Consider the following 121,896-nt stretch of genomic DNA (forward strand, 5'->3'; position numbering starts at 1 on the left):
TTAGCATAGCCCTGGCTGTTGTGGCCCTCTGGGGAGTAAAAGGATAGATGGAAGATTTTTCTGTGTTTCTGCCTGTCTCATACAGTCTTTCAAATAAATAAAGCAAATGTTTTTTAAAAAAAAATAGGTAATGAAAGAAAAGAAGAGAAAAGACAAGAAAAATGCTGGGGCCAGCACTGTGATGTAGCAGTTACTTCTGCCGCTTGTGATGCTGTCATCCCTTGTGCGCACTGGTTCAAGTCCTGGCTGCTTCACTTCCATCTAGCTCCCTGCTGATGTGCTTGGGAAAACAGTGGAAAATGGTTCAACTTCTTGGACCCCCTCCACCACGGTGGCAGACCTAGAAGAAGATCCTGGCTCCTGACTTTGGTCTGTCCCAGTTCTGACTTCTGTGACCAAATGGGAAGTAAAGAATGGGTAGAATCTCTCTCTGTCTCTTCCTCTCTAACTCTTCCTTTCAAATAAAAAAGAAAAAATTTATTTATTTATTTATTTATTTATTTTTAAAGATTTATTTATTTTTATTACAAAGTCAGATATACAGAGAAGAGGAGAGACAGAGAGTGAGATCTTCTGTCTGATGAATCACTCCCCAAGTGAATGCAACTGCTGGTGCTGTGCCAATCCAAAGCCAGGAGCCAGGAACCTCTTCCAGGTCTCCCACGCGGGTGCAGGGTCCCAAAGTCTTGGACTGTCCTCAACTGCTTTCCCAGGCCACAAGCAGGGAGCTGGATGGGAAGTGGAGCTGCCAGGATTAGAACCGGCGCCCATATGGGATCCTGGCGCATTCAAGGCAAGGACTTTAGCCACTAGGCCACACTGCCAGGCCCAACATATATTTTTTTAAAGAAAAAAAAATACGTATTTGGGCCAAAGCATCACCAACAATGTAATGCTCCACAGGGGGGAGGTATGGTGGCATGGCAAATTAAGCTACTTTTTGTATACCTACATTCTATATCAGTCCTGGCTCAAGTCCTGGCTGCTCTGCTTCTGATCTCTCACTTCCTTTTGATGCATCCTGGGAGAAGGCCTATGATAGCTAAAGTGCTTGGACCCCTATGCCCACAGGCCACATGGAAGGGCAAGATGGGGTTCCTGATTCCTGATTTTAGCCTGACCCAGCCATGGCTAATGTAGAAATTAGAGGACTGAACCAGTAGATGAACCTCTCTCTCTTTCCCTGCCTTTCAAGTGGATGGAAGTAAACAAACATTAATAACAAAACATAACCAAAAACTGCCTACATTCTCAATATTCGTTAAAACCTTAACTGAAAACCCTGAGAGGGACCTGACACGGTAGCCTAGTGACTGAAGTCCTCGTCTTGCATGGACCAGGATCCCATATGGGCACCAGTTCTAATTCTAGTTGTTCTACTTCTCATCCAGCTCCCTGCTTGTGACCTGGGAAAGCAGTAGAGGATGGCCCAAAGCCTTGGGACCCTGCACCTGTGTGGGAGACCCAGAAGCTCCTGGCTCTTGGCTTTGGATCAGCTCAGCTCTGGCCAGTGCAGCCACTTAGGGAGTAGAACATGTGGAAGATCTTTCTCTGTGTTTCTCCTCCTCTCTATAAATGTGATTTTCCAATGAAAAATAAATAAATCTTTGGGGAAAAAAAACCTGAGAGGTTGATTGTCAAGGCACCCTGCCTCTTGCTTACCGCCTTAACCAGTCAAGAAACCACAAGTTCTTGTCCTTACAGGCTGTTCTCTTAACCTAAAACTGCCTTTTTCATGGTGTCCCACCCTGAATTCTGATATAGCCCATGTAGGTTCAGTGAAAGCAACTTAGGCTTTTTCTTCAAGTATCTTGTTCAAAATACATTGGGGTTTAGATCTGATGTACATTCTCCCAGCTGCCACCCAGTCTTTCTGATAGTGTCTCAGGAATCTTGTCCCAGAACCAATTGTTTCTTTGTGGCTAGCATTTGTAATGGCCCAATAAGTCCTTTTATTTCAGTGATCTACCCGGAGGGTTTTTTTTTTTTGTTTGTTTGTTTTTATAAAATTTATTTTTCTTGGAAGGTCAGATTTACAGAGAGGAGAGGAAGAAATAATCTTTCATCCCCTGGTTCACTCTTCAAGTGGCTGCAATGGCTGGAGCTGAGCCTATCCAAAGCCAGGAGCCAGGAGCTTCTTCTGGGTCTCCCACGTAGGCACAGGGTCCTGAGGCTTTGGGCTGTTCTCTGCTACCCTCCCAGGCCATATGTAGGGAGCTGGAAGGAAATTGGAGCAGCTGAGATGAGAACTAGCGCCCATATGGGATCCTGGTGCAAGATGAGGACTTTAGCCAATAGGCTACCATGCCAGGCTGTTTCCAGAGTTTTATAATAGCAAAGTGTGAGTTTACAGACACCTTCTAGCATTGGTGAGTAAAGCTGGGTCTCTCTCATGGTTCTCGTCAGCTATATGGCATAGACTTGTGTAAGTGGAGATTCATATATACACAGTTTATTTAACCATTTCTGTATGGACAATATCTGGTTGTCTTGCTGTTTTTCTGAGTCCAGATTTAAACCAGTAAGGGAGACCACCAAGGAAGGATATATGTATGAGCTTCCAGGAATGGTAGGTGGAGCAGGCCAGCCTCTCCCTGTAGCCTGCCAAGCCCCAGGAAGTGCTCAGTCAAGCTGACTCCCTGCAAACTCCACTGGTACACTGGGTTGACCTTCCTCCCTCCTCTCTCCCGCCCACCCAAAGATCTCTTGAGCAGTCAAGACCTTTCTATTTACTTTGGCTCCATTAAGCTGGGGTTGGGGGTGTGAATGATACAGACATTCCTTGCTAAGTGCTTGAATTAGACTAATAGGTCATCTGTGCTTTTCTCTGAAGAGGGTCCAAATCCCTGGTAAACAACCAGGCTACTCTCACAGCCCAGGGACCAGAGCCAAGACCTGAGGTGGGAGGCACAATGACTGGGCTGAAGCTCTTAATGGTGTTATGGCTGGCTGAAGATGGTTAACGCCACAGACTAGCTTCTGCGATGAAAAGGTGGAAAGAGCTGCAGCAGCGATGGTAAATGAATGCCAGATTACAGTCTGGGCTTAGACGTCTGTCTTTTAAACAATGGTCTCCAAACTTATTCATTCCGCTGGTCAACCTTTAACAATCATGTTCTCTGGTCCAGGATTTAGAGTTTTTTACAGAACAAAAATCTGTTCCTGCCCATCCACGAGCTACCATTTCAGTGAGGTAGTAACCCGGGGCTCTGGAAACTAGACAACTGGGAATCTTCCGTAACAATGGTTTATTTTATTTATTTATTTTTAGTTGCTTAAGCTTTTTTTTATTTTTAAAGATTTATTTATCTATTTGAAATATTCTGGTTGATTTTAACATTTAGCTCTTTGACCTTGGGAAACACTGCCTATCTTTCTGAGCTACTGTTTGTTCATCCATGCCTATGGTGTCCACAGAGCACATAAATAGGTTGCAGTTTTTGCTTCGCTATTTTTTTCTTAACAAATACAACATTACAGACACAAGGTAACTTAATCTAATTTCAGCCAAGTGTCTAATTGGCAACATCAAATACTATATCAATCTTAATACTTTTACTTAGCAATTTTTTAGATTCAAGTTTCTAGTTCATTTATTTACTTACTTAGTAACTGACAGACAATCAGAAAGATCTTCCTTCCACTGATTTATTCCCCTAGGTTACTGCAGGGATGGGCTGAGTTGAAATCAGGAACCTAGGGCTTGGTGTGGTAGCCTAGTGGCTAACATCCTCGCTTTGCATGCACCGGGGTCCCATCTGGGTGTCAGTTTGTGGCCCGGATGCTCCACTTACCTTCTAGCTCTCTGCTTTTGACCTGGGAAAGCATCTACAGCCAAAACCTTGGGACCCTGCACTCATGTTGGAGACCTGGAAGAAGCGCCTGGCTCTTGGCTTCGGATTGGCTCAGCTCCTTCCATTGTGGCCTCTTGGGGAGTGAACCAGTGGATAGAAGATCTTCTGTTTCTCTTATTCTCTTTAGGTCTGAGTTTCCAACAGTGATTCACTCCCTAAGCAGCTGCAACAGCTGGAGCTGAGCTGATCCAAAGCCAGGAGCCCAGAGCCTGTTATGGGTCTCCCACACTGGTGCAGGATCCCAAGACTTTGGGCTGTCCTCTACTGCCTTTTTTTTTTTAAGTTGGTTTTTTTTTTTTTAGGTGTTGAATTCAACTTTTTTTTTTTTAAGATTTATTTTTATTACAAAGTCAGATATACTGAGAGGAGGAGATAGAGAGGAAGTGAAGCTGCCGGGATTAGAACCAGCGGCCATATGGGATCAAGGCGAGGACCTTAGCCACTAGGCCACGCCGCCGAGCCCCTCTACTGCCTTTTCAGGCCACAAGCAGGGAGCTGGATGGGAAGTAGGGCTGCTGGGATTAGAACCAGCACCCAGATGGGATCCTGGAGCATGCAATGTGAGAACTTTAGCCACTAGGCTACAGCACTGGACCCAAAAATAAATAAATCTTTAAAAAAATCGTTTGAAATCAGGAACCTAGAACCTTTTTTGGTTTGTTTTGTTTTTTTATTCTTTTCTTCTTCCCCCCCACCAAAGATGTACTTAGTTTTATTTGAATGGCATATTTACAGAGAAAAGAGGCAGGGAAAGATCTTCCATCTGGTGGTTCACTCCCAAAGTGGCCACAACGGCTGGAGTTGAGCTGATCTGAAGCCAAGAGCCGAAGCTTCTTCCAGGTCTCGCACATGGTTGCAGTGTCTCAAATCTGTACCCATACAGGATCCTAGCAGTTGCAGGGTAAGGATTTAGCCACTGAGTCATTGCGCTAGGCCCACAGTAATTTTAAAACAGCTCAGTTGTTTTGTGGATTGGAACACTTAGCATGGTGCCTGGAACAGAACGAATTCTCTTTTGACAGCTGTCATTATTATTATTACATATTCTACTCTCTGCCTTAGAAGAGTGGTAAGATGATGGTGCTAACACTTCTTCAGCTGTGTACAGCATTCTGGGTGGAGATGTCTTTAGCAAGCAGGGGGTACTTGCTGTTCAAGATTTGAATAATAAGATGGAGCCTGGTGTGATGCCTCAGTGTAAATCCTCACCTTACAATTGCCAGGATCCCATATGGACAGCAAATTGTGTCCCAGCTGCTCTGTTTCCCATCCAGTTCCCTGCTTGTGGTCTGGAAGAACAGCAAAGGATGACCCAAAGCCTTGGGATCTTGCACCCATGTGGGAGACCCAGAAGAAGCTCCTGGCTCCTGATTTTGCTCAGCTCTGGCCATTGTGGCTACATGGGGAGTGAGCCAGTAGATCAAAGTTCTTTCTCTCTCTGTGTAAATCAGCCTTTCCAATAAAAATAAATAAATATTTTTTAAAATGGAAGCCGGAGCTCTGAGTTTATAATACAGGTTTTGAGGACCTTGAGTAGTTCATGCCATGAAAATAGATAAAGTTCATATCTTAGGCAATGGTCTTTAGAGTAAGAGGAATAGAAACATAGATGGTGTAGTGTAGGAGACAGAATAGGCATTTTGTGTAGGAGTTAGCTCATCACTTGGAACAGTTGCCCAGCATCAGAGTGCCTGGCTGAAAGGATGGCTAATCTGCCTCCACTCTAGTTTGCTGTTAATGCATACCCTGGAATGTAGTGGTCCTGGGATGTAGTGGTGGTAACTCAAGTATTCGGGTCTCTGCCTCCTATTTTGAAGACCTGGTTGAGTTCTTTCTTTCTTTTTTTTTTTTTTTAAGGTGTATTTATTTTTATTTTTTAAAGATTTATGTATTTTTATTTTTTTAAGATTTATTTACTTATATTTTATTTACTTTTATTGCAAAGTCAGATATATACAGAGAGAATGAAAAACAGAGAGGAAGATCTTGCATCCGTTGATTCACTCCCCAAGTGACTGCAATGGCCAGTGTTGCATCGATCCGAAGCCAGGAGCCCAGATCCTCTTCTGGGTCTACCATGCAGGTGCAGGGTCCCAAGGCTTTGGGCCATCCTTGACTGCTTTCTCAGACCACAAAAAGGGAGGTGGATGGGAAGTGGGTCTGCCGGGCTTAAAATCAGCGCCCATATGGGATCCTGGTGCATTCAAGGATAGGACTTTAGCTGCTAGGCCACTGTGCCGGGCCCTGAGTTGAGTTCTAATTACCTAATCTGAGCATGGCCTAGCTCTGGCTTTTGCAGGTATTTGGAGAATGAAAAAACTATTAGATTCCCCCTTCCCTTATCTCTCTGCTTTTCAAATAAAAGGGAAATAGAAACAACAATAATAAGTATTGGAATTGGTGAAAAGGGAGTGTCATGCAACCCAATTCAAGGAAGTTCAGCCAGCGCTTGGGAAAGTGAGAACCTGTTCTTGGGTCTTATCCCGTGAACCTGGACACCCTGGACCATATACTAGATTCTGTCTGCATACCTCCTGTCTTTGCATGACCTTTGATTCCAGAGTCTGCAGCTACCGAATCTCCTACCCCTATCCAAATTCCGAAATTCACAGAGAAGGAAAACCTGATGATTTGGGATGAGGCTTTTCTGGGTGAGAGGGTCAATCTCAGGCCTATTAGCTGGGTAAAGGAAACAGAGGGATACACACCAGTAAAGTAATTATAGGACTCCAGATCCCTTAGTGGAGAACGGCTTTTAGAGAAGACAGTGTGGTTCAGGAGGACCTCAAAAAATGTGGCCTTACATTGTCAGGTAATATGAGTATCTAGCCAACACCTGGGGTCTGATTTGGTTTCTTCTGTGACTTATTCCCTAGTCTAGGAGCATCTTCTCTGTGTCTCCTTCTTAGAGGGCTATTGCACCGAGGCCCAGTGCTGCAGCTCTTCCATGTCTGAGAGCCACCCTGGGAGCAGATGTTACTGGAAGTGGTTCATCACTGCCAAAGGGGGCTTTGCTACTGGGAGCATGCTTACTAGGCTTGTAAAACAGGCAGCTGAAGAGCCAGGCAAATGCAGGGGACCAGAATATGCCACCCCACACCTGCCTCTCTGTTAGGATTGCCTAGAGCTGAAGGCAGTTGGGAAGCCACCGAGGCAAGAAGAGTTCTCTCTTCAAATTTCCCTCAGAGAAAGATGCTTTCCCTGTACCACAGTGAGAAAAGTGACTTAGCATCAAAAACAGGGAATTGACAACAAAATGAGTTTTCCTATAGCAATTGATTTTCACTAGTTCACTCATATATTTCCTAGTCACTTTCTCAAATATTGTCCCTTGAAGTCCAAATCCTTTTTCTTAAGACCCCAAATTTGCTTGTTTGCATTTGACTTCTTTTCTGTGAACCCATGCTTTTCTATGTAGTACAAGTGCTATGCCTTCTTCCCTGTTGCGCTGTCATCTGTTTGATTCATGGGCCGCCAGGCCCTGGACACGAGAGGGTGAATGAAGGAAAAGCTTGTTTCCTCCTCCACAGAAGAATTATTACTTCCCTGGCTGATAACCTACCACCTTTCCCTCTGTAGCCCCTCTGGCCAACAGTGATGAGCTTTTGCTGTCTTTCCTCTCATGAAATCTCTGGTTCTTAGAAATTTCAGTCACTTTACAGCATTTCTATTCTCTGGAGGAGTTCTTTTCACATCTGAAACCTGAGAGATTTGATTTAAAAACTTCCTCCTTGAAATACTGAGCTGGCCAAAGCCTTATCTGAGAGCCTGTGGATGGATAGATGTGTGTGTGTGTGTGTGTGTGTGTGTGTGTGTGTGTGTAACAAAGACAGAGACAATGATGAGAGATTGCGTTTATTGAGCTGAATGTGTACCAGGCACTGTTAATAGCTTAATGAGCATCTCTCATTTAATTTTCATAACTCTTCTATGTCACTTTTCTGATTTTATAAGGAGGTTTAGCAAGGCCAACCAATTGTCCAAGGTTATAGTGCTAACTAGTGCCTGATCCAGAATCCAATCTCAAGAATTTGACTCATGTCACAATTGTCTCATATTTGGGGTAAGATCCCATGGTGCAACAAGAGGCCAGGATGGGTGTGGGGAGAATTGTGAAGTCAGAGAGCTCTTTCAGGCTGTGGGGATGGTTTCCTGTAACAGAAGCTGTTTGGGTCAAGCCTTGAAGAATAAGGAGGATTTTAATAGGCAGAAACAGGAAAAGGGCACCCCCAGAGATCAGAATAAGTAAACCCCAAGAAAGAAAAGGAGAGGGTGTGTTGGGAGAAGACAATGAGCCTGCTGTGACTGGAGTTCTGAAGCACATTTGCTCCCAGGTCTTCCTGTCAATCATTTCCCCAACACACTGTGCTAGGGGAAAGACAGCCCCTGCAGACACATCCCGCTGCAGGACTGCAGGTCTGTAAGCTTGGCCCCACAAGCAGACAGCGGTCCTGGGGAGCCAGTGTGCAGAACTCCATACTGGCATGCTTGGTGTCTCTGGCTGTGGGGCACTCTATAGCCTCTCAGCGCTTGGGTGATATCCCAGGGCAGAGGTCATTATGTGTGGGTGAGAGGATGAAGGAAGCCTGTGTTTGGCTTGGGAACTGTGACAAGCAGCATGCGAGAGCCCCCTCCCCCGAGAAGGGGGCCTGCAAATAATCTAGTGCTGACCCCGCCCCACGGTTGCTGTGAGCGGCTGAAGTGATAGAACATTTGCCTTCCGTGAACTTTGGTTGTCTTGGTTCTCTAAGCACCTGCTGTGGGCGAGGGAAGGCAGGTAGTGGGCTGGCAGAGAAAAATATGGGTTTTGTGGAAGAGACAACTTGACAAGTGTGACTTGTGCTTGGTGAAGTGTCTGTATAATATATCCGTGTTAGAGCTGAGCTGCCTCACGGTTTTGTATCTGTGTGGTACCAATCTGGGAAAAACAATTATGAGTGCACAGTCTTTTCAGAAGTATATTCAACAGGATTTAATTTATTTTATTTATATATTTAATTTACTTTATTTGTATTAATTTTATTAAATTTTATTTTTATTAAATGTTTAATATTTTATTAAATATTTATTTTTATTGGGAAGGCATATGTATATAGAGGATGAGAGATAAAGAGAGAGAACTTTAATCTGCTGGTTCACTCCCCAAGTGGTCAGAGCTGAGCTGATCCAAAGTCAGGAACTTCTGAGGACTTTGGCCATTCTCTGGTGCTTTCCTAGGCCATAAACAGAGTTGGATGGGAAGTGGGACAGCCAGGACATGAGCAGGTGCCCATTTGGGATGCTTGCACTTAGAAGTGGAGGATTAACCAATTGAGCTAACATGCCAGTCTTCATTTATGTGTTATTTGAAAGAAAGTCAGGGCCCAGCACGTTGGCTCATCTGGCTAATCCTCCACCTCCAAGCACTGGTCACACACATGGGTGCTGGTTTGTTTCCTGCTGCTCCACTTAGGATCCAGCTCCCTGCTTGTGGCCTGGGAAAGCAGTGGAGGATGACGCAAGGCATTACACCCTCATGAGAAATCTGGCATAAACTCCCTGCTTCTGCCTTCAAATCGGCTCTTCTCTCTGGAAAATCTGCCTTTGCAATAAAAATAAACAAATCTTAAAAAAAAAATAGAAGAGATCTTCCATCTGCTGGTTCATTCCCTAAATGCTCGTAACAACTGAGGCTGGGTCAGGCCAAAGCCAGAATGCAGAAATCAATTCAGTTTTCCCATGTGGGTGACAGGGGCCCCAGTTCTTGAGCCATCACCTGCTGCCTGCCAGGTATTACAGCAAGATTTAAAACCTCTGTGTTCATCTGTCCCTTAGTATTGCATGCACAAAGCAGCAACCCCAGACCAATGGCTCTCTTCCCCTCCAGATTCTCCCAGAAGAGATTCAGGCCATGAAAAAAAAAGTTTTATGTTAATATAATATAAAGCATATGTTAATACTTTAATTCACTTATATGGTCAAATTTAAACTTCACAGAGCTGTGAAGTCCAGCATTACAGGAATTATTTCTGTTTTACAGCTGGAGAAGCAGGTGTCCAGAGGTTAAATCTTGCCCAAAGTCACAAAGCTGATCCCTGACAAGTGGGTCTGCAGCAGATTCCATGCTTGCTGTGAAAGCACATGTGAGATGTCTGAGGAGGAGGCAGGTAACAGCTTGGGAGGACCGTAGGCTTTAGGGAGGAGGGAGCACAAAGGAAAGAGAAGCTGAGCAGGCAGTGTGGCTCAGTGTCTCCCAGGCCTGAGGAGAGAGCCTGGGGATGGGGGGATGTCAAGGGTGAGCCTGGCCTTAGGAGACTTATGGCAGCCTCCCAGCTTTGCCCCAGGCAGATCTGCTTGTATCCTTCAGACAGCCACCATCACAAAGCCTCCAGTGTCTTCTGAAGGAGACCTTCTGACTCAGATTGACTCCTCACCATCGGCAAGAAAGGGAGATCTGTGATGAATGGGGCCCAGAAATGAATTCCCACGTCAAAGGCACTCAGTTCCCCAGGAATTACACGCTGCTGACATCTTAGGGAATGCTGTCCGGGGCTGTTCAAAGACCGCATGATGTCGTCTGGTAGGTCCAAGGCAAAGTAGCTCCACTGGGGTTTGAGTCTGTGAAATCACACATGAGCTGGTGCATTCGGGCATGTTGATTGATCTTACTGAATCCGGAAACAGATGGGCCCTGTGGCTACAGGGTGCCCCATGGAATCTTTCTGGGAGCAAGTGAAAAGGTGACTGTCCAAGAATGTATTGATCCTTAAGCAGTTCACTTGGTATTGGATAGTAAGGACTTGTCCAGGTTTTTCCCACTGTGAGATCTAAGGAACTTAGGTGGGAAGGCAACTCCCAACAAGTTGGGAAAGGAAAGAGACAGTGCATAGATCGTGGGCAGGGTGTCTCTTTGCCATGCCAGAACAATGCCCTCATCCCCTCCGGGCTGTAGCTTCTTCACATTCCGGTGCCGTCTCAGAGCTAGGGGGTTAGTTAGCTCAGTGATAAGGACACCTGCATTGTGTGCCTTGCTCCAGCTGCCTTCTCCATCTTCCTACTAATGCAGATTCTGGGCTCAAGTGACTAGGTCTCTGTCATCCACATGGGAGCCGTGGGTTGAGTGCTTCCCTGCTTCTGCCTCAGCTTGGCCCCAGCCTGGTAGGCCTTTGGGGTGTCGTGAACCCAGAGTGGTAGCTTTCTGTTTGTGTCTGTGCATCCGGAACAACAACAACAAAAAAGTAAGTTTTTGAGTGTTCATAATCTACGGGCTGCTCTCCACATCTATTGCTTTTGGGAAGCCTTAATTATATAAACCTGCCCAGAGGTTATTAGCACAAACCTGCAGCCTAGCCAGCTCCTTGGGAGGGCTGGCACCGGGCTGCGTGGTGGTTGGCCACTGCAAATGCCTCTCACTTCTCCCAGCCTCAATTTCCCCTCATCCCCCGAAGTGCTTTGCCAGGAGACAACTTACATAAAGGCTAGTGTTTGTTGAATTGATGTGGATGGTGGGAGTGGAGAGTGTGTGTGTCGCGGGGGAGAGGGGGGCGGCACTCCAAATCCCAGCACTGTCCCGGCATCGCCCAGGCTGCCCTGGCCCGAGTGAGAGCGGCGCAGGAGGGTCGCGGTGAAATCCGCAGGGAGGCCACCGGAGGAGGCGCACAGCCTAATGCAGTTGTCAGTTAATTAGGGGAGAAGGTTATGTCATTAACGGCGCAATCAATACAAACGGAATTAAGAGACTCTGGCAGCGCCGCCGCCACGCTCTCTGGAGCGGGCCGCCGACCCTGGCAAGCAGAGATTCTATTCCCATTAGCCGACCCTCGGCGGCCGCGCGCGAAAGGAACGCGGGGATCACGCGGGGCACTGTTGGGAAGATCTGCGGCGCGCGAAGCCTGAGCAGGACTGCTCTCCACCGCGGTTCCTCTCCGACCTGTTTGGACCCCAGGCTTCAGGTCCAGCTGCAGTCACAGAGGCGCCGCCCAGACCTGCCCAGACGAAGCCGGGTCTCTGTGTAACTGGCTCATAGAGCCTGCTTCTCCGTGGCACCTGTCGCAATGCCTGAAGCGTGAACTGTCTGCCTTTGCACTCCTAGCCTTTGTGCCCGGACAGATTGGAAGCCCTGTTGGCCAGCATCCTCCGTAGCTGGAAATGGGCTCCCAGAAAGAAGCGAACCTGCCCAGGCTCATGCTGCTGATCTCCCTGGGCCCCCAGCCATTTCAAGGTTCTTTCCTTGAGCAAACCACTTAATCTGTCTGAATCTTCAATTTCCCGACTAGGTGCCAGGAACTATGCTTAGATTTTTACATATGTTTGCTCTTTCGATGTTCATAACAGCCTTGTGGGATGGAAGCCATTTTGTAAAGAAAGCCCTTGAGACCTTAAGAACTGGGCTCCTCCTTTGTTTGCCATCAGATCCATTGCTCCCCTTTGACACTCACCCAGGCCACACGAGCCTCTGCGTCCCCCCCCCCCCCCCCCCCCGCGCCCCAGGTATGAGCTGGGTATGGCCAATGGGATACACTGGTACAAGTTTGAACGAGAGGATGCCCTCCTTAGTGGAAGCCACTGCCTCCACCTAAGCAGTCATGGGATTAAATTTCATCTAATCTTGAAAGTGAGGTCATTTTCCCAGTTACTATGAGACTGGTTAGCTGAATCCCAGACCTCTGCCACCACAAAAGTCCACTTGAAGTTTCTCACAGAAGATGGCAGTAGGGCAAGGTGGTGGGGTAGTAGCAACTGTACCTTTTGCCCAGGGAACTCTTCTCACATTCTTCCTGCAAGAAACATGAGGTTTAAAGATAATGACCCATGGGGCCTGGTACAATAGTCTAGTGGCTAAAGTCCTTGCCTTGGACTCACTGTGATCCCATATGGGCACTGTATGCAACCATATCCTGGTTGTTCCACTTCCCTTCTAACTTCCTGCTTATGCCCTAGGAAAGCAGTCAAGGATGGCCTGAAACCTTTGGGAGACCCAGAAGAAACTCCTGGCTCCTGACTCCAGCTGTTGTGGCCACTTAGAGAGTAAACCAGCAGATGAAAGATTTTTCTCTCTGTTTCTCCTTCCTTCTGTAAATCTGACTTTTCAATGAAAAATAAATAAATCTTAAAAAAAAAAAGATAATGGCCCCACCTATAAAATTTACTCTTGACTTGTCATTATGTTTCAAAAATTCCATCTTACCTAATTAAAATACTGTTTTTACTTATCCAATAATATGAAGATAATTATAATATCTATCCGGTAAATTTTTTGTGAAGATTGTAAAAGATTAAATTAAGATTACATATGGCAGATCTTTGATGATTGTTCCTTCCCCAACTCCTTTAATATATATTAAACATTGGATTATAATGTTATATGTAAATATTAACATGTATTTAACATTGAGTTGTTTAACATTTAACATTGTTGTTGTTTTTTTTTTATCTGAAAGGCAGAGGACCTGTGACCGGGATCTTCTATTTGCTGGTTCACTCCCCAAATGCCTACAACAGCAGGAGGTTGAGTCTGACTGAAGCCCGGTGGCTGGAACTCTGTTGGGGTCTCCCACATGGGTAGGGAAAGTAATGAGAGAGAGACAAAAGACTGAGACCTTACGGACTGGAAACTACACTTTATTGGCAAAGCAAAGGGGCTCCCAGTAGACTCAAAGAGGCTGGCTGCAAGCAGTGGTTATATATGTGGGTTTTGTAACAGTTTTTGTTTTTTAGGATTCAGGGAATGAGATTGGCCAAGGGCAGGGGAGCAGGCTATCTTCTGAGAATGGTGGAGGTGTTGCCCTTGAGATGCTAGTGGTCAGTCTAATGGAGACATCCATTTCATTGAGGAGGTGCAGGTGTTCTGCAGGCAGGAGGGCCCATGTTCTAGAGTTGGAGGGAGTCCAACAAGTGGCAGGGTCTCTACTGCTTAAGGTGCTTTATGCTGCCCTCTAGCATGCACACTCTGCAGGATGGAAAGTAAGCCAGGACTCGAATACAGGCCCTCTGATAAGGAATGTATGCCCCTCCAGCAGCGTCCTAATCACAGAGCCAGGTGCCTCTGCTCAGAATGCCTTTAAAACTCCAAGAATTTTTAGTGCCTTCAGCCTTCTGAGCCCAACAGTTCTGGAATGTAGACAGAGGACTGCAGCTCTGTCTTTGCTTCCCTAGAATTCTCCTTACCACACCGAAGTTTCAATTTGTGCCTTGGATCAGTAGACACGAAACTGTAATCTGAAGGCAGCTACAATGCACAGAGGATGCATGCAGTGAACGTTAGCTCTGACTGAAGGCTTCCAAATCAACTGGACCGTCCCCAGAGGCTCAGCTGGCAATGGACATGAGTGTGAGGTGCTTTTGACACACACGTTCCTGGCCTGATTTCAGCAAAGATGTCTGCTCAGCAATCCCGAGGGTAATTTTCTCCTGATTGATTTGTAACTTTCAATCTTAATGGAAAGAAAATCAAGTATAAAGGAGGTAGTTTTCCCCACAAACTAGAAATTCTTGCAGTGAGCTTCTATCTGAACTTGATAGATACTGTCTTTTATTATTTGCAAAGGGGCTACAGAGACCAAAGTTTGCTGGGGGAGGTTACACAGGTTGGAGTGGGAGTTGAGTAGAACTTAACAAATCGCACACAATCTTCAATGGTTTGGGACAAACAGCAGACTGGAGATGTCTGTAAAGGTGCAGAAACTGCTCCTGACAACAGAATAACTACGGACAGCAGATCAAGTCTTCACCCACCGAACCAAGCACCCACGTTTGTGGCTGCACAAGGCACCTCATTTGAATCTGCCCTATATCACATGTTACTGGGGACTCAGATAAGTCATTGAAGTAAATACAGTTTAAGGGAATTTATAGACCTTACACATATATTGGAGGCTATGGTTTCAAGCTAACCCAGAAGCTGAAAAATTGCTTTTAACCACAACAGAAATTTCCTGCCTAGTGGTTAAGAACACATGATTTGGGGCCTGGCACTGTGGTACAGCAAACTAAGCTGCCACCCAAGATGCCAACATCCCAATAGGAGTTCCAGTTGGAGTCCCAGCTGCTCTACTTCCTGCCCAGCTCCCTGCTGATGCCCCTGGGAAAGCAGTAGAAGATGGTTTGAGTACTTAGGCATCTGCTCCCCACCACCATGTAGGAGACTTAGATGGAGTTCCAAGCTCCTTGCTTCAACCTAGCCATTGCGTCATTTTGGGGAGTGAACCAGTGGACAGAAGATGTCTTTCTCTCTTGTCTCTTCTTCTCTGTGTAACTCTGTATTTCAAATAAATAAATAAATCCTTAAAAAAAAAAAAGCACAAGATTTGGGGCATACAGACCCCAATTCAAATCCCAGCTCACTGCTGGTCAAAGGCCACCAAGGAAACATTTGTGGATATGTTTATTTTGAGTGTTAGCTTTCTAGGGCTGTCCTCCCAAGCCCACAGAGTCACACTTGCATCTCCTCACCTTGAACCATTTCTACTAGAACTACTCCCGCCAAGTGTGTTAAGTAAAACCAAGCAGAAAGCTCTGGACCTCTCAGCCACAACCAGCACAGTAACTTCAAATCCACTCAACGACAACTACACAATTAAAATGTATGGTAACAATTGCTATTTGGGCCTGGAGAGCTTTAAAAAGAAGGTTGAAATTATTTAGCTAATTCACCTTCAGACTAATTTAGTAAGTAATAATAATTATCATGCATTGATTATTATAGACCAGTGGAATTAGCTAAGCACTGCTTGACACGTGTCACTTCTTTCCTCAACCCTGTGAGATAAGAGTCGGTATGATTTCAATTTCACAGGTGAAGAACCAGGCTCAGAGAATAAGCTTGTCTATAAACGTATCATATGTCAGGAATGGAGCTGACCTCAGACCTGAGTTGGCCTGATCTCCAAATCTACCTTCTTCTGGCTACCAAGAGATTCCTGGGCAGCAAACAAACAACAAAACTCAAGGAGAATTAGATCCTGCTCTTGTCTGATTCACTCTCATTGCAAAGCACATACAAGCCCTTGTTGATTTTGCCTGCACTTTTCAAGTCAAGATGAAAAAACATGGTGATGGACGCGTATTACGTGCTCGGTAAGCTGAGGCGCTATGATTAACCTTGAATTGTCTGTTTCTGTCTAGAGAGGGAAATGGATCTCCAGTTCATTGGGGACTGTGGGTACTTAGACGTGTTTTTCCTTAAATTTATTTTAAAGATTTATTTATTGGAAAGGCAGATTTACAGAAAGAAAGAGATTCAGAGAGAAAGATCTTGCATCTACTGGTTTACTCCTCAAGTGGCCGCAATGGCAAGAACTGAGCCCCTCTGAAGTCAGGAGCCAGGAGCTTCTTCCAGGTTTTCCATGTGGATGCAGGGTCCCAAGGCTTTGGGCTATCCTTGACTGCTTTCCCAGACCACAAACAGGGTGGTGGGTGGAAAGTGGAGCAGCTGGAGCATGAACTGATGCCCAAATGGGATCCCGGTGACTTCAAGGTGAGGATTTTAGCTGCTAGGCCACTGCGCCGGGCCCTGGGTTGAGTTCTAATTACCTAACTTGAGCATTGGCCTAGCTCTGGCTTTTGCAGGTATTTGGAGAGTGAAAAAGCAACTAGATCTTCCCTTCCCTTTAGCCACTAGGCTGCTGCTCTGGACCTCCCTGGATGTATTCTTGCATTTACAAGCCCAGCAAGGTAGCAGCCTGGAAAGCCAAGTTAAATTGGGAAAAAATGAGAAGGAAGAGGGTGGGGAGTCTGGGGGCGGGGAAGGGGAAAAGGAACAGAGCAAGCAGTTGGCAGAGTGCCAGAATCCACTTTGCCTTTGGTGTGGCTGCCCCTGGGAGGTGGGGGGTGGGGCGTGATGGCCCCTCGACTCCTGATTGGTCAGTTGATCTTGCTTTCTCCTTTATTTCCTCCCTTTTGGGGGTGATGGGGAGGCTGAAGCTTGTGGTTACATAAAGCTTCCTGGAATTCTCTTAGGAAGGGAGAAAGTGTATGAGGTCTTGGCAAACAAAGATACAGGGGGTGAAGCATAGAATGCGTGTGGTCATGTACTGGGCAGTCAGCACCACTGTGAGGCTGGAAGGTACTGGAACCATGCAGGTTTAGGTGTAAATCCTCACTTCAGTTTTTGAAGTGATTTTTTTTTTCATAGCTCTATTTTATTTATTTATTTATTACTTTTTTAAAAGATTTATTTTATATTTATTGCAGTCAGATATACAGAGAGGAGGAGAGACAGAGGGAAAGATCTTCTGTCTGATACTCCCCGAGTGACCGCAACGGCCGGCGCTGCGCCGATCCGAAGCCAGGAGCCAAGAACTTCCTCTGCGTCTCCTACGTGGGTGCAGGGTCCCAAGGCTTTGGGCCATCCTCGACTGCTTTCCCAGGCCACAAGCAGGGAGCTGGTTGGGAAGTGGGGCTGCAGGGATTAGAACCAGCACCCATATGGGATCCTGGCGCGTTCAAGGTGAGGACTTTAGTCACTAGGCCACCACACTGGATCCTATTTTATTTATTTTAAGGGTACATAGGCAAAGACAAGCAGAGAGAGAGAGAGATATCTTATATCTGTTCACTCACTCCCTAAATTCCCTTAACAGTTATGGTTGGCCAGGCCCCAGAATCCAATCTAAGTCTCTTATGTGGGTAACCAAGATCCAAGTACTTGAGCGATTACCTGTTATCTCATTAACAGGAAGCTAGCGTTGGGAGCAGATCTGAGATTTGAACTCAGGTATTCCAATACAGGATATGACACCCTAACTGGCATCTTAGCCACTGCACCAATGTCTTCTCCCCAGCTATCACACCCTAACAGCTGCATGATTAGACAAATGATTTTACCTGCCTAAGTCTGAGTAAGGGTGATTAAGTGTACCTACTGAATAAGGGTTTTGTGAGACAAACCACTTGAATAGTTAACATAGTGCCTGATAAATTATAGCTGTTATTGTCAATAAATGTTCTCTTGGCATTTCATGTCTTCTCTACCTGAATGTGTGGATTCCCTAGCCTGGTCCTTTTACTCCTGTTTCCTTACTCCTGAAAATCAGGGACAAACACTCCTTGCTACCTCCACTGTCTTCTGGACCTTCCTCAAGGAGTCAGGCTTTCTGGGACTTCTGGGTAATCCCAGGAGAGTACAAAGTGTCTCGCCATGACCTGAGGATGGTCATTCTGTTCCACAGCCCAGAAGCCCTGATCTTAAAAGCCTTATCTGAGTCACATTCCATTATGGGATTAAATCAGTCTTTCTCTGAGGCCTTCTGGCTGCTCCCTCAGGCTGGATGCCCGGCAGCTCCCGGTTATTGCCTTTGGCCCAATCTGAGGACATCACACTTCTGTGGGCCCAAGGGACCTTTCGAAGCCAGGGCCAAGGAGAGGCCCTGGCAGTCATCAGGTTTTTGTTTCAGTCAGCAAGTACTGGCTGACTACATGAAGAGGCCTCAGGCAGACACATGCTGGGCTCAAGAGGGGAACTTGAAACCTTGCTCGACCAGCTCTTTTCTGACACAGCACAGCACATGGGCTGGCTCCATGGGACCAGGTAACAAGGAATGTTGGAAAGCAGCAGAAACTCAAAGGGGCAAAGGAATAGTTGTGGGATAGATTGCAGAGTAGCTGTTTCTCTGAGCCTCAGTTTTTTCCTCTTTGAGCTGGGAACATTCACGTTTGCTACAGAAGATTCTTTTAAACAGAAATGGGGCTTTTGGTTCAATGGTTCTAGAAGGTCCTAGGTGTCCCGTGGAACATATGCTTCCCATAGGGGAGGGCCTGGTTCAAGTCCCAGCTTCTCTGCTTGTGATTCCAGCTCTTTGTTAATGGGTACCCTGGGAGGCAAGAGATAGATGATGGAACAAGTTCTTTGTGTTCTTGCTTGGGAGACTCTGGATGGAAGTCCAACCTTTTCACGTTGGCCTGGCCCAGCCTGGGATATAGGGGGAATTTGAGGAGTGATGAGTGACGCAGATGGAAATTCTTTCTGTGTTTGTCTTTCAAATATAATGAAAAGAAATAAAGCCCCAGTGTGGTAGTCTAGTGGCTAAAGTCCTTGCCTTGCATGTGCCCATATGGGCACCAGTTTATATCCTGGCTGCTCCACTTCCCTTACAGCTCTCTGTTTATTACCTGGGAAAGCAGTCAAGGATGGCTGAAAGCCTTGGGACCCTGTACCTATGTGGGAGACTTAGAAGAAGCTCTTGGCTCCTGGATTTGGATTGGCTCAGCTCCAGGTGTTGTGGCCACTTGGGGAGTGAATCAGTGGATGCAAGATCTTTCTGTACTTCTCTGTAAATCTGGTTTTCAAAAAAAATCAATAAATCTTAAAAAAAAGAAAGAAGTAAAAGTAAAAAAATAAAATGAATAGAAGTCACATACTTTTAAAATAAATAAATGGAAATGTACTGATTAGAATAATCAGGTTTTGAGATTAACTTGAGTACATATCTTGGCTTGGCCATATACCTGCTTTGTCTGTTTTCTATTAACTTCTCACAGCCTCCATTTCCTCCTATATGAAAAGAAGGAATTTGGGGCTGGTACTGTGACTTAGTAAGTTAAACCTCCACCTACGGTGCTGGCGTTCCATGTGGGCTGCTTCGCTTCCAATTCAACTCCCTACTAATATGCCTGGGAAAGCAGAGGAAAATGATCCAAGTGCTTGGATCCCTGCACTCAAAAGGAGACCTGAAACAAAGTCCAGGCTCTTGACTTTGGACTGGCCTAACTCCAGTCACTGTGGCCATTTGAGAAGTAAACCAGTGGATGGAAGATCTCTCTGCCTGCCTGTCTGTCTGTCTGTCTTCATCTCTTCTGTCTGTGACTTTCCCTTATAGATCTATAAAGACATCTTTTTAAAAATGGAGCTGATATCTCCCAGAGTTGTTAAGGGTTGGGAAAACGAATTGTTTAAGGTCACTAGTGCTTACATGCCATGTACCCACATACCTAATGTTGCTTAGTAAACAGAAACTCCCAATTTTCTCCTCCGGGAAGGATAGATAGGAGTGGACATCTGCTGTTTACTGGCTCCAGAAGGTCCTGAAGCCATCTCTGGTATGTTACACCTGTGGAGATGGTATGTGGGATCTGCCTAGCTTGGAGTGCAGAGCAGCAGGAAGGGAGAGAGTTCAGCCTCTGCCATCCAAGTGCAGCTCAGAGTAGGTAGGTGTGAGCCATGTGTCATCTAGAGGCCATTTTTGTACTTAAAGAGACATAAGGGTGGATATTTGACATAAAGGTGAGGTTGATACTTGGGATGTCCACATCTCTTAAGGGAGAACTTGGTTGCTCTGCTTCCCTCTCCACTTCCTGCTTTGTACTCCCTGTAGAGGATAACAATGAAGGCTCAACTGCTTGGGTCCCTGTTACATTTGTGGGAGATCTGGATGGAGTTTCAGACTCCAGGTTTAGGCCTGGCCCAACCTCAACCATTTTGCAGGCATTTGGGAAGTGAATCATCAGAGGGAAGCTCTCTGTCTCCCAGCCTTTCAAATAAAGTGAAGATACATAAGCCTAACACAATGTAAACACCCATCTCTTTGACATGGGCCAGTAGTATGGGACCTTCTTCCCGACAGGATAAGGCTGCAGCAAAAGCAATCAGTGCAGAGATGGGCCTAGCTTGCCTCCTCCCTCAGCCTGGTGGAACCCCTGAATTGCCTGGGTGTGGGTTTGTGAGTGTCTCCCAGCCTATCTGATGGGAAGCCTGCTGCAATCAGGCTCAGCCTGTTGCCCTGAAGTGGAGTTCCTGCTGGATCACTTTCTCTAGGCAGATGGAGAAGCTGAACAACATGGTGACATCAGCCTAATCAATTCTCCCTGTTTTCACTAGCACTCCACAGTGACCTTGGAGGTGAGACATCCTTGGGGGGAACTTCGTTGAGTAATAGAAATGAAGGATGCTGGGAAGGGAGGGTACCCAGGCTAGACCAACAGGGCAGGAGCCCCCAACACGCAGTGCTAGCAACGAAATATCCCATTACATTCTGGGGTCATTACCTTAGGGAGATGCAATTGGACAAGCCTGCCTTCCCATTATGCAAAGAAAGGGCTTTTCAAGTGAATTTCCTTTTAAGTATGAGCTTAGAACAGTGAAGATGGGGCCATAATAGCTTTGACGGTCATCACAGCTATTAAAAATACATTTTTCCCTTGTGCTCAGTCTGCCTTGTCATCTTTATATCATTCATCCCCAGATGGCTGTGGCTCAACTGTCACCAAGTTTCTGGGAGGCAGGTTAATCATGGTCTGTATTTTCAATGGTTTGGTCATTTAAAATTTTTTATTTATTGTTATTAGAAAGGCAGATTTACAGAAAGAAGGAGAGCCAGAGAGAAAAATCTTCTGTCTGCTGGTTCACTCCCAAGTGGCAACAATGGCTGGAGCTGAGCAGATCTGAAGCCAGGAACCAAGAGCTTTCTCCCAGGTGGGTGCTGGGTCTTAAGGTTTTAGGCCATCCTCTACTGCTTTCCCAGGCCACAAGCAGAGACATGGTTGGAAAAGGAGCAGCCAGGACAGCAACCGGTGCCCATATAGGGTCGTGGTGCTTAAAGGTGGAGGATTAGCCAACCTAGCCATGGCACCAAGCCCAGTTGTTTGGTTCTTCAACTTATAAGCTTAACACAGCCTATGGAGCTACCTAGACTGGGATCCAACCTGAAAGTCACCTCAGGGATGGAAGCGGGTGCTGAGTGGTAAGCAAAGCACCCTGTTCATTGGTTAGTGTCCACAATGCAGAGTGCCTCTCTTCAGACCATCATGTGCTGCTCATTGCCTGCTCAAGTCACCAAACAGATGTAGTTCTAAGCACAAAGCCCTCAAGTTGTTGTCTCTGCTGCCTGGGTATTAGCTTCCATGGTTTTTAGGCCTCACCTTTAACCTGATCCCTTCAAAGAAGCCTTCCCTAATCCCCAACCATACTTCAAGCCAGGTTAGGGCCTTGCATTGATTTTCTATCGCTGTTTAGCAAACAGTTCCCAATTGCATATTCACTTTTGCTTTCACAATTCTGGCTGGGCTAGATATTTTTAAATTTATAATTAATTAATTTGGGCCCGGCGGCGTGGCCTAACGGCTTAAGTCCTCGCCTTGAACATGCCAGGATCCCATATGGGCGCCGGTTCTAGTCCCGGCAGCTCCACTTCCCATCCAGCTCCCTGCTTGTGGCCTGGGAAAGCAGTCGAGGACGGCCCAAGGCTTTGGGATCCTGCACCCGCGTGGGAGACCTGGAGGAAGTTCCTGGCTCCTGGCTTCGGATCGGCACAGCACCAGCCGTTGCGGTCACTTGGAGAGTGAATCATCGGATGGAAGATCTTCCTCTCTGTCTCTGCTCCTCTCTGTATATCTGAGTTTCCAATAAAAATAAATAAATCTTTTTTTAAATTTTATAATTAATTAATTTACCTGAGAGGCAGAGTTACAGTAAGGGGGAGACACAGGGATCTTCCATCCATTGGTTTACTCCCCAAATTGCTATAATGGCCTGGGCTGGGACTGGAATTTCATCCAGGCTTCCCATCTAGGTGTAGGAACCCAAGGATTTGGACCATCTTCCGCTGTATTCCTTGATGTATTAGCAGGGAGCTGGATCAGAGGTGGAACAGCCAGGACTCATACTGGTATTCAGATGGGATACCAGGGTTGCAATCAGTGGCTTAAGTCACTGTGCTGCAACACCAGCCTCCTGGGCCAGGTCTTGCTGGCGTTACCTCTGCTGGTACAGTCCATTGTCAGACTGACTTGGTGCTGGCTGGTCCTGCACAGCCCTGGGCACAGGTCTGGAACCTTTGGTAAACTTATGGGACAGCAGGAAGTGCCAGAAGGACAAGACAGCTAAAAGGCCAATCTGGGACTTCCTTATGTGCTGGCTTCTGCACAGCAAGAGGACCAAAGTTAAAGTTGCAAGGTCACTTGAGGTCAAGACTCATAATGCATTCTTTTGGCTAAAATAAGCCACAGGGCTGATGCAGATCCACATGTGAGATACAGATTCAACTCTGGATGCAGAATTGCAGCCAACTCTGATCACAGCCTAGCACAGGCTTTTGATGTAGTTCTAAAAATGTAATTCTTGGATCTGGTTTATTGGCATGGTAGATTAAGCCACCACTTTCAATCTCATACTGGAACACAGATTTGAGTTCCAGCTGCTCTACTTCTGATTCAGCTCCTGCCACCATGCCCAGGAGAGCAGTGCAAGATGAGCTCAAGTAATTTTGGCCTCAGCCATCACCTGAGGAAACAGAATGGAGTTCTTAGCTTCTAGTTTCAATCTGGCCCAGCACCAGCCATTGTGGTCTTTTAGGTGGTGAACTCCTGGATGAAAGGTATATTTCTGTCTCTCCCTCTCTCTCTGTCATTCTGCAATTTGAATAAATAAAATCTAAAAGAAAGAAAGGAAGGGGCCCCGGCACAGTAGCCTAGTGGCTGAAGTCCTCGCCTTGCACGTGCCAGGATCTCATATGGGTACCGATTCTACTCTCAGCGCCCTGCTTCCCATCCAGCTCTCTGCTTGTGGCCTGGAAACCAGTTGAAGACGGCCCAAAGCTTTGGGACCCTGCACCTGTGTGGGAGACTCGGAAGAGGCTGCTGGCTCCTGGCTTCGGATCACTCAACTCTGGCCATTGCGACCATCTGGGGAGTGAATCATCGAACAGAAGATCTTCCTCTCTGTGTATCCACCATTCCAATAAAAATAAATAACTCTTAAAAAAAAAAAGGAAGAAATGAAACCAGTTATTTTCACAATTGTCCACGAGGAGTGGAAGTCTGGTGCAGCAGTTCCATTGTCTGGTTTGAGTCCCGACTCCTGTGCTCCAGTCCGGCTTGCTGTTAATGTGCACCCTGAAGGCAACAGGTGATGGCTCCATACCTGCACCCCTGCCAGTCATGTGGGAAGCCCTGTGAGTTCCAGGCTCCTGGCCTAGGTGGGGCCCAGCTCTGGCTCCTGCAGGCATTTGGAGAAGAAATCAGCAGATAGATCTTTTTGTCTTGATGTCCCTCTGCCTTTCAAATTAACAAACACAAAATGTGTATGAGTAAAGATTGATTGCCTTTGTTTATCAGTCTGTTTCCGTACTTGGCACCTAACAGGGACTAAATTTAGAAGTGGTAATGTGAAAGCGCAGCTCATTCCCCAAACTCCCCAAATCCCAAAAATTTCCCCAAATGTCAATCACACTGGAGTTTAGAAACCTTACTGGATGCCTTTCTAGGTGTGTATTTAGTAAGGTAGCAGCCAGCCCTCGCCTTGCGTTGGTCTCTGGTATGTGGTCCCACACAGCTTTCAGCATCAACAGCCTTTTCAATCAAGCTCTTTCAAGAGTTGGGGAAAGGAGGAAACGGCTCCACCTGTTGGCCAGTGTCCTTACCGCAGGAGGGGAAAACAGCAGTTTTCCCGGAAGGGCCTCAAGTCTTGATCTGACTGCATTGCCCAGGGCAGTGGGAGAAAAATTCACTGGGGCAGCATGTAACTGAATACATTTTGTTACAGAAGCTAGTATGGGTGACTACAAGTGTGGAGTTATGGCCTGCAGTAACGTTTAGAGTTTGAAATGGACTCTTACATTTTTCTCATTAAAAAAATTGTGAGACATGATACAGTTGTGTCATCTGCAGCATATATATATATATATATATATATATATATATATATATATATATATATATAACACATAGCATATAAGTACAATTTAAAGGATGACATTAAGGAAATCAGACACAGGACCCAGCACAGTGGCTCAATGGCCTTGCTGCTTGTGGCCTGGGAAAGCAGTAGGGGATGGCCCAAAGCCTGTACCCCCTGTACCTGTGTAGAAGATCTGCAAGAGGATCCTGGTTCCTGACTTCAGATCGACTCAGCTCCAGCTACTGTGGCTACTTGGAGAGTGAACCAGAAGGTGAAAGAGATTTCTCTCTGTCTCTTTCCTTCTATAAATCTGTCTTTCCAATAAAAATAAGCTAATTAAAAAAAAAAAAAGAATCAGGAGCAGCCTATGACTTGGAATGAGAGAGACCACGACCGGTTCTCTCTGTCTCTCTCTTTTTTTTTTTATTATAAAGTCAGATATACAGAGAGAAGGAGAGATAAAGAGAAAGATGTTCCGTCTGATGATTCACTCCCCAAGTGAGCGCAACGGCCAGTGCTGTGCCGATCCAGAGCCAGGAGCCAGGAACTTCCTCCAGGTCTCCCATGTGGGTGCAAGGTCCCAAGGCTTTGGGCCATCCTCAACTGCTTTCCCAGGCCACAAGCAGGGAGCTGGATGGGAAATGGAGCTTCCGGGATTAGAACCGGCGCCCATATGGGATCCTGGCATGTTCAAGGAGAGGACTTTAGCCACTAGGCCACGCTGCCGGGCCCCAATGCCCAATTCTTTAGAAATCCCCATGTCACAAAGTCATGAGTCAGTCCTGTTTCCTTCTTTTCCTACTGTATCTTTGATTTTTTTCCTCCTTTCCTTTTTTTTCCATATGTATTCTGTTTCTTCCATCCTGGAAAAGAATTCCTTCTTTTTTTCCTTTTTCAAGATTTGTCTACTATTTATTTGAAAGGTGGGGCGGGGGGAAGAGAGAGAGATCCAGTCCCACACGGCCACAGCATCCAGGGCTGGGACTGGCCAACCATGGAGCCTGGGTGGTAGAGGCCCAGTACTTGTGTCATCCTCTGCTGCTTTGGCACATTAGCAGGGAGCTGGAGCAGAATCGCAGCAGCTCAAACTAGAATCAGCACGTCCATCTGCAATGCCTGCAGATGTGCCACAGTGTGGCCCCCTTCTCTACATCACCCTTTTCTACATTCTGTCACTTGATAGTTATAAAATCTAGAACAAGACAGCTAACTCTTAAGGACTTTGATATCTTTTTTTCCCACATCTCCTTTTCATATCATCTTTTCACATCTCTTTTTTCATATTTTTTCACATCTTTTCCTGTATCTTTCTCTTTTTTTCCACTTAGCATCCTTTTCAGTAAAATGGGAATAACAATACCTACCTTACCATTTCATTGTGGCATACAGTGACATAATGTCTGTGCAAGAGTTAGAAGGATCCTCTGTGTAGAACCTTAGCACAGATATTGACACACTACTGACATTCAGTAAGTGGACTCTGCTTCTCAAGTTATTTCTTAGTTTAATTTTTTTAAATTTTATTCACATATCTGACAAGAATGCAGGCCCATGAGGACCACCAAATAGGGTGAGGAGGGCCCAGCATAGTAGCCTAGTGGCTTAAGTCTTTGCCTTATACACTCTGGGATCTCATATGGGTGCCAGTTCATATCCCAGTGCTCCATTTCCTTTCAGCTCCCTGCTTTTGGCCTGGGAAAGCAGAAGAGGATGGCTGAAAACCTTGGGACCCTGCACCCATGTGCAAGACCCAGAAGAAGCTCCTGGCTCCTGGCTGCAGATCTGCTCAGCTCTGACCATTGGCCTCATATATCAGCCCATGAACATATTACTGATTGTAGTTGCCTGGTAAGTTCCATTCCTAGCCCCATATCCCATGCAAACTGACAGATTTTTTTTTTTAAAGATTTATTTTTATTACAAAGTCAGATATACAGAGAGGAGGAGAGACAGAGAGGAAGATCTTCCATCCGATGTTTCACTCCCCAAGTGAGCCGCAACGGCTGGTACGCGCCGATCCGAAGCTGGGAACCAGGAACCTCTTCCAGGTCTCCCACGCAGGTGCAGGGTCCCAAAGCCTTGGGCCGTCCTCAACTGCTTTCCCAGGCCACAAGCAGAGAGCTGGATGGGAAGTGGAGCTGCCGGGGTTAGAACCGACGCCCGTATGGGATCCCGGGCGTTCAAGGCGAGGACTTTAGCCGCTAGGCCACGCCGCCGGGCCCAAACTGACAGATGTTGTGACCCAGCCCATCCCAGTGTGTCACAGACCTTGCCCTTGAGCACACCAGTGGAAACTGCAGCCTAGTTGGGGTGACCTTGAGTTACTGTTATTATAAAACATATCCTCAGATGGAACTTTGAGCTCTAACAGAGCTGAGCAGCAACTTGGGAGTCAGATGCTATGTCTCTAGGATACTGCAGTGGCGTGGCTTGATTCAAGTCCTTAAACTTCTCCATTTAAAAATGAGGATGATGCTACTCATGGGTGGGAGCAGACTATGCAGTCAACATAAAAACTAATTTTTTTTTCTCTTCTTTCATCTCACTTCCTCTTCCTTTCTCTTCTGTTAAGTTTTCCTGCCAACACTGTGCTTGGGTCAGCTTTTCTAAAGCTCTCAATTCAGCTTGCTTACATTTAGCAAATGCCCACCAGGTGGCTGCCACCATCTTCCTAGTGTGTGCCGTGAAGCCTAGCACACACCTAACCACTTGCAAGAAAATGAAGCTTTAAGTCTGAGCCCTGGGTCTGGGTGCCTGCCTGGACCCATGGTGTGTCAGGGTGTGGGGCATCTCTGCTGTTACGGAGCAGTGCTCTCCACTTGGGGGAAGTGTGTAAGAGTTACAGAGAGTGGGAGAGACAGACTTTCTAGCTGTAGGTTTACTCTTCAGATGGCTCAGCTGGTATCTGGGCCAGGCCAAAGCTAGGGGATTCATCCAGGTCCCCATGGGGTGCAGGGACCATCTTCTATCGCTTTCCTAGGCCATCAGGAGGACCTCAAACCAGCAGCCATATGGGATGCTTGTGTCACAGACAGTGGCTTTACTTGCTCTGCCACAACACTGGCCCCTTGCTAAACACTCCTGTGCAGGACTGAGAGACAACCTCCTGACCAAAGAATAGACAGCAGGGGACTCATTCCTGAGGGAAAATACAACTGGGACGGGGACTATAGTACAAAGACCTGTAGGGAGCCAGGGGACTGGACCTCTCTTCTACCCTGCCCCCTCCACCTCATCCGGCGAGGGGTTTTCCAGTTGTAAAGCAAGTAAGGGGACAGACAGGACTGAGGTCTCCCAAGCTCCCACTGAGCCAGGAGCTAGGCATTCTAAACACAGCAATGTCTGCTTCATTCCTCCTATCACATCAATACCTGTGACTTTTTTTTTTTTTTGCTACTTTTTTAAAGATTTATTTATTTTTATTACAAAGTCAGATATACACAGAGGAGGAGAGACAGAGAGGAAGGTCTTCCGTCCAATGATTCACTCCCCAAGTGAGCTGCAATGGCCGGCGCCCGATCTGAAGCTGGGAACCTGGAACCTCTTCCAGGTCTCCCATGCGGGTGCGGTGTCCCAAAGCCTTGGGCCATCCTCAACTGCTTTCCCAGGCCACAAGCAGGAAGCTGGATGGGAAGTGGGGCTGCCGGGATTAGAACCGGTGCCCATATGGGATCCTGGCGCGTTCAAGGCGAGGACTTTAGCCGCTAGGCCACGCCGCTGAGCCCATACCTGTGAGTTTCTTAAAAATTTAATTTGTTTTTTAAAAATTATTTATTGTCATTTTATTTGAAAGGCAGAGAGAAAGATTGTTCCATGCATTGGGTCACTCCCCAAAGCCTACAACATCCAGGGCTGAGCCATGTTGAGGGCAGGGGCCCAGAACTCCATCAAAAAACTGTTTCCTCAAGAAAAACGGTTTCAGAAAGCAATGTAACTGGGGCAGGCCGCAGGTGATGGCCCAAATCCATGGATCCCTACCTACTCACATGGGAGACTTGGACTGGGTTTCAGGCTTTGGTGTGGCCCAACTCAGCCCCTGCCATTGAGGTCACTTGGGGATGAACTAGCCAGTTGGAGGAGTCGTGTTTCTGCCTTTTAAAAAATTAAATAGATTAAAAAAACAATAAAAACAACAGAAGTTGAAAATATTCATGTCACGTAACAGCACTAAGCCATGGAGCCAGATCTGAGCACTAACCTCTGCCATTGACACCAATAGCCTCGTGCTGTTTTTAGGACTGCGATTACCCGTCACAGCGTAAAGTCTCAGCTGTCTTCCTCCCATGGGGGGTTAAAACAACAAAAATGACACATAAAGAGGAAGGGTGCTCCTTCGGGAGCGCAACACCCTCTGAGAGCCGACTGCGCACCTTTCTAACACCACGTTGCTTGGTCGTTGCCCCGCGGAGCACAATCTCCCCTGAAGCCAGACCCTTTCAGAAGGCCTCTCTCCCTCCTGCACGCCTCACTCTGCTTCCCTCCTGTCGTTCACTTACTCTAACTTTCCCGCCTCCGGCTCCCGTGGCCAATCAGAGCCCTGACTGCCCGTCTCCTCCAGCCTTTCCCAGAGGAATTTGTGGTTGGTCCTTGCGGGAGCAAGAGCCGGCTAATGAAAGGCAGCCTTTTTGGAGGCAGGCGACCCGATAGTATCCTCTCCGGTGATTGGCTGGAGTGGCCCAAGCCTGGAAAATGGCCGCGAGTACGTCTGTGGTGGCCGTGGCCCCGGTGGCGGCGGCCGCGGTGCCTGTTCTGTCCACAAACGCCGATTTCTCGGACTTGCGGGAAATTAAAAAGCAGCTGCTGCTCATCGCAGGCCTGACGCGGGAGCGGGGCCTACTGCACAGCAGCAAATGGTGAGCGGCGTGGGGGCTGGCGGGGCCGGGCTGGGCTACGTGGCTCGGGGCTGGCGGAGCTGACGCGCTGTGTATGGCTTCCAGGTCCGCCGAGCTGGCCTTCTCGCTCCCGGCCTTGGCGCTGGCCGACCTGCAGCCGCCGCCGCCGCTCACCGAGGTAAGGCCCTTCTATGCGGTGCAAGGCGAACCGACGTGAGAGCTCAGGCACAGTTGGTGTTCGCTGCTACATCACACGCATTTCCATGGCTTTTGCTGGGAGGGAGGTCCTTAAAGCTGAGTTCTCTGACGGAGCAGAGCGCACTGCTCTGATTAGCGTGTGCAGAACTGGGTGTGTTAGAAGCGATTTTTAAAAACTCATTTTGCAACCTTTGTGTGAATGACCTTAAAGCTGCAAGAGTTGGACCACTGGAAATGTTAGTCGTTGCTGAAAACTTCAACATTTGAGTTCTGTAGGCCAGGTTAAGAGACAATACTCCAAAAAGACAGGCAGCAGCTTGTCACGGTTGCTATGGTGTTGTGGGACAGGCGCGGCAGGTTGGTTCAGACTGAGTTCGGATCTCAGTTTCGCAGCTTCACCCTCCTCCGGAGCCAGTCTCCTCTTGTGTGACGGAGCGGTGGTGAGTATCTATCTGACGGGGAGATTGAGGGAAGTCAGGAAATCGCATTGGTGATTTTGAAGTGTATTTGGCCACACAGAACTCAGTAAGGCTAGCTGGTTTCTTCGTAAACTGTAAGGAGTGGCGGTGCACTGGGAGGTGGATGTGCATCTGTGTTCTAGTTAGGTTCTACGAGGCGGCTATCTCGTCTGTAGATACTGTTGACTGTTAATTTGCTTCTCAGCTGAAGCAAAACCATAAGAGGGAAAAATAATCCACGTTCATTGTTTTGAGTCATCGTGATTTATCTCTGTCTGATTCTTTTCTGTTTTCCTGTGCCTGCTTTTGTAGTGTCTGGGTACCTTCTCTGTCCTGAATAGGATAAATAACTGTTTAGTGAGTAAATAAAGCACAGTGACAGGGGAAAGCCCCAGTTAATGCCCTCTCTCCCAGGAAGGAGATTGTGTAATATGTGGGGATGTAACAGACTGCAGAAACCGAACCATAATTGAATTACTGGGATGGGTTAGTTACTGATTGACTTAGTAACTTTCCTCTCACTGTGGGGGGTATTAATTCTGTAAGCTCCTTGCTGATTTGTTGCATTTAGTGTTTTCTCTCTCCTCTAAGGAATATGTCTGAGAAATCCCCAGAGAAACATTTTGATCTAATTATGATTTGATCCAAAGTTGAAATTACACCAAGCTTCTTTGATCACTAAAGAGTGGTTGAAATTGAGGATTATTATGCTGTGCTCAAATCTGTATGGTAGATGCTTGTTGCAGCTTACTGTTGCAATATTATGTAAGCACAGCCAAAGAAGTGTTTCATGTGTTTAAACTTGTTACCCTCTGGCTTTGACTCTAAACTTAGGTTAGGGTTTCTGAATGCAAAGTTTGACTGGGACCACGTGTGGTGACTTTGATATGTGTGTGTGTGTGTGTGTGTGTGTGTATATATATATATATTTTTAACATTTACTTACTTTATTTGAAAGACAGATTTGTTTAGAGGAGAGACAGAGAAAGAGCTTCTGCTTGCTGGTTCACTTCCCAAATGGCTGCAGTGGCCAGAGCTGAGCTGATATGAAGCCAGGTGCCGGGTGCCTCTTCAATGTCTCCTGTGTGGGTGCAGGGTCCCAAGAACCTGGGCCATTCTCCATTGCTTTCCCAGGCCACAAGCAGGGAGCTGGGAAGTGGAGCTGCCAGACTGGGGTGCATATGGGATGCCAATGCTCGCAGGTGGAAGATTAGCCTGTTAAGCCCCTAAACTGGTGATTTTTTTTTAACCTTAAATGCTTCTTAAGGATATTATATGTAATTTTCAGTGGTGCATTTTAGGGATTTCCTGTGTGCAGTGGTGGTAAGGGCCTTATAACTCAAACAGTAAAACTTCGCTAACTTATAAAGTTATATGGAGGGCCCAGCACGGTAGCCTACTGACTGAAGTCCTTGCCTTTCATGCGCTGGCATCCCATATAGACACTGGTTCATATCCTGGCTGCTCCACTTGCTTTCCTGCTCCCTGCTTGTAGCTTGGGAAAGCAGTAAAGGATGGCCCAAAACCTTGGGACCCTGCGTCTGTGTGGGAAACCCAGAAAAAGCTCCTGGCTTTGGATCTGGCAGCTGCTTGGGAAGTGAGCCAGCAAATGGAGGATCTTTCTCTCTGTCTCTCGTTCTCTTTGTAAATCTGACTTTCCAATAAAAATAGGTAAATCTTTTTTAAAATGGTATATGTAGAGTTATGAATACATTTTAGTGTATGGTCTATAGTGTTGATTACATAGTCTTGAGTAATCTGATTGATTTTCATTATAATTCATCTGTTTTTCCTGAAGATGCCATTTCATTTTTTTCCTTCCACTCAAGACCAACAAATAATCTCTTACACAAAAAAGTTTCAGTGTTAGCGAAGATGGAGGACAAAGAAATAAACAGTTAGTGAGTGGTTATCTAGAGGGTTTCCAATCTTCAACTGAATGGTTACATTTATCAACAACAAAACAATGAATATATTTTTGTTGCAGTTTCGTGCTGGTTAATGAGGAGAATGAGGAAAATGAAGGTATTCAAGTTTTAATCAACTCATCTGTAGAATTTGGGGAATGGTAGTTTTAATTATGTTATCTTTTTTTAATGTAGATGATTATAGTTGTGTTCTGTGACCTCTGCAGTACTAACTTTTGACAAAACTTTAATGAAGTATAAAACCAATTGGACAGTATATTGCATTTATGAAGGAATTTGAGAGAAAGTATACTTAAATTCCTGTCTGCTGGATTGTTGATTAAAGGCATATGCTAAAAGCAGATTGCGGCTGGACCAGGCTGAAGCTGATATTTGGAAACTGAGTTTCCATGTAGGTAATAGGAACCATTTAATTGAGCCTTCAGTGTTGCATCTCAGGGTCTGTGTTAACAAAAAGCTTGAGTCAGGAACTACATGATGGTATGTAGCTGTCTTAACCACTGGACGAAATGCCTGCCTCTATGTAGGAAGTTAAAAGCCAAGGGAACTGCCCCCCTAACCCCAGAGACAGAAAAAAAAATGTGGAAACAATGGTCTTACCCAATTTGCTGTAGCCCTTGGCTCTTTGTGCCCTGACCAACTGTGTAAAGATTACAAAAATAAAATAATAATTTATAAAACAAAAAGCAAGGAAGAGAATGCCAGATAATAATGCTGGACAATTTAGGACTTTCTATGTTTTACTTATCTCAAACCTATAAAATCAGTGTTGTGTTTGCTCTGTTTTACAGATAAAGAAATGGATGATGAGAGGAGCCAAGTAATTTTTTTTAAAAGACTTATTTATTTTTATCACAAAGTAAGGCACACAGAGAAGAGGAGAGACAGAGGGAAAGATCTTCCATCTGATGATTTACTCCCCTAGTGATCACAACGGTTGGTGCTGTGCCGATCCGGAGTCAGGAACCAAGAACTTCCTCCTGGTCTCCCACATAGGTGCAGGGTCCCAACACTTTGGACTGTCCTCGACTGCTTTCCCAGGCCACAAGCAGGAAGCTGGATGGGAAGTGGAACTGCCGGTATTAGAACTTGCGTCCATATGGGATCCCTGCGTGTTCAAGGCAGGGACTTTAGCCGCTAGGCCACTGCGCTGGGCCTGAGCCAAGTAATCTATCTGCTAATATCAAACCAGGAAATCATGAAATCAGAATTTTAAAAACTGTATTTATCCTATGATATAAAAAAATAAACTAATTCTCTGAGTTGCAGGAAAAGAGAGGAAGTCTTCAATCTGCTGGTTCACTCCCCAGGTGGACACAGAAACCAGGAGCTTCATACAAGTCTTCCACGTAGGTGGCAGGGGCCCAAACACTTGGGCTGCTTAGCTGCTTTTGCCAGGCTGTTAGCAGAGAGCTGGATTGAAAGTGGAGCGAACCAGCCCGGTGCCGTGGCCTAGCAGCTAATGTTCTCGCCTTGCCCATGTTGGGATCCCATACAGGCACTGATTCTAAACCCAGCAGCCCCGCTTCACATCCAGCTCCCCGCTTGTGGCCTGGGAATGCAGTTGAGGACGGCCCAAAGCCTTGGCACCCTGCACCCATGTGGGAGACCCAGAAGAGGCTCCAGGCTCCTGGCTTTGAATTGGCTCATCTCCAACCCTTGTGGTCACTTGGGGAGTGAACCAGTGAATGGAAGATCTTCCTCTCTGTCTCCCCTCCTTTCTGAATATCTAACTTTCCAATAAAAAATGAAATTGAACTAAAAAAAATAGGAAAAAAAGAAAGTGGAGCAACCAGGACTTGAAACCACATCCTGGATTAGTGCTGTAATATAGCAGGTTAACAAGCGGTAGCCTTATTCCATATTGGTGTCTGCATCCTGGCTCTTCCACTTCCCTTCCAGCTCCCTGCTTATGGCATGGGAAAGCAGCTGAAGATGACCCAAGTGCTTGGGCCCCAGCACCCATAAAGGAGACCTGGAAGAAGCTGGTGGCTGGGACTGGCCCAACCCTGGCTGTTGCTGCCATTTGGGAGTGAACCAATTGATGGAAAATCTTTCGATCTCTCTCTGTAGCTTTGCTTTTCAAATACAAATAAGTAAATCTTAAAAAAAAAAAAAATAGAATCTGTTTCCATACGGAATGAGAGCATTACATGCAGTGTCCTTATACGCTGTTCTGCAGTGCAGACCCTAAAAAGTAAGAATTTGAATTCAGGTTCTGCAGTACCAAAACATATGTAACATTTATAGAAATGACGTAAGTTTATGAGTGTAATTAGTTTTGGATGTTTTTGGTTTCTTCAACTTTTTATCTAAACAAAAGTGTATATTTTGGTGGTGGGTGGGTGGCATACTGGTTAGGATGCTGTTTGGGACATCCATACTGCTTGTTGGAGTCCATGAATTCAGGGTCTGACTCCACTTCTGATACTAGCCAGCTTCCTGCTAATACATACCCTGGGCACAGCAGATGTCTCTGCCACCCATAATGGGAAACCTGGGTTGAGTTCGCAGCATCCAATTTCAGCCTAGCTTAGCTCTGGCTATTACAGACATTTGGAGAGTGAAACTGTGGCCAGGAGAGCTCTCTTGCTCCCTACCCCCAAATCCTTCCTTCCCCCCAAAAATTTAGAAAAATGTTTGTATTTTGGAAAGTTTTTCTATAGCCTTCCATGATAATCAGGGAATTTGTATTTTTAAAGATTTATTTATTTTTATTGGAAAGTCAGATTTACAGCAAGAAGGATAGACAGAGAGAAATATCTTCCATCTGCTGGTTCACTCCCCAAGCGGCCGCACTGGCCAGAGCTGAGCCAATCCAAAGCCAGGAGCTTCTTCTGGGTCTTCCACATGGGTGCAGGGTCCCAAGGCTTTGGGCATTCCTCCACTGCTTTTCCAGACCATAAAGCAGGGAACTGGATGGTAAGTGGAACAGCAGGATATGAACTGGTGTCCCTATGGGATCCCATTCAATGCAAGGCAAGGACTTTAGACACTAGGCTACTGTGCTGGGCCTGTATCTATGCATTTTTATATGTGTTAGATTTTGGGGAGGAGCAAAGTATTCTTTTTTATTAATTCCAAAATATGGCTGTGCTATTTAGCTTTGAGCTTTTGTCGCCCTAGTTTTTCTGTTTACCTATACTTGTCTCTTTCTAGGAGGATGCCCAGGACATGGATGCCTACACCTTGGCCAAGGCTTACTTTGATGTTAAAGAGTATGATCGGGCAGCACATTTCCTGCATGGCTGCAATAGCAAGAAAGCCTACTTCTTGTACATGTACTCCAGATACCTGGTGAGGACCGTTTTAGGGTGTCATCATGCCTTCAGGGAAGCGTCCATTCCCAGTGGGAAAAGAGTCTTTTAAATAGCTTAACATTGGACCAGAGAGATCACAATTGAAGTTTCACAAAACACAGTGTGGTAGATAATATCGTTAGGAATAACAGGTTGATCAGTAGCAAACCTGGTTCTTTATTTTAGATTACATATTTTAATACATTGGCGTTGATATTATAATTTAAAGATTAAGTGAGAAAAAATAAAATTAAAAACTTTGGGTTTTTTAGATTTATAATTCGGTTATTGTATTGATATTTGTTGTTTTTATTTCCTGGCTGTTAAATTATGAATGTGAGGAAAAATGCAAGTAAAACAATTTAATACCGTATTGAGTAATAATTCAAGTATAATTTATTATTACACTTTCTTGCTTGTTCTTTATTCTGTGTGAATTGAACTTTTTTTGACTTTTTCTTTGTTTTTTAGATTTATTTATTTTTACTTGAAAGAATCACACAAAGAGAGAGGGAGGGACTGAGAGGGAAATCTTTTATCTACTTGTCCACCACCCCCACATGGCAGCTATAGCTGGGCTGGTTTGAAGCCGGAATTCAGGAGCTTCCTCTCGGTCCCCTGGTGGTGAACAGGGTTCCAAGCATTTGAGCCATCTTCTACTGCCTTCCCAGACCATCAGCAGGGAGCAGGATTGGAAGTGGAGCAACTGGGACTTGAACTGGTACCCATATTTGGTTCTGGTTTCACAGAGGATTAGCCTGATATGCCACTGTGCCAGGTCCTTATTTTATATATGTTTTCATTTTCATTTTAATTTTTTAAAATTTGATTTCTCTATTTGGACGCTCTAGTTAGAGAGATATCACAGAGAGAGCGAGAGATTGTCTACCTGCTGGTTCGCTCTGCAGTGGCTGCAATGGCCAGAGCTGTGCCAGGCTGAAGTCAGGAGCCAAAAGCTTCTTGCAGGTTTCCCACACGGTACAGCAGTGATTTGTGCCCATATGGGATGCTGACATCACAGACGGAGCCTTAAATTACTGTACCACAACACTTGTCGCAACAGACTTTATTTTTCCACACTTTTAGGTTTACAACATCGTTAAGCAGAGTATGTAAATTGCTATACATCTTCTTCTTCCCGTCTAACTTCTCCCTCTGTCAGTCTCCTGCTGTAATGTAGTGTATTTATTGTAACCAGTGAACCAATATTGACACATCATTTTGTTGATAATGCATGGTCCCCTCTGTGTTATGCTTTTTTACTTTGGACATGTCTGATGTTTCTTCATAATTTTATTCTGGTTATTTATCATCCAGTCAGTGTAGCATATAATGTCACAAACACATTGCATCTGTGTGCCTTTTCCTGCTAATGTTAATTTTGATCACATTGGTATTTTCATTTTTTTCCCCTGTAGATTTATCGTTTCTCTAGCAAATATTGAGCAATCTGTGGGAATACACTGTAAGATTTTGTAAATGTCATGCTCCTCATGAAAATTACCCTATAAATTTAATATCCATAGGTATTGCCTGAAAAACTCTTTACTTTTACTCTTTAATTTTCGGGGCAGCCTCAGAGGCTCCGCTAAGGGGTCCTTTTCCCCCTGCCCAGATGGCAGGGACAGGGTGGCTCTGGCCTTGATGGCCCAGGTGCTAAGTGCACCCGATGCAATCCTCAGGTTGCCGTGCGGTGCGCTCCAGGAACTTGGACTTCAGGATTTACAGGGAGATTGGGTGATGGGACAGGTGAGGGAGAGCTTCCACTGGCGCAAGCACATTGTCCAGGCACGGGTGTTGGGCAGGCTGGGCAAGGTAGCTCTATCCTTTGGCAAGTGTGTGAGCTGGTTTTGGAAGGGGGCAGACTGGGCAGGGCCAAGCAGACTTTAACCCACTAGTAATTGCAGAAACCAGGTTGGAGTACAGATCATACTGGGCTAGGCTGCCACACCTGCCAGTTTGTAAGAGCCAGGGATAGGAGCAGACTGAGCAGGTCCAGGATGTAGCACCTGCCAGCAAGTTGGAGTTGGGGGCTGGCCGGGTCAGGCCACCTGTAGCATCCAAAGGCAAAAGCCAAGACACTTCGGGGCTGCCTGAGTTGGGCTGGGCTAGGTCAGGCTACACATCCACTGGGAAATCTCAGGGCGGTGGGGCCATGCCAGAATGGGCTGCAGCGCTCAACCAGCACATGTGAGAACCAGGAGGTAGAGAATGAACACAGTAGGGGTGGGTGCATGAGGATCTACTGCTGGACCATTGCTTCCACTGATGAGTGTGAGAGCTGGGATTGGGGACAGACCAAGTTGGTCAGGGCTACAACATCTATTGGCTTCATGTGAGCAGGATCAGGAAAAAGCCAGGCTGGGTTGACTGTTCCCACTGGTACATGCATAAGCCAGAGTGGGTGTGGATGGGTTGGGCTTTGCCGCAGCACTAGCTGTCAGATGCTGGCATGGGGGGCAAATTCTATCAAGTTAAACTGCAGATCCACTTGGAGAGTGCAAGATCTGGAAGTGGGAGTGGGCCCAGTAGGGAAACAGTAGGTACCTCCCTTTTGGGTTGCCACTCTGACTGGTGAGCGTGAGAACCAGGACTGGGGCAGGCATGGCTAGACAGAGAGTGGCACCCGTTGACGTGTGTGGGCTGGATAGTGGGGCTGGTTAGGTTGAACTAGGATTTAGTGCCTATTGACATGTATGAGAACTGAATGGGATATGGGACAGACTGGACCAGTCTGTTGTACATATTAGCAAGCATGGGAGGCAGGGTTGTGGTGAGCCTGGTGGGGGTTATTGCAGGTCGCCCAACTAGGCTGCAACTCCCACTGGTTTATGTGGCTAAGTGTGTGATGAGCAGGATCAGGATGGGCTCCAACACTCATTGTTTTGCATGAAAAACCGGGCTGGAGACAGAACTGACCCAGCATTTGCAACCACCAGTATGCGTGTAAGCTGATTGGGGCCAGACTGTGCTGGGCCCTATATTGATAAGCACACGCAAGAATCAGGTCTGGGATCAGCTCAGATGAGTTTTCTTTGGGGATCTCCCAACTAAACCACTGAACTCAGAACTTCAACCATGGAGAAAATTGCAGGGTCCGTGATCCAGCTGTGGAGTGCTTATGTCAGAGCTGGGCCTCCTCAGTGGCTTCAACAAAACAGTGGAGTGTATATCCAGTTGCACATGGAGGATACAACAATACATTAGAACCTGCAGAGAACATGTGGTACAATAACAGAGAAGGAAGACAAAACAAATTGATTTGTGTTGGCCAAGCGTTGGCAGTGAAAATCTAGGCAAACAGAGGCTCTAAGGTGTGCTATGTCAGCCAGTGTATTCTGGAGAGATGTCATTGTGCTTAGAGTGGTGAGATCAGCAGCAATTCAGAGCTGTTGAACTATCAAAACCGCCTGAGTAGGGGGACCCTGGGATGGTTGGGAGGCAGGGTGGGGCTTCTCCTTTTATCTCCCCTTATCCCCCAGATACAGGAAGGAAAAACTGGAAACAATGGTCTTATCCACTTTCCTCTAGCCCTTGACCCTTGCATCCTAATCAACTATGTAAAGATCATCAAAAATAAAAATTTTTAAAAAGCGGTAATTTTCTACTGAAGCATGAATAGTAACCTATTTACTACTAATGAACACTTGGCACTCTTCCCTAAGTAAGAGCCTCCCTTTTCTTTCCGCTTTGATTTATCTGCTTCCACCAGTATGGACTCATGGACTCATGGACTCTTCAGTTGCTTATAATTCATTATTGTATTGAATTGTTTTGGTATTTCGCATTATCCCTGGTTTGTCTATGAAAGCCCTTAGAATACTTATTTTACACTGATCAAAAGTAAATGCCATTTAGTTGGACTTCAGTCCTTTAGGTAGAATCAGATTGCAAGTTTTAGATTTTATTTTAGATTGAACTGAAAAAAAGACCCATTTGTTGATTTTCTCTTACAGTCTGGAGAAAAAAAGAAGGATGATGAAACAGTTGATAGCCTAGGTATGGCTGTCTTTCTATTATCTTTTGACCTAAAAATCAGAGTTGCATACTTAAAAGCCTACAGGAGTCAGGTGGGTGTATACAGGGACTGGGAGGACTGTCGCAAATTGGAGAGCGTTATGGCTTATCTCTGCTGCCTGGCTGCCACCTCCTTGTGTTTGAGCTTCCTTGGTGCAATGTGGGTCTGATGTTGTAATTTTTTTTTTCTCTCGGCCTTTTGCTGGTCCCTGCAATGAGAATCTGGAAATTCAGATTTTTAATTGAAGCTTCTTTTAATACTAATTGAAAAGTTGTGAAAGCTGTATGGTTCTAACTAAATGGAATTACAGGCCCATTATCAATGGTGGTTTCTGGAATCAAGGAAATTAATTATGTAAGGTATTGTTAATCGCTTGTGCATGTTTGCTGGAGGCTTCAGGGTAACTTTGGTTGGTGCTAATGGAATTGGTGTAGGTTTTGGTTTTGTGAAGGTGAAAGCCAAAATCCTTCCCTTAGATCACAGACATTGTGTCTTTCTTAGGTCCCTTGGAGAAAGGACAAGTGAAAAATGAGGCTCTTAGAGAACTGAGAGTGGAGCTTAGCAAAAAACACCAAGCTCGGGAGCTTGATGGATTTGGCCTTTATCTGTAAGTATGATAGTAGTTTGGAACTTTCCTTGACATATTCTTATGAGTAGAAGGGCAGTGTTATGAAACATTAATTTCTCCTGTGGTTGTGTCCTTTCCTAGGTATGGTGTGGTGCTTAGAAAACTGGACTTGGTGAAAGAAGCCATTGATGTGTTTGTGGAGGCTACCCATGTTTTACCTTTGCACTGGGGAGCATGGTTAGAACTTTGTAACCTGATCACAGACAAAGAGATGGTAAGTTGAAAGGAGCCTTGTGAAAAGCCCCTGCTTCATGTTTTACGTCATTTTGCCATAATGTAGGAATGGAGGAAGAGTTTTGCCTGACCTGTGGTTAAAACTAGTTGTGTGTTGTGTCTCTTTCATTGATTTAGATTTTAAGTCTTCATTTGAAAGACTAATAACTACCTATTGTTCAGTAGTTGTTGAATTTGTATCCAGTTACATTAGAATATTTTTTCATATTCATGTCTTCACATTCAAGTTTTTTGTAATTTATCATAGACTACCTGGTCCAAGTACTACAGTTATTCCCCAGTTTCAAAGATGGTATAGGAAAGTCTTCTCTGATATCAAGAATTGTGTTAAAACATTTCCCAGGCCTTTTTTCAGCTGTCATGGATTTTATAGAAATTTGAAGATTGGTTAATTGATGAAAGATATGTATGGTATTTTAAAACTGCATCTGTTTTCTTGGTTATTACAAGAGGACGTTGTCTATTGTGTTAATTCTGCAGTTCTTTTTAGGTAATGGAGGCTCTTCCTTTCATTCACTCTAAAGAGCCAAAGACTGGTTGATTTTCACTAATAATGGTTCAAGTTACTAAACCTGTGTCTGAAACCTTATTTTGGTATAGTTGAATTTCTATGTCTTTGTCTGCTAGACTTTCATTGGAAATTTGATTTATTTCTGAACTCAAAATATGCAAAATTAAGTGCCTTGTCTTGATTAACAAATTCACTTTCTTCCTCCCAACTTGATAGTTTCTCACTAGTGTTGCTGTTTTTCCTAACACAGTTTCGACAAATTAGAATCATGTTTATCTTTTTCCTTTTTTTCCCTCCCTTTATTTAGTCAGTCAAGAGACATTACCATGGTTACTTTCTTGTTTACATCTCTTCTCTTGGTTTCCTTTGCCAACGTGATGATCATCTCACATTTGGAGTATATAAATAATACTCTCCATCAAGTTTTTCCATTCTTACACTTCCATATCTGAACTATCCTACAGCCTTTTCTCACGCTTAATTCTTTTTTTTTAATGAATTTATTTAATTTGTATTGGAAAGGCAGATTTACAGAGAGAAGGACAGAGAGAAAGACCATCCATCCTCTAGTTCACTCCCCAAGTAGACACAGCCACTGGAGCTGAGCTGAGCTGACACCAGGAGCCAGGAACTTCTTCCATATCTCCCACGTGGGTGCAGGGTCCCAAGGCTTTTGGCCATCCTCTTCTGCTTACCCAGGCCACAGCAGGGAGCTGGAAGGGAAGTGGAGCAGCTGGGACTCCAACAGGTGCTTGTATGGGATCCTGGAAGTTGAAAGGCAAGGATTTTAACCAATAGGTTACCATGCTGGGCCCCACACTTTTTTCTCCCACGCTTATTCTTAAAACACACATACCATCCTGTCATTCTCTTAGCAAAACTTTGCAATGATTTCTTACTGCATCTCATTTTTTTTTTTTCCCACAATAAAACCACCCCTACCAGTTCCGTCTTATTTTTGCACTGCTTGGCAGTGCAGAGCCTCATGTCAGACCAAGCTGACTTCTTTTTATATTGTTGCCCTGGCCTAAATATGATCCTCATTTCTGTTCGTCTCATTTTTATTCAAATCTTATATATCCTGTAAGACTTTACTTCAAACCCTGATTCCTTTCCCAAATAGGCCGTTCTTTCCTATTATGCTTGTATGTCATGTTTACTTAATTGATCTGCTCTGGATTCATTATTGGGCACTCTAATCAAATTTTAGTGATAAGTTCCTTTGGAAAGTATAGTTTTATGATGTTTGGGAGAGATTTCAAATTGTATTAATTGGGTCCCTCTTTCTCATGCTGCACAGTTGAAGTTCCTGTCTTTACCAGACACGTGGATGAAAGAGTTTTTTCTGGCTCACATATACACGGAGTTACAGTTGATAGAGGAGGCCTTGCAGAAGTATCAGAATCTCATTGATGTGGGCTTTTCTAAGAGCTCATATATTGTTTCCCAAATTGCAGTTGCCTATCATAATATCAGAGGTGAGTGAATAAGCACAGTGAAGAACCATCAGTCTGTGAGTGTGCCTGGCATTGTTTTCTGAAGTTCATCTTCTTTCTGCAGATATCGACAAAGCCCTCTCCATTTTTAATGAGCTAAGGAAGCAAGACCCTTACAGGATTGAAAATATGGACACGTTTTCCAACCTGCTTTATGTCAGAGTGAGCTGCTTTTCTTCCTTGGGCCTGATTAAACTCATTTATGTTGTACTTTTGGGTCACCTAGTTACTGCATGAAATATAATTTAGGGAGTTCCTGTTTGTTTGTTTGTTTATTGATTAATTTGATTTGGGATGCAGAGAGCACTCCCATCTGCTTATACATTGTCTGGGGTCGGGTCTGGCTGAGGCCATGAACTGGAACATTCCAAGTCTCCTCTGTGGGTGGAAGGAACCATCGTTGCCTTCCAGCGTCTCCATTTACAGGAACATAGAGTGAGGAACACTGTGGAACCCAAGCTGTCTGATACGGGACACGGGCATCTTAAGCAGTATTTTAACCGCTAGGCCAAATGCTTACCTCTAGGGAGCTACTTTTTCATGCTTACATTATCTTTCTCTTTTATTCCAGAGCATGAAATCTGAATTGAGTTATTTGGCTCATAACCTCTGTGAGATTGATAAATATCGTGTAGAAACATGCTGTGTAATTGGTAAGAATTAACTGCATTTTCTCTTTTGATATTTTATCATAATGCAAATGTAAAATAACAATATTAAAATGTCAAAAATAATCACATTATGTTTCATAGAGGGTGATCCTACTATAAGAATGTTTGATGAACATGACTAGAATATTTTTCTGTACAGGTACTTAAAAGTGTGACTGTGGCAGGGACTAATTTGTTTGCATAGACTATTAAAGTACATATTACATTGGAACTCCATTTTTAAAATTTGATACATCTTTGTTATGTTTCCCTGTTAATGTACATGTTATTTTGCATTAATTTTCTGCAGCAGTTTCCTAATACATAAATTGATTAGTGCTTACAACGATTGCTGTATGTTTTTTTTTTTTTTTTTTTAATCTATTTTATTGTGTTGTTGACAAGTGTATGTTTGTTTTTGCATGCCTATGCAACTATCTCTGTACAATAACTTCCTAGTATTGAAAGGCTGGGGCACAGGTTAGTATGTTTAAACTTTCATGTGACTATAAAGTTTGTAACAATTTTCAGTCCTGTAGAAAGATAGGAGAGTAGTATTTTCAGTATTAGGATGTCCCATTCTCAGCACTGGTAACATTCAGGGCTACGTAATTTTTTGTTGTTGGGATGTTCTATTTGTTGTCGGTGTAAGTGGTATTGTTGGCCTCCTTCCGCTTGTGCCACTAACCCCTTTCTCCCAGTTGTGCAAATTGTTTCTGGACATTGTGGAAAAAAAAAAAGAATGTGCTGCGGGAGTAAAATCATTCCTAGTTGAGGAAAATGGTCTGTGTTTGGCCTCACTGTGTGACTTGATAATCAGTTGACAGAGACAGCTGAGTAACCACTTCCTAGTCAAAGTAAGCTTGGTTGATTGTGGTTAAAAATCTAGGTTTCTTGGAGATCAAGAGAATTACCTGTTTCTTGACACACACTGAGATCACTGTGCATTGAAATCATACATTTTTACCTTTTCAGTTCAGGATGTTATTAATAAATTGATGGGATTTCAATTTGTCAGGAATTCAGCAAATACTTCTTACTCTGTCGAGGAAGGTTTGTACTATATAGGAAGCAAGTATTTTTTTTTTTAAGATTTATTTATTTTTATTATGAAGTCAGATATACAGAGAGGAGGAGAGACAGAGAGGAAGATCTTCCATCCGATGATTCACTCCCCAAGTGACCACAACGGCTGATGCTGTGCCGATCCGAAGCCGGGAGCCAGGAACTTATTTCCAGGTCTCCCACACGGGTGCAGGGTCCCAAAGCCTTGGGCCATCCTCGACTGCTTTCCCAGGCCACAAGCAAGGAGCTGGATGGGAGAGGAGCTGCCGGGACAAGAACCAGCGCTCATGTGGGATCCTGGGGCGTTGAAGGCGAGGACTTTAGCTGCTAGACAATGCCACTGGGCCCAGGAAGCAAGTATTGACATGAAAAATAGTAAGGCCTGTGGGACAAATAAGCCTAGGAATAAGTGATTGTTTTACTATCCTAGCATTATGATTTAAAATCTGGTAAGCTTATGGGGGGAATCCCAGTTTGTTCAGAAAACATATGTTAACCATCATTTGTGTCCTAGGCATTGTATTGGTTCACTCCCCAAATGATCACAAAGGCTAAAGCTGAGCCAATCCAAAAGCAGAAACCAGGAGCTTCTTTTGAGTCTCCGATGCAGGTGTAGATGGATGGAAAGTGGAGCAAGTGGGGCACAAACCAATGCCCATATGTGATTCCAGCCCTTGTAAGGGGAAAATTAGCCAGTATTAGCCAATGCCAACTGAGCCATTGTGCCAGACTTGCACATTAGTATAAATGTATCTAAATATTTCTTTTTGTCTAATTTATTTGTGTAATACATTGAGTACTTACAGGTGCTTTTCCAGTCCAGGGTTTTTAAATTTTTTTTTATTTGAAAGGCAGTTAGAATGACGGAAATCTTCCACCTGCTGATTTACTCCACAAATGGCCATAATGGCTGGAGTTAGGCCAGTCCAAAGTTGGGAACCAGGAGCTGCTTCTGGATTTCCTGTGGGTGCAAGGTATATTCCACTACTTTTTCAGTCACATAAGCAGAAAGCTGGATCAGAAGTAGAGCAGCCAGGTCTCCAACCTGTGCACCCGCAGGTAGAGGCTTAACTTACCATGCCATGGCATGGGCCCCTTCTATTTAGTCTTATTGTCTGTCTGTTTCTGACATGTTTTGGGTGTTCATTTATGTTGTACTGTATCAGTAATTAAAAAAAATAATAATATATTTGGGCCCAGTGCGATAGCCTAGTAGCTGAAGTCTTGCTATGCATGCACCGGGATCCCATAAGGATACCAATTTGTGTCCCAGCTGCTCTGTTTCCCATCCAGCTCCCTGCTTGTAGCTTGGGACAGCAGTCGAGCACGGCCCAAATCCTTGGGACCCTGCACCCACGTGGGAGACCTTGAAGAAGAACCTCTCTCCTTGCCTAAGATTGGGCCTGGGTCTGACACCTGTTTTTGTTTGTTTGTTTGTTTGTTTGTTTAATTGGAAAAGCAGAGGTACAGAGAGAAAGAGAGACAGAGAGAAATCCCCCATCCACTGGTTCACTCCCCAGTTGGCCGCAATGGCCAGAGCTGAGCTGATCCAAAACCAGAAACAGCGTGCATGTCAGCAGGGAAAATTGGAATGGGAAGTGGAAGTGGAACTTCATTCTGTGTACTCTTTTTTTTTTTTTTTAAAGATTTTATTATTACTGAAAAGCCGGATATACAGAGAAGAGGAGAGACAGAGAGGAAGATCTTTTGTCCGATGTTTCACTCCCCAAGTGAGCCGCAACGGGCCGGTACGCGCCAAACCGATGCCGGGAACCAGGAACCTCTTCCAGGTCTCCCACATGGGTGCAGTGTCCCAAAGCATTGGGCCGTCCTCTCCTGCTTTCCCAGGCCACAAGCAGGGAGCTGGATGGGAAGTGGAGCTGCCGGGATTAGAACCGGCGCCTATATGGGATCCCGGGGCTTTCAAGGCGAGGACTTTAGCCGCTAGGCCACGCCGCCGGGCCCTCTGTGTACTCTTGTATGAGATGCAGGTTTCCCAGGTGACAACTACTGCATCAAGTGCTCATCCCAAGAATACCGTATTTTGTTCATCCATTTATCAATTAATATAAGACAGAGATTTTTACTGTCTTCAAATAAAATAATTTACACAGTCTTAAAGTCTTTCATTTACTAGATGAACTTTTGTATCATCTTTTCTATTTCTGAAAAGAATGTTTTTTGGGATTTTGATGGGGATTGCGTTGAATCTGTGTATTAGTTTTGGTAATATGGTCATTTTGATGATGTTGATCCTGCCAATCCAGGAACATGGTAGGTTTCTCCATTTTTTCAAGGTCTTCTTCTGTTTCCGTTTTTAATGTTTTATAGTTTTCGTCATAGAGGTCTTCCACATATTTGGTAAGCTTAATTCCTAGGTATTTAAGATTCCTCTCCTCTATTTTAAAGGGAACTATACTTACAATTTATTTCTCATCCATGGAATTATTTGTGTACACTAGTGCCATTGACTTGTGTTCCTTAATTTTGTATCCTGCTACCCTGCCAAAGTCTTATGAGTTCCAAAAATATCTTGACAGAATCTTTTGGTTCTTCTATGTAGAAAATCATGTCGTCTGCAAATAGAGATAATTTCATTTCCTCTTTTCCAATTTGGATTCCTTTAATTCTTTTTTCTTGCGTAATAGCTCTGGCAAGGACTTCCAATACTATATTGAAGAGTAGTGGTGACAGTGGACATCCCTGTCTAGTTCCAGATTTTAGTGGGAAGGCTTCCAATCTTTCTCCATTTAGTATGATGCTGGCATTGGGTTTTTCGTAAATGGATTTAATTGTGCTGTAGAATGTTCCTTTTGTGCCTATCTTGCTTAGGGTTTTCAGCATGAAGTGGTATTGGATTTTATCAGATGCCTTCTCTGCATCTATTGAGAGGATCATATGGTTTTTATTTTTCAATTTGGTGATGTGATGTATCACATTTATTGATTTGCGAACGTTGAACCATCCCTGCATGCCTGGGGTGAATCCCACCTGGTCTGGGAGAATGATCTGCTTGATGTATTGTTGGATCCTGTTAGCTAGTATTTTATTGAGGATCTTTGCATCTATGTTCATCAAGGATTTCGGTCTGTAGTTCTCTTTCTGACTTTGGTATTAAGGTGATATTAGCGTCATAGAGTTTGGAAGGATTGCCTCTCTTTCTATTGTTTGGAAAAGCTTGTGTAGGATTGGGGTAAATTATTCATGAAACATTTGGTAGAATTCAGCAGTGAAGCCATCTGGTCCATTTACCCTTTCCTTTTGTTTTTTTTTTTTCTTCCCTCCTTCTTTTTAAGATTTATTTGTATTCAAGACAGAGTTAGAAAGGGAGCGAAGGAGAGGGAAAGAGAGAGTATCTTGTTTCTACTGGTCGCCTCCCAGATGGCCACAATGGCTGAGGCTGGACCAGGAGCCGGGGGCTTCTAAGTCTATGGGTGCAGCAGTCCAAACAGTTGGACCATGCTTGGCTGCTTTCCCAGGCACTTTAGCAGGGAGCTGGATCAGAACTGAAACAGTTGAGACTCAAATTGGTGCCCATAGAGCATGTCAGTGCGGTAGGTAGGGGCTTAACTTGTAAATGTCACAATCCCAGCCCCTCCTTGCCTGTTTGAGGACTAGTAATAATAGAACTGCTCTGGCTTTTGTGGGAGAGAAAAGCTCAGAGCTCTACCTTTTTTAAGCCTTGAAATGCCTCTGGTGGAACAGATTCAAAGGAATAAAGAAAGAAAGTCCTACTTTAAAGTATTCTTTAGAAACTTTCAGTGTTTCTGAGCACTTTTTTTGAAGAAAGATTTATTTTCTTTTTATTAGAGAGTCAGATATACAGAAAGGAGGAGAGACAGGAAGATCTTGCATGTGTTGATTGACTCCCGAAGCAGCTGCAATGGCAGAGCTGCTCCGATCTGAGGCCAGGAGCCTGGCGCCTCTTCTGGGTCTCCCATGCGGATGCAGGGTCCTAAGGCTTTGAACCGTCTTGGACTGCTTTCCCAGGCCACAAGCAGGAAGCTAGATGGGAAGCGGGGCTGCTGGGATTAGAACAGGTGCCCATATGGGATCCCAGTGCATGCAAGGCGAGGACGTTAGCTGCTAGGCTACCATGATGGGCCCACACATTTTTTTTTTTAAAGTAGAGTGTTCAGTAGACAAACTCTGTTTCCTGAGGGTATGGTGACAGTCCCTTGTGTGCAAATGAACATTTTTTTGCCAAGACTTTTGGGGGTAATGAATTATGGTTTCTTGGCCATTTGGTGGAATATTGTCTATTTTAGTAGACTTTTATTTTTCCCTTCCTACTTATTCATTGTTTTCTGTTGCTTTTAATCAGGCAATTATTATAGTTTACGTTCTCAGCATGAAAAAGCAGCCTTATATTTCCAGAGAGCCCTGAAGTTAAATCCTCGGTATCTTGGGGCCTGGACACTAATGGGACATGAGTACATGGAAATGAAAAATACCTCTGCCGCCATCCAGGCTTACAGGTGAATGTGCCATGGGAGTGTCGGGAGGCGACTCAGAGGGAGCCAGTTGCTTCCGTGTTGCCAGTTTTGGCTCTGCCCTCTGACTAGTCTGTTCTGTTTCGTAGACATGCCATTGAGGTCAACAAGCGAGATTACAGAGCTTGGTATGGTCTTGGACAGACCTATGAAATACTTAAGATGCCATTTTACTGCCTTTATTACTACAGACGGGCCCACCAGCTTCGGTAAGTCTGGGCACTCGACAGTGTGTTTGGTGATTGCTTCTTTTCTCTGTCTCTTTGTTGTCTTATTTGCTTCAGTAGGAAGTTGTGTGTGGTGCCGGAGGGCTGGGGTGGGCAGCAGTAGTTTCTGTGAGGCAAATCACTGCCCAGGACTGCAGAAGGAGAAGAGAGCTGGGGAAGAAGAGCCAGCTAACTCCGATCAGCAGAGAGACCTGAGCTTCGAACCCTGGGAGCTGCTGAAGCTGTGTGCCCGAGCTTCACGTTCTCTAAGATGTGTTGTGATGGCTAGCCTTCCACAAATGCATCCTCAATGTAAATGTTGATGAAAAGTTTATTAAAATTTAGAAATTGTTGACAAGGTTAGACAGATAGGAGATTATAAAAATTCTGAAAATCCACAAGAAAGACCACAGAATGGGGAAAAGCAAAGAAATCAGGTCACAAGAAGGCTTCCTTATTCTCCAGGGATAGGTGCTTGTACTGTCCAGTGTCACAGGGAAGTGGTCTGGTTTCAGGGAGCCTGGGCTGGGGCTGTGGGACAAAGGATCTGTTCCCCCAATATTGTCTCTGTTATTGGAGAAAAATTTAGCCTCAGAAGCATGTCAAGTCTGCTATGACTCTGCAGGCAGCAGCAGAGCTCTTAAAAATTTTTTGGGGGGCCCGGCAGCGTGGCCTAGCGGCTAAAGTCCTCGCCTTGAAAGCCCTGGGATCCCATATGGGCGCAGGTTCTAATCCCAGCAGCTCCACTTCCCATCCAGCTCCCTGCTTGTGGCCTGGGAAAGCAGGAGAGGACGGCCCAAAGCATTGGGACCCTGCACCCATGTGGGAGACCCGGAAGAGGTTCCAGGTTCCTGGCTCCGGATCGGCATGCACCGGCCATTGCGGCTCACTTGGGGAGTGAATCATCGGTTGAAAGATCTTCCTCTCTGTCTCTCCTCCTCTCTGTATATCTGACTTTGTAATAAAATAAATAAGTCTTTAAAAAAAATTTTTTTTTTTAAAGATTTATTTTTATTGGAAAGGCAGATCAAATTACAGAGGAGAGACAGAGAATGATCTTCCAGCCTTCACTCAAGTGGCCACAATGGCCAGAGCTGAGCTGATCTAAAGCCAGGAGCCAGGAACCTCTTCTGGGTCCCCCAAGCAAGTGCAGGGCCCCAAAGCTTTTGGGCCGTCCTCTACTGCTTTCCCAGGTCAGAAGCAAGGAGCTGGATGGATGGGAAGTAAAGCAGCTGGGACATGAACTGGTGCCCTATGGGATCCCAGTGCATGCAAACAAGGATTGAGCCATCATTCCAGGCCCAGGACTCTTTAATCTTAATAGATGCTAAATTTCATCTCCAAAAATAATAGATTCTTGTATTCCCCCTACCCCTAACACTATTTCCCGCTTTAGAATTAACCTATCACTGGACTGTTACCTAGATCTAGCTCTGAAGCCAAATCTACCCCAAAATGAACAAATAAAAAGTCACTTGAGGTTTATGGTGAACACATACAAGGAGGAGGGGAAGAGGAAAGGGGATGTCAGAAGCAAAGTTGAGTGGCTGCATATTTCAACAGGCAGGTGTTTGTACAGAGTGTGCTGGTACCACAGCAAAGTGCCACATGAAGTCACAAGCATACGTCTTGAGTGCTAGACCCTGCCCTCGGCAGATCCAAGAACTGCGAGCTAAGGGAGGAAGGAGGTCGTTCCTGTCATTCCAGATTTAGAAGCTGTATGTTCAGGATGAGAGTGACATGTGGCGGGATGATGGTGGCACCAAAGGCATGGTCTGGGGAGACAGTCAGTTGAGCTCTCTGAAGCACACTTACTTCGGCATCCTGTTCTTCCCAGACTAAGTAAGATCACTGCCTGCCTGCTCAGCATAAACTCAAGGGTTTGTTTGTGTCCTGGAAAGAATTGTATTTTTTGTATCTTCAAGCATTATGGTATAGTGCACCATGCAGGTCTGGCCTTGCTTCAGAAGGAACAGCATGGTGAGCCAATGTGCACGGCATGGGAGACACCATAGGTGCCCCTAGTGCCAGTTATCACCAGGTGCTCTGTATCTTTTGTTAGCAATTACTGAATCACAGCAGATGGTTTTGTTCTTTAAAAAAAAACAAACAAAAAAAACATAATAAATCTGGGCCTGGTGTGATGGCTCAGTGGCTAAATCCTCACCTAGCATGTGCCAGCATCCTATATGGATGCCAGTTTGTGTCCCAGCTGCTCCACTTCCCATCTAGTTCCCGGCTTGTGGTCTGGAAAAGCAGTAGACATCCCAAAGCCTTGGTACTCTGCACGCATGTAGGAGAGAAGTTCCTTGTTCTTGGCTTCAGATTGGCTCAGTTTCAGCCATTGCAACCACTTGGGGAAAGAACCAGTCTCTCCTTCTCTCATCTGCAACAGTCAGGCCCTTGCCAGGCCAGAAGAGCCTGGAACTCCATCTAGGCCTTTCTTCTAGGTGGGAGGGATCCAGATACTTTTCAGTCATGTTAACAGGAAGTTGGATCAGAAAGTATAGTTGTGTCTCAGACCAGCACCTGCATGTGGGATGCTTGTGTTCTCTGTGGTGGCCTGTCCTGCTGTGCTTCAGTGTCACTCCACAGGAAATGGTTTCGGTTCTCTGAGACCTGAGTTGAAATTTGGTAAATGCTGTATTTATTGTATGCTAACAGCAGAATCTTGAACACAGATTAATTGATGAAGCATTAGATACGAGACCAGTCCTTGTGTAGATTTGAAATAGTAGGGGAGGGCATCTCTTATTAACTATTTGCTACACTTTTGTTCTTTCTTAGGCCCAATGACTCTCGTATGCTGGTTGCTTTAGGAGAATGTTATGAGAAACTCAATCAACTCGTAGAAGCCAAAAAGGTACCTGAAATTCGGTCCTGATGAGTGGAAATCTGCTGAGAAGATGAATGTGTAGCCATCCATACTCTAGTTTTTCGTTATTCTGATCTGTGTGCATAGCACAATCTGAACATTAGTTATGTGAGATGAGAACAAAGCTGGACTGAGATCATTAGAAGGAGTGTGTAGCCTGTACCTATCTGACCAGTAGAAATGTCTTACATTGTTCAAGTCTGAGCTTCTGGGAGATTTGCAAGGCCTTATCCTTTATGTGATTAGATGTGGCATGTGAGTCAGTGTTCAGAGTGACTAGTTAATTATTTTTTGACAGTGTTACTGGAGAGCTTATGCTGTGGGAGATGTGGAGAAGATGGCTCTGGTGAAACTGGCAAAGTAAGTGGAAGCAGTACAGCAAAAAATCTGTTGGCTCCTCTGGGTTGGTGGGTCTTGTATGCTCTTGAGCTTCCTGTCACCCATCAAGAGTGTACGGATGTGGCAGGATGGACGGATGCTGGGCTGGGAATTTAGCTGTCTTTACTCTAGAGAATGCCACTTCTTGAAAGGAGAATGGCTTTTCTGTCAGACAAGGGATCAAGAGTAAATGGAAGAAAATATATTTTGTGTGAGAACAATGTGGGAGATGTACTTTGTTTCTTAAAAATGACTTATTTATTTGAATGGCAGAGTGATAGGAAGAGACAGAGATCTTCCACCCACTGGTTCACTCCCCAAATGCTAAAACAGCTAGGGGTAAGCCAGGCTGAAGTGAGGAGCCTGAAATTCCCTCCAGTCACTTCCATGGGAAGAAGAATCCAAGTACTTTAGTCATTGCCATTACTTCCCAGGGTCTGCGTTAGCAGGAAGCTGGAGTCAGTAGTTGGAACCTTGGATCAAACTCAGGCACTCTGATCTGGGATTCAGACATCTTTACTGTTGGGCCAGATACCTGCCCTGTGGCAAAGGGATTGTTAGTGCAATTTCATTTGTGCCAGTTCTTTTCTCTAGTCTTAGAGTGAAATTCTGAAGCACATAGTATCTTTTTAAAATTTCAGTTGGGTTATTACCAGAGTATTTACTGACTTTCAACTTCCATCATTAGTAGTGCAGTAATGAGTCAACTAGTTTTGATAAAAGTAAAATATTAAGAAAGGCCTTAATATCTATCTGTAGGTCATAGTGTACCATTTATGGGGCTGATGCTACGGTGTATCAGGGTAGGCCACCTGCATTGCCATCGTTTTGAATTTCCAAAGATGGTCCAAGTGCTTCAATTCCTACAGCCACGTAGGAGACTTGGAGGAAACTCCTGGCTTCAGCTGGCCCAATCCTGGCCACGAAGGCCATTTGGGGAGTGAATAAGCAAATAGAAGATATATCTCCATCTCTCCCTGTCTATAATTCTGCCTTTCAAAAGAAAGTTGCACCTATTAATTTGACATCTGATGTATTTAAAGACCAATTTCCTTTGTAGGCTTCATGAACAGTTGACCGAGTCAGAACAAGCTGCGCAGTGCTACATCAAGTATATTCAAGATATCTATTCCTGTGGGGTATGTGCCATAATTGGAGAACCATATTGCTTGCCTGCTTCTTACCGCTGAACTAATTCCTGCTTCTTCTGTCTAGGAAATAGTGGAGCACTTGGAGGAAAGCACTGCTTTCCGCTATCTGGCCCAGTACTATTTTAAGTGCAAGCTGTGGGATGAAGCTTCAACTTGCGCCCAGAAGTGTTGTGCATTCAATGATGTGAGTATCAGTTCGTTAATGAAGGGTTTGGATTTATGCTAGAACGTGAGGTCTTTACCAAGATACAAGGATGCAAAATGGTTAAGAATGTGAGAAACCTCCTCTGATCTGTAGAACTTATATATCGTCAGTAGCTTAATAACTTGTTTTTAAGAGCCTTGGACATATTTGATAAGAGTTGTCTGCTTTTCTTTCAGACCCGGGAAGAAGGTAAGGCCTTGCTGCGGCAGATCCTACAGCTCCGGAACCAAGGCGAGACTTCCAGCAGTGAGACATCGGCTCCCTTTTTCCTCCCTGCCTCACTCTCTGCCAACAACACTCCTACACGCAGAGTTTCTCCACTCAACTTGTCTTCTGTCACACCATAATTGGCTACTTCAAGCAAGTACATTGCTATATCCATAGCAAGCCTTCCATCCATGTTGTTCATCCAAGGACCTCACTGTCATTCCTGCAGACGGAAACCAACCACTCCCTGGGCATAGCACATATGAATGATCACCTCCAGAGGCTGACTGACAGATGAGTATCAGGAGGTACATTGTCTTTTGCTAATTAGTAACACTTCAGTCTCCCTTCTGCTCACAGAGTGACTGTAGATCTTGGTCTTCTTCCCAGAGCCATTTTTTTCCCTAAAGAGTAGCCCTTCTACAGCACTTTAGCACAGGCAATGCTACAGGAACAAAGTGTTAATGCTTCTGGAGTGGAAGAGTCCAAGAGGGAAGGAAAAGTAGGCTGCTCCACCTTCTGTTAGCAGTCTTGGTACTTAGTACCCTGGGAAGAGATCAGGGCACTGGATAGAACTGATCTTGTTCTTGGATTTGCTGAGCCATGACTCATGTTCCGATGTCACAGATGAGGTTTAAATGGAGTGGAGCTATTCATTTGTACTTTTTCAAGGGAAGGCATTCTTCGAAAACTGTTTCAAGACGGGGTCTTCTAAAAGCTTTCAAATTGGAAGTTACTAGAGTTGAATAAAAAGGACAAAAGAATCTGAGTATGGAACTGCTGATGGCCCTTAACTGAGGGCAAAAGATGGCGATAGCATTAGCTGTATATAACCCTACCAAAGCAAAGCAAGGAGACAGTGTTTTTCACGGACATTTGAAAATAACTTTTGTTACTTTAATGACAAGAATAAACTCACTTCAAGCTGGTCTGTTTTAATAATCTTTTTATCTAAGTGTCTACCTTTTCCCTCATATCTCCAGTGGCCTTTATCTGGATGAGGTAAAGGAACTCATTCTTGTGGTGCTCTCAGAGGGTGGTAGCCCTGTGCGTGTGTATTTCACTCTAGCGCCCACTGTAGTGAACTGGTGCAGAAGATGCTGTGGACCATTCTGAGCTCAGGGTCCAGCCTTTCTGTTTCCAGAACATCATTTAATATTACCTATTCACCTCCCAATGTATGACATTTCATTTTTATTTACTAAGTCTTAGATTAGTTGTATGCTAATTACTCATCTCCACTGCCATTCCTGGGTCAAGTTCCCAGGTGTGTGTTTGATTCTGTTGTTACACCTATTTTATAATGTTTTGATTATTTTTCCTAAATTTGGAATTCAAATAAAAATATGAATAATATCTTTATTTTATATATTGTTTTGTGTGCATAGAAACCATGTGAGTGAAAAAATATGAGATTGCATAGGTGATTATAATACAAAATGGGGAAGACAACTAGTATCTGAGTATTACATTCTGCGTAGAGTTCCAAGTATAAGGTAAAGCTTAAGAGACCTGTTAAGCTGAGCAGCTGAATCACCCAAGAGCGATAAACAAGCTCTCCTTCTCATGGCCTTAATATTTTTTGCCAAAAGGTCCCGATTTTAGTAGTGGGGAGCACCGTGAACGCAAGATCCGCGCATAAGGACTGCAGTCTGTAGAGCTTTGGCAGGTGGGTGTCCGAGGAAGTAGGTTTCGAAGGAATGGTTTCTTTCCTGGGGGTTGCTGGTTTGGCTGCTGGTTTTCCTGGTTGGCACCAAAACGTTTTTTAGCAGAAGAAGCCTGGCCTTGGAGTTTCAGCACAGTGTGATACTGCTCAGCAATGCAGGATGCCTTCTTCCGTAGGTCCAGTTTGACTAGCATCATGTTATTTTGCAGCTCAGCTAAGGTCTGGTCCTATGGAAGATCAAAGAAGTTAAAACATACTTCTTCCTAGTATTTTGGAGAAACAGGAAGATACCCATTACTAGTTGCTTACAACTGTTAGAAGATGAACTCCTGGGGTGTTGTGGCACAGTTTGTAAAGCTACCATCTGCAGTACAGGCATCTAATTTAGGCAGTGTTTGTGCCCTGGCTGTTGGAGTGGATTGAGATCCTTAATGTGCCTCTGAAAGCAGAAGATGGGCCAAATCCTTGGGATCCTGCATACATGTGGTAGGCCCAGATGAAGCCACTGGCTTTGGCCTAACCATTATGGCCATCTGAGGAGTCAACCAGCAGAAGGAAGATCTTTGTCTAACTCTACCTTTCAAATAAGTCAATCTTAAAAAGTATTTGATCATCTGCCACCTGCCAAGATAAACACTGTCAGGAATCTGGAATCAGAAGCAGAGCTGGTACTCAACTCAGGATGCATCTTGCTAATGACAAATGCAGCTCAACTGTTAATGTTTTTCTTAGTAGTACACAGAATAATGTCAATGGCATCTTGAAAGGAATATGACTATCTACCTCTCTTGTTGTTTTTAGGATAAAGAAACTTCCTATAAAATTCTTGTTTTTATTTTGCAAGAAAGAGATGCTCCCATTACTGTAAATTCAACCTAAAAATCCTCTCCTTTTCTCACTACCCTCTGGATAGGGCTGGTGGAGAGGGAGGGCCATATAGGCTGTTCTAACCTGTTTGATTAAGATGTCATCACAAGTGGTGAAGGCTTGGCGGAGTTTTCCTGCCCCAGTGCTGTGACAGCAGGCTCGCTCTGCTGACTGGAGAGATTCACCGAGTTTCTGAAGCTCTGTCCGCAGCAATCTTATATTCTGAAAAACAGAATGAGGGATGGACTGGCCATGATCAACCAAGATAATAGGCTGGGTATCCAGGGCAGAAAAGTAAAATTAGGCTGCTAAATGAAATAGCCATTCTAGGACCATGTACAAAAACTGTCTTCTGCTCACATGAACCAGTGCCAAAGGATATTAGGAACTCCTTAGGTAACAGAAAGAGGACCTCAGGTAACACAGGAGATTTACCTTCTGACCCTCCTCTAACTTCTTCTCCACATCAATGATGAAGGGCTTGGCAGAAGGTGGCGGTTCTAACATTTTCTGATACTTCTGTAATTCTGAGGGAAGGACACAGGAAACCCAAATATGTACCAAGTTAACAGCAGCTTATAGCAGATAAAAAAAAGTGAAACCACATGCATCCTAGAGTGAAAGGTTGGGGTAGTAACTTCCAGTTGAAGAAATTATGTTGCAATTGGAATCTCAGGGCCCAGTACAACAGTTGTTCTCCTGAACCACTGTCGGGCTTCCCCTTTCCTTCCTCACCTTCTGTGGTGGAGTTTAACTCTGTCTTGCACTGTTCTAGTTTAGCTTTAACCTCCTGCAGCTGCTGGGTGGAGGCAGAAGCTGCCAACCTTTGTGACCGCCGAAGGGACAGTTCAGACTCTGATTGTAGATTGGCCACTGGTTGCTGTCTGGCCTCCTGCAAGAGAGCTTCTAGCTCTTCAATCTTTTCATCCCGCTCCTAAGAGAGAAGCAGAAAACCACAATTCTCTCCACTGTCAGACAAACATTACAGGAATAGATGACTGAACAAATGAACAAAAACCTTCCTGAGACACCTAGGGCTTGAAAGCCTGGCCATCTACATTAATTAATCCACCAGACTGAATGCCTGTAAAGCTGTAAGAGGAGCAGAGAGGTGACTTACATGTGTCTGCCCTTTGCCAGAGTGCAGAAACTCTATTTACCCCAAGTAACCTAGTGATCTGAACCATTTTCGGGGGCTGGTTCAAGGTAACTCACTTGAATCTCTTCTTGGTAAAAACTTGTCAGTGACTCCTTGAGAATCTTTAATTTTTCTTCATACATTTCCTCCAGTAGTTCCTTTTGGGTGTCCAAATGTTCACTGTCAGAGAAGTGGGTAAAGACCGTCAGAGGTAAACTTGGAGAAAAGACTGTGAAGCACAGTTTAATCCCAGTCCTTTTCTTCTAACCCCGTCCCAGGTGACACAGGGCCGGGGGCTTCTTGGCTAGTACCTGCACCACTGTTCTCGCTGTCGCATCTGCTCCACCATCTCATTGCAGATTTCATCACGGAGCTCCATCTCCAGTTGCCGCTTTTCCTGTCTTTCTTTCAAAAGCAGTGCTTTCATGGCTTCTACTACCTGAAGGAGCTCCTAGGAGGAACACCCACAGCAGAGGTCATTAGTAGCAAGCCTTGCCTCAAAAGGCACAAGTCCACCCAGAAGGCAGCATAAAAAATGCGAAGGCAGAAGCTACGGCATCAGAGCCTCCTTGTTTTCTCACCTCCTTGCCATACACGGAGATGTCAGCTTCATCTCCAATGGCGTCATCAAGCCTTGGGCCTGCCTTAGCCCCTCTGTCCAAGCTGGATGCTTGAAGACTGTGTTCCTTGATGAGCGAATGTAGGGATGAGAGTCCCAGTTGTACAGGTGGGACATGTACAAGCTGGAGGGCAGGGGAAACAAAAATCTTAATTGATTGCATAACTAGTACATAGTAGCTTTTTTTAAAGCTTCCAGACCAAAGCAAGCACAACCATTCCCCCATTTAGTGTCTCACCTGGGTGGCAATGGCTGAGAACTTGGCTACATGAAGAGTCTCATCGTAAGCAGATGCACAGGGATTCACATTGACAATCATGCAGGAACGGCCTCGGCCAGTGAAGAAGCCTTGGAATACTCGGGTCAATTTGCTGTCTCGGAAGGGAACCAGGTTCTGCTTTGATCTGGCATGAAAATCAAAGAAAATATGAGCAGAATTCGAAGCCTTGGGGCAGCCCAGCACCATACCTGGTGGTGACAAAGTCTCAGGACACTGCAGTGCCTGAGGACATCCCAGCCCGCAGCTTATAATCAAAAGCTCACCGGTTCTGCTGGTTTTGGCGCAGAGCAGCAATACAGCGGCCCAGAGTATGCAGAGAAGTGTTAATATTTCCAGCTTCCTTGAGCCTTTCACCACTCTTCTGATCTTTGCAGCGCTCTGACCCAGCCAGGTCACAGAGAGACAACCTAGAATGATGCAAGCACCTCACGTAACAAACCTTTCAGCTCTTTTTGTGGTTCTGGGAGGGCGGGGCCTATCAAAAATCTCGATACAACTTCTTTCTCTGAGGGCTTCCTCCCGTTCTTCCAGCTACCATTTATGGCTAAGAAGTCCAAATTTCTTTTTTCTTTATTTTAAAAAATTATTTATTTAAGAATGACATCTACTCGTTCACTCCACAAATGGCTGCAGCAACCAGGGCTGGGCCAGGCCAAAGCCAGGAGCTCCATCCTAGTCTTCCATGTAAGTGGAAGTTACCCAAGGATTTGAGACACCAATTGTTGCCTTCTCAGCTACATTAGCAGGCATCTGGATTGGGAGCTGAGCAGCAGGGACTTGAACCTGCACTTCAATATGAGATGCTGGTGTCATAAGCCTAAGCCAGTAAGCCAAAACACAGTCCAAATTTCTAAAGGGAAAAACTTACTCGCTGATCTTGGGGATTATATCTCCTTCCCCTTGAAGGTGCAGGATCCGGATTGAGAAGATGCTATGACTGTAAGTTAGGAAAAAGAAAAAAAGTCATTGTGTATCTTCCATGACCAAGTGGAGGACTGACAAATCCTGGAGACGGTGAAGAGTATATTCTTACAACCCCCTTACCTGCGGCTGGAGTTCTGGTTCAGGTGGGTGCTGGCAAAGCTCTGGTTCTTACGACCCACCTTCAGGAGTTTCCAGGCCTCCTCGGCATTTTGAACATGAATCCAATTAAGATCTGAGGCCAAATGAGAGGGGCATAAGACACAAGAGACATACCATCAGCTCTCCCAGTCTCTTTCCAAGTTCCCCCCAGGGTTCATGCCAACACCCCCAACAGTCCATACCTTTCACATATGGATTTCCATTCTGATCTTCACATAGCCGCAGAGTCTGCCTTTTGCGCTGCTGGTTAGGTGGCTCTAACAGATCATAGAGCAATTCGTTGTAGATCTCAAAAAAGGAGACCCATATGGAGAAGCGAATGTCTGCTGGAACACTTACAGGGGCAGTGTCTCGCTGTGCCCATCGGTGACTCGTTTCTGGAGAAGAAGCCAACAAGAATATTGACGCTAGAGCAGCCCTTGCACCTTTGAACTGTGAGGACCTCAGCAGGCAGAGCTCAGACCTGTGTGGTTGGTAACTCTGGCACTAATTAGGATTGGGGAAAGGTTTCCTACTATCATCAGACATGGAACCTAATCACAGTACCTACCATCTAATTGGCTACTGCTGGTAAGCTGACTGGTAGAAGAAAGTCCAGCAATGCCACTGTCCAAGCTGATGCTGGTACCCATCTGACTTTCAGGGTGGACACTCCTCTTTAAGGAGGTGGACAGCTCCTCCTGGGGAGCATAAAGAGAACATGAGCATAAAACCTGAGATTTGTGCCTACTGACCCAGCCTCCACAGATACCAACACTTTACCTCTAGGGGACCTCCATTTATCAATGACAGCTTCTTAATTTCTTCCTGTCGGATCTGCTTGTTGTCTAGCCAGATGACTTCATGAGAGAGCAAGGGCTTCAGGTCAGGCGTGGGATGAAGTTGGCCTTGGAGGCTACTGAAGATCAGAGCCAATGATCGGGGCAGGATTCCTCCATCCTTGATGGTACCTGGAGGCATATAAAAGATGGGACCGCTGAGACAGGTTCTTTATTATCCCTAACTCAGAGAATCAAAAGGTAAAGTTTACATTGTAATAAGACAATCAGCAATACCATGTAGCCTTGCTACTCACCTTGAATCGTGTGTGTTTTTCCTGAGTTGGTGACTCCGTAAGTATAGATGAGCCAGTTCTGCCCTCTGAGTACATCCTTTACCATCTCCTTTACAGTCAGGTTGAAGAAGGATGCCTGTCCAACTTCTGGTCCAAAGATCTAGAGGCAAACCAGTACTTCAGAGGTCCATCATGTTTCTTACACTTTGCTCACATCCAGAGCCAGCCAGCATATCCCTTCTTGGTAATTTAATGTGGAAACTACTCAAGAGTTCTCTCTCACAGTGCTATCAAAAATTCACCAAATGCTGACACTCAACCACACTCTGCTAGTGCATCTTTCATCCTACCCAACAAACATGCAAGGGATTGCTGCACACCAAGTGGGGCAATGCAACAGTCCCAAACATAGGCTTTGGAGATGGACAGATCTGTGTCCAAGTCCTAATTCTACCACTAACAAGCCATACAGCTTAGGCTTAATGTCTTGACATTAGCGTTAATGTCATTGAACCAGATTCCTTGTATTTCTTCAGGGATACAGAACTGGAGTATGCACTTCGACGTATTTCCCTTACTTACCAGTACCTCCATACCTGGGAAAAAGTGAACCTGTGTGTGGCTGGGCCAATTCCCCGCTCATTGCTCTTCAGGGCAAAGGAGTCCTTGGGGGCTTGTAGAACAAGGGTCTCCACATCCTCGATACGAACACAACCCTTCGGTGGGGGAAAAGAGTTGTTACAGCAGGAAATATTCCTGGGACCCTCTTCTCCAGTGCATTATTCCATTTAAGTATTCCCTCTTTACTCACCTGATCTTCTTGTTGCTCCAACTCGGAAGGTAACAAGGGCCTGACCCTCAGGTAAACTTTGACCTTCTCTGTACTGTCTTCCGACGGAACCTGTGGTAGAATTCCAGTCCAGTACCAAAGATTAGTCTTAGGAATTTCCTCTGAGCAAAGGGCAAGCACCCACCACAGTCCTAGGAATCATGCCGACGCTACCAGAGTCAATTTCAAATTCAAATGTCTTTGCAGTCACATTTTCAGTTGTACATTCCAGCCTACATTAACTTTTTTTTGTAACTGTTTGTCATCCTTTCCTGTCTCCTCAGTCCTCAGTATCCTGCAAACCTGGTTTGCCATAGCAATTATTTGAGTTAGAACTGACTGACAGACATGAAAATCAGCATGTGGTACTATAGCAAAGTGAGCCAGGCAGACACAATTCAATCTCAGTCCCGAATTATTTAGTAACTATGAGCTTTTGAAAACATTTTTAAAAATCCTGCTGCTTCAGTTTCCTCATCTATAGAATGGGACTCATAATACCACCCTCTTCATCCACTCAGTAGGTTTATAGATTGGCCACTATGGCCCAAGAGCTCCAAGAACTACAGTAGTCCACAGGGACATTGTCAAGAACTCTACTCTTTTTCTTTTTTTTTTTTTTTAAAGATTTATTTATTTTTATTACAAAGTCAGATACACAGAGAGGAGGAGAGACAGAGAGGAAGATCTTTCATCTGATGTTTCACTCCCCAAGTGACCGCAATGGCCAGAGCTGAGCCAATCTAAAATCGGGAGCCAGGAGCTCTTCCGGGTCTACCATGTGGGTGCAGGGTCCCAAGACCTTCCCAGGCCACAGGCAGGAAGCTGGATGGGAAGCAGGGCCACCAGGATTAGAACTGGTGACCATATGGGATCCAGGCACGTGCAAGGTGAGAACTTTAACCACTACGCTATTGTGCCAGGTCCAAGGACTCTACTCTTGTCGAGCATTCTAAGTTCATAAGAAAAATTCTTTAAGAAAGGACAAAATGTGACAACAGGAATAATCAACATTTACCATAGGGCTTAGTAAAATGGTACTCAACCAGGGCCATTTCTCTACCTCTCACCGTGCATGGGACATTTAGTAATATCTACACTATGTGGTCATCAGAAAGGGACGGTATCACTGATATCTGATTCTTGCAGAATGCTGCTAAAACATACAGATAATCCCTCCCACAAAGATTATACCCCCAAATGTTAAGGAAGCTGTGGTCAATAAATGCAGAAAGAAGTTATGGTTCATATTGTTAAGAATACACATTCTGGGCCCGGCGGCCGTGGCCTAGCGGCTAAAGTCCTCGCCTTGAAAGCCCCGGGATCCCACATGGGCGCTGGTTCTAATCCCGGCAGCTCCACTTCCCATCCAGCTCCCTGCTTGTGGCCTGGGAAAGCAGGAGAGGACGGCCCAATGCATTGGGACCCTGCACCCGCGTGGGAGACCTGGAAGAGGTTCCTGGTTCCCGGCATCGGATTGGCGCGTACCGGCCCGTTGCGGCTCACTTGGGGAGTGAATCATCGGACGGAAGATCTTCCTCTCTGTCTCTCCTCCTCTGTGTATATCTGGCTGTAATAAAAAACGAATAAATCTTTAAAAAAAAAAAAAAAAAAGAATACACATTCTACATACTTAAAGCCAGGGTGACCAATTATCTAAGTAAGTACTTTCTTTCCCTTAGATATATAACTGGGAGTATGCACTTGAGGGTATTTCATTTATGAAAGCAACTAAGAGTTCTTAAGGGTGCACACTTTTTTAACTTGTCATGCCCTTAGTTTTGAATTGATATTTCCCAGTTTCTGTTTATTGGCCTCTGGCCTTGGGGGGGACAGAACTGAGGGTATCACTTTCTGCCCAGCGAGCCACACTCCCACTCCTTTACCTGCTGCTTGTCCTCGAGAGAAGTGGAGATGATGGAGCAGTCTGATAGCAGTGCCTTGCGAACAACGGACCCCAAGTCCGCAGCTGTGGACTCAAACACGGGGGAAACACCCACATCCTCATCTGACAGTAAGCCCGTCGGCGGAGAAAGGATCCCTTGCGACATGGCTCCACGGAGGCAAGAATGGGGAGCAAGAACTGTAAGGGACAGAAGTTTCCAGTTCTAGGTTTGAAAAATTAAAAAAGGCAAAAATCTTGTCCCAACACACTCGGCTCAGCTGCTTGAATTGCTACTCCTTCCCCATCCCGCTCCCCGCTCCCCCGGATCCCAATTATCTGTAAAGAGAAAAGGCATGACGAGGGTTGATCACGTCTGAGTTCTCGAACGCGAACAAGAAGGGAAAAAAAAAAAAAAACTTCTGGCTCCAAAAGCAGGAGGCCACGCTTCATCCAGGGTGCCGGGCACGGCCCCCGAGTTCGTCCGCACTCACCCCTGACTCACCGAGAGAAACGAGGACGGTCAGACGAGATGTTTCTCGGCGTTCTAGAAGTCTGTGCCTCGCGGGCAGGCGCCGGTGAGCCGGCTGGAGCGGGCCAGCAACTGCCCGGAGGTCGTGACGTTCGTCTCCCGCTCGGATCCCAGCAAAGACCCCGCGGCAGAATCTGGTCCCGAGCTGCCCCAAGGCTGAGCTCCGCCCACGAGGAGCAGCTTTGTCCCCGATACAATGTTTTAAACTGCGCGCTGCCGCCCGTCCGGCCAATCGGCTCGCGAAGCCTGCCGCTGCCAGTCAGCGTGAGGGAAGGAGGCGGGGACTGGGGGGAAGCCGTTGACTGAAGGTTGAACTCTCACGCACAAGTGGGTCCGGGTTACCAACCGTCGCCGAGTTGACTTGGGATTCCTGACTCTCTTTGAACGCTATTCATTTTGTCCCTAAGTCCTGAGCTTTACGTCGCCATCCTATTTTTTTTTTAAGTAACAGTCGTTCCCAGGTATTCACAGATAACGGGTTCAGAGGTCGTCGAAGGGAACACTACGTTTCCCAGGAGGCAACGCGAACCAACGCCTGCACTCTATTTCCCAGAGTTCCCTGGGACCGGGCTTCTCGCACGGCCTCCCCTCAGAAGTTGGACGACGTCGGGGCCAAGATGGCGACAGGGACAGGCAGTGAGTGTCTTGTCGGCTTTTGTTTAGAAGGCCTCTGTGAAGCCGGGGTTTAGCACCGCGTTTAGACAGCGGGAAAAGTGGGTTGCCCGAAAGCTCACAGCGTTGAGAGACCTGGGCTCGGTAGTGTGGTGAAGAAGGAGCGTTCGAGGGTCCGTTAGTCTAGGGTCTTGTGTCTTACGGAGCCAGAGGTTCGAGAAAACGAGCTTAGTGAGGACGTGCCGTGTAAGCCGTGAGCTCCACAGGAATAGGAGCGAGGCAGTTTGAAAAGCCGGGGGTGCGGACGAGGAGCTGCTGTGAGCCCCGTGGGGGTGTGGCCGCGCTCGAGCAGCGGCTCGGCGTCTGAGGAACGGTTGGTGGGCGGCGGAAATGGGTGGTTTGACCGCGGGCTTCCTCCGCCGCTGAGGAAGTAGCGTTTCTTGCCTCTAAGCCGTTGGGTAGGCGGGGCAGGGGAGCGGTTGGCCGCCCCGGAGCCTGACATAGGCTTCCCTTCACGTTGGGAATCTTTAAGTATTTTGATAGAATGGCTTCATCTTAAAACTGGTGGTCCGTTTTTCTCCTTCCTTTTTTTTTTTTTTTTTTTGTTAAAACAGCTTTAGTTATAGCGTTTGAAGAAATACTCTATAATTCCAATGTAAGGAATGGAACAGGTGCCACTTCCAGTGGTGAGAAAATAAAAGATTGGTTGATAGTCTCTTACTTTACTGCAGCAACGCAAAATGTTTTGTATGGGGTTTTAGTCTTTTCTTTGGCACTTAAAGCTATGGTTCGAGCGGTTGTCTCTAAGCCTTGTTTCCTTTCAGAACACAAGCTGCTGAGTACTGGTCCTACGGAGCCGTGGTCCATCCGAGAGAAGCTGTGTCTAGCCTCTTCTGTCATGAGGAGTGGCGATCAAAATTGGTAAGATGTCAGGGAGAGCTGCTCTCCTGGATGTTGGGGACTGTTGGGGATTTGTTTTTCACATTTCTGAATTCCTAGTAATATTAACCTTTAAGTAGTAATTTTTTTTAAACTTTTGTTTTGGTTTTTTTGTAGTTTACCATTTGTTTATTTTTATTGGAAAGTCAGATATATAGAGAGAGAGTGGGAAGGAGAGACAGAGAGGAAGACCTTCTGTCCGATGGTTCACTCCCCAAGTGGCCACAGTGGCTGGAACTGAGCCAGTCCGAAGCCAGGAGCCAGGAGCTTCTTCTGGGTTGCAGAGTCCCAAAGCTTTGGACTGTCCTCGACTGCTTTCCCAGGCAACAGGCAGGGAGCTAGAAGGGAAGTGGGGCTGCCGAGACACAAACTGGCACTCATATGGGATACAGGCGTGTTCAAGGTGAGGACTTCAGCTGCTATGCCATGGCACTGGTCCTTACTTTTGTATTTTTATGGTACAGTTCCACAGCCTTAGGAATCCCCTCTGCATTCCTCTCCCCCTCTGATTTCCCCAATATTATTTTAGGTAGTATTTTTTTTTTTTAAGATTTATTCGTTTTATTACAGCCAGATATACAGAGAGGAGGAGAGGCAGAGAGGAAGATCCTCCGTCCGATGATTCACTCCCCAAGTGAGCCGCAACGGGCCGGTGATGCTGGGAACCCGGAACCTCCTCCGGGCCTCCCACGCGGGTGCAGTGTCCCAAAGCATTGGGCCGTCCTCAACTGCTTTCCTAGGCCACAGGCAGGGAGCTGGATGGGAAGTGGAGCCGCCGGGATTAGAATCGGCACCCATATGGGATCCCGGGGCTTTCAAGGCGAGGACTTTAGTCGCTAGGCCACGCCGCCGGGCCCAGGTAGTATTTTTTTAAAAGGTGTTATTTTTATCAGAAAGTCAGATCTACAGAGAGGAAGATCTTCCATCTGTTGATTCACTTCCCAAGGGCTGCAATGGCTGGAGCTGAGGAGATCTTAAGCCAGAAGCCTGGAGCCTCTTCTGGGTTTCCCACACAGGTGCAGAGTCCCAAAACTTTGGGCCGTCCTGGACTACCCTCGCAGGCTACAAGCAGGGAGCTGAATGGGAAGCGGGGTACAGGGATTAGAACTGGTGCCCATATGAGATCCGGTGTGTGCAAGTCGAAGATGTTGCCTGCTCGGCTATCGCGCTGGGCCATTTAGGTAGTATTTTTTTAAATAACTACTGAGGTACAACTCATCATAAAACTTGCTTATTGTGAACAATTCAGTGGTTTTTATTATACTCATAGAATTGTCATAACAAAATGATTTTACAACATTTTCCTTTTCCCTAAAAATAACCCTGTGCCTGGGCTATAACCTCTCATTCTCCCCTTTATCCTCCTGTTAGCACACACTCATTTTATTTCTGTCCAGATAAGATTTACCTATTCTGAACCTTTTTTATTAGCAGAATCATACCATATATAATATCTGGTGTTCTGTGACTAATTTTTATTTCTTTATCTTTTATGCTATGGTTCCTTTGGCTCAGGACTTTCCCCTTCCACCCTCCACCCTGTGACTGAGTTTTTAATCTTTTACCACAGCATTGTTAAGGTTTAATCATATGTTACTTACATCAGGATTTCATTCCCTTTTATACCTAAACGGTCATGCTTTTATGTCCTTGGGGTTCCCTGCCAAACTCCCTTATGTAATGTTATATAGATAGGTGCTATATTGTATTCAATAGGAAATATTGAAAGGAAAAGTCTGCACTTGTTCACATGGACTCATTGCCCCCAAACAACTCGAGGTTGTTTGAATCTGTATTTGTAGAGTTTATGCTTTCTGAGCACTGACTGTACTACATTTTTGGTTTATTCCCTTCAGGAAAACTTGGATTGTTTTCACATCTTAGACTTTACAAATAATGGTGCTGGGCTCGGCAGCGTGGCCTAGTGGCTAGGGTCCTCGCCTTGATCCCGTATGGCCACTGGTTCTAATCCCGGCAGCTCCACTTCCTCTCTATCTCTCCTCCTCTCAGTACATCTGACTTTGTAATAAAAAAATAAAATAAATCTTAAAAAAAAAAAAAATAATGGTGCTATGAACATTTGTGTTTTCTCGTTGTTACTATTAAAGAGTTATTTATGTTCAGTTGAAAGATAGATTTGCGGGCCCGGCACCATAGTGTAGCTGCTAAAGTCCTCACCTTGAACACGCCTGTATCCCATATGAGTGCCAGTTTGTGTCTCGGCAGCCCCACTTCCCTTCTAGCTCCCTGCCTGTTGCCTGGGAAAGCAGTCGAGGACAGTCCAAAGCTTTGGGACTCTGCAACCCAGAGGAAGCTCCTGGCTCCTGGCTTCGGACTGGCTCAGTTCCAGCCACTGTGGCCACTTGGGGAGTGAACCATCGGACAGAAGGTCTTCCTCTCTGTCTCTCCTCCTCTGTATATCCTGCTTTACAATAAAAATAAATAGATCTTAAAAAAAAAAAAAAAGATTTACAGAAGAAGAGAATTTTTTTATCTAATGGTTCACTCCCCAAATGGCTGCAACTGCCAGAGCTACTTTAGGTTGCGCATGTGAGTGCAGGATCCCAAAGTGGAGCATGCAGTATATGAACTAGAATCCATATGAGACCCTGGCACTTATAAGAGGATTAGCCAATTGAGCCTCATGTCAGGCCCAGTATTTTTAGTTCTATTCAGAGTGGACTGTCTGGGCTGTATGCTGTCAACTTTTTTTTTCTTATGATCTATACATTTGTTTGAAAGAGTTACAAAGGAGAGGGCCTGGTGCCATAGTGCAGTGGTTAAAGTCCTTGCCCTGAATACACTGGGATCTCATATTGTGGACAGTTCTAATCCTGGTGGCCCTGCTTCCCATCCAGCTCCCTACTTGTGGCCTGGGCAAGCAGTAGAAGATGGCCCAAAGCCTTGGGATCCTATACCCACATGGGAGACCTGGAAGAAGCTCCTGGCTCCTGGCTTCGAATTGGCTCAGCTGCAGTGGTTGCAGCTGTTTGGGGAGTGAATCATCGGACAGAAGATATTTCTCTAAGTTTCTCCTCTCTGTTTAACTGATTTTCCAATAAAAATAAATCTTAAAAAAAAAAAAAAAGATTTACAAAGGAGAGACGTTGTTTTACTCCCTAGAATTACTCCACAGTGGCTAGGGCTGGCCCAGGCTAATGCCAGGAGCTCATGACAGTCTGCCCAGCTCTCACATGAATGCATGAGTTTGACCACTTTACCCTTTCTCTGCTGTTTTTCCCAGGCACATGTAGCGAGCTAGATCAAAAGTAGAGCAGCTGGAACTAAATCAGTACAGTGACTTTACCTGCTGTACCACAGTGCCCGCTCCTCAAAGACCATTGTAATCTTTTGTCCATTCAGACCTTTTCATGTGAGATAAAAAATGAAGTAATATGGGTAAAATTTTATTGTTTTAAAGTAAATGTTTTTTAAGGGAAAAGAGCTGTTAGATACCATTATCCAAAAACAAGTTTTAAAAATTGGCTCCTTGAGATCATGAAGCTTTGTGACTGGAGTTGTGATGTGGTAGCCTCAGCTTGTGGTGCTGACATCTGCTCTGCCTCTGTGTTACAGGCAAAAGTTTAACCCTCTGTACCTTTTTTTTTAAAGATTTATTTATTTTTATTACAAACTCAGATATACTGAGAGGAGGAGAGACTGAGAGGAAGATCTTCCATTCACTGGTTCACTCCCAAAATGGCTTAATAGCCATGGTATGAGCAAGGCTGAATTTAGGAGCCAGGAACTCCATTCTTTTCTACAATATAGTAGCAGTAGCCCAAACACTTGTGCTGCGTTTTGCTGCTTTGACATTAACAAGAAGCAGGATTGACGACAGTACAGTTGGAATTCAAACCCGTTCACGGATATGTGGTATTAGCTTCACAAGTAACAACTCACTGTACCACAGCATTTTACCCAGGCTGATCTTTTTTAGAAGAACCAAACTAGAGCAAAGGCAACCAAAGAATATTTCCTCAGATGAACAGAAGTAACAGCTTAGGAAGCTCGCTCTCTCTCTCTCTCTCTCTCTCTCTCTCTTTTTTTCTGGTAAGATTTATTTTGTTTTTATTAGAGAGTCAGATATACAGAGAGGAAGACCTTCCATCCACTGATTCATTCTCCAAGTGGCTGCAAACGGCCATAGCTGAACCAATCTGAAGCCAGGAGCCCAGGGTTTCTTCCAGGTCTCCCACATGAGTACAGGGCCATCCTTGACTGCTTTCCCAGGCCACAAGCAGGGAGCTGGATGGGAAGTGGAGCCACTGGGACACAAACTGGTGCCCATATGGGATTCTAGGCGCGTGCAACTCTAAGACTTCAGCTGCTGGGCCCAGGAGGCTCTCTTTAGTTCATCCATGAAAACTGTTCCCATGAAAAGACTTCTCATTTTCTGTAATTACCTATTACCAATGGTAAAGCTTTAAATTTTATTTATTTGAGAGGCAAAGACAGATCATTTATCTGTTGGTTTGCTCCCCAATTGCCTGGACCATGTGAAACTCAACTGAGCCACAGTCAGGAATGGGAACACAACCTGTGTTTTCCATATGTACAGAAAATTCAATTATATGATCCATCTCTGCTGATTACCAGGGTCTGCATTTGTAGGAACCTGGAGCCAAGAACTGTAGTGGTATATCAAACCAAGGTACTCTGATATGGGGCACAGGAACCTTAAGTAGTTGGCACATATGCCTCAGAAGTAGTAGTTTTTTTTATTTTAACCTTTGAAATCCATGTCTTGAGCTCTCAGCATACTTCTCTCTTCCCTGACCGCTGCTTTTTTGATTTAGTGTTTAATAAGGTTTTTCTCATTTTGTAGGGTATCAGTTAGCAGAGCAATCAAACCCTTTGCAGAACCTGGCCGTCCTCCAGACTGGTTTTCACAAAAAGTAAGTTCTCAAACAAATACATTTTTTTAAAGTGTTTTCTTTATTTGAAAAACAGAGCAGCAGAGAAGAAAGGAGACAGATTTTCCATACTCTGGTTCAATCCCTAAATGACTGTAATATCCAGTGCTAGACCAGCCCCATGTCAGCTAGGTTCTGGGAACTCCATCCAGGTCTCCCACATGATTGGCAGGGATCCAAGCTCATGGGCTGTATTTGTTGCCTTCCTAGGCACATTCCCAAAAAGAGGCAAAATCAGAATCAGCATTCTTATATGGTTATTAGCAATGCAAGCAGCAACTTCTTTTTTTTTTAATTAATTAATTTATTTTTATTACAAAGTCAGATATACAGAGAAGAGGAGAGACTGAGAGGAAGATCTTCCGTATAATGATTCACTCCCCAAGTAACTGCAACGGCCAGTACTGCGCTGATCTGAAGCCGGTAACCTGGAACCTCTTCCGGGTCTCCCACGCGGGTGCAGGGTCCCAATGCTTTGAGTTGTCCTCCACTGCTTTCCTAGGCCACAAGCAGGGAGCTGGATGGGAAGTGGAGCTGCTGGAATTAGAACCACCACCCATATGGGATCCCAGTGCGTTTAAGGGCAGGATTTTAACTGCTAGGCTACGCTGCTGGGCCCAAGCAGCAACTTCTTGATAGCACTACAAGTGCTCTGTGAGAGCAGTCTTTGGTCCATGAAATAGAATCTCTGTTAGGCTCTGTGTTTTAAAACATTTTTCTCTAAATACTTATTTATTTTTATTGGAAAGGCAGATTTACAGAGAGAAATGTCTTTCCATATGCTTGTTCACTCCCCAACTGACTGCAATGGCTGGAACTGAGCCCAACTAAAGCCATGAGCCAGGAGCTTCTTCTGGGTCTCCCTCGTGGATATAGGGTCCTAAGGCTTTGGGCCGTCCTCAACTGCTTTCCCAGGCCACAAGCAGGGAGCTGGATGGGAAGTGGAGCAGCTGAGACATGACCTGCCACCTATATGGGATACTGGCGCATGTAAGGGGAGGATTTGGCCACTGAGCTAACACGCTGGGCATGAGAAAATACTATATTTTTAAAGAGTCTTTGAAAAGCGTAGTGTTGAGTTAGGGAGAAACAGATCTTTGAACAATTGTTTCACTTTGCAAATGGCCACAGTGGCTGAAGCTGTGAGTAGGGGACTCAGTCTAGCTCTTCCTTACGGGTGGCAGGGGTCCAAGTACTTCCCAGGTACATTAGCAGGTAGGAGGTTTGGAAGTAGAGTGCCCAGGACTTAAACCTTGGCTGTAGTTTGAGGTGCCAGCTTTGTAGGCAGCAGCTTAGTTCACTGTGCTACAGTGTGAATCACAGGCCTTTTGATTACATACCTTTTATGACATGAAGTTGGGAGAATGATGGAGAATGCCTTTTGATTTTATCTACCATTAGAATCTATGTATGCTCATGTCACAGACTTGTTAGCATATCAGTAACTGAAGCTTAGGAGTTAGATCTGGGTCAGGTATGTCTGTACCTAGTCTTTGGACTGTGATCCTCAGTTTTTTCTTGTATGAAATAGTTGCTTCAGCAACTTCATGAAGTTAATTGACGTAATGTAGGTACAAGTATAGCATTTAGCACGGAGCCTTGCAAGTGGTAATCACTTAGTTGATAGTCACTGTAAATATTGGCTAAAAGTTGACTTTCCAGGCCAGAGGATTCCCTTTTATGCCGTGGTTTTGATTATTTTGACCTAATTTGATTGCAGAGTAATTGCCCTCCTAGAAACCACTGAAATCACATGTAGCTATCCTGGCTGCCTTAATTTGTTGTAACTTCGAATGTTCACTGATTTCCAAGGTTGTTTATTATGTTTTACCTGTTTTCCCGCAGCATTGTGCTTCCCAGTATTCAGAGCTTCTGGAGACCACTGAAACTCCAAAGTGAGTATAAAGCTAGATACTCAACTTCCAGGTCCTTTAGTCGAGAGTGTATACTGAGGATATCTGGTTTATATTTTACTATTGGGTGGTGGGAAGGAATTGCAGAAATCATCTGTGATTAAGTGCTCGAAAAGGTGAAAGAAAGCAAGTAGCAGTGAAAACAAATACACCCTTATGTAAATGTGAATTTTTAAATATTAATTTAGGGAGAAGGGAGAGAGATGGTTTATCCACGGGCTCACTTCCTAAACAGCCACCATGGCTGGGGCTGAGCCAGGCTGAAGCCAGGAGTCAGAGCTGCATTTGGGACTCCGCGTGGTTGACCCAAGTATTCAAGCCATCTTTTGCTGCTTTCCTAGGCACATTATCAAGGAACTGGATCTAAAGTAAAGCAGCCAGGGCTAGAATTGGTACCCACACAGGATGCTGGCTTTGCAGGCACAGCTTTACTCATCATGCCACAATGCTGGCTTACGAAATGTGATTTTGTATCAGTATTTAAAAATCTTTTCTCATAGACGGAAACGAGGAGAGAAGGGAGAAGTGGTGGAAACTGTTGAAGATGTGATTGTTCGGAAACTGACTGCTGAGCGAGTAGAGGAACTAAAGAAAGTGATAAAGGAAACCCAGGAAAGATACAGGTACTTATCAAAAAGAATGCCAAATATTTGGGAAAGAAAATAGTGTCTGACTTCTAATACTGGTCACGATATTTTAAATAGTGGATTACATCTACCTCTCTGTTCCTACAGACGGCTAAAAAGAGATGCTGAACTAATTCAAGCTGGACATATGGATAGCAGACTGGATGAACTGTGCAATGACATTGCAATGTGGGTTGTATTGTGTTGTTTCTTCATTTGTGCTTCTTTCTTTTCACCCTCTTTCCCACTTTCCTCTTTCTGTTATTATTTCTGTTATTATTTTCCATGATACAGTTTTGTAGGTATATGTATTCCCTCTAGTCTTCTATGCCCCGTCCTAACCCCCCTTCCCACCACCCTTTAAACCTTAAACCTTAGAACAATTCTGGAAAAAGAAAGCTAGAGAGTGACTTAATGGCCAAAAAGGGGAGTAACTCTTAAATGAGGACGCAGTGAAACATTTCAGCATGCAAACATAACTTTTCTAACTCAAAAATGAGTTATTTTGCCTGACTTTCATTGTTTAGGAGTACTGTTTAAACCTTTTCTCTAGAAATTATTGACTTGTCCAGATTTTCTTTGGAGGGCAACTGAAAACTGGAGAGAAGCTAGAACTTACTGTTAACCCTTCTTTCTCAAGGAAAAAGAAATTGGAGGAAGAGGAGGCTGAAGTAAAAAGGAAGGCTACAGATGCTGCATATCAGGGTAAGCTAAACTAGTATCTCTTACCAATTGGATACAGTATTACATGCTAATGACATTGGACCTTTTTTTTTCTTTAAGATTTATTTATTAAGTTGGATATGATGTCCCAGTGGCAAAATCCTCATCTTGTATGTGCAGGGATCCCATATGGACGCTGGTTTGTGTCCCAGCTGCTCCATTTTCCAGCTCCCTGCTTGTGACCTGGGAGGGTGGTAGAGGATGACTCTTAAGCCTTGGGACCCTGTGTCTGTCTGCATGGGAGACCCAAAGGAGGCTCTTGGCTCCTGGCTTTGGAACAGCTGCAGCTGTTGTGGCTGCTTGGGGAGTGAACCATAAGACAGAAGATCTTTCTCTCTGTTATCTTCTCTCTGTAAATTTACCTTTCCAATAAAAATAAATAAGTCTGAAGGAAAAAAAACAGTATTTATTTGAAATAGTTACAGCAAAGAGAGAAGGAGAGGCAGAGATAGAGTTTCCAGCAGCTATTGGTGTGTCAGACTAAAGTCAGGACTCTGGAAATCAGGAGTGCGTGGTAGGGGCCCATACTCCTCATCCGTCTTCCACCACCTTCTCTGGTGCATTAACAGGGAGCTGCATTTAAAGTGGAGTAGGGCCCGGTGCAGTGGCCTAGTGGCTAAAGTCCTCACCTTGAAAGCGCCCAGGATCCCATATGGGTGCTGGTTCTAATCCCGGCAGCTCCACTTCCCATCCAGCTCCCTGCTTGTGGCCTAGGAAAGCAGTGGAGGACGGCCCAAAGCCTTGGGACCCTGCCACCTACAAGGGAGACCTGGAGGAGGTTCCTGGCTCCTGGCTTCGGATCAGCACAGTACCAACTGTTGCGCTCACTTAGGGAGTGAATCATCGGATGGAAGATCTTCCTCTCAGTCTCTCCTCCTCTCAGTATATCTGAGTTTGTAATAAAAATAAATAAATCTTTAAAAAAAAAAACGGAGCAATTAGAACTTGAACCAGTACTTATTTGGTATGCTGGCTTCACAGGTAGCAGTATAACCTTAAAACCTTACGAAAGTTTATTTGAGAGACTGCTCCTGTTTAGGGTTCATTTTTAAATGCCTGTAATGCCTGGGACAAGGCCAGGCTGAAGCTAGGTGTAAAATCATTCTAGATCTTCCTCATCTTGGCAGGACCCAATTATTTGTGCCATTCCAGGGGGTGTACATTTGCACACTGTTCTGTAATAATGTGTTTTACCAGCTCACAAATTTATTTGCAAACTTTGTCCTTTACTCTTCTCCTTTACTAGAATATAAACATTCCTTCATGGCCTAGAAAAAAAAACCCTTGGACATTAAGTTTGCTCAGATGTCACTAGACTGAAATGACTTTCAGGACATAAGGATTTGATAATTGAACATAATTGAACATAGTTGAACATTGAACATAAATAAGGTTTTAAAAGTCAAAGGCCTGTGAAAACACTGCAAATAACCGAGTCATTTAGATAAGAAAAGCCTCAATGGTTTCCAGCTCTACAAATATGTGTTGTGAATCAGTATAATTTCTCTCTTTTTTTTCCCTCAAGATTTATTTATTGTTATTGGAAAGTCAGATTTACAGAGAGGAGAGACAGAAAGATTTTCCAATTATTGGTTCACTCAAAGTGACCTCAACAGCTGTTGCCGAGCCAGTCAGGAGCCAAGAATTTCTGGGTCTCCCATGCAGGTGCAGGGTCCCGAGGCTTTGAGCTGTTCTCTACTGCTTACGCAGGCCACAAGCAGGGAGCTAGAGGGGAAGTAGAGTAGTGGGATATGAACTGGTGCCCATATGGGATCCTGGCACATGAAGACGAGGATTTTAGCTACTAGGATACCACACCAGCCTCAGTCTTCCCTTTTTAAGAGCAGAATATGAAAAAATTACTGAAGAGGATGTTGAAGGGGATTTGTTGTACTTTCTAAGGACATTTTGAGATAGTTAATGTTTCAGTGAGTTTCAGTATAAGAATTGCTCTTAAGGAAAATTTGAGATAAAAAATTATCTTTCTCCACAAGAATTAGAAAGCTTCCTAATCCAGATTCCTAATGTGCTCTGGTGATGCCACATTGCTGTTTTGCATTATTGTGTATAAGCAGGACTGTGCCTAGTTTCATTTACATACTCAAAAAGATTTTAATGTTGCTCTGTTTTGTATTGTAGCCCGTCAAGCAGTAAAAACACCCCCTCGGAGGTTACCCACTGTGATGGTCCGATCTCCTATAGATTCTGCCTCCCCAGGAGGTGACTATCCACTTGGGGACATGACTGCAGCTACTATGGAAGAGGCCACCTCTGGGGTGAGTGTATTTCCATTCTTTGTAATTAATGAAAAAAGGGTCCAAAGTCAGCAGAAAGATGAGTGTTGAGGAATCCACTTTTGATCCTTAGGCAAACTTCCTCTCTTGATTTGAATACAAAAGATGTAATTTAGCATGTTTTTGTGCTCCAAGATAAGGTTGGATCTAAGGACACTGGTTTTGTGAGATAAGTGAAGAACTATAGTAATAATTGTTTGCTGGGTGCACTAGGCACATGGCATTCTTGATAAGGGAAAATTTCCTTGTAAATATTGAGAGTGAAGGATTTGTAAAAGGCAGGTCAGATGAAATGGTTGGATCATTGTAGGTTTGAATGGGTGGGTGGAAGCAAACAAGACGGAATGACGAAATTGTGGAACAGAAACATGGCTGAGAGCAGGAGGGATAGAGGGTTTTTGGGCAATTTCACTTAGGACTAATACAGTTAATAGATAGACACACTAACCCATCCAGATTAGTAGAACCTTCCGTAGTTTGAGAAGTCAGATAAAGGTTCTCTGTTGTCTCTTAGGTAAACCCTGGGACTTTGCCGAGTACCCCAGTCACCTCGTTTCCTGGGATTCCTGACACCCTTCCTCCAGGCTCTGCACCCTTAGAAGCCCCCATGACCCCAGTAACAGATGATTCACCCCAGAAAAAGATGCTTGGACAGAAAGCAACACCACCCCCCTCCCCTCTGCTGTCAGAGCTCTTGAAGAAGGGCAGCCTCCTGCCTACTAGCCCCAGACTGGTATGGAGACTTCTGTGGGTGTTTGAGAGCTGTGGTGATTTAGTACTTGGAAGGGAGTGCCTGGGACCTAAAATATAACATGGAAGAAAAAAAAAAGTTCAAAGAGGAAGAGATGTTCTAATTAATTGTTGACTTAAAAAAAATACAATAAGTTGATAGTGTCCTTGAACCCTGAGGTTTCTGAATCACAATTATTTTGGTTATTATTATCCAGAGAACTCTTGCAAATAAGTTGTGAATATTAGAGTGTAGAGTTTCCCTTGAATCTTAAGTTATTATCTGTGGATATTAAGTTTTAGTTTACATAAAAGTTTGGTTGACTGCTGGAGCTTGTTTTTGGGAAATAATAGTAAAGGAAAGATTGAGGGTAGCCTTCACTTCTATTCTTCCCTGGTAGGTCAATGAGAGTGAAATGGCTGTGGCTTCTGGCCATCTGAACAGTGCAGGTGTTCTCCTGGAGGTAGGCGGGGTCCTTCCCATGATGCATGGTGGGGAGATACAGCAAACACCCAATACTGTTGCATCGTCCCCTGCTGCCTCAGGTAAGTCACTTTTCCTGTACTCCTAAGATGCTGTACTTGACATTGCCTGTCCGTGGTTTTAGAGTTCATTGCTAAACTGTTGTCTGTTTAGATTTAGAAGTTCAAATAAGATTTAGAAGTTCAGATACTTTCTGTAACCTTTTTTTAAACTACCTGTTAAACAACATAAGCATAAATCCATTCCATCTTCAAAATATTGACAGCACTCATATTGACAAAAATCATAGTGAAACTACTTTTGTGTGGTTTGTAAAATTGTGGAAAGACTGTAGGTATACCAAAAGCTATAGAGTAGGAAAAAGAAATTGAGGACCAATGAACTGGGCTTGAATTTTAGGTCTGCCACACGTGGGTTTTATGACCTTGGATGTGCAAATTTGAAGCCTTAATTACCTCTTTTATTAATGGTAATGTATGTATTTCATAAACGTGGTGAGAATTAGGTGAGATAGTGAATGTAAAGCCAAATTCTGTAGGAAGTACCAAATAGATGTAATGATGAGGTTGACAGCATGTTGAATTAACAGATTTATCCGTATGTTTTTTGTCTTTGTTTTTGAAGATTTTTTTCACATTTATCTGAAGAAAAGTTGCCACCATTTTTCCTATACATTGTGTGTTCTAGTGCTTTGGTTCATTCTTACTTAGGAACAAGGTCTTGAAGTGAAGTTAGGAAAAGTAAGGAAATGGATAATTAGCTTATTCACAGGAGTTGGCTTTCATTCTTTGAGACTAAAATTTTTCTTGGTTGTATCTTACAGTGGCTATCTTATTCACATGCTTACTTGTTGATATCATTTTGTGTACCTCTTTGTTAGGTGCTCCCACTCTTTCCCGGCTTTTAGAAGCTGGGCCTACCCAGTTTACCACACCTCTTGCTTCCTTCACTACTGTTGCCAGTGAGCCTCCAGTTAAACTTGTGCCACCCCCTGTAGAATCTGTGTCCCAGGCTACCATTGTCATGATGCCTGCGCTGCCAGCACCATCCTCTGCTCCGGCTGTCTCCACTCCTGACAGTGTAGCTCCAGGTGCGTCCTTGACCCACGCCCTGAGCAACCACTAGGTCCGGATTGTTATCTTGAACTTCAGTTAGAGAAAGATGGCCAACAGCATCAACTGCATTCAGATGCATCTGTTCTTTTCTCCATATATGTATACTACCCTTGGCCTTAGAAAATCAAGAATGTGAGAAGAGCTAGGTGGGCGTAGAAGTATTTGGAGGAGGGGAGGGAGAAGGCTAAGTACACAAATAAGAGCAGGCTTGAGAATTCTCACCTTACCTTCTAAATAGAACTGGGAGGAGAAAACCATAGGCAGTTGCACCTTTATCTTGCTATACTGTGTGGGTTCTTAACATCTGTCTACAGTTTTGGTGTGATAACTGGGTGTCACTTGGTAACCAAAAAGCTTCTAAGATACCTTTTTTTCTCTTTGTGTTATTCAGTGAGTCAGCCTGATACCTGTGTTCCTATGGAGACTGTGGGAGATCCACATACTGTGACTGTTTCCATGGATAGCAACGAAATCTCTATGATTATTAATTCCATCAAAGAAGAGTGCTTCCGATCAGGGGTAGCAGAGGCCTCTGGCGGATCAAAACCTCCCAGCATAGACGGGAAGGAAGATTTAGATCTGGCTGAGAAGATGGATATTGCTGTGTCTTACACAGGTGAAGAGCTAGACTTTGAGACTGTTGGAGACATCATTGCCATCATTGAGGACAAGGTAACTATTCAGCAAGGCCCTAGAGAGTCTCTCATGGGTCCTACATAGGCCACTCTTCTCTGCCTCTCTTAGTAACAGTTACTTAACAATTCTCCTTCTGCCCACCTCCATTTCTGTATTCCACAACTCCTTTGGTGCTGACATACTAGTCATCTCCCCAGCCATTCCTGTGTTACTGGTTTGCATAAGACAGGTGCGTGTCCACTGATTGATTCCACTACATGGAGAAGATGGAGAGAGAAGCTGCAGATTCAGGCCATCTCATTCAGTGCTAACAAAATTAAGGGACTTGGGCTTCTTTCTGTGACCTCAACAGTCTGTGTATTGTGGGACAGGTAGATGATCATCCTGAAGTACTGGATGTGGCAGCAGTGGAAGCAGCACTGTCATTCTGTGAAGAGAATGATGATCCCCAGTCCCTGCCTGGCCCCTGGGAGCATCCTATTCAGCAGGAACGGGACAAACCAGGACCTCTCCCTGCACCAGAAATGACGGTTAAGCAAGAGAGGTTGGACTTTGAGGAAACAGAAAACAAGGGAATCCATGAACTGGTGGACATGAGGGAACCCAGTGTTGAGATCAAGGTGGAACCTGCAGAACCAGATCCAGGCATTTCAGGGTCTGAAATAGCTGGAGTTGTCCCAGCCCCAAGTATGGAGCCACCAGAACTCAGGAGTCAGGACTTAGATGAAGAACCCAGGAGTATTGCAACTGGAGAGATTGCTGAAGCAGATGTTTCCAGCGGGAAAAGCGAGGAGACCACACTTACAACTGTGAAGACAGAGGTATTCAATAAGATTGAGGGTTGGGAGGATGGAGAGTTGTGCTATAGGAAAAAAGTGACTGCTTAGGCATTTGGTTTTCCTGTTGCATTCCTGAGTTCTGACATTGTTTGATGCTATTCTATATATACTTGTCCTAGTCCTACTTAAGGTGACCTTTAGAGTCATTCTATGAGAAGGATTTGGAATTTCCTTTATAGGTTCATTATTGAAAAATGAAATTGTGAGTTTTACCAGTACTTACTTATTTATTTTATTTTTATTTATTTCTTCATTTATTTATTTATTTATTTATTTTTTGATCTTCAGGCATCCCCCGAAAGTATGTTGTCTCCCTCCCATGGCTCAAATCCCAATGAAGATCCCTTAGAGACAGAGTCCCAGCACAAGTTTGAAATGTCAGGTAAATAAAGGCCAGGACATCTGTACTCTGTAACTAACTTAAAATCATTTGCTTTTGGCTTCTACGGGATTGTGGGTTGTGGGCAAGTACAGGAAGTAGAATAGGTCAGCATGGAAAGGAGAGCTGCAAGGGATTACGGTCCATAGTAGGGGAAGGCTGAGGTGGAAAAATCTTCAGGTAGTCTTTCTCTCCTCTGCAGACTCATTGAAAGAAGAATCAGGGGCTATTTTTGGAAGCCAGATAAAGGTATTTCAGACTTTTCTTTATTCCTCTTGCCGTGTCATTAGATTTCCCTATAGCACTCCCTTTTATTAATTGAATTTCAGTAAACTCACATCTTTATTCTCTGAGATGAGACTGGTAAGGAGTTGCATGGGGACAAGCTCTAGTGGACAGCCAGGCATATGGGAGTACGCCTAATGTCTAATAACCGAGTGTGCTTCCTTTCTGAAAGTCACACAGTCCTTTTCTTTGCAAATAGTATACAAAGAAGCTTTGTATCTGGAGTGATTTGGAGTGAATAGGAATGTTAGAGCCAGGAAGAACTTCTAGGAAACCAAATTTTTTTAGACTGTTCAAAGAGAATCATCCAGAGTTTTCTTTTTAGAATTGCTAGCCTAGTAATAAAAGAAATTTGAAGTAATGCGATGTGAGCTTGCTCCATCAAATGAGACACGAAATAAAAACTATTTTTGGTAACTTTGTACCCAGGATCAGAGTTCCTCTCAAGAGCAAGGGGAAAGAAGGAACGCCTCTTAGCTTAGTCTTAAGTAAGTAGCTTTTTTTTTTTTTCTCTCTTCCTTAAAAAGATCCTGGATCTTACTCTTTGTCCAGGTTCTGAATTAATTTAGTCAGTGTCTGTTAGGTAGAGGGTAGTGTAAGTGACAGAGGGATCAGTCAAGATAGTGAGGCCATAGAGTTGATCTAACCCAAAAGACAGACTGTTTAATGATGCTTTGCTGAATAGCTTTGCTTGCATTTATTGACTGGTGCACACTGTGTCTAAGGATGCCCCAGGTGAGGATGAGGAAGAAGATGGGGTCAGTGAAGCAGCCAGCCTAGAAGAGCCAAAGGAAGAAGATCAAGGAGAAGGCTATTTGTCAGAAATGGATAATGAGCCCCCTGTGAGCGAGAGTGATGATGGCTTTAGCATACACAACGCTGCACTGCAGTCACATGCACTGGCAGACTCCATCCCAAGCAGCCCTGCTTCTTCACAGTTGTGAGTATCTAAAATTCTTTACATGGTGGTAAAGGTGAGAGGAGAAAATATTTTATTTACTTTTTAAAAATTTGGTATTATTTATTTGAAAAGCAGAGTTCTGGGAACAGAGGCATAAGAATCTTTGGTATGCTGTTTCACTTCCCAAATGGCTACAACCGTAGCTGGACCAGGTCCTGTGTCATCACAGGAGCCCAAATACTTAGACCTTCCACTACTTCATCAGGCACATTACCAGGGATGTGGATCAGAATTGGATCCCATATCAGATGCCAGCATTGCAGGCATGGTTTTATCGGCTATGCCACATACCAGCCCCCTTTAATCTGTCACCTTTCTATTGGCCTAGGACAAACGGATGACAAGAAATAATTGGACATTTTGTTACTTGTGCCTACCATCTGTCTCTATTTCAGTTCTGTCTGTAGTGAGGATCAAGAAGCTATTCAGGCACAGAAAATATGGAAGAAAGCCATCATGCTTGTATGGAGAGCTGCAGCTAATCATAGGTGAGTGGGCTGCACTGCATTAATAGGTTTATTTTTTCCTGATCCTCCTCTTTGTAAATGATGAGATGAAGGCTTCTGTGGAACTGCTGGTGTTGACTCTATTTGTCTTGAACTGCTTGGTCTAAGTTTGTTACCATGTGTCCCTGCCTAGTAATTCCATGTTACTGTTTTTTGAACAGATATGCCAATGTCTTCTTGCAGCCTGTTACAGATGACATAGCACCTGGCTACCACAGCATTGTGCAGAGGTAACACATGTTCCATACATCTCGCTGATGCCCCTGAGTTAAAGATTGTCCAGTCTTACTGATAACTTTAGATAATAAGTAGGTGTATGATGTGATATTTAAAAAGAACTTTTTGTTTATTTGAAAGAGAGAGACCTTCCATCTGTTGGTTCACTCCCCAAATAGCTATAATGGCTAGAAATGAACTGATCCAAAGCCAGGAACCAGGAGCTTCTTCTATGTCTCCCACATGGGCCATAGACCCCAGCATTTGGGTCATCCTCCACTGCTTTCCCAGGCCATTCACAAGGAGCTGGATTGGAAGTGGAGTAGCCAGGACCCATATGGGATCTGAGTTATTATACATCATAGCATTCTGAAGCATCAGTATTAATGCCATACTGAAATTCAGTTGTACTATAAATCAATCCATTTTTGACACCCATAGGGGATGTTGGCACTACAGGCAGGGGCTTAAATTGTTATGCCATGGCACTGGCCCTGTGGTACACTCGAGATACTCATGTACCATGTTGCCCCCACAGCACGAGTTTGAGTTCTACTCTTCCACTTCCATTTGAACTTAACTGCTAATACACCAGGGAGACAGTGGAGGTGACCCAAGTACGTGTGTTCCTGCCATCCATGTAGGAGACATAGACAGTTCCTTGTTCCTGGAATTGGCCTGGCCTAGCACTGGCTGTTTTCGGCACCTGGGGAGTAAATCGATGTAGATGGAAGATGTCTTTCTTTGTCTATGTCATTTTGGTTTTTTTTGTTTGTTTGTTTCAAATAAAATCTTTATATATATTTAAAGTATAATATTTTCAATGTAAGAGTGACTAAATATTAAACTGATTGTTTCAGTGACTGGATCACTACCAATAGTCTAGTAAAAGAATTAACTTCCTTATGATCTTTTTAGAGGTTGTTTATAGACTTTTATTGTGTTAAGTGCATATTTTGGGGGGAGGTAAGGCTTAGTATTTGCGTCATTGGTGTTTGAGAGAGTTTATCATGTATTAATCATTTATGCAGAGAATCAGGTGAGTACTCTGCTTCTTCCCCTGTTCTCTTTTAGGCCTATGGATTTGTCAACTATTAAGAAAAACATTGAAAATGGACTGATTCGTAGCACAGCTGAATTTCAGCGTGACATTATGCTGATGTTTCAGAATGCTGTGATGTACAATAGTTCAGATCACGATGTATATCACATGGCAGTAGAGATGCAGCGAGATGTATTGGAACAGATCCAGGTACTTAAGCATGTTTGTGTTTCAGGAAGGATGAAGTGAAAATTTTCAAGGGAAGGTATCCTTATTGATAACAAAGTGCTGTGACTTTTATTAGGAATAGCTATTGGGCATAGAAACATAATATTTTGATTCATATTGAACTTTTGTTGACTTTTCATGGCTTGTGATAGAGTATCTTTTTTGGGCAGAAGTATTTAAATCTTCTGTAAACAGTAAATACATGTTTTTTAATTATGTAAAGTAAAGAATTTTTTTCTCCCTTTCTCTTAATGTTTGTTTATTTGAAAGGCACAGTGACAGAGAGATCTTGCTTATGCTGGTTTACTCCCCAAAGGCAGTAATGGCAAAGGTTAGACCAGGCCAAAACCAGGAGCTTAGAACTTCATCTGAGTCTCTTAAGTGGGTGGCAGGGACTCAAATGCTTGGACCATCCTCTGCCTCCCAGGCACATGAATAGACAACTGGATCAAAAATACAGCAGCTGGGCCCGGCGGCGTGGCCTAGCGGCTAAAGTCCTCGCCTTGAAAGCCCCGGGATCCCATATGGGCGCCGGTTCTAATCCCGGCAGCTCCACTTCCCATCCAGCTCCCTGCTTGTGGCCTGGGAAAAGCAGTTAAGGACGGCCCAAAGCTTTGGGACCCTGCACCCGCGTGGGAGACCCGGAAGAGGTTCCTGGTCCCGGCATCGGATCGGCGCAGTACCGACCCGTTGCAGCTCACTTGGGGAGTGAAACATCGGATGGAAGATCTTCCTCTCTCTCTCTCCTTCTCTCTGTATATCGGCTTTCCAATAACAATAAAATATTAAAAAAAAAAAAAAATACAGCAGCTGGGACCTGACTTGGCAATCAGAGCTAGACCAGGCTGAAGCCAAGAGCTTCTTCCTGATCTCTCACTCGCATGCTGAGGCCCAAGCACTTGTACCTTCTGCTGCTGCATTTCCAGGCATATTAGCAGGGAGCTGGACTAGAATTGAAGCAGCTAGGTCTCAAACTGGTGCTCATATCGTGCTCCGGCCAGCAGAGCCAGTAGCGTGGACACGGAGAGGGTCTGGGGATGAAGCACTGACAGGAGACCAGTGATGGTGGAAGACTGTGAAGTCTCGCTGTATTGCTCCTTCACCTCTGCTTATATACTCTTTGTCCCCACATCCTCATTTAGCAGTATATTGGATACAGATTAGTCCAATCAGTCTAGATGTTTTTAGCCACAAGTCCAGGTCCTGTTCCTGCCCAGGCCAATGAGCACTAATCAACTCCTTAGCCCACAACAATATCGGATCCCAGTGCTGCGAGCATTGTTTTTGCCCACTCATTACACCATCTTGCCGATCCCAATAATAGAGTTGTAGTTGAAATGCCAGACTCTCTTTGGGCTGTTGAACCTATAGAGTGTAAAATTACTAAATTGCCAATTTTAATTCATCCTGTTCTTATTCTTGAAAGATTTTGCTTATTTAGGCTGTACTATAACAAAAAATAGGGCCAGCCCCATGTCTTAATAGGCTAATCCACCACCTTCAAGCACCGGCATCCCATTTGGATTCTAGTTTGTTGTCCCAGCTGCTCCGCTTCCCATCCAGTTCCTGCTTGTGGCCTGGGAAAACAGCAAAGGATGGCTCAAGTCCTTGGATCTCTGCACACATGTAGGGGACCTTGAAGAAGCTCCAGGCTACTGGTTTTGGGTTGGCTCAGCTCTGGTTATTGCAGCTCCTTGGGGAGTTAACTAGCAGAAGGAAGATTTATCTCAGTACATCTGCCTTTGCAATAAAATAAGTCTTTAAAAAAAGGCTGGGGTCTTTTTGGCATTTCTGATTCTTCAGAATACTTGTTAAAAATGTAATTAATGTTTTATATTTAATTTTAAAGTCTTAATATGCTAAACTTCCAGTGATTCAAAGTATTTGATTAGAAAGGTCCTGTTTACAATGCCTGAAGTGTTGTAATTTTTTTTCTACTGAATGAAGACTGTATGACCAACTCTTGTTTATTTCCCTGTAGCAATTTTTGGCCACACAGTTGATTATGCAAACATCTGAGTCTGGTATCAGTGCTAAAAGTCTTCGAGGGAGAGATTCTACCCGCAAACAGGATGCTTCAGAGAAGGTGAGGAGATAAGGAACAGCCTCGCTGTGCTAGAAGTCTGAACCATTGAGGGAACTTTTTACCAGTATTCCTAAGCTTCTACCTTCAAGAGGTAGAAGACATACAGATCTTACAGTGCTGGTTTTTGCCCCCATTTAACACTGAACACTGAAAAAACTGACTGTGAGACTGGGAGAAATTGTGAGCTGAGTGAACTACTAATTCCTCTGGGAGAGTGGTCACAAAGGTGGAGGAAATGACAGCTTGCAGCATTTGGGGAGCATCAGTTTCTCTGCAAAGACTAAATGGCTAGATTGCAATGGGATCTCTCTCCTTTTTGTCCCTAAGTTTTTAAAATTTTGTCTTTGCATATATGGTGCTTGTGTCTCTGTCCTGAGGTTTGGGTGCTTGTGGCTCAGAGATTCTGTGGAATCTGATCAGTGTTTGTTTGTCCTCTAACAGGACAGTGTCCCCATGGGCTCTCCTGCCTTCCTTCTCTCTCTCTTTGTAAGTATTGAATGGCTGCAAGGAGTGCTGTTGCCAGAAAGTTTCAGCTCCTGCTTGGGATGGGTGGCAGAAGGAAATCCAATACGCAGACTATTGCAATGTCTTGAAGTTTTGTTTATTCAAATCATTGAATAAGAAAACGTCTTTTCTGCATTGCTGTCTTTCTCCATGTGTGTGTTGGGGTTGGGGTGCTGAGTAGAATTGTTAACGTTCAGGTAATCTAGGATGCATCCGTTCCTCGTTTCTTTACTACACCTTTTATCAAATCTTTTCTTACAAATAGGTTGTGCAGAGCAGCAGCTGTTAACATGGCTTTATATTGGTATTCCTCATACAGGCAAATACATGGCACATAGTTTTTTTTGTTTTTTCCTAAAATTAGGTTGAAGGACTGATTCCTGATAAGCAAACACTATGAGTAAATTATAAGTTACAGATTTGCGTAAGAGTGACAGCTCTATTCTGTAGTGACTGGTGGAATTACGTGTAAGCTTGTAGAGCTCGTCAAAAGAATTTTACTTTCTTTCCTCCATCAATTAAATGATTGTATATCTGTTTATTCATTATGGAGCAATGTGGCGTAATATAATGGAAGAGGGGCATCAGGCTAGAAAACTATCTGGCTTAAATATAATCAAGTAATCTTTTGGGACCTTATTTTCCTTCTGTGTGATGGAGCTAATAATGAGGTACCTCTCCAGGCTACTGAACTAGAATATTGTGAGGATCAATGAGACATAGGTATGACACTTGCTTGGAAAAAAATGAAGTGTTACATAAATGCAAGGGGGTATTTTGATTGTTTCTGTTGCCATATAGGCAACTCATGTTGACAAACTAAAAATTTTAGAGTCCTTGCATATTACAGTTGTTAAAATGGTCTGGCCCAATATAAGTGTTCACTAGTTCATCTTGCCTACAGGGCTCTCAGCCTGTACAACATACAGAACACTATAATCTCTGTTTTCTTATTGGCATGCAACAGTGACTGTGGATTCCCAAGCAATTGACTGGCTATATTACAAGGCCAGTTAATAGGATCTTTTATCTGATGAAGACAGCAAAATATTGCACAAGAGGAAGGAGCTGGACTTCAGGGAAAGAGCAGCAAATGGAAAGACGCTTCTGATTATCCTGATCTCATGGAGAACAACTGTCAGGAGGTGCTAGGGAACTAGTGCCAGGGTCAGTCTGCAGGAAAGGCCTTTCTTTTAGGGACCAACAGCTGGACAGGTATGTTAGCCAAGAACCTCACTATCCACTGCCCTTTCTGACTTTCCCACCTTTTATTCTTCCTGTTTCTTTGCACATCTTTTGGGCCTGGGCGGGATGACTAACTTCTAGTCACTCTGTGGGGCCCCAGGTGAATTTCACGGACCTCTTTGGTGGGCACAAGCAGGATACTCTCCTGCATTTTCTGTTCCAAACTACCAGGTGTTCTCTAGGCACTCTGTGGGAAGACAGAAATATGCCCTTCATAACTTTGGATTTTTCTGCTGATTCTTTCCCTTTTACCCAAAAAAACCATCCCCAGCATTCCTGTTGTACTTTCTCTCTTATTGCCTAATCAGCTCACTCATACTCCACATTTTTTTTTTTTTTTTTGCTGTCATGTAGGATGGAGGAACAAGGGGACGCCGCTGTGCCATTGAAGCAGATATGAAGATGAAAAAGTGAAGTTTCAAAAGTGTCCTCTTTGTTGAGGTGACCCTGAAATAAAAGTAAACAAGATGAAGCTTGGGCTGGTGGGCCCTGTTCCAGAAGTGCAAGTTACGGAAGAGGAACGCCTGGGCCATGAGACAAGCTGGGAAATCTCTCTCAGAGAGTTGAAGAAGCACAATTGTCTGTTTTAGGGCAAAAATCATGGGCTGTGTTAATGTCCTAATGTGTAGCTAACGGATGTAGCTAGTTTGTACTGTCTTGTGAAGTGTACAGATTTTTTTAAGAATGAATCTTTGAAGTGTATGTGTATACAATAAACAAAAAGAAAACACTAGCCTTTGGTGTACTCTTTGTGTTATGTATACTTGAAGCTTCTGGTTTGTTCCTGTGATTCGTAATTTTTGGAAATTTAATAAAGGAGGCAAATGACTTGATAATAAATTGCCTGCAAAGAGACAGTAAATAAACAATTGAATTTATGATCAATGTCTTGTGGTATTGCATTGTTCAGTAAGGACTGGTTATTCAAATTTTGTTTGTAAAACATGGTTGTTAGAGTTATATTCATGGCATTTTAAAAAAGGTTTGGAAATGCTACATTAACCTTTTTTTCATGAACATTTGTCCTTTCAGACTATTTTACAAATTGTATTTCTAAGATAAGATTTTATAATTCTCTTGCTTTCTGTGAATAGGGCTCTTGTGTATAGAGTAAATACTGCTTTTGAGGGCTAACAGTTTTAAGAATTGGGAGGAATAGTTCTATTTCAACTTCTGTTACTAAGTAAAAAATTTTAACTCTTAGTGAAATGAACTAGTTAGTTAATGAGTTAAAGAGATTATAATTAATAGGCTGTTGTCCAGAGCTTTATACCTTGTTAAGCAAGAAAAGAGTTTAAGAGGAACCTGGTAAAGTCATTTGTTAGGGATCTCTGAAAGTAGGAGATAATAACCCTGTGAGTCAGTCCAACACAGAATGAAATATTTGCAGTATTTCGCTCCCAAAACAGTACACAAGCAAATGTGGTAAATACACTGAAGCATTAAAAGTTGTAGGTTTGTGGGGAAAGTTCACTGGAAGGACATAGGTGCTAAGACAAATGGATGTTTGATAGTGTTACCAGGGATCATACTAAAGAATAGGTACATAATACCGTCAAAAGGACAAAATAGAACTAGCTAGGGAGGATTTAGACTAAAATGTTTTTAAGTCTGGAGATACTATTTGGGAAGTAGGTTGGGTTAAAGTAAGGGAAACTAATCAGGAGACCGATATTTCCTCAGAAACAGGATAGGGACAAAACTAGTGAAAAAGAAGGCTTATAGTATTAAGAAATTGTGAGTTCTGTAGGTTAGAAAAGTGATGTTGGTTGGGCCAAGGAAGTTGGGAAGAGCAGATAATGCTGAGTTGAAGGAGATGGTAGGATTTCTAAAGGGAATTAGCTTTTGAATGCATGTAAGAATGAGAATGTATGAAAAGATTGGGGAGGACAAAATTGAAACCTCAGATAATTAAAAATATATATTTAAGGAAACACAAAACAGTTATATTCACAGAGGCCACAGTTTAAACTTTTAAGATGCATTTTTTTTTTAAGGATGTGTTAAGCAAGATTAGACAAGAAAACAAGACAGTTTGTTGAAAAAAAGGAAAAGAAACAGGAAAGCAAGATTTTTTTTTAGAAGATGTTTTTGCTTCATTCTGAGAAGTGACAATTGGATACCAAAAGTAATGTTGAAAGTATTTTGAATATGAACGATCAATAGCTCAAAACAAAAATCTGTTCCTCAAATTCATTATCTTGCATTTGAGTTTATGTATGACTTAAGGGTTGATAAGCTAGCTATACTCCAACTCTTTACCTTTTGGAGCATGAGTTAAATCAGGTAAAACTAATTACTGGGTAATTTCTTTGTTGTACTGAATTACACACTGTAATACCTGTATTCTATTGAAATGGAGCTTTTTTTCTTTTGTTCCTAAAGACAAACCGTATCATCTCCCAGCATTTCCTTCAGTTAATTTTTATACTTTCTGATAACGAAAGAAATGACTAGACTTTACTGAACTTAGGCGGTGAAGATCCCTGTAAATATTGATTTGAATAATGCTTCCCCTTCCCATGTATTTACAGATGAAACATGAATGGTTTTGGTTGGATTCTGTACAAGACTATCACAATGACACTGAGTTGAGCAACTACTGCAGGTCCCTCATCAGCACATGGAACTCCAGTCTGGGTCTTGATGTGGGCAGCTGGAGGAAAACTGAGGAACTCGAAGAAAGCAGCCCAAGGAGAGAACCTAGTGAGCTGCTTGTGGGGAATGAAAGCAGTGAGGAGTATCAGGATGAGGCAGAGCAAGTCAACCACCAGAACCTCCTCCATTTTCTCTCTGAGGTAATGGGGAACTGTGGACCTGAAAGAGTTCTGCTTTCTAAGATAATGCTTGCCTTTACGTATTTCTAGCATTCTTAGTATTCTTAGCCTCACAGTGACAGGCTAGGTATAACGCTGTATCTTGAACACTTGATGCTGATAAAGAATATGCACCAAATACTTTTTTTTCCTTTCTAATATATGTGTTGATTTGAAACGCAAAGACTGACAATGGGAGAGAGAGATCTCTACCCACTGGTTCACTCCCTTAATGGCCACAAAATCTAAATTAGGGCCATACAGAAGCCAGACAGCAGGAACTCCCTCCAGTCTCCACACAGGCCATCTGCTGCTGCCTTCCCAGTAAGCTAGCAGGAAGCTGTGTTGGAAGTGGAACAGCCAGAAAACTAGAATCAGCACTCCAATATGGGATGCTGACCTTGCAACTGAAAGCTTACTGTTCTGTGCCACAATGGCAGATCCCAAATATACTTTTTGACTGAATGTTTCAAGATCCAAGTCATTAGGGGCCTAACTACCAGTTAGAACTAGAATCCCCATATGTAAGATTGCCCTAGGAGCATCTTCACAATTTAAAGTCATGGCAGATGAATCTTACGTGAACACTACTTGAAAAAATTTATTTTTCTTAAAGGTTTATTTATTTTGAAAGAATGGCTGAGGCAAAGACAGATCTTCCATCTCCTGGTTCACTTTGCAAATGGGCACAGTGTCCAAGGTGGGGGCAGGCTGAAGCCAGGAGGTTCTTTCATGTCTCCCACGTGGTTGCAGGGACCCAAATATTTGATCCATCTTCCACTGCTCTATCAGGCAGATTAACAGGGATCTGGATTGGAAGTGGTGCTACCAGAATTCCAAATGGCTCCTATACTGGATGCTGGCATTGCAATCAGCAGCTTAATCCACTGCTGCAATCCTGACCCCCTCTTTGAAGTTTAAATGTGATAACTTTAAGATAGTATTTTGAATATTTCATTGCTGAGACTATTACAATGGCTCAACTAGTTAGTCCTCCACTTCCAGGTGCCAGCATCGCATTTGGACACCGGTTTGTGTTTCAGTTGCTCTGTTTCCAATCCAGCTCCCTGCTTATGGCCTAGGAAAGCACTAGAGGATGACCCAAAGCCTTGGGACCTTGCACTTACATGGAAGATCCAGAAGGCGTTTCTGGTTCCTGGCTTTGGATTGACTCAACTGTAACTGTTGTGGCCATCTGAGGAGTGAATCAGCAGATGGAACATCTTTTTCTTTCCTCTCTGTAAATCTGCCTTTCCAATAAAAAATAAATAAATCTTTAAAGTTTAATTGCCCTGGTGACCAGAAATAAACAGAATTGGATGATTTGTGTTTTTGCTGCAACTGGTCACATTAAGAAGTTAGGTCAGGATTTACAGGTATTGGAGTTCAGTTGTTGCTACTTCTCTCCTAAGTGTGGTTCAAAATTATCAACACTGGGCCCAGCACAGTAGCCTAGTAGCTAAAGTCCTGGCCTTGCGTGCGCCAGGATCACATATGGGTGCCAGTTCATATCACGGCTGCTCAACTTTATTTCCAGCTCCCTGCTTATGGCTTAGGAAAGCAGTAGAGGATGGCCCCAAAGCCATCTGTGTAGGACATCTGGAAGGAGCTCAGCTCAGCTGTGTCTGTTGTGGCCACTTGGGAAGTGAACCAGCGGATGGAAGATCTTTCTGTCTCCTTCTGTTGTAAATCTGACTGCAGTAAAAATAAATCTTTAAAACAAAGTGTCAACACTTTCCCTGGACAGCCACTCTGGTTGATAACTCAGATGAACTGCCAGAACATAGGCTCTTAGAAGAGGAGAAAACCAGACCTATTCACTGTTGTATTTTCAACAATTAGTGTGTGCTTATGTCTATGAGATACATCATGAACTATAAATGACTGGATTAAGTAAGCCCATTTGCAGTCTCAGACTTAACACTATAAGCATATGGCATTACTTTTAGATGATGATTCTCCTTGGTGTTTCTATGCATCTCACAATTAACTTGGATTGCAGGTAGCTTATTTAATGGAGCCATTGTGCATTAGCAGCAAAGAATTGAGTGAAGACTGCTGCCTGCCATCTGGTACCAGGCAACAGGAAGAAAGGAAAATTGAAGCTACTAAAGAAAGGAAGTGCTGTAGACAGTTTGAACAACTTTTAGCCGATGTAGACCCCTTAGAAGCTGAAAAATCGCTACTGAGAGAAAATGGAAAGCCAAAGGTAGGTAGATCCAGCTACTTCTGATGCTTGTTCAGTTCAGGGACTAACCACAGAGAGTGAGGAGGTAAGGAAATAACTTAAATCTGCTGTCTGGACAAGTTGGTATATAGGCAAATTCAAGAGACGTCATACCTGGCTCCAAATTATGTTTGTTTTTTTTTTTAACATTTATTTGTTCTTATTGGAAGGTCAGATAACTATTTTTTTTTTTTTTTTTAAGATTTTATTCATTTTATTACAGCCAGATATACACAGAGGAGGAGAGACAGAGAGGAAGATCTTCCGTCCGATGATTCACTCCCCAAGTGAGCCGCAACGGGCCGGTGCACGCCAATCCGATGCCGGGAACCTGGAACCTCTTCCGGGTCTCCCACGCGGGTGCAGTGTCCCAAAGCATTGGGCTGTCCTCGACTGCTTTCCCAGGCCACAAGCAGGGAGCTGGATGGGAAGTGGAGCTGCCGGGATTAGAACCGGCGCCCATATGGGATCCCGGGGCTTTCAAGGCGAGGACTTTAGCCGCTAGACCACGCCGCCGGGCCCAAGGTCAGATAACTATAGAGAGAAGGAAAGACAGAGGAAGATCTTCTGTCCGATGATTCACTCCCCAAGTGGCCACAAACAGCCAGAGCTGAGCTGACCCGAAGCCAGGAACCAGGAGCTTTTTCCGGGTCTCCCATGCGGGTGCAGGGTCCCAAGACTGAGCTGTCCATGACTGCTTTCCGAGGCCACAGGCAGGGAGCTGGATGAGAAACAGGGCCACTGAGATTAGAACTGGTGCACACATGGGATCCTGGGTGCGTGCAAGGTGAGGACTTTAGCCACAAACTACCATGCCAGGTCCCAAATTATGGTTTTAGCACCAGTTTTAGTTGTGTCCTAAAGAATATTACCAGACATTTTAGAACCTTAGTTTTTTCCTTATGTTTGCTGTGTGGTTTAAAGCAATTAGAACAGTGCTTGGCTTATAATACTCAGTAAAGGGCCCAGCATGATGGCCTAGTAGCTGAAGTGCTTGCATTCCATGTGCCAGGATCCCATATGGGCACCAGTTCATATCCTGGCTGCTGTACTTTCCTTCCAGCTCCCTCTTTGAGCCTGGGAATGCAGTCGAGGATGGTCTAAAGCCTTGGGACCCTGCACCTGTGTGGGAGACCCTGAAGCAGCTCCTGGCTCTTAGCTTTGGTTCAGCTCAGCTCCAGCCTTTGCAGCCACTTGGGGAGTGAATCAACAGAAAATCTTTCTCTCTGTCTTGCCTTCTCTCTGTATAACTGACTTACCAACAAAGATAAATAAATCTTTAAATAGATCTTTAAAAAGTAGCAAAATTTAGAATACTGTTGTTTCCACTAATATTTGGCCAAGTGAAGCAGTTAACTTGAGGAACAAAGGTGATAATGAGTGCTTTTAAGGAGTGTAATGTGCAACTAGAATTGTCTGTGTATTGGTTTTCATTCTGAGGGAGTAGGAATGAGGGGAAGAGTCATATTTCCCCCTTAGTACCAGCAAGATTGGTACTAATAATTCATTGACCTGGGTCTAAAAATCAGCTGCTGTGATTTCTACTATAGCTTCATATAATTGTTCTCCTCTCATCTTAATGTTGACCTATTCTCCAGGTAAAATACTATGCAGATAGTAAATAATCTCTAACATTTTTTGTGTTTCCTGGCAATCTCAGGAGAAGTTACAAGAATCCAAAGAGGAGGACCAGGGTGAAGGGTATGGGTCAGAGATAGAAGAGTCCCCTTTAGGTGAGTGTGAAGATGGCTTCAGCCTTCAAGAGAGTCCTCTGGTGGATATCCTTCTCAACCATGCATCCTCCTCAGATCTGTAAGTATAGATTTGTATCCAAAGTTGTAAAGGTTGATAATTTCTGTTTATACCTTTTGTAGTATTGTTACCACGAAATGTAAGTTTTAAAAACATAAAAGTAGTTGGAAAACACTAAAATACAGTTAAATGGAATTTTTTAAAAGACCTATTTATTTGAAAGAGTTACAGAGAAGAGACAAAAATCTTCCATTCATTGATTTATTTAGCAAATGGGTACAATAGTCTGGGACAGGGCTCCCATGTTGGTGGCAGGATCCCAATTGGTTGGGCCCTCTTCCACAGCCTTCCCAGGCTTATCAGCAGGGAGTTGGATGGGAAGTGGAGCAGCTAGACTCAAGTTAGCATGCTGATACTGGATACTGGAGTTGCAGGCAGCAGCTCAACTTGTTGTGCCACAGTGCCAATTTCAAACAAATCTTTCACCAACATTTAGACTCTCTGGGCCTGGCACAATAGTTTAGTGACTAAAGTCCTTGCCTTGTGCATGCCAGGATCCCATATGGGTGCTGGTTTGTGTCTCAGCGGCCCCGCTTCCCATCCAGCTCCCTGCTTGTGGCCTGGGAAAGCAGTGGAGGATGGTCCAAAGCCTTGGGACCCAGCACCCATGTGGGAGACCTGGAAGAAGCTCCTGGTTCCTGGCTTCAGATTGGCTCAGCTCTGGCTCGTTATAGCCACTTGGGGAGTGAACAAGCGGATGGAAGATCTTCCTCTCTGTCTCTCCTCCTCTCTGTTTATCTGACTTGGCAATAAAAGTAAATCAATCTTTTTTAAAAATCTCTTTCATATGGAGCAGATGTTTACAGTTATGTACTCAGCTCTGACTCTTGACTTCAGCCTCATGCTAGAGCCTGGGAGGCAACAGTAGTGGTTACAATTAGTTGGACTCTGCAACCCTTGTGGGAAATCTTGACGGAGTCCCTGGCTCCTGCCCTGCAGACTGGTGTTGGCATTTGAGTAGTGAACCAGCAGATGGAAGCTTGCTCTCTGTCTCTTCCTCACTGTCTCTGTACTTCTCTAATTAATTTTTGTTTTTATAAAGATTTATTTATTTTGGAGGTCAGCACCATGGCTAATCCTCCACCTGGGTGGCACCAGCATCCATTATGGACACTATTTCATAGTTAGGCACCTACACCCAAGTGGCATACCCGGGTGAAGTGTAGGCTCCCAGCTTCAGCCTTCCCCTTCCAAAGCCATTTTGGAGTGAATGAACCAGAATGTTGGGATATTTTTCTCTGTCTTCTTCTTTCCCTCCCTCTCCTTGCCTTTCAAATAAATAAAAAATAAGTAAATCTTGATTCATAATACAAAATGAGAATGTGGGGAGGAACCCATTTAGAAAGTATAAAGTAGGAAGTGTAACATAATATTTAACTATGCAGTAACTAGAAAACTTGCCAACTAGAAATATTATATTATAAAAAAAGCAAATATTGGACTGAAACATCTTTGAAAAATGCTAAGTATTAGTTCACCTCAGGGAAAGTAAAAGAGAAGAAGAGAGGGAAAAGCTTTAGGAAAGGAAAGCAGGAAGGGCACTGAGGAAAATGAAATTTTCTTAGGTTTTTTAAAGATTACTATGTGGAAGAAAGTGAAAAGAAAAAACAATGTACAGTCTTCAGATGAAACAGAGAATTCTTTGGTATGTAAACCACATTTTCTTCTCTGTAAATATGAGCAGGATACTTATCAATGTGGCATGTTTCTGTACAAAAACAGGAGCAGGGCCCAGCACAGTGGCCTAGTGGCTAAATCCTTTCCTTGTACCAGGATCCCATATGAGTGCCAGTTTGTGTCCTGGCTGCTCCACTTCCCACTCAGCTCTCTGCTGATGGCCAGGTAAAGCAGTAGAGCATGGCCTGAACCTTTGGGATCCTGCACCCATGTAGGAGAAAAGAAAGCTTCTGGTTCCTGGCTTCAGATTGGCTCAGCTCCAATATTGTGACTAATTAGGGAGTGAACCAGCTGATAGAAGATCTTTCTATCTCTCCTTATCTCCACAAATCTGCCTTTTAATCAATCAATAAAAATTTTAAAGGGGACCAGATTAAGTTATCAAATCTTGATTGAGCACTTGTTATGTATCAGGCACTGTAAAGGGCACTTGAAAAATCAGTAAACAGGGGCCCAGGGCAGTAGCCTAGTGGCTAAAGTCCTTTCCTTGCATACACCGGGAGCCCATAGGGGTACCGGTTTGTATCTTTGCTGTTCCACTTTCCATCCAGCTCCCTGCTTATGGCCTGGGAATGCAGTAGATGATGGCCTAAAGCCTTGGGACCCTGTGTGGGAGACCCAGAAGAAGCTCCTGGCTCTCGGCTTCAGCTCCGGCCATTGTGGCCACTTGGGAAAGTGTATCAGCAGATGGAAGATCTTCCTCTCTGTCTCTCCTTGTCTTTGTAAATCTAACTTTCCGATAAAAATAAAATAAATCTTAAAAAACAGTAAACAGTAACTACTTTTCATCTACTAGTTCTTCAAAGTAACATTTGCTAAAGGACAAATCAGCAAGAGTACAAAAAGTACAGATAATTGTAGATTTGTATGATATTTTACAAGAAGACAGCTACTTCCCTGGGTAATACTAGTAAAAGGGAATATAGTTTGGAGATCCTTCTGGAAGCATAAAGTACTTGTTTATTCCTATAGTGTTAGATTCCTTGAGATGTTAAATAGAAGTGTTATGTCTCAAAACACCTACTTTGTCCACCTGGGGGAGATAGAACACCATTTGTGAATTTACTATCTCGTTTTGTCTTATAGGACTGATCTAAACCAGGATGAAGCTCTTCAGGATCATTTGCTGTTTAAGAAGACTGTTCTGCCAGTCTGGAAAATGATTGCTAGTCACAGGTAGGTCTCCAAAATGAGAAGAGAATTATGTTCAGAACTGAAGCAGGGTCTGGCAGCCTGATGTTGCACGTACCTGTGGTGCCAGTATCCCATATAGGCATTGATTCGAGCCCCTCCTGCTCTGCTTCCAATGCAGCTGTCTGCTAATGCACCTGTGAAAGCAGTGAGTGATGGCCCAAAGCCTTGGTCCCCTGCAGCCACATGGAAGATCTGGAAGAAGTTCCTGGTTCCTAGTTTCAGATAGGCCCAGCTCTAGCTGATGTGGCCATTTGTGAAGTGAACCAGTATATGGAAGATCTCTCTTTCTGTGTCACTCTCTCTGTAACTCTGCCTTTCAAATAAATAAGCAAGTATTTTTAAAAGAACTAAAACGGTATTACATTATCAGAGTATAAACATCAGAGGAATACGTTTATCTGAAACACAAACCTGTTAAGGGGCAGATCCTGGATCTGAGCCTGTCTTATTCCTAAGTATATACTTCCACTAGTCTATAGTGCTTAATGCTAAATGTGGCACACTTAACAGCATGTTTAAAGTGGGTTGAGCTGGCAATGCCAACATCTCAGATTGCCACTTTGAGTCCTGGCTACCCTGGTTCTGATGTAGCCTCCTATTAACACACCTGAGAAGACAGCAAAATATGTGTTGGTTGGTCTTTGGCCACTTCCACCCATTTGAGAGACCTAGAGATCTTGGCTTCTGTATGCATCCTGTCCCAGACCTGGCAGCTGGTATGGCTATTTGGGGCATGAAATAGCAGATACAATTATGTTTTTCTTTCCTCTGTCTGTTTATCTGTCAGTATTTCAAATAAAAAGAATACATCTTAAAAAACATGGTTGTACTGTTTAAATTGATTGTAGAAATTAGTTCTTATTGGGCCCGGCGGCGTGGCCTAGCGGCTAAAGTCCTCGCCTTGAAAGCCCCGGGATCCCATATGGGCGCCGGTTCTAATCCCGGCAGCTCCACTTCCCATCCAGCTCCCTGCTTGTGGCCTGGGAAAGCAGTTGAGGACGGCCCAATGCATTGGGACCCTGCACCCGCGTGGGAGACCCGGAAGAGGTTCCAGGTTCCCGGCTTCGGATCGGCGCGCACCGGCCCGTTGCGGCTCACTTGGGGAGTGAATCATCGGACGGAAGATCTTCCTCTCTCTCTCCTCCTCCTCTCAGTATATCTGTCTTCGTAATGAAAATAAAATAAATCTTTAAAAAAAAAAAAAAAAAAGAAATTAGTTCTTATTACATGGTAACATTTATATTTTGGTATACCACCTTTCTGTATGGAGATTGCTGTTTTTCTACAGAAAATGCAGGACCTTTGGATAAATTTCTGAACCCTAAATCAGTATAATAATATATACTATCAGTATAATAATAAATATTTTGTAGATTTTTTTCAGCTCTTCTAAATTTGGCTAGAAGACATTAATAGATTTCTTCCTAATAGGGATCACAGTAGGCATTCCCCTAAGAGAAGTCTTACATGAACTAAGTTACATTCTGTAGTTTTAAGCGGTTTTGTTCTTTTCTCCTTTGGAGTGATTTTTCAGGGTTTCTTCATTTTCTCTGGGTTTGTGCCTTAACAGATTCAGCAGTCCATTTCTGAAGCCTGTGTCAGAAAGGCAGGCCCCAGGGTACAAGGACGTGGTGAAAAGGTCAGTAGAAAAGTGGTTTAAAACAAAAAGGTTGGTTACTTTTAGATCTGACTTTCACTTCTATTTCCTGTCTATTGAATTATTTTATATATATATAAATATATATATAAATATATATATATATATATTCAAATTTTACAACCAAAGAAGCTTATAAGTTGTAGTGATCTCAGTATCATTTGGGAAGCAATGCAAGGAACAATAGGATTCATTAGGGAAAAATGACTTCTTTGTGGTATTGAGTACTTTTGATTCTTACATTGATAGTTTTGACACTGTTCTTTGGCATTCCTTCTTCTTTTAAAAGAAATCCTATGCTCATTCAGGCAGTTATAGATGTGTCAAATGAAAGTTAGCAAACACTGGTTGATTGCAGTATTTTGTAGCATAGTTTGTCTAAAATTCTGTCAGAAATGCCGTCAGTATGAAAATTAGCAAGGAGCTTTCGAGACTGTCTTAATCCACTTGTGCTGCTAAACCAAAATGCCAAAGATTGGATAATTTACTAATAATAGACATCTATTTCTCTAACATACCATGATTAAATCAAGAATATATAGTAGGGCCCGGCGACGTAGCCTAGTGGCTAAAGTCCTCGCCTTGAACGCGCCAGAATCCCATATAGGCGCCAATTCTAATCCTGGCAGCTCCACTTCCCATCCAGCTCCCTGCTTGTGGCCTGGGAAAGCAGTCGAAAACGGCCCAAGGCTTTGGGACCCTGCACCCATGTGGGAGACCTGAAAGAGGTTCCTGGTTCCCAGCTTTGGATCGGCGCAGCACCGGCCATTGCGCTCACTTGGGGAGTGAATCATCGGACGGAAGATCTTCCTCTCTGTCTCTCCTCCTCTCTGTATATCTGACTGTGTAATAAAAATAAATAAATCTTAAAAAAAAAAAGAATATATAATAGACATCCTAAACAAACACATAACAAGCGATGAAATTGAAACAACAGTGAAAAGTCTTCCATCAAGGAAAAGTCCAAGATCTGATTACTTTATTACTGAATTCTACAAAACATTCAAAGAACAAATAGTACTAGTACTCTTCAGACTGTCCCAAAACATTGAACAGAGTAGAACTCTGCCAAACTCCTTTTAAAAGACCATCATTGGGCCTGGCGGCGTGGCCTAGTGGCTAAGTTCCTCGCCTTGAATGCACCGGGATCCCATATGGACGCTGGTTCTAATCCCAGCAGCTCTACTTCCTCTCTGTCTCTGCTCCTCCCTGTATATCTGGCTTTGTAATAAAAAAATAAAATAAAATAAATCTTAAAAAAAAAAAGACCATCATTATTTTGGTATCAAAACTACAGACCTATATCCCTAATGAATTTAGATGCAAGGATTCTCAATAAGTTACTAGCAAATCCAACCCAAAACCACATGAAAGTAATAAATGTGTTATGAATTTTTCAGATTTATTCCAGAAATGCAAAGATGGATTAACATTCATCAGTTGATAAGCGGCATAAGTTATGATATGATTATACCAATAGAATGAAAAAAAAAAACCTTGTATGGTCATCTTAATGGGTTCAGAGAAGGCATTTGAGAAGATTCAATACTTCCTGGGCCCAGCATAATGGCTCAATGGCTAAATCCTCCCCTTGCAAGTGCTGGGATCCCATGCGGGCACTGAGTTGTGTCCCAGCTGCTCCACTTCTCATCTAGCTCCCTGCCTGTCAGTCTTTGGAGTGTTTAGGCTGTTTTTATGTAATGTAGCTTTGGGAGAGTTTTGTGTAAACATAATTCCATGCTGTTTTTCTGTTAGTCCCACAAATCTATATTTCATTTTGCTTCTTTCTCTGCTTTTTTCAAAATTATAATTAGGTTTTCTTACAATTTGATTCTCTTTCCTGCTGTTGTGCGAATATGGTTTGTCTTTATAGGAATTCATGTTGGGGTCTGAGGTATGAAGCAGAAAGAAAATCTGCTTATGGAGTTTGAAGGTAGGGATTTTGAAGGTGATAAAGCCATCAGGATGAAGCCCCATCATCGCATAGTAGTAGCTGTATAAGAAGAGAGGGGCCAGAGAATACACAGCATGTGTGCTCCCCAGCTCATGCTGTGTATCCTGCACCACTTTGGAATTTGCTGAGGAGATGGTTCATTTCAGGTATGGTCCCTTGCCTAGGACCAGAGCTATGAGCCAAAACAAACTGTGAATTGGGTTACCAGCAACAGAAAGCACAAATATGTGTACATATCCTTTATTGGTTTATTAAGTATTCCTTTTGAGGGAATTATTGTAGTGTTTAAGTTTATTGTATACATCTGTAACTCACCAATCTCTGTGCTGTTATGCCACAGTATGTGTAAAAAATGAACAACAGGGCCTGGTGCTATAGTTCAATGGCTAAATCCTTACCTTGCAAGTGCTGCCAATTCCATATGGGTGCCAATTCCATATGAGTCTGCCCCCCAGCTCTCATGCTCACCAGCATGAGCAGTGCCCTAGCAGTGGAGTCCCCACTACTTTCTTACCAGATTTAACCGCCCGCTTTCTCCCACCCAAGATTCAGGGCAGGGAGTGGGTCCAGTGTGGAGGTTGTGGGCTCCTCTCTGATGGGCTGCAACTCACACTGGTGAGCATGAGACCCATTGGTTTACTAAGGATGGAGGACAAAACTGATCAACTACCCCAGTGAAGCCTGACAGCAAAGTTCTGGGCCAATGGAGACTCGGAGGTGGACTAAGACAGCCAATCGACCTTGGAAGGATTTCCTCATCTCAGAACTATCAAGACCACATGTACAGAACCCTCAGAAAATGCTCCGCAATGGACACCCTGGGATGACAGTAGGTGGCAGTTCCCCTAGGTAGTACAGTGGTTGGGAGGCTGGGCGTGGTTTCTCCACTTGTACCCCTTCTCCCCCATACACAGGAAGGAGAAAAAGAAAACATGTCAACAATAGTTTCACCCACTATCCCCTGATCCTCAACCTTTCCCACCTTAATCAACTATGTAAACATCATCAAAAATAAAATTAAAAAGTTGCAGTTTTGGGGAGGTGAGATGGGAAACCCCAGAGCCTGTGGAATACATTATAAAATAATAATAAAACAGTTTTTTTTAAAAAAAATGTTGGGCCCGGCGGCGTGGTCTAGTGGCTAAAGTCCTCACCTTGCATGCACCAGGATCCCATATGGGCGCCGGTTCTAATCCCAGCAGCTCCACTTCCCATCCAGCTCCCTGCTTGTGGCCTGGGATAGCAGTCAAGGACGACCCAATGCTTTGGGACCCTGCACCCATGTGGGAGACCTGGAAAAGATTTCTGGTTCCCAGCTTCGGATCAGCACAGCACAGGCCGTTGTGCTCACTTGGGGAGTGAATCTTCGGACGGAAGATCTTCCTCTCTGTCTCTCCTCCTCTCTGTGTATCTGACTTCATAATAAAAATAAATAAATCTTTAAAAAAAAAAAAGAATGTTACGGTTTTGGACCCAGCACAGTGGCTTAGTAGCTCAATCCTTACCTTGCACATGCTGGGATCCATAAGGGCACCAGTTCGTGTCCTGGCTGCTCCACTGCCCAACCAGCTCCCTGCTGGTGGCCTGGAAAGGCAGTTGAGGACAGCCCAAAATCTTGGGATCCTGCACCCACATGGGAGACCCAGAAGAAGCTCATCTCTCCTGGTTTCAGATCAGCTTAACTCCAGCCGTTATGGCCACTTGAGGAGTAAATCAGCAGATGGAAGATCTTTCTGTCTCTCATCTCTGTGAAATCTGCCTTTCCAGGAAAAATAAATGAATATTATTTAATAAAGTGTTAAAGTTTTAATTGTGATTACTTTAAAGTTTGCTGAATATGGGGGCATGGTCATATTTTTAAAAATTTTTTTAATTCAATTATTTATTTATTTTTTTTTATTTAACTTCATTAATTACATTGTATTATGTGACACAGTTACATAGATACTTGGGTTCTCCCACCCCTGCCCAAACCCTCCCTAATTCAATTATTCTTAAAACCTGCTGTTATATTCCCCTCTAAAATAAGACCTTTTTTATGCAACAAGGTGGAGGAATCCACCATGGTGGGAGGGTTTGGGGAGGGGTGGGGAGAACCCAAGTACCTATGAAACTGTCACATAATACAATGTAATTAATGAATTAAAAATAATAAAATAAAATAAAATAAGGCCTTTTTTCTCATTAAACTTATTTTTTTAGCTTGTTATTTGGTGAAGTAGTAAACCTTATTTCTGAACCAGCGTAGTGGCTCAACAGACTAATTCTCTATCTTGGAGCACCTGGATCCAATATGGGTACGAGTTTAAGTTCCAGCTGCTCCACTTCGGATCCAGCTCATTTATAGAACCTGGGAAATCTGTGGAGGATGGCCTAAGTGTGTGGTTGCCTGCACCCACAGGGATTCCTGAAAGAAGCTCCTAGATTCAGATTGACTCTGCTGGCCATTGCGGTCATTTGGAGAGTGAACCAGCAGATGGAAGATTTTTCTTTCTTTCCTCTCCGTAAATCTACTTTTTAGATAATAATAATTTTCTTTTTTTACTTTTTTAAAGACTTATTTATTTTTATTGCAGTCAGATATACAGAAATGAGGAGTGATAGAGAGGAAGATCTTCCGTCCGATGGTTCACTCCCAAAGCGGCCACAACAGCTGGAGCTGAACCAGTCTGAAGCCAGAAGCCAGGAGCCAGGAGCTTCTTCCAGGTGTGCTGTGTGGGTGCAGGGTCCCAAAGCTTTGGGCTGTCTTTGACTGCTTTCCCAGGCCACAGGCAGGGAGCTGGATGGGAAACGGGGCTGCTGGGATTAGAACCGGCGCACATATGGGACCCCAGTGCTTCCATGGCAAGGATTTTAACTACTATGCTATTGTGCCAGGCCCTAGATAATAATAATTTTAAAAGGTGTTATTTCTGTAATATAAAATTTGTTTAAAGATTTATCTTTATTAGAAAGGCTGCAGCTGGACCTGAGCAGATCTGAAGCCTGGAGCCAGAAGCTTCTTCTGTGTCTCTGTCACTCCTTCTCTCTGTAAATCTACCTTTCAAATAAAAGTAAATAGATCTTTTTTTTAATCAATTTGCTTACAGTATTCATGTATAAAGGGCTATTTTCTCCTTTCAGGATGGTATCTTGGGCCTGGTGTGTTAGCTTAGCAGCCAAAGTAGCTTAGATCTTCCTTTCTGTCTCTCTTCTCTGTATATCAGACTTTCTGATAAAAATAAATCTTAAAAAAAGAGAGATGGTGCCTTATTGCTGCATCCTCCTGAAGAAGTAGAGACTATTTCTCACATGGAAGATGAAAGACAACTAAGAAGTCTTCCATTACTCTCAACCCCTTTTTTAAGGGTTCTAATGCCATTCATGAGGATGATATGCTAATGGCTTAACAACTTCCCCAATAGCTGTAAGTTAGTACTATTGCTTTGGGAAATATGTTTTCACATGAGTTTTTTTTTAAGATTTATTTATTTTTATTATAAAGTTATATATACAGAGAGGAGGAGAGACAGAAATATCTTCCATCCGATGATTCACTCCCCAAGTGACCGCAACAGCTGGAGCTGAGCCAATCCGAAGCCAGGAGCCCGGGTGCAGTTTCTACGGTGGTTGTAACTTATCTATGATTGATCAGCCAACAATTAACAGCAGAATGGAGGTAGACTAGATTCTTACTTCTGTTTAGTCCTTTCTGATCTTTAGTATGTTGTCTTACATACTTATTCTCTATAAATATTTATTTATGCTAGTATTTATAGATCCCATTCTTTTCCTTTTAGTGAAAGGAGAAGAGTTTTGATTTATTCAGTATTCAAGTGCTGTGGTGTTGTGAGTTAAGCTACTCCCTGTAGTGCCATCATCCAACATGGACACTAATTTGAGATCTAGCTGCTCTACTTATGATCTAGCTCCCTGCTAATGCAGCTGCGAAGTCAGCAGAAGATGCCAAAGATGATCCAAGTGCTTGGGCCCCTGTATCTACATGAGATCCCAGAAGCTCTAGGCTCCTGACTTCAACCTGGCTCATCCCTGGTTGTTGCAGCCGTTTGGAAAGTGAACCAGCAAATGGAGGATCTTTCACTCTATCTTTCCTCCTATCTCTGTTAACTCTGCCTTTCAAATAAACTTAAAAAAAAATAAAAAGAAGAAGTAAATACTCATATCATATGACTGTACGTTGTCAACAACCAAAACTGTTGTGTGACAAACATTGGAGCTGCTTATGGCTTTGCTGCTTGGGGCTAGTACATCTCTCATAGTAGTAAGATAGCAACTTGGACCATGGAGTTCTTCTGAATTAGAAGCCAGATTGTTTGTCATTAGGCAAGTACTTAACCTCTGTCTGAAGTTTCCTCATCTGTCACATGTAGAGACTAATGACACCTACTCTTATGAGTTTATTCAGAGGACTGAATTACTACAGAAGGTGTCTAATGTAGAACCTAGGCTATTGAAAATCGTCAAATGTTAATTGCAGTTGCTATTTTCATTTTTTAAAAGATTTGTTTTTATTGGAAAGGCAGATTTTACAGAAAGAAGACAGATCTTCTATCTACTGGTTCACTTCCCAAATGGCTGTAATTGCTGGAGCTGCCGATCGGAAGCCAGAAGCCCATCTGAAGCCAGAATCCAAGAACTTCTTCCAGTTCTCTCATATGGGTGCAGGAGCCCAAGGACTTCGACCATCCTTCATTGCTGCCCTTCCAGGCTACAATCAGGGAGCTGGATGGAAAGTGGAGCAGCTAGGATATGAACCAGCACCCATATGAGATGCCACACTTAGAGGTGGAGGGTTAGCCAGTTGAGCCACTGCACCAGCCACACTATTATTTTCATTAACAACCAAATAGTTCTCCGAAAGAGTTTGACAGTTCACATTAATGTTTCTGGTTTCTCTTGGCCTTTCTCAGACCCATGGACTTAACTAGTGTGAAAAGAAATCTGTCTAAGGGACGAATTCGCACTTTGGCTCAGTTCCAGCGCGACCTGATGCTGATGTTCCAGAATGCTGTGATGTACAATGACTCTGATCATCACGTGTATCACATGGCTGTGGAAATGCAGCGAGAAGTGCTGGAACAGATTCAGGTACCATATGGACAGTTCTGCCAGAAAGGGGTATAATAGTCTCTGGAATCTGGTTTTGGAAAGTCTGTCAATAACTGCTATGTTCCCAGAGATGATGTTTAGAGATGGTTCAACAGTCTCACCACGCAAGCATTGAGTCTGGTGGTTTGGAAAACCCTGAGCCTCAGTAGGTTCTATTTTAACTAATTGTGAAGTGTCACAATCTACTATGAGAAGCAGGAATGAAGAGAACTGTGGACAGGTGGGTAATAGGAGCTCCTGCTTCTACATTTTCAAGTCAGCTTCAAAGAAACATTTAAGAGTTTCTTGGAAGTATTATACCAAAGAAAAAAAGTGTAGTTGAGTCTATTTACTGAATAAGGGAAAATTACATTAAATCCTCTAGCTTTCATTTTCATAGCTTGCTGTCTGTGCCTTGACCCCCGCAGGTGCTGAACATTTGGTTAGACCAAAGGAGAGACTTGAGCAGTCTGGAATGAAAACCTACCAATCCAGTGGATGATGCAAACCTGTTTAATTGACTTGGAGCTGCTACTCTGCCCTATTCTCCAGTTTAAACCTCTTAAAACTCTGACCCTGAGAAAACTCCAGTACTTTGTTTTACCACTTTTCTGTTGTTACTCTTTCTAGTCAAAGTAATACCTTGATTCACAACCGAGGAGGCAATGGTACCTGTGGATATACTACTAAAATAAAGGGAGAAGAGCTGGGATTTGGATTGGTGTCGTACATGTTACCCATTTCTTTGTCCATAGACTTAGCTTAGAGGCATTTTATTACTTCTTTAAAAATAAATATGTCACAAACCGAAGATTGCTTTTTAGTTACTAAAGACATTGAGAACAGAGGGAACAACAGCACCTGCTGAAACCAGGACGGTATCTGACATGGGTCCTACGTTGTGAGGGAAACGGAGGAACGATCAAGTGCTGTAAGATTCACAAGCATATTAAAAAAACCTTGTGGCTACAACCGGGAGCCGTGACACAGCGTTGCTGGGATTGGCCCTCAGCGGCCACCGTCCTCAGGCTTTGGCTTTGTTTCCTAGCAACGAGTTTTAGTCACACTGGGAACAGCAGCAGGTGGCGAGGTGAGTTTTCAGAGAAGGTGAAGACCTAGGATTTTTATCTTCAGCCCGGAGAGTTAAAAAGAATCAGGAGACCCTGTTTTCCAATTGACCTGCACATACACATAGAGGCTCCTGTGAGGCGGGGTGTCTTTACTAATTAAGCAGCTTAAGGTGGTTGCCCCCCTGCTGCTGGAGCGCTGCCTGTTACTGCCAACCAACCCTGCACCTGGCTGCCGCGGGCCTTATTGTCACCTCTGATCAAGTGAATTCCTAGCTCCTCCCGCTGCTGAATGCTCGTTAAATCCCTCTTCAGAGGTAGTAAACATTGTGTTGAGATGCTTATGGAAAAACAGGGCAGTTTCTACGTTTGTAACTTAAAGAACACTCTATTTTTAATCTCAACTTTGTTTGGTTTAGGGGATAGAGGTTTACCGTGTTGCAGTTGATATCTGAGACAAGCCCTTTAACTTTACACTGAAAAGCCAGAATGGAGAGATCAATGTCGCCACCTCAGATATACATAGAAAAAACTTTGGCTATTATCAAACCCGATGTTGTTGACAAAGAGGAGGAGATACAGGATATTATTCTCAGATCTGGATTCACCATTGTTCAGGTAACTTCTGGGTGTGATCTGGGCTTTATTTTTCGTTCCTTTTTTTCTTTTTTAAGATTTATTTTTATTGGAAAGGCGGATATACAGAGAGGAGGAGAGACAAGAGAGGAAGATCTTTGTCCACTGATTCACTCCCCAAGTGGCCGCAGTGGCTGGAACTGAGCTGATCCAAAGCCAGGAGCTAGGAGCTCCTTCCGGGTCTCCCACACAGGTGCAGGGTCCCAGGGCTTTGGGTCGTCCTCCACTGCTTTCGCAGGCCACAAGCAGGGAGCTGGATGGGAAGCAGGGCAGCCGGGATTAGAACCAACGCCCATATGGGATCCTGGCTTGTGAATTTAGTCACTAGGCCACTGCACTGGGACCTGCCTTTTTATTTTTTTAATGCTTGTGAAAATGTGTCCATCCATTTAAATCCTTAGGTGTTTGGCATAAAATTTAAATTCCTCTAAACATAAAAGCTGTTCATAACAATTTTCACTCTTTTTTTGTCTTTCAAAAGAATGTTAAATAAGAAACAGAATGGTCTTTTGCACCCCTTGCAAAATCTGTCCTTTAATTGTGTGCTCATATGATACTGTGGTTGGTAGTCCCTTGGACTTGAGAGGCTGTCCTATCATCCAGGGAAAACGTTTGTGAAAGTCTTTTCAGTAGGTGGCAGTCTTTCCCCTGGCACAAACCTAGCTTCCGTTCCTTTAAAAATTGTATTTAAGAGACAGAATGAGGGCCCTTTGCCATGGCCTAGCAGCCGAAGTTCTTGCCTTGGATGTGCCAGGATCCCATATGGGCGCCGGTTCTAATCCCGGCAGCTCCACTTCCCATCCAGCTCCCTGCCTGTGGCCTGGAAAAGCAGTCGAGGATGGCCCAAAGCCTTGAGGTCCTGCACCCGTGTGGGAGACCTGGAGGAAGTTCTGGCTCCTGGCTTCGGATCAGCACAGCACCAGCCATTGTGGTCACTTGGGGAGTGAATCATCAGACAGAAGATCTTCCTCTCTTGTCTCTCCTCCTCTCTGTATATCTGACTTTGCAATAAAAATAAATAAATCTTTAAAAAATAAAATTAGAAAAAATTAAAAACAGAATGACAGAGAAACAGAAACAGAAATCTTCCATCTGCTAGTTTATTACTTAAAAGGGTACAGCAACCCTGATTGGATCAGGCCCAAAGTAAGAACCAGAAACTTCATCCGGGTGTTCCACATGAGTGACAGGTAACCAAGCCCTTGGCCTGTCACCTTCAGCCCTCCTGGGCACGCTAGAAGGAAGCAAGATCAGAGTGAAGCATCCAAAACTGGAAGCGGCACGCTCACGTACACTGTAGAAAACAAGAGAGATCTCACCGGACACAAGTGTAGGGTTGCAATGAGGAATCTTTATTGGCTAATAAGCTTGCTGACAGAGCTCCAGCCACACTCCAGGAGCCCTTGTACTGCCTGGCTGAAGTCAGAGGCTTTTGAGCTCTCTGGAACCCAAAGCAGTTTAACTGAACTAACTGCCCTCCAACTGCCCTACCTTCCCACCAGTGGACATGGCCCCTCACATTCCCAAAAGCCCAACTGCTGACTTGCCCAGCTGAATCACTCACAGCAGTTCATGCAGAAGGAGACAGAAAGAGCAAGGTGCATGGAGGTGCTGGAGCCCCAAGTGTCCACGCAGCAGAAACACTCAGCGTAGCAAGCCTGCAGTGTTACGGAGTGCTGTCACCCGTCTGCATCCATCCCAGTATAGGATGCTGGTGTCCAAAGCAGTGACCTCACTGGACTACATTGTTTTCCTGACATAACTGCTTCTATTTTGTGAAACTATTTCTATTTGTGAAATTATTCAAATTAAAAAAAATCTTTGCCTGATCCAATCTTTCTTTAAATTTTTAAAATTTAATCTGAGGGGGCCCAGTGCAATAGCCTAGCAGCTAAAGACCTCATCTTGAATGTACTGGGATCCCATACTGGCGCCGGTTCTAATCCGGCAGCCCTGCTTCCCATCCATCTCCCTGCCTGTAGCCTGGGAAAGCTGTCGAGGATGTCCCAAAGCCTTGGGACCCTGCACCCATGTGGGAGACCTGGAAGAAGCTTCTGGCTTCGGATTGGCTCAGCTTCGACCATTGTGGCCACTTGGGGAGTGAAATTTCGAATGGAAGATCTTCTCTATCTTTCCTCCTCTTTGTATATCTGCCTTTCCAATAAAAATAAATCTTTAAAAAAAATTAATTTGAGGGCATGGTGCGGTAGCCTAGCTAAAGTCCTTGCCTTGCACATGCCGGCAATCCCATATGTGCGCTGGTTTATGTCCCAGCTATACCACCTCCCTTCCAGCTCCCTGCTTATGACCTAGAAAGCAGTGGAGGATGGCCTAAGACCTTGGGACCTTGCACCCACATGGGAGACCCAGAGGAGGCTGCTGGCTCCTGGCTTTGGATCGGCTAAGCTCCGAATATTGAGACCATTTGGGGAGTGAGAATGGAGAATCTTTCTCTGTCTCTCCTCCTCCTCTGTATGTCTGACATCCTAATATAAATATAAATATTTAAAAACTTTTAATTGGAAAAGCAAATGATGGAATCATTTACTCAGTATTGATTTTAAAGTAGAAACTTTGATTTTTAAAAAGTATTAATTTGAAAGGCAAAGTTATAGAAAGAGCAGGAGCTCTTCTGTTTGCCAGTTAATTTCCCAGATGGCTGCAATGGCCAGACTGAAACTAGCAGGCAAGAGCAGCTTCTGGATCTCACAGATGAATACATTTTCTTGGGTCACCTTCTACACCTTTCCCAGAAATATTATCAGGGATCTGGATAGGAAATGGAACAACCTGGACTAGAACTGGCTCCAATATGGGAAGGTGGCATTACCCCCAAAGGAATCTTAAAATTCTTCTATAGAGGACTTGCATTAGAATACAATGGATTAAGCCACTGCTTTAATGCTGGTATACATTAGAGTCTTGGCTGCACCACTTTTGATCCGTTTCCCTGCTAATAGGCCTGTGAAAAGCGGTGGAAGATCGCCCACGTGTTTGGAACCCCGCTATACATTCCTAGGAGACCCAGATGAAATTCCAGTCTCCTGGTTTCCATATAGCAAACCTCAGCTATTGCCCCATTTGGGGTTTGGGGAGTGAATCAGCAGATCTGTGTCTTTCCTTCCCTCTCTTTAACTCTGCCTTTTAACTAAATAAGTAAACCTTTTAAAAAAAAATGATGCCGTGGCTGGCCCAGTGGCTTAGCAGGCTAACATCTTCTGCTGGCATCCCATATGGGTGACAGTTCATGTCCCAGCTGCTCCACTTCCAATCCAATTTCTTGATTTTGGCCTGGGAAAGCAGTAGAGGATGACCCAAAGTCTAGAGCCCTGCACGCTTGTGGGAGACTTGGAGGAAGTTCCTTGCTCTTGGCTTTGGGTAGATTCAGCTCTGGCTATTGTGGTCATTTGGGGAATGAACCAACAGATGAAAGCTCTCTCTCTGTTTCTATATAAAAATAACTCTTACAAAAAAATTTTATTTGAAAGGCACAATTACAGAGACAGAGAGATTTTCTATCTGTTGGTTTACTTCTCAAATGGCTGAAATGACTAGGGTTGGACCAGGCTAAAGCCAAGAGTTTCATGTGGGTTTTCACGTGATTGTGGAGGTCCAAGCACTTGGGCCGTTTTCCACCACTTTTCTAGGCACATTACTACTAGGCACTGGGAAGGAAGTGGAGCAGCTGAGACTTAACTGGTGTCTATGCATAATGCTAGCCTCACATGCAGCCCCTTAATGCATTATAATACAACACTGGCCCCCAGTGTCTTATTTTTAATTCCTTTTTTTGTATTTTGAATCTTTTGCCTGCTGATCTGCCTTCAGGAGGAATAAAAAACCATCACTAATAAATTTTTTGTTACTTGAGAAACAGAGACTTCCAAATGCTTACAAGAGCTGTAACTGGATCAGAACCAGAGCCAGAGCCAGAGCCAGGAATGCCATCTCTTCCAAGCAGGATTTTAACCATGGTTCCCAATGTCCACCCCAGACAGAAGAAGATGAATGTGGAATATTTTAAATCTCAGTTTTGTTAACTGAATAAATTCAAAGTCTTGATCATTTGGAGGGCTGTTTGCAGCATGCACATCCCGTGTTGAAATACCTGAGTTCAGGTTCCAGCTCTGCTCTGAGTCCCAGCTGCCTGCTGCTGTATGCCTTGGCACAAAGCAGTGACAGCCCACATAGTCGGGAGACCAGGATTCAGTGTCTGACGCCTGGTTTTCGCCTGGCCCAGCCACTACTCTTAGTAGTGTTCAAAAAGAAGTGAGCCACTAGACAGAAGATTTCTCCCTGCATCTCTGCTTTTCTAATAAATCAAATAATTAAATACTATGCAAATAATTTTCAAAAATAGATATGATGTTTCATTAATAAAACATTCTGAAGGAGATTATCAAAACAGTAATTAGTTTTTCAGTAGGTTAAATAATCACTCTTACTGTCTTTGTAGCAGCCATTGAGTTATCATGCCCTCTCCCCCACCTTTTTTTTAAAGAGCTGTTTTTTTTTTATTGCAAAGTCAGATGTACAGAGAGAAGGAGAGACAGAGAAAGATCTTCTGTCCGATGATTCACTCCCCAAGTGACTGCAACAGCCAGAGCTGAACCAATCTGAAGCCAGGAGCCTGGAGCTTCTTCCAGGTCTCCCACATGGGTGCAGGGTCCCAAGGTTTGGGACGTCCCCCCTTTCCCAGGCCACAAGCAGGGAGTTGGATGGGAAGTGGAGCTGCCGGGATTAGCACCGGCATCCACAGGGATACCGGCAGGTTCAATGCTAGGACTTTAGGCTGCTAGGCTACCATGCTGGGCCCAACCCTTTCTTTATAGTAAAAAGATGAAACTCACATGTCTGATCAGACTGTTACCAATTTCAAATGCTATTAATGGGTGTGTTTTCAAGCTATCATTTTAAATGCTGTTGTTAATTTTTTTTCTCTTACAGAGAAGAAAACTCTGTCTGAGCCCTGAACAATGTAGTAATTTTTATGTGGAACAGTATGGAAAAATGTTTTTTCCCAATTTAACAGCTTACATGAGTTCTGGACCACTTGTCGTCATGATAATAGCTAGATATAAAGCCATCTCTTACTGGAAAGAACTTTTGGGACCAGCTAATAGCTTAATAGCTAAGGAAACACACCCAGACAGGTAACATTTGTGAAAATGAAAAAAAACATGATTTCATTGTAATGATGTTGTTTTGTTTTTCCTAGATACACTGTTTTTGGGGAAGAATCTATTTTAAATTTTAGCCTTTTAATTGAAACTCAGTACCAAATGCCACAGAATGTCTCAGGAAATGTGTGATTAGCCTTATTCTTCTTTGCATTAAACTGCCACTGAAGTAGGACTTTTTTTGCGGGTGAGAAAGTTGGGATAGGATTTTAAAGTAATATTGGTAATATAGGAATAGAAATACATGTTTTCAGTATTTTAGATAATAGATAACATCTAGAAATGAGGATGTATGCTTTTTTCACTTGTTGTAAAATGACACTTTCTTATGATTTATTTATTTTTTGGGGAAAGGCAGATATACAGAGATGAGAGACAGAGAGGAAGCTTTTCTGTCTGATGATTCACTTCCATTTGGCTGCAATGGCTGAGCTGTGCCAATCCAAAGCCAGGAGGAGCCCAGAGCCTCTCCTGGGTCTTCCACACGGATGCAGGGTCCCAAGGGTTTGGGCTGTCTTCCACTGCTTCCCAACCACAAGCAGGGAGCTGGATGGGAAGTGGGGCTGCCGCGATTAGAACTGGTGCCCATATGGGATTCCAGCGCATGCAAAGCAAGGACTTTAGCTGCTAGTCTACCGTGCCGTACCTAAAATGACACTTCTTTTTAATTTAGGGAACTGTTTTTCCTGTATAAGTCTCCTACAGATCTAAATGTATTTGGTCCTCATATATATTTAAGCTTAAATTCAAAATAGATTGAAGTGTCTTTGTAGAATCATACATATGATGTCAAGGATTGCAAGTTGGCGGAGCACTGTCTTTTACTTGTGTTTAGTCTAAGGGCAATTTATGGCACAGATGATCTGAGGAATGCACTTCATGGGAGTAATGACTTTGCTTCAGCAGAAAGAGAAATTCATTTCATGTTTCCTAAAGGTGAGTTACAGATGACTGATTTGTCACCTTTTATTGTTTCCTTTTTCTTCTGTTTTGGAGGTGTAATGGAACATAAGAGTTTTTCTCTATAATTTAAGTTGTAGTCACTAAAAATTCAAAGTCTGCATTAGAAAACTCAGCATTTCTCTTAGAACTAGTTGTGCCCTCTAGGGACTATTTTGAAAAGAATTTAATGCGTTTTTCTTTCTTTTCTTTGAACTAGACATAGTTAGGATTTTTTTCCTATGCTGTAATTCTTTATAGTGTCCTTATGTTTTAGTAAAGCTTGTTGCAAATGAATACAATTAGGAAATTTTGATGGATTTACCATCTTCTCTAATGATTTATTATTTGACCAACAAAGTCCTATGCAGTTTTAAGATTCCTTAAAAAAAAAAAAACATAACTGTTTTATGTATTTGAAAAGCAGAGTCATGGTACTTTGGGTAGGAGGTAGGGAGATATGGAGATCTTCCATCTGCTGGTTCACTTCCCAAACAGCAACAGAAGCCTAGAACTGCATCTGTGTTCTCTACATAGATAGTAGGTTCCCAAACACTTCGTTCATTCTGTGCAGCAGGCACATTAGCAGGGAACTGGTTGGAAGTGAAACAGCAAGTGCTCAAACCAACACTTATACTGAATACTAGCATCATAAGCAGCAACTTAACCCACTATGTTACAATGCCAGCCCCAATTAAAAGTTTATTTAAAAAATGTTTAGATGTATTTATTTGAGAGGCAGAGAGAGTAGCTTTCCAAGTGGTCACTCCCCCGAAAGGCCACGATGGCTTGTCCTGGGCCAGGCCAAAACCAGGAACTGGGAAATAAAGCCAAGTCTCCCACTTGGGTGGCAAAACCCCAATTGATTGACCCAAACTGACTTCTAGGTTCTTGATTAGCAGGAAGCAGGAGCTTCATCTGGGAATCCAGGGCAGACCTCTGATATGGAGCAGTCATCATAACTGCCATCCTAACTAGTAGGTCAAACACCCATCCCCTGTTCTCAGTATATTTTAATAAAGATCTGCTTCAGAAAAAAGCTGAAAAGTATCTTGGAAATTTATAAGTTCTTCTTTTTTTTTTGAGAAGTCGTATTTATTGAATAACTGACATACAACAAGTGGAATTTCTGAACTCCAAATTTTTCAGTTTGACTATCTGATGTTATATAGTTTTAAGGTTTTTTTAAATTGGAAGCTCAGATTTACAGAGAGGACAGACAGAGAGAAAGATCTTCCATCTGCTGGTTCACTCCCCAAGTGGCCACAATGGCCAGATCTGAGCTGATCTGGAACCAGGAGCCAGGAGCCAGGAGATTCTTCCAGGTCTCCCACACAGGTGAAGGGTCCCAAGACTTTAGGCCATCCTTCACTGCTTTCCTAGCCCACAAGCAGAAATCTAGATGGAAAGTAGAGCACCCAAGACACAAACCAGCACCCACATGGGATTCTGACACATGCAAGGCAAGGACTTCAGCCACTAGGCTACTGTGCTGGGTCCTGATGTTACTTTTTAGCACTAGTAGGCTTGGAAACATTCTGATGGTAACTTGTCAATGGGTGATATTTCTCCATAGGCCCTTTATTCTGCTTAATAACAAGTGCTTTACTTTTGTCAATCTCCCAAGGAGTGGCCTACTGTCCCCCTTCTGTCCGAACTGATGAGTCCCTGATTCTTCAACAAAAACTAGGTTTTAGGGCAACTGTTTAGGCTAATGGTTAAGAGGCTGACTTAAACGCCTCTTTCCCACAACAGTGTGCCTGAATGTGATTCCTGGCTCCTACTTCTGACACTGCCTTCCTGCTAATATAGGTGCTGAGAGAGGTGACGATGGCTGCCCCTGCTTGGGTGACTTGGACCTAGTCCCTGGAACTGGCTTCAACCCTGACCAAGCCTTAACTGTATGGGCATTTTGGAAGTGAACCAGCAGATAGGAATTCTGCCTGTATCTCAATAAATACATTTTAAAAATCATTTTGCCATGATTTTATTTTTAGTTCGAAAGGCAGAAAACAAAGGAGAAATAAAGATCTTCCACCTACTGGATCACTCTCCGAGAGGCTGGAACCAAGTTGATCCAAAGCCGGGCGCCAGAAGCTTCTTCTGGTCTCCCACATGAGTGCAGGGGTCCAAAGATCTGAGCCTTTCTCCACTGCCTTCCAAGGTAGCACAGCAGCACAGAGCTGGATTGGAAGTAGAACCTCCAGGCATCAAACTGGTATCCACATGGGGTGGTCTTGCTATAAGAGGAGACTTGGCTTACTACATCGCTGTGCTAGTTCCTCACAGGAATTCTTAATAGCTTGTAGGAGTCTTTAAACAAAGACTTTAGAGGCTGGCTGTAGTTTATTAAGTTAAGCCTCTTCCTACAATGCCAACATCCCATATGGGTACTGGCTCGAGTCCTGGCTGTTCCACTCCCAATCTGGCTCCCTGCTAATGTGCCTGGGAAATAAATGGAGGATGGTCCAACCACTCCAGTCCCTACACTTATGTGGAATACCAGGAAGAAGCCTCTGACCCCTAGCCTTGGCCTAGCCCAACGCTGGCAGTTGTGGACATATGGGATGCCAGTGCTGCAGGTGGAGGTTTAGCTTGCAACATCATGGCAATGGCCCCATCTGATTATATTCTTAGATTATGATGTTTCAGGTCCAGCATGGTAGCCTAGTGGCTAAATCCTCACCTTGCATGTACTAGGATCCCATATGGGCACTAGTTCGTATATCAGCTGCGTCACTTCCCTTCCAGCTCCCTGCCTGTGGCCTGGGAAGGTGGTAGAGGATTGACCAAAGCTTTGGGACCCAGCACCTGTGTGGGGGACCCAGAAGAAGCTCCTGGCTTCAGATAGGTTCAGTTCTGACCATTTTGGCCATTTGGGAAGTGAACCAGCAGATGGAAGGTCTTGGAATTTCCAAAATTGGAAATGCAGAGAGAAGGAGAGACAGAAAGATCTTTTTTTCTTTTAATTTCTTTCTCATTTGTTTGGAAGGCAGAGCGACAAATATAAAGAGCTCTTCCACCCATTAGTTCACTCCTTAAATCCCTGCAACAATTAAGGCTAACCCAAACCCAATCCAGCAGCCTGGAGTTCCATTTGCGTGTAACAGCAACACAGGTGCAGTTTAGCCAACCGCATCACAACCCTGGTCCCTCTAGACAAAACTTGTTTAAAAAGTAGGAGAAAATAGACATACTCCCTTTCCCAATGGAAGTTTAAAAAATAGCCTTTAGTGGTGGGCCTTTGGTCTAATGCTTCAAACACCAACATCTCACATCAGAGTGCATGGGTTTGAGTCCTGGCTCTGCTCCTGTTCCCAGCTTCCTGCTAATGTGCATCATGGGAGCAATCGGTAAGAGTTCAAGTGATCAGAGTCCTCCCAGCCATGTGGGAGACTCAAACTGAGTTCTAGTCCACCCATGCAGATATAAGAATAAAGCAATAGATGGGAGCTCTATATGTCTTGGCCTGTCAACTTAATTTTCTTCTTTTTAAATTAATTTTCTTAAAAAGGTAGCCATTAAATAATTACCCAGATAATTGTGTTTATGTGTATTTGTTTGAAAGGCAAGCAGAGACCATTTTTTAAAAAATGCTTAGTTTCATCTACTTGAAAAGCAAAGTCACAATGAAAGGGAAAGACAGAAATCTTCCATCCCCTGTTTCACTCCTCAGATGCCTGCCAAGGCCAGAAGCCAGGGACTCCCTGAGTCTACCCTGAGGATGACAGGGACTCACTGGCTTGCTAGGCTATCAGCAGGAAGCTGGGTTAGAATCAAAGAGCTTATCTGGCACTCCAATATGAGGCATGGCTATCACAGCGACTTCACCTGCTATGCCACCTATTCATGTGTTTTTAAACAAGCTGTTGTGCCATGTATATAGTTCCTTTATCTTAAAAAAAAAATCCTTTGAGTATTTCTCACGACAGAGAGAGATTGTTCTCAATGATCACATCCTATTAAATCATTTATGTTGGCTCTAAAGAGAATATTTCTGTATTTGCAGTGATTATTGAGCCCATTCCAGTTGGACAAGCTGCTAAGGACTATTTAAATTTGTATGTGATACCAACTCTGCTTGAAGGTCTCACGAAGCTTTGTAAACAAAAACCAGCAGATCCTTTTGTAAGAAATCTTATTATTTCCACTTATAATGATGGCTTATCATTTTCATGTTTAAAATAGTGTTTTTTGAAAAAGTAAAGGTCTGGAGAACTTCTTTAAAATAAAAATGTATAGAAATTATTTTACACACATTTTGGGTACTTCCTATGATTATTTTCTTGCTGTGTTTTAATTCTTTTTTAAAAGATTTATTATTATTATTATTGTTATTGTTATATTGGAAAGTCAGATTTACAGAGAGAAGGAGAAACACAGAGAAAGATCTTCCATCTGCTGGTTTACTCCTCAAGTGGCCGCAATGGCTGTAGCTGAGTCAGTCCGAAGTCAGGAACCAGGAGCTTCCTCCAGGTCTCCCACACGGAAGCAGGTCCCAAGGCTTTGTGTCTTTTGCTTTCCCAGGCCACAAGCAGTGAGCTGGACAGGATGTGGGGCCACCTGGATATGAACTGGCACCTGTATGGGATCTGGGTGCATGCAAGGCGACAACTTTAGCCAGTAGGTTGCCACACTGGACCCTGTTTTAATTCTTTTTTTTTTTTTTTTAAAGATTTATTCATTTTATTACAGCCAGATATACACAGAGGAGGAGAGACAGAGAGGAAGATCTTCCGTCCGATGATCCACTCCCCAAGTGAGCCGCAACGGGCCGATGCGCGCCGATCCGAAGCCAGGAACCAGGAACCTCTTCCAGGTCTCCCACAAGGGTGCAGTGTCCCAAGGCATTGGGCCGTCCTCGACTGCTTTCCCAGGCCACAAGCAGGGAGCTGGATGGGAAGTGGAGCTGCCGGGATTAGAACCGGCGCCCATATGGGATCCCAGGGCTTTCAAGGCGAGGACTTTAGCCGCTAGGCCACGCCACCGGGCCCAACCCTGTTTTAATTCTTAAAAAATGTCTATAAATATTGTGTCAGTGATTGCATTTCAATTGCTGGACATTACTTTGTGTGTAATTTAAACAATCACATTTAAGTGATGTAATTAGACAGATTTTTAGTTTCAACATTTTTCTCATGATACCTGATTTTCAAATAAGACTTACTTATTTATTTGAAAGGCAGAATTACCAAAGATTTGCCATGTGCTGGCTCACTTGCCAAAGGACTGAAAAAGACAGATGTGGGCCAGGTTGAATCCAGGAGCCAGGAGCTCCACCTGATCTTCCCTGTGGGTGGCAAGGCCAAGTATTTAGACATTTTCTGCTGCTTTCCCAGGTGCATTAGCAGGAAACTAAGTTGGAAAGGGAGCAGACAGGACTCCAGCTGGCACCCACATGTGGTGCAAGCATTATAGGAGGTGCCTTGCCTTGCTGCACCACAATGTTGTCCCCAGTATCTAAAGAGGCAATAGATGGGGCAGGAATTGTGGTGAAGCTGGTGAAGTCACTGCTTGCAATTCATTATTCCTGTGTTGGAGTGCTGATTCAGTCCTAGTTACTTCACTTCAGATCCTAGTTTCTGCTGTTGTGGCTACAACGGCTGAGGATGGACCAGAAGGAAGCCAGCATCCCAGAATTTCATCTGGGTCTCCTATATGGGTGGCAGGGACCCAGGTTTCCTCCCTAGGCATATTAGAAGTAAGCTGGATCAGGAGCAAACTAGCTGGAACTCAGCCTGTCACTCTGTTAGGGGAGGGCAGCTCAACAAACTATTACCACAATGCCAAGTAAAATTGTGAAGGAGAGAAGAAATAAGATATCCCTGATTCCATTTCTACTTCCTTCAGATGAACACTGACATTATCTTGCTCAGAGTACATTTAACTCCAGATTCAGACATCTAACTTTTCTCAGTCTTTCTATTTGGCATTAGTAAAATGTAAATATTTTATACCTAGCTGTATAGGTGGACTATTGCTATGATTAATTGCATAAGTGCATATTAAATTCTGAATAAAAATGTCTCTTGAATAATAGATGCATAAATGTTAGCTACCAGGGCAGGTAATTAGGCTATTGCTCTGGAACCCCTGCCTGGAATGGAATTCTGCCTCTGCTTTCCATCCTGCTTCCTGCTACTGTACCTGGCCCAAGTGTCTGGGCTAATGCAACCAGCACAGGCGTGCCTGACTCCCAACTTCACAATCAGCCAGCAGGTAGCAATCTTTTCTCTCTGTGACTGCCTTTCAGATAAATAAAATTTTTCATATATATATATGTATATTTTAATTGGAAAGGCAGATATACAAAGAGGAGAGACAGAGAGATCTTCCATCCAATGGTTCACTCCCCAAGCGGCCACAACAGCTGGAGCTGTGCCAATCTGAAGCTAGGAGCCAGGAGTTTCTTCCAGGTCTCCCACACAGGTGCAGGGTCCCAAAGCTTTGGGTCGTCCTTGACTGCTTTCCCAGACCACAAGCAGGGAGCTGGATGGAAGTACAGCAGCTGGGATTAGAACTGGCGCCCATATGGGATCTCAGCACGTTTGAGGTGAGGACTTTGGCTTGCTGATTGGCTGCTGAACAACGCTATCGCTCCTGGTCCAGATAAATAAATTATTTTTAAAAAGTAAAAAATAAATTCTGCCCATGGAGGATGCCAGTGCTGTAGACAGAGGCTTATGCCACGACATTGCTTCCTCTAGATTTTTTTTAAAGATTTATCTATTTGTATTGGAAAGTCAGATTTACAGAGAAGAGGAGAGACAGAGAGTAAGATCATGCATCTGATGAATCACTCCCCAAGTGACTGCAATGGCCAGAACTGAGCCCATTCTAAGCCAGGAGCCAGTAGCTTCTTCCAGGTCTCCCAGTTGAGGTACAGGGTCCCAAAGCCTTGGGCCATCCTTGACTGCCTTCCCAGGCCACAGGCAGTGAGCTAGATGGGAAGTGGGGCTGCCGGAACACAAACCGGCACCCATATGGGATCCTGGTGCGAGCAAAGCGAGAACTTTAGCCACTAGGCTACCACGTTGCACCTTCTATATTTTTAAATTTTTTTCCCGCACATACATCTTATTTTCAAATATAATACAAAATAAATATCTAAGTTATTTTTAGGAGTATTTTAGGGGCTTGTATTGTGACACATCTTGTTAAGCTGCCACCTGTGATGCCAGCATTCCATGTAAGGGCTGGCTCAAGTCCTGGCTGTTTTGCTTCCTCCCAGGATGTATTAGCAGAAAACTTGATTAAAATCTGAAAAGCTAGGACTCAGACCAGTACTCTGAATCGAGATATGGGCATCCCATGCAGTAGTGTGATACACTGCCACAACACCCACCCCTGGGTCTATTCTTGATAATCTTGCTTAATTCATTGCTGGATTCCCAGACCATTAGCAGGGAGCTAGATTGGAAGTGGAGCAGCATGGACATGAATTAGCACCTGTATGAATGTCATAATGTCAGCCCCCATTTTTTGTTCTTAAAGTGATTTTTAAAAACTGTTTCTGATTGATAGGGTAGTACATATTGAAAGGAAATGCTGGTTAACATTTTTTTTTTCATAGATTTGGCTTGCTGATTGGCTGCTGAACAATAATCCAAACAAACCTAAACTTTGTCACCGTCGTCCAAATACAGAAGCTTGTTAAAGTTCTCCAAAGACCAGATCTTGAACTGTCTCATCGTTGAAAGCTGTGCTTCCTCTTCTCATACTTCGACTGAGTATTTAAGTAGCTGCATATGAAATAAATGGTCATTGTGACATATCTGGTGAAGCCTCATTTGTGACTGTAAAATTCCATACTGGAATGGCAGTTTGGATCTTTTTCTGACTCCACTTCCTGCTAATGTGTCTGGGAAAACAGTTGGAAAGTTGCCAGGTTCTTCGGCCCCTGCAAACCAGGTGGGAGCCCCAGATGCAATTCTTGGCTCCTGGGTTTAGCCTGGGCCAGATATAACTGTTATAGCCATTTGAGGAATGAACCAGCAGTTGGAAGATCTCTCTTTCTCTTTCTGTTTGTTTAATCCTTTCTCTATGTCACTCTGCCTTTCAAATAAGTAAAATAAATAGTGTTTTGTTGTTGAATTTGGTGCTCATATGGGATGCCAGTGCTTTAAAGCAGAGTTTTAGCCTGTGGAGCTACCGTGCTGGCCGCAAGATTGATTTATTGATTGATTTTGCTTGAAAGAGAGAGGGAAAGACACACAGATTTTTATTTGATGGTTCACTACCTAAAGTAACAACCAGAGCTGGGCTGACCCAAAGCTGGAAGCTAAGAGCTTCTTTTGGGTCTCCCACATGAATGACAGGTACAAGCACTTGAACCATCTTCTGTTGCTTTTTTTTTTTTAAGTTCACTGATTTTTTTTTAAATATTTTTTATTTAGAAAGACATTTACAGAGAGAAGGAAAGACAAGGTTTTTCTCTCCACTGGTTCACTCTCCAAATGGGCTCAATGGCCATAGCTCAGCTGTGAAACCAGGAGCTTTTAGGTCTCCCATACAGGTGCAGGGTCCCAAGGCTTTGGCCCATCCTCAGCTGCTTTCCCAGGCCACAAACAGGGAGCAGAAAGGAAAGTGGAACAGCTGGGACATGAACCAATGCCCATACAGTACCCTAGTGCATGCACGGTGAGGATTTAACCAGTAGGCTGTCATGCCAGGCCTCATCTCCTGCTTCGTCCCCGGGCACATTAGCAGGAAACTAGATGGGAAGTGGAGTGACAGGATCTCAAAACAGTGCCCATGTGGGATGCTGGCACCACAGCAGAGGGCTAGCTTGCTATGCTTCTGTGCCAGCCCCAACTTCTCAGTGTTTCTTAAGTTTTTGTTTGCATTTTCCTCCTATTGTATATGGCCATTATAGTTTGCTCAAAGCATCATTATTGGGCAGAAAAACAAAAATCTTGAGGATAAAAAATTAGTATTTATTTGGAACAATAGCCAAAAAGATTTAGGAAAAAGCAGATTTCTACAGTGAGTTTCTAGTGTGATAGCTTCATTTCCATGTGCAGTGCCCTAGAAAAAAGAAACATCTCAACCAAGAGAAAAATTCCACACTGGAAGTCAGTTCTGTTACTGAAATCTGTCATTTGTTGTTGTTAATTATTTGAAAGGCAGAGCTGCAGTGAGAAAGAGA

General features: G+C 44.0%; 4 protein-coding genes across 12 annotated transcripts; 3 read left to right on the forward strand and 1 right to left on the reverse strand.

Annotated features, from left to right (window-relative positions):
- The first annotated feature begins 29,109 nt into the window (after positions 1 to 29,109).
- Positions 29,110 to 54,629, forward strand: CDC23 (cell division cycle 23). Its single transcript, XM_004586448.4, has 16 exons — positions 29,110 to 29,294; positions 29,379 to 29,451; positions 35,017 to 35,154; positions 39,113 to 39,155; positions 39,676 to 39,781; positions 39,884 to 40,016; positions 41,848 to 42,025; positions 42,108 to 42,205; positions 42,615 to 42,696; positions 48,083 to 48,236; positions 48,341 to 48,460; positions 51,245 to 51,320; positions 51,631 to 51,692; positions 52,771 to 52,849; positions 52,926 to 53,045; positions 53,243 to 54,629. Exons 1-16 carry the CDS (start codon positions 29,131 to 29,133, stop codon positions 53,411 to 53,413), a joined length of 1,797 nt encoding a protein of 598 aa, XP_004586505.1. The 5' UTR covers positions 29,110 to 29,130; the 3' UTR covers positions 53,414 to 54,629.
- On the reverse strand, positions 54,607 to 62,863 carry KIF20A (kinesin family member 20A). Its single transcript, XM_004586447.2, has 18 exons — positions 62,696 to 62,863; positions 60,792 to 60,881; positions 60,577 to 60,696; positions 60,002 to 60,140; positions 59,689 to 59,876; positions 59,477 to 59,606; positions 59,109 to 59,303; positions 58,888 to 58,999; positions 58,712 to 58,780; positions 58,107 to 58,250; positions 57,802 to 57,967; positions 57,526 to 57,687; positions 57,256 to 57,395; positions 57,022 to 57,124; positions 56,542 to 56,740; positions 56,242 to 56,333; positions 55,891 to 56,028; positions 54,607 to 55,166 (listed from the first exon to the last, which is right to left on the reverse strand). Exons 1-18 carry the CDS (start codon positions 62,858 to 62,860, stop codon positions 54,846 to 54,848), a joined length of 2,673 nt encoding a protein of 890 aa, XP_004586504.2. The 5' UTR covers positions 62,861 to 62,863; the 3' UTR covers positions 54,607 to 54,845.
- A 686-nt stretch (positions 62,864 to 63,549) lies between these two features.
- BRD8 (bromodomain containing 8) lies at positions 63,550 to 105,638 on the forward strand. Of its 8 annotated transcripts, none has more exons than XM_058677250.1 (28): positions 63,550 to 63,859; positions 64,660 to 64,756; positions 69,603 to 69,672; positions 71,536 to 71,585; positions 72,104 to 72,226; positions 72,338 to 72,418; positions 72,870 to 72,934; positions 75,092 to 75,228; positions 75,761 to 75,979; positions 76,377 to 76,521; positions 77,340 to 77,549; positions 77,966 to 78,246; positions 78,582 to 79,031; positions 79,338 to 79,431; positions 79,631 to 79,677; positions 80,439 to 80,653; positions 81,070 to 81,162; positions 81,342 to 81,410; positions 82,471 to 82,648; positions 84,648 to 84,752; positions 85,194 to 85,238; positions 89,036 to 89,299; positions 91,320 to 91,526; positions 93,205 to 93,356; positions 96,120 to 96,209; positions 97,798 to 97,866; positions 104,749 to 104,926; positions 105,355 to 105,638. In XM_058677250.1, the coding sequence occupies exons 1-28, from the start codon at positions 63,841 to 63,843 to the stop codon at positions 105,403 to 105,405; spliced, it is 3,804 nt and encodes a 1,267-aa protein (XP_058533233.1). In that variant the 5' UTR covers positions 63,550 to 63,840; the 3' UTR covers positions 105,406 to 105,638. The 8 variants fall into 8 exon arrangements, with proteins under 8 accessions (XP_058533233.1, XP_058533236.1, XP_058533234.1 ...); XM_058677253.1 differs by having other exon boundaries at positions 77,457 to 77,549; XM_058677252.1 differs by lacking the exon at positions 63,550 to 63,859 and adding an exon at positions 64,220 to 64,293.
- A 231-nt stretch (positions 105,639 to 105,869) lies between these two features.
- On the forward strand, positions 105,870 to 120,459 carry NME5 (NME/NM23 family member 5). 2 transcript variants are annotated; one of them, XM_058677258.1, is made up of 6 exons: positions 105,870 to 106,016; positions 106,482 to 106,611; positions 111,577 to 111,782; positions 112,645 to 112,745; positions 116,758 to 116,876; positions 120,322 to 120,459. In XM_058677258.1, the coding sequence occupies exons 2-6, from the start codon at positions 106,483 to 106,485 to the stop codon at positions 120,403 to 120,405; spliced, it is 639 nt and encodes a 212-aa protein (XP_058533241.1). In that variant the 5' UTR covers positions 105,870 to 106,016; position 106,482; the 3' UTR covers positions 120,406 to 120,459. The 2 variants fall into 2 exon arrangements, with proteins under 2 accessions (XP_058533241.1, XP_058533240.1); XM_058677257.1 differs by having other exon boundaries at positions 105,896 to 106,016; positions 106,478 to 106,611.
- Positions 120,460 to 121,896: the final 1,437 nt, after the last annotated feature.

The sequence above is a fragment of the Ochotona princeps genome, chromosome 19 (assembly GCF_030435755.1).
Source record: "Ochotona princeps isolate mOchPri1 chromosome 19, mOchPri1.hap1, whole genome shotgun sequence".
NCBI classification, from domain to species: domain Eukaryota; kingdom Metazoa; phylum Chordata; class Mammalia; order Lagomorpha; family Ochotonidae; genus Ochotona; species Ochotona princeps.

Excerpts from the sequence above, each read along its gene's own strand:
- NME5 (XM_058677258.1), top strand. The coding sequence starts at position 106,483 with ATGGAGAGATCAATGTCGCCACCTCAGATATACATAGAAAAAACTTTG. Across the intron at positions 106,612-111,576 it reads CTGGATTCACCATTGTTCAG|AGAAGAAAACTCTGTCTGAG; the intron begins GTAACTTCTGGG and ends TTTCTCTTACAG. Across the intron at positions 116,877-120,321 it reads AAAAACCAGCAGATCCTTTT|ATTTGGCTTGCTGATTGGCT; the intron begins GTAAGAAATCTT and ends TTTTTTTCATAG.
- CDC23 (XM_004586448.4), top strand. The coding sequence starts at position 29,131 with ATGGCCGCGAGTACGTCTGTGGTGGCCGTGGCCCCGGTGGCGGCGGCC. Across the intron at positions 42,026-42,107 it reads TGCCTATCATAATATCAGAG|ATATCGACAAAGCCCTCTCC; the intron begins GTGAGTGAATAA and ends TTCTTTCTGCAG. Across the intron at positions 42,697-48,082 it reads AGAAACATGCTGTGTAATTG|GCAATTATTATAGTTTACGT; the intron begins GTAAGAATTAAC and ends GCTTTTAATCAG.
- KIF20A (XM_004586447.2), bottom strand. The coding sequence starts at position 62,860 with ATGTCGCAAGGGATCCTTTCTCCGCCGACGGGCTTACTGTCAGATGAG. Across the intron at positions 58,251-58,711 it reads ATAATCCCCAAGATCAGCGA|GTTGTCTCTCTGTGACCTGG; the intron begins GTAAGTTTTTCC and ends GCATCATTCTAG. Across the intron at positions 57,688-57,801 it reads TCTCAGCCATTGCCACCCAG|CTTGTACATGTCCCACCTGT; the intron begins GTGAGACACTAA and ends CCTGCCCTCCAG.
- BRD8 (XM_058677250.1), top strand. Across the intron at positions 81,411-82,470 it reads TACCACAGCATTGTGCAGAG|GCCTATGGATTTGTCAACTA; the intron begins GTAACACATGTT and ends GTTCTCTTTTAG. Across the intron at positions 93,357-96,119 it reads CATGCATCCTCCTCAGATCT|GACTGATCTAAACCAGGATG; the intron begins GTAAGTATAGAT and ends TTTGTCTTATAG.